Source organism: Pseudophryne corroboree, chromosome 4, assembly GCF_028390025.1.
Source record: "Pseudophryne corroboree isolate aPseCor3 chromosome 4, aPseCor3.hap2, whole genome shotgun sequence".
NCBI classification, from domain to species: Eukaryota; Metazoa; Chordata; class Amphibia; order Anura; family Myobatrachidae; genus Pseudophryne; species Pseudophryne corroboree.
The window spans coordinates 716,341,520-716,485,698 of NC_086447.1; the positions used below are offsets into that span (position 1 = coordinate 716,341,520).

The following is a 144,179-nucleotide window of genomic DNA, read 5'->3' on the forward strand; positions in this document are numbered from 1 at the left end:
CCTGGCCTCTTGTTCGAAGCTGCGGCAGTTGGCTTGACCCCATGGGTCACGCAGCCAGCCGATGCTGTTGCAGGTTATCCGATGCCTCTTCCTAGGACACAGCTCTGATCACTAATGCAGGCTCCATGTTATTTATATGAGATCATAATTTGCATTTAAATTCATATGTGGTCATTGAAGAACCAGAAAAAAATAGGAAGCACTGGGCATTAGTTTTGCAGAAAAGTATTTATATGGTTGCTGTCCTCATTATTGGCCTGCCTCCAGTTCTAGCGCTGTATCATTTCAGACTATACGACAACCTTACACCAGTCAAACATCTCAGTGACTAGCAGATGTGGGAACCTGCTCTCCCGGTAATTTATAGGCCAATAACTCTAGGTAGGTGGTGCCACCATTATCCATTAAATACAGTAACATTTCTGAGTTTTTCAAGTTTGGTGCAAATACAGAAAAGAATAAGTAACAGGAAAAAGAACAGGTAAACAACAGTTACATAGACATGGATGAGTGATTTTATTTCAAAGGTGTGTACTTCTGATGTGGCATGTTGTAGGTTTTGAGTGCACCGATGATCGTGCTGGGGAATTACGTAACCCTCTATTTTGGTGGGGGTGTGGGTCACCCAGCACCCATTTCTGATCCAGCATAGGTCATCCTGATCTCTTCCTGCTTTGACGCCGCTGCCTGTGATCCTATCGGCCAAGTCGGTAGTGATGGTGAAGTAGGCAGAACGATCAGGTTTGATTTTCTTAGCTAGTTGGACCAACCGTTTCCTGGCATTTTTTAGCACGTGGGAGCAAATGGCTGATCATCGTTTTCTCCCACACATTGACAGATTATCATTCCAACTTGCCAACTAGGCGTCAACTTGGGTCGCTCGGCTGCTTGGGTTTGGGGTGTCCCGCACTCTGCATCTGTACTCCCCAATATGTTAGGGACTTGCCGTTATTAATGGCCATAATTATGCAAAGAACCGGCAAAGAACCTTACTCAAAATGGAATTTTATTGCAATGATTATAATACCCCTTTCAGACTCAAACTCAGACCCGAAAATGTGTTCCCGGACGCATCCCGGGATACAACTCGGGAATGTTCCCTTTCACACTGCACTTAGACCTGGGATAGACCCGGGACAGCCCCGTTTACACTGATCCCGGGAAATCCCTGCAAATGCATATGTATGTCATTAGAAATGGACATTTTTCTGGCTCACATAGATGAGGTCACAATAGGCAAGCAAAGGGAGGGGTGGGGCCTGCTTTTTTAGAGTCTTCATTTTATTAACAACTTGCTGTTGTCTACGGATAATTCCTCTGGCTTCAAGCAGCTTTGCAATGTTTTTATAAATAATAGCATCCTTCACCGTGCCTGTTATCTGTCTCTTTATTTCCTCCTCACCCCTTATGCTGAGCAGCTCTCTGATCTCCTGATCAGTCCAGGTAGCCATATTGCCTGTCTCCTCCGCTTCCAGCACGCTTCCCCGGGCTCTGGATGATGACATCATCTTTTCTGTGGCCAAGAAAGCTCCAATGAGAGGCCTTTTAACAGTCCCTTGTACTGAATACCGGGTAGGGCCCATTCACACTACACTGCATCCCGGGACGATCCCGGATTCAACCCAGGTCGAGACCTGGGATGAAATGCTGGGACGCTCGACCTGGGATATCCTTTCACACTGAGCAAATTCCCGGGTTGATGCGCATTCATGTGCAATAACCCAGTAAATATTTGTTAGTGTGAAAGGGGTATTATTAATTAATTGGTAGTGTTTGACTTGTGCACCTGCAACCTTGTCTTTGTATGCAGTACTGAAAGGTCTCCGCAGGGTCGCACCTCTCATTACCGGTGTGCACTTCTCCCCTAAAAACCCTTAATTTCACCACCATTTTCTTTGTCACAGCGGCCATGTGTGACATTACACGGCTGCCCCTAAAATGGTCCGGACTATGGGGGTCATTCCGAGTTGATCGCTAGCTGAAAATGTTCACTGCGCAGCGATGATGCAAAAAACTAGCACTTCTGCGCATGCGTATACGGCACAGTGCGCACGCGCGACGTACTTTCACAACGGGCAATGTATTTTTACACAAGGGCTAACGAAGCTTTTCAGTCGCAATGGCCGCCGCAGAGTGATTGACGTGAAGTGGGCGTTTCTGGGTGTCTACTGACCGTTTTCAGGGAGTGCTCGAAAAAACGCAGGCGTGCCAGTAAAAACACAGGCGTGGCTGGGCGAACACAGGGCGTGTTCGTGACGTCAAAACAGGAACTGAACAGTCTGAAGTGATCGCAAGCGCTGAGTAGGTCTGGAGCTACTCTAAAACGGCACCATTTTTTTAAGCCGCTCTGCGACGCTTTCTTTCGCACTTCTGCTAAGCTAAAATACACTCCCAGAGGGCGGCGGCTTAGCGTTTGCACGACTGCTAAAAACTGCTAGCGAGCGAACAACTCGGAATGACCCCCAATGCCCCTGCAACGCCTCATTGACGCCCCCCTGATGGCTACCTCTCTCAATCAAATTGCAACCACATCCTTCAGGAATGCGATTGCAATGCGGAAGTCCACGAATGCGCGCTGTGGACGCCATCTAAAAATAGCTGCCTGCGATTCTTGCAATTTAACAAATTAGCCTGAAAGAGGGCCTTAAAACATTGGTGGTCATTCCTGAGTTGATCGCTCGCTGCCGTTTTTCGCAGCGCAGCGATTAAGTGAAAAAACGGCAATTCTGCGCATGCGCATGGTACGCAGCGCGCATGCGCTAAGTACTTTCACACAAAACTTTGTAGTTTTACCCAAGCTCGAGCGACGTTTTTCAGTCGCTCGAGTGTTCGTAGTATGATTGACAGGAAGTGGGTGTTTCTGGGCGGCAACTCGGCGTTTTCAGGGAGTGTGCTAAAAAACGCAGGAGTGCCAGGCAAAAACGCAGGAGTGGCTGGAGAAACGGGGGAGTGGCTGGCCGAACGCAGGGCATGTTTGTGACGTCAAACCAGGAACTAAACTGACTGCAGTCATCGCAAGATAGGAGTAGGTCTGGAGCTACTCAGAAACGGCATGACATTTTTTGGTAGCAAATCTGCTACTCTTTCGTTCACACTTCTGCTAAGCTAAGATACACTCCCAGAGGGCGGCGGCCTAGCGTGTGCAATGCCGCTAAAAGCAGCTAGCGAGCGATCAACTCGGAATGAGGGCCATTATCTGTAATTTTATGGGTATATTTATAGTATTTACTGACACATACCTAGTGCAAGCTGCCCATACATTCTAGGAATATACTGTAATATTCTTTCCCAAGCAAGCCTTGATAAAATAGTTAGGTTGGAGGCACTATGTATATCACCATTAGTGAAGAAGGGGTTACACTAGCTATGACTCCATCATCTCCCACCAAACAGGTGTTTAATCTCTTTCCCTTAAAACTTGTGTCCTTCCCTCTACAAGTAACTATCTACTGGTGGCTGGAAACCACTATTGATGGTTAATGGCACACTGTTCCCCAATAAATTCCCAGCAGACCTTTTTACCAAAAATCATTTGCCTGGTGCTTTGGAGGGATATGATCTCCTACTTGTTATCAAAGCCATCTACAAATACCAAATTTTGCAACCCCAGATTATAGTTGGTTGCACTGCCTTCCATTGCCATTATCTCTCGGCATAATACAAGCATGTTTATCTGTTTTATTTATTTTTATTTTCAGCTTCTCCCCTTTTTGAAGCCCAACATCTCCTGATCACCTTTGTCTCCATCCCCTACCCCTTCCATCCCGAATACCTATCAAACATTCATGTCCTTTATTACATTTCGAGATGCTGATATGCCTGGTATTCGGACCCGCTGCCTGTGGCATTGCAATCGGACACTCTATTCACTGAGTTATCTGCTCTTGCATAGAAAGCTAGAGAATTCCAAGCTGGAGAGTTCTAACTATTTGAAGCTTACCTCGTACTTTGTGAAGGGGTGATCAGCATTAGGGAGGCCAATCCCGGGGCATTTTTTTAATCCCGGGATTCGGGATTGAAAAATGCTCAATCCCGGGATTACAGTAGGGATCAGTGTAGGGATCAGTGTAGGGAGCAGGGAAAGTATATGTGAAGGGCAGCAAGGCAGGGTGGATGTAGGGAGCAAGGGAGGGTGGGTGTAGGAAGCATGTAAGGAACAGGAAGGGACGGTGGGTGTAGGGAGCAGCGGGAGAGTGGGTGTAGGAAGCAGCGGGAGAGTGGGTGTAGGGAGCAGCGGGAGGGTGGGTGTAGGGAGCAGCGGAAGAGTGGGTGTAGGGAGCAGCGGGAGGGTGGGTGTAGGGAGCAGCGGGAGAGTGGGTGTAGGGAGCAGCGGGAGGGTGGGTGTGTAGTGAGCATGTAAGGTACAGGAAGGGAAGGTGCCGGTGGGTGTAACGAGCAGAGGGAGGTTGTCAGGAGCAGAGAGTGTGGGTGTAGGTAACGAAGATAAACACTTACTACTTATGGGCGGGCCGCGGGCATCAGCCATGGACACACACACACTGACCGCGCTGGCAGCATTTCAAACGTAGCGCTGGCCGCCAGCCAGTCAGAACTGGCAGTCCGGCAGCCAATCAGGGGCCGCGGCTGCTGCCGCTTCCCTGATTGGCTGCCGGTCTGCCAGCTCTGATTGGCTGGCAGCCGGCGCTACGTTTGAAATGCCGCCAGCGTGGTCAGTATGTGTGTGTCCATAGCTGATGTAACTCCCTCGCTGACAGCCGGGCAGCGCTGAGCTATAGTGCTCAGCGCTGTCTGGCAAAACTGCGCATGCGCACTCTAATCCCGTGAATCCCGGGATTGGAGGCTCCAATCCCGGGATTCAAATCCCGGCATTTTTGGGCCCAAATCCAGGGATCCCGCCTATCCCGATCCTGGGATTGGCCTCCCTAATCAACATCAGGGCCGGTTCTAGCCCTTGTGGCGCCCCAGGCAAAAATAGGGGCGTGGCTTCATACAGGAGCGTGGCCAGTTACGCCCCCTGTAGAGTTGTGCCCCCATTTGTGCCCCCTGTAGAGTAGCGCCGCTTAAAAAAATATAATTAAAAAAAATAAATAAATAATTAATACTTACTATCCCGGCTCCTGATTCCCGACCGCTGCTGACCTCCGCCGCGCCGCTCCTCAGATCTATAGGAGAGATGTCATGACGTCTCTCCCATAGCACAGCATAGACACTAGAGGTCAATTAAGACCCCTAGCGTCTATGTGCCAGTCCCACAATGCTGTGCGGTGCGCGATGACGTCATCGCACACCACACAGCAAGGGTCCTCTACACAAAGGGAAACTAGACGGGTAGCGTCTACCCGTATAGTTTCCTTCACAGCGCTGCACAGCACCGGGGGGCACTGACCAACAGTAGCGGATCTTGCCATGGCGCGGCGCCCTCCGGAAGGCGGCGCCCCAGGCAAAAATCCTGTGTGGCCGTAGCAAGATCCGCTACTGATCAGCGTTGCGTCTGGGCAGATCTATGTTGTGTGTGGCTGCAAGGGATTGAATGTGCAGCTGCACACTGCATGGATCTGCTCGATTATGGAGCTGTTTTTTTTGTTTTGTTTTTACGGGGTACAGGTAGCTTCATAGAGTTGGAAATCTCATATTTTTTATGGGGGATCAAGTGGCCCGGTGGGTGGGGTATTTGGCTGGGGTACAGCAGGTTATGGGTTTGAGTCCTGGGTGTAGCAGTAAATTGAAATGTTATTTAATGAGGGGTATTGTGGCTGAATGGCGGCAAGCTCTAGGGTTGAGTGCATGAATGTGGTATAAAAAGGATTTGTGTCCAGATCCGTTTTCTTTCAGTGTTCTATAAATGTGTGTGTAATCAATTTTGTCATGCCCCTTCCCCGCGAGGCATATGCCTTATGTTCCTATTGTAAAAAAAAAGGAAGGGGTGGCAAGCCAATTCTCTTTCTGGCACAGGGCACCAAAAAGTCACTACTGCTAAATTCTGCAAATGCAGCAGGAGGTGTCTTGTGCTAATATACACCTCCTGCATGCTTCTGTGATTCTCTGCTGCATCCGAGGATACAGTGTCGGATCACTTTCATGAGCATTCCCTCAGGTTACACAGGATGGTTGGGCTGTTTACGTTGCTGGGGCTAGGAAGTCTGCATTGTAAGATGCAAGCCCCAGCCATAACTGCCCACCCTCCCGCAATGTCCAGAAGGCTCCCAAAACTCGTGTGCCCCTCCCGTCCCCCCGGCAAGTCTCCCACACTGCAGCAGCTCCCCAGCAACCTCCCTCAGCCACCCACTTGCAGAGCACGAGTGGGTGGTCCAAGGGGACCCGATGACGCGATTCCAGCTGAATTGTGGCGCCTCCACCCCCCTGCCTCATGCCGTGAACATCTCAGCTTTGCTTGCATACTGCCATCAGGCTACCTCCCACTTGCCTGCACCTCTTGTCATCTGTCTGTCGCCCCTCTCCATTAGATTGTTAGCTCTTCAGAGCAGGGCCCTCTTTCCTCTTGTTATCTAAGCCCTCGTCTCAACATATTTCACTCACAGCTCTCCCCTACTCAACGACCATCTTTATCCTGCTAGTAAAGGCTCATCTCCATCTATGGCCACCAGCCTCTAGTAGTACGATGATCACTCCCTCAATACTTACATCTTAGCTGTATTATGTCTTGAGAATGTGTGGTGCTCTATGTTACCTGTACACTATTTCTGTTATTTATTTACTGTAATGCAATGTTTTGTCCCCTGTACTGTCCTTTGTATGGCGCTGCGAAACACATGTGGCGCCTTATAAATAAAATGTAATAATAATAATCGTAGCCCCGCACCCCGCTGTTCAGTGCCTGTAATATCGGCACTGTATAGAGGGGGCGTGGTCACAGTGACACGACCACAAGCTCCACGTCCCATGCAGCCTCAGCTACATAGACACCCCCCTACCACACCCCCTTGTGACGTCATGCCCGCCCTTCCCATCCCCTGCTTCGCCGAGCTGGCTGCCCTTTCCTGGAGGGGGCAGCCAGAAAGTCGGCAACCCTGGCCCCAGCATGCATACAAAACAGGGTTGAAAGGCTCCCATTTTGTAAAACGCTGCCCAGCGCTACCCCCTCCCAACCCCCAAATAGCCACAGCCTGTGAATCAGTCTACAGCTCAGGGGGCTCTGCGTATGAGGATACAGGACCCATTCTGCACATGTGTAGAATGGGTCCTGCGCATGCGCAGTCCCACAAACGTCTGCCAAAAGTGTGTGTGTGGGGGGGGGGGGGGGAAGAGCAGGTACTAATTGCCTGGGCTCGCTGGAGGGCTTTGGCAGGGGCACAGGTCTGCCGACATCCCCTCCTCCATCTTACCTGTCTGCATTCTGTGTCGCCCCGGCCTAGCACATATTGCTGTGTGCTGGGCTGCAGTGGGGCTAGGGAGGCTGCTGCCTCTGAGTAGCAGCAGCAGCCTCCTTTGCCTGAGCACGGGTTGGGCGCATTGGCGTTTCCCTCATGGGTGCAATGTGTGTGGAGCACATGGGCCCCTGGGTCCGCACACATTGCACCCATATTTTAGTACTCACCTCTCCAGAGTCCAGCGTCGGGCGCTGCAGCCGAATCCGTTGCACAAAAAAATTCTCTACAAAATGGGCGCTGCGCATGTGCAGTAGGCTCCGACACAAAGTCGGAGCCTACGGCGCCGTGGAGAGGAGGGGGCCCACCCAGAGTCTGCACACGGGCCCCCTCCTCGCTGAAGATGCCCCTGGTTGGGGGGGAAGGGATCACGCTGTCACAGGAGTGGTTGTGAACTCAGGCACCTAATCACGTACATTGGAGACCAAACTGTGATGGAGACTTGCATCTAGCATGAGGCTAGTGCAAGTCCCAATGATGCTACCGATTGTACACCTGGTGAAGGGCTTATACTAGCATTTGCAGATGCAACTATGGCATAAGAGGCAGAGGCCGACCTGCCTGCGTCTATTGGCATACGCATACCCTTACTACAAATGACTCAGAGACATATTTATGTGTCAAAAATTTAGGCCACATTTTTTATTTATTGACAGCTTCAAAACAATCGCAGGGCAAGGAACGAAGCGGTGGGCAAGGCTGCTCTCAATCCTTAAACCAAGCCGATCCTTGGTGCCCCTTAGGGAACCAGCACCCAGTGGTCCATAGCACCCACACCTGGCACCAGTGACGAATCTTGTGAGCGGTGGGCCTAGGTGCAAAAAATAGGATTTTAATACCTACCGGTAAATCCTTTTCTCTTAGTCCGTAGAGGATGCTGGGGACTCCGTAAGGACCATGGGGTATAGACCGGATCCGCAGGAGACATGGGCACACTATAAGACTTTGAATGGGTGTGAACTGGCTCCTCCCTCTATGCCCCTCCTCCAGACCCCAGTTAGAAAACTGTGCCGAGGAAGACGGACATTTCGAGGAAAGAATTTATTGTTTAAACACGGTGAGTGTCATACCAGCTCACACCACGAACATACCGCAGAACGTGGCATTCAATAGAATACTAGCCAAACGGCATGAACAATACACAGCCACATGCTGAGAGAATATGTAACACAACCAGTGTGTCAACACAACCAATTATAAGACGCCGCATGACATGGCATGCATAATGTCAGCAACAGCTTGACAGAAAAGAAACACCACAAGAGTGTAACCATAACCAATAACTGCAGACACAGTCCGCACTGGGACGGGCACCCAGCATCCTCTACGGGAGGAGAGAAAAGGATTTACCGGTAGGTATTAAAATCCTATTTTCTCATACGTTCTAGAGGATGCTGGGGACTCCGTAAGGACCATGGGGTTTATACCAGAGCTCCAGACCGGGCGGGAGAGTGCGGACGACTCGGCAGCACCGATTGAGCAAACATGAGGTCCCCGTCAGCCAGGGTATCAAACTTGTAGAGCTTAGCAAAAGTGTTTGAACCCGTTCAAGTATCCGCTCGGTAAAGTTGAACTGCCGAGACTCCTCGGGCATCCGCCCCAAGAAGAGCCCATCTTCCTAGTAGAATGGGTCACCACCGACTTCGGTAACGGTAATCCAGCCGTAGAACGAGCACGCCGAATCATATCACAGATCTAGCGTGTAACAGGCTGCAAAGACGCAGCCGCCCCAATCACGCTGGGAGTATACCGGACAAACAGAGCCCCTGTTTCTCCAATCTGAGCCAAATTGGCGAAACAAATATGCAAAGTCCTCACTACATCAAGAGACCTTGAATCAGCCAATGGTTAAGTAACCACAGGCATCAAATAGGCTGGTTTCTGCGAAACACAGAGACCACTTTTGGCAGAACTATTATCCGAGTTCTCAATTCCGATCTATCCACCTGGAAGATCAAACCGGGCTCTTGTGAGACCCAGCCACTACTTCCAACATCCGCCTTGCGGACGCCAAAACCAAAAAACATGACCACTCTCCAAGAGAGAAAGTTTAACACAACCTTTCATAAAGGTCCCAATCATTGTGACACAAGAAAACGCAACACCATGTCAAGGTCCCACGGTGCCAATGGGGGCACAAATGAATGTTGGATGTGCAGTACTCCTTCCACGAAGGTCCGAACTTCCGGAAAGGTTGCCAATTCTTTCTTGAAAGAAAATTTATAAGGCCAAAACCGCACTTAATGGAGCCTAACTTTAGGCCTGAACCCACACCTGGTTGCAAAGAATGGAGAAGAACGACCCAGCTGAAAACTTCCGTAGTAGCCTTCTTGGATTCACACCAAGACCCATATTTTCTCCAAACACGATGGTAAGGCTTTGCCGTTACTTCTTTTCTAGCCTGAAGAATTGTGGAACCGACTTCATTGGGAATACCCTTTCTTGCTAGGATATGGCGTTCAACCGCCACGCCGTCAAACGCAGCCGCGGTAAATCTTGATACACGCCCAGATCTTGCTGTAACAGTTCCTCACATAGAAGATCCCTGGCCTCTTCCTCTATGAGTAAATCTTGAAGAACTGGATTCCAAGCCCTCCTTGTATTGACCGGAACAATGAGGATCGCCTGAACCTTTGTTCTTCTTACGTTTATCACCTTTAGAGGAATGAAAACAGAGGGGATACATAGACCAATTGAAAACACCCAAGGTGTCCCGAGGACATCTACTGCTAGAGCTTGAGTGTCCCTTGACCTGGAACAATATCCCTGAAAACTCTCGTTGAGGCGAGACGCCAACATGTCCAATTGAGGAGCTCCTCCAAGACTTGTCGCTTCAGTGAAAACTTCTTGATGACGACTGTATTTCTCCTGGATGGAGATTGCGTCTGCAGAGGAATCTATCTCTCCGTCGTTCATATCAGGAACGAAGATTGCTACTATAGCGTTTACCAGTCTTAGTTTCCACCCAGCGGAAAACTTTTTGGGCATCTGCCATAGCCGCGTTGCTCCTTGTTCCGCACTAGCGGCTTACTTACACCACTGCTGTCAAGTCATCCGCCAGAATTAACACGGGCAGATCACGAAGCATATGTTCATTGAAAATAGCTCTTAATTCAAGAAAGCTTATTGCAGACAAGCTTCCCAGCTTGACCTTTTCCTCTGGAAATACTTCCTTTGCAAGGACTGCTCCCCAGTCTCGGAGATCTGCAAGCATGGACACCAGGATCTCATCCTGGATTCCGAACCTTCGTCCCTCTAGGAGGTGAGAACTGAGCAGACACCACAGGAGCGATATCCTGTCCATTAGTATTATATTCCGGCGCATGTGCAGGTGAGACCCGGACCATAGTTTCAACTGGCCCCGTGAAAACCACTCTGGCAATGGACCTGCTCACCGAAAAGGCCTCTTAGGCCACACCGATCTTCTTCAACAACGGAACATATTGATGGATTGTCACTGCAAATCTGATCCGACTCCGGATCCTTAGACCTCTTTTCACAAGAACACACAGAACTTCAACCGTTCCGTATCTACTCTGATACCCACCTCCGACGCGTGCGTCGTTGGGAATAAAAGCCTTCCCCTGTGTTGAAGAACAGTCAGAGAGAAAACAACGATCTGCACCACATGTGTCTTGACCTCGCCTTAAACAGGAGAGTGTCGCAGTATAGAATAACAGTGGCTCTTACTATTGAAAATATACCATCCTTCTACCATCACTCCAGTGAAATGGCAAAGACAATCCTGGATATCCACCCAGGTAAGCTGGATGCGGAGAACAACGCATTTAAACCCCTTAGTTTTTTGGGTTTTTTTTTTAAACAGGGACAGCTGGACAATGCCCTGAACCTGATGCACCTCTGGTATGGCGTCGCGTACTACCTCCCCTTCCAGAGGGGAAATGGCAAGATCCATTTAAAAAACAGTGAGGGGAAACATCCGTAAACGCCAGAATGTCTCCCTTTGGATTCTATAATTAACTCACAGGTCCTAGTCTCTTTCCGGCCTGACTGAAAAGTAGTAGACGAGCTCCCACTGGAGTGGGTTCCAGCCAGATAGACTGAGCGACATGTGGTGGATGTGGTAGAAACAGAAACCGACATCCGCTTCTGCGAACCTAACAAGGCTGCAGAACACTTACCTTTTCACCTTCCACTGTCTGCACAGAAAGGGAAAACAGAACGGTATCGAACCGGTTAAAATGACTGCATCCCACAAAAGAATGCATCACCAACCGTTGTGAAGGAGACTAACTCACGAAGTTAGATTTTCCAGGAGTATCCGCTGAGATTGACTGAACTGAGGCATCCCCAAACAGTGGTACACCGTCCCAGGAAGAAACTCCAGTATCTCTCGGAGTCAGCCTCAGCATTCCCCCGGCCACACCTCCTATATACGCACGTCAGCCTGCCGCAATTTATAGAGAAGATCCAACCTAAGGAACATCCCCTCTCTCTTTAGGGTAATTCTATTGGATGCCTTTCCGAATATAAACACTCCCCCATGTGCATGTAATGCAGATAAGTCCAAAGCATAGAAATAAAATATCACTTAGCTTCCTGTATACGATCCTTTGTGACAAGACCCCGTGTCGACCAGGAGTTGACTTTCACAGTATTTTATCCACGGCGGGAAACGAACAACATTCATACTCCTTGAGAGGATCTGAGACCAACTCGTCATGGCCAACCTAGAGCTTTATCAACAGAGCGACCAGCACATGAGAAGGAATACTATTACTTCAGCATTCAGTTTAAATCATAATATGAATATACATAATGTAATACACAAATATTATATATATATATATATATATATACCAAATAGAAGCAGTGGCACTCTCAGGCTTTCACACAATAAGTACAGGACACGGCGGTCTCTGCTTAAAGTTCAACGTTTCGATAATTTAATATCGTCATCAGGATATTCCTGATGACGATATTAAATTATCGAAACGTTGAACTTTAAGCAGAGACCGCCGTGTCCTGTACTTATTGTGTGAAAGCCTGAGAGTGCCACTGCTTCTATTTGGTATATACAGTCGCAAGACTTTTTCAGGAGGCACCTAGGTCATCTATTGCCATTTGGAGAGAGTGCCAGCCCACACCAGACTGACTATATATATATATATATATATATACATACATACACCATACATATAAGCGGGTTTTCCTGAACCGTCGGGTCCCTAGTGACATTAATGTGTTCTGAATGTGTATGACCATGTACTGACATGCCCCAGTTGTGTACCTACCAGGAAACGTTATGGCCGACAGAAAACCTAGTATTCGTCGACAGAAGGGAGTAGTAACCAGGCAAAATAACATTCTTGCAACCCCGAGGGGTCTGAGGGAAGCATACATGTATAATTTAATAACACTCCCCCACATATCCCATGGAACCGTACCATACCTATAAATATATATACAGGTATAAGGCAGTTACAGCATGTTAATTTATACCCAGTAATAACAGTTGGTGCTGACAGGGTCACCCACATACTACTGTGTCTCCCATACAGTGTTTACTTTTGACAAGGAAACCACTACCGACCTGCTGATACTGCATCTCTTAAATCAAGTACCAACAGACGTCGGCGATGCCGACAGCATAGGTGTGCGCAGGGGGGGTGCCTGGTGCGCACAGGCACCCCCTAATGTCTGGCACCCCGATCTCGCATGCCTGATACAGCGATCGCCGAGCAGGCTGATTACTGTCCCCTCTGTCTACCCTGTTAGGACTGCATTACTGTCTGGACGCCTGGGTTAATCAAGGATGCCACCGCCCACCCGCCACATGCCCACCTCTCTCCTTCTATGTTATGCCAACGCCAGACACTGATGAGGATCAGCATGCAGCCAGCGTTCCTCTTAGGAAGACAAATTCAATACTGGCAGGCGGCCGGCAGCAACATTGACACGTCACTCGTTTTTCCAGCAGCAGCAGCAGTACTAGTCTGCGACTGTCGGTGTCAGTTTAGTTACTGACTTTTAAGTAAGCTGCTGCAGCTTGCAGGGGAAAGAGAGGGGGGAGCCAGACCAGGCTGAGGAGGAGCAGTGTAATTGCAGTGAGTGCCATCAGGGGTGTTATCTGACAATGGCCCTCATTCCGAGTTGATCGGTCGCAAGGCGAATTTAGCAGAGTTACACACGCTAAGCCGCCGCCTACTGGGAGTGAATCTTAGCTTCTTAAAATTGCGACCGATGTATGCGCAATATTGCGTTTACTAACTACTTAGCAGTTTCAGAGTAGCTCCAGACTTACTCTGCCTGTGCGATCATTTCAGTGCTTGTCGTTCCTGGTTGACGTCACAAACACACCCAGCGTTCGCCCAGGCACTCCCACCGTTTCTCCGGCCACTCCTGTGTTTTTTCCGGAAACGGTAGCGTTTTCAGCCACACGCCCCTGAAACGCTGTGTTTCCGCCCAGTAACACCCATTTCCTGTCAATCACATTACGATCGCCGGAGCGAAGAAAAAGCCGTGAGTAAAAATACTATCTTCATAGTAAAGTTACTTGGCGCAGTCGCAGTGCGAACATTGCGCATGCGTACTAAGCGGATTTTCACTGCGATGCGATGAAAAATACCGAGCGAACAACTCGGAATGAGGGCCCATGTATCTGCTTTATTAGGATTGGCACAAGGGTGGATATTTTATATTGCGTTGACGTCAATAGATGGTGCTAACACGCCCAAAAGGTGGTGCTAGACAAACCCCTCCGACGGTGCACCCCCTAATAAAATGTGCTGCGCACGCCTATGGCCGACAGTGATCCCCACAGCAGCTTTTGACAGAGCACTCACGCATGTCGGCATATGTTGACTAAAAGCTATAGTGGGTAAATCTGACAGGAACAACAGATCTATATGCACCCCAATAATGATTATACTCCAATTATCGAAAATAGTGCTATATTTCTCACTATATAGTACTAAAACACTGTGCCCCCCTCGTTTGCTCTGCTTTGGCGGGGACATGGAGAAAAATGGCGCTGAATCTGCTGTGAGGGTTAAGCTCCGCTCCTTCCCGGCGAGCTTCAGCCCCGCTGCTGATATATATACTTTAAGCTGGCGGGGGTCCATATATAGTATTTATATACTGTATACATGCTCTTTTTATATATTGCTGCCCAGGGCGCCCCCCCTGCACCCTGCACCCTCGTAAAGCCGTTGGTGTGTGGCAGCAACCGCTGCGTTACACTGGCGGGGGTATCATACACGGTGGGCCTGGGCACCGAATATGCCTCACTTGCCAGCGGTTTTGACCTTCAGTAATTTGCTGCCCAGGGCACTCCCCCCCAGCACCCTGCACCCTGTGAGTGCCTTTGGTGTGTGGGAGCATGGAGCGCAGCGCGACTGCTGCACTGTACCTCTGCTACTGAAGTCTTCTGCCGTCACTGAAGTCTTCTTGTCTTCTAATACTCACCTGGCTTCTTTCTTCTGGCTTCTGTGAGGGGGATGACGGCGCTGCTCCGGGAACAAGCAGCTAGGCGAACCAAGTGATCGAACCCTCTGGAGCTAATGGTGTCCAGTAGCCTAAGAAGCAGAGCCTTTAACTAAGAAGAAGTAGGTCTGCTTCTCTCCCCTCAGTCCCACGATGCAGGGAGCCTGTAGCCAGCAGGTCTACCTGAAAATAAAAAACCTAACAATAAAGTCTTTAGAGAAACTCTGTAGAGCTCCCCTAGTGTGTGTGATGTTAGTGTATTAGAATGCTTAATATTTGTAGACACTCCCTTACTAATCTGTGTAAGCCTGAATCTTCAGTGATGGTCCCTAGGACCAGGGGGATGCTGGGAAGTGGGTGGTGCAGTGTGCGTGGAGTTGGTGATGAATAAAACAGCACAGCAGTTAACTCACATGTCTCTGTGTCCTGATGACTGGATTTACAAACATATGAACAAAACATGGTGTCAGAAGAAGTTTAACTTGGACTGCTAGTGCTCTCAGAGTGTGAAAGAATCTTGCAGAAGTCTGTAAGGCTGTGATACTCAGTGTCTGCAAAGCCTGCCGTGTGCTCCTCTCTTCAAACAGTGAGTAACCATGGATAAACTAGCTCCTCCAACCAGCAATGCGGATGTCTGGTAACTTGTCTGAAAACTGGAAAAGATTTAAGCAAAGTTTTAATATATATCTTGCTGCATGTGGAGCTGATACAGAGGCTGACAAAACGAAGGCATCCATTTTCCTCCATGTGATAGGAGAGGATGTGCTGGACATTTATAATAGTTTTCAGTTTGATGAGGGGCAGAATATGGTGCTATCTTCTATAATGCAAAAGTTACTTTGTGCCAAGGAAAAATGTGACATATGAAAGATATAAGTTTTTCACATGTGATCAGAAGTCTGGAGATGGATTTGATCAGTATGTTACAGAGCTGCAATCACTCAGTAAAACCTGTGAGTTTGGCGATTTAAAGGATTCACTGATTAGAGATCGTATTGTCTGTGGAATACCTGATAATGGACTCAGAGAGAGACTGCTGAGAGAGCAAGACCTAACACTAGACAAGGCAGTGACTATGTGTAGATCTGCAGAAATAACTAGATTTCAAGCCAAAACGTTACAGAAGGAAGTTGATGCTGCTATCCATGTAGTGCACAAAACAGAGCCAAACAAACCTCCATTCTCAAGAATGAAGCAGTCTAAGCCACAGTCTAATAAGGAAATGTGGAGTACATGTGGAAATGCTCACAATCCTAAAATGTGCCCTGCTTATGGTAAAACCTGCATGAAATGTGGTAGACTTAATCACTTTGCCAAATGCTGTAAAATGAAAAGTAAAACAATCAATGTGCATGCTGTTAAACAAACAGAGAAATTCTTTGTGGATTGCATTGAACTTTGCAGTGCAGATAAGAAAGAATGGATTGTCTCTTTATCTGTGAATGAGATTGTCATTCCCTTTAAACTTGATACTGGCACGCAGGTGAATTTAATATCGTTTCAAGACTATAAGACTTTTAGAGTAAAACCTAAAATTAATCCAGCCAAAGTGAAAGTTACAGGGTACACTGGGGAGGAAATTCCTGTGAAAGGTACATGCTTAGTGACACTGAAATATAAGGGACAACAGTTTAAAACATCTCTACTGATTGTGGATAAAAATGTGCAACCGATTCTAGGATTAAGTTCCTGTGAGAAACTAAGCTTGCTAAAGAAAGTTTTTATGGTCACATCACAAGTAGAAGATGACTGCAAATCGATGTTTACAGAATACAGAAACTTGTTTGAAGGTCTAGGTTGTTTGCCTGGAGAGCATAAAATAAATATAGACACGCAAGTTTCTTCAGTGATACACCCCTGTAGAAAAGTGCCGTTTGCGCTGAGAGAAAAACTGAAACACGAGTTAAATCGCATGGAAGCTTTGGGTGTGATACAGAAAGTTGACGAGCCTACTGAATGCGTAAGCTCCTTAGTAATTGTTGAAAAGAAAAATGGACAACTCAGAATATGTCTAGACCCCAGAGATTTAAACAAAGCTATTAAACGAGAACATTTCAAACTACCAACCAGAGATGAAATCATGTCGCAATTTACGGGAGCAAAATGGTTCAGTAAATTGGACGCATCTTTAGGATTCTGGCAAATGAAGCTAGATGAGGCCAGCTCAAACCTTTGTACATTTAATACACCAGAAGGTCGATACAGATTTCTTCGACTACCATATGGAATATTGTCTGCTCCAGAAGTATATCACAAAAAGATACACATGATTTTTGAACATATTCCAGGTGTTGAAACAATGATGGATGACATTATTGTCTGGGGATCTACAAAGGAAGAACATGATTCTAGATTGAGACAAGTAATGGAACTTGTCAAGAAAGTGAATCTAAAGCTAAACAAGGACAAATGTGAATTTGGCATTAATAAACTTACCTTTATGGGCGACGTGGTCTCGGATCAAGGTGTAAAACCAGACCCAAGGAAAATATCAGCAATAGTGAACATGGAACGTCCTAACAACAAAGACGACGTCAGAAGATTCCTAGGAATGATAATGTTATGCACACCAGTGCCAGCAGGAATGTACTGGTGTCTGAACGGTGAGGGCTGCAAAACAAATGAACTCACAGACAGACTGGGGAATATGACATTACATACACAGAAGGTGATAGGGTAACAAAATAAACACAAAGTGAACAGAGAAGCCCAAAGGCTAAGAAACTGGGTGTCTCCCTAATATTAGGAATGCTCAGATGGAAAGAAGCAAGATGTAGTGATTTAATACGTAGAGAACCCGAAATGCTGTTGCTAAGGGCAACAGCAAAACCCTAAAGGGTTACCAACGGGTGTGGCAGTAAACTCCTTGGTCAGAGATGGAATAATAGACACAAGGAGAGTCTCCACAATCCTTGTCCTCACTTGCAGTGCACTGGTTCAGCTTACTGCCACTAAACTGACACCTGAACACCTTGCACAGTGAGAAAGGATTTTGGCAGGCAAGTCTGAGAATACAGCCGCAAACTTGCTAGGTTCACAGAGTAGCAAAAGAACCCCAGCAGGTTAAACGACTGACTCCAGTCTTACTGCTAGGTCTGGATTGGCAGAGTGTAATACCAAATCCCAAGGCCTATTTGCAGTAAGCAACAAACAAATACAAAGTTTACACAGTACTAGCTAGCTTTCAGGAACTGACTAACCAACAAAGATTCAGCAGCATCTGCCTAACCTGAGAAGAGGGTTTATATAGCAGGTGCTGTCCACGCCCCACTCAGACCTCACAGACTGTGAGCACAAAAACCAGCACCGGATCCCCTGCCGTGCACAGAGCCTGTAACCTCTGCACAGCAAAAGACCCGAACCGGAGTATCAGCTACGCTCAGGTTACTCCGCTAGCACTTGTCTCCCGGTTGCCATGACGACGTGGCAGCACAGAGCAGGAGACCCTAACAGATAACTTACTTAGGAAAGTTTATTTCTCAACTCTCTGAACGAACAGCCTCTCTTAGATGGTTGTTGGACAAAGATAACGAGTGGATGTGGTCACATGAACAAGAAGAAAGTTGGCAAAACTTGAAACAGATCATTACAGAGCAACCAGTGCTAAAATTCTTTGATCCTGCGAAAAGAATAAGAATTTCAGCAGATGCTTCGCAATTTGGCCTAGGCTCAGTGCTGTTACAAGAACATGAGGATACATGGCAACCAGTAATCTATGCATCAAGAGCACTGACAAGTGCTGAAACAAGGTATGCTCAGACAGAAAAAGAACTTCTAGCGATCACATATGCATGTGAGCGATTTCATCAGTTTGTGTATGGTCAAACATTTACAGTGGAAACTGACCACAAACCATTGGTAGCTATCATGACTAAATCATTACATGACTGTCCCATGAGAATTCAATGAATGCTTATCAGACTACAGAAATATGATGTACACTTGCTGTACTGTCCCGGCAAATACATGTACATTGCTGATACACTTTCTCGTGCTGTGGACAAAAGTGATGGTTCCAAAAGTCTGATGGATGAAGAGATAGAAGCCTATGTTAATTTTATTGTAGCTTCTCTACCAGTGTCTCTTGCAAGACAAGAACAGATTAGGAAAGAAACTGAGACAGATGACACAATGAAAGTGTTGAAAGATATCATTCTGAAAGGTTGGCCAGCAGAAAAACATGCGTGCCCGCTGTCTATCCATGATTATTGGATGTACCGCAGTGACCTTACAGTTGTTGATTGTATTATTTACAAAGGCAATAGGTTTGTCATACCTGCACGACTAAGAAAAACTATGCTGTGCAAGATACATGAAGCCCACTTAGGAGAAGAAAAATGTAAGCGGAGAGCGCATTAAGTTATGTATTGGCCAAGAATGAACCAAGACATAGCACAGACTACAGCTACATGTGAATTATGTCTTACGTATAGACCGAAACAACAAGTCGAGCCACTGAGTCCTCACCCAGTGCCAGAGAGACCGTACCAGAAAGTTGGCGCAGATTTGTTTGATTGTAATATGAAAACGTACATTGTCGTGACTGATTATTACTCTAACTACCCTGAGGTGAAGACACTACATACAACTACTAGTATAGCCGTAATCAATTGCATGAAGTCAATCTTTGCAAGGCATGGTGTTCCTATGGAAGTGTTCACTGACAATGGTCCTCAGTTTTCCAGTGCTGAATTTAGACAATTTGCTGATGAGTGGGAATTTGTCCATACTACGTCAAGTCCCCACTATCCACGCTCAAATGGGTTGGTGGAAAGTTCAGTAAAAACTGTAAAGAGTCTCATGAAAAAGCTCAAGAAGGTAAAGAAGATTTTTACAAAAGTCTTTTAATCTACCGCAGTACACCTTTACAGAATGGACTTTCTCCTGCACAAATGCTGATCGGAAGGAGGATTAGAGCAAATCTCCCGATATATGATGAACTGCTTAATACACATAACTCAGCGTTGGTCAGACTGAGTAAGGAACGTCAACAGGCGAAACAGAAACTGTTCCATGACAGACGAACAAAAAGCTTATCTGATCTAAAATCGGGTGACCAAGTCCGTCTCAGAGATCACGAGAAAGGTATTTGGGTGCAGAAAGGTATTGTGCAAGCACAAGTAGCACCAAGATCTTATACTATGCGTACAGAGCGTGGAACAGAATTAAGAAGAAATCGGGTGGATTTAAGATCTCAACCTAACCATAATGAAGACAACATGACTGAAGAATACCCTTCATCTGACATGTATGATGATCCTGATAATGGTGAACCAACCACGATTCTAGAAAGATCCAACATGGTCGATGAAACACAGACTGTATGAAAGACCCAAAAGGGAAATACGCTGACCTGAGAGACTCATTGAAACGTGTTAGATGATGTTCTTTATATCACGTTGTTAATTGTTGCATTGAAGCATATAGGGCTTATCTTTAAAGAAAAGAGGATGTGATGTTAGTGTATTAGAATGCTTAATATTTGTAGACACTCCCTTACTAATCTGTGTAAGCCTGAATCTTCAGTGATGGTCCCTAGGACCAGGGGGATGCTGGGAAGTGGGTGGTGCAGTGTGCCTGGAGTTGGTGATGAATAAAACAGCACAGCAGTGAACTCACATGTCTCTGTGTCCTGATGACTGGATTTACAAACATATGATCAAAATAGTGGGGTAAATTTACTAAGATTCGTGTTTTCCCGTTTGAGGTCAAAGTTTAATCACGAATGACATCGAAAGTGTAAATATGCAACTTTTTGAATTGATTCCGACTAATTTACTAAGCTGCCGTATTCTGCATTTTCGGGTTTTCCGATGTCGATGTCATTCGTTTTTTTTGGCAGTGTTTTATGTGAGTGACTTGTAAAACACTGCCGACTTTAATACAATGAATCTCGGCCGGATCTGAGAGATCCGTGCTGGGCTTCATTGTGCACTTTGTTTAAAAAATAAATAAAGTTTAAATGTAAAAAAAAAATTGCGTGGGGTCCCCCCTCCTAAGGCAAACCAGCCTCGGGCTCTTTGAGCCGATCCTGGTTGCAGAAATATGGGAAAAAAATGGACAGGGGTTCCCCCATATTTAAGCAACCAGCATCGGGCTCTGCGCCTGGTCCTGGTTCCAAAAATACGGGGGACAAAAAGAGTAGGGGTCCCCCGTATTTTTGAAACCAGCACCGGGCTTCACTAGCTGGACAGATAATGCCACAGCCGGGGGTCACTTTTATACAGTGCCTTGCGGCCGTGGCATCAAATATCCAACTAGTCACCCCTGGCCGGGGTACCCTGGGGGAGTGGGGACCCCTTCAATCAAGGGGTCCCCCCCCCCAGCCACCCAAGGGCCAGGGGTGAAGCCCGAGGCTGTCCCCCCCATCCAATGGGCTGCGGATGGGGGGCTGATAGCCTTTGTGATAAGTGTTTGATATTGTTTTTAGTAGCAGTACTACAAGGCCCAGCAAGCCTCCCCCGCAAGCTGGTACTTGGAGAACCACAAGTACCAGCATGCGGCGGAAAAATGGGCCCGCTGGTACCTGTAGTACTACTACAAAAAAAATACCCCAATAAAGACATTACACACACACCTTGAAAGTATAACTTTAATACATCCATCCACACCTCCATATACACATACTTACCTTATGTTCCCACGCAGGTCGGTCCTCTTCTCCAGTAGTATCCATGGTGTACCTGTAGAAAAAATTATACTCACATAATCCATGGTTGAAGTCTCCTCGGATAATCCATTTGTAATCCACGTACTTGAAAAAATAAAAAAACGGATACCCGACCACGAACTGAAAGGGGACCCATGTTTTCACATGGGCCCCCTTTCCCCGAATGCCAGAAACCCACTCTGACTGATGTCTAAGTGGGTTTCTTCAGCCAATCAGGGAGCGCCACGTTGTGGCACCCTCCTGATCGGCTGTGTGCTCCTGTACTGTATGACAGGCGGCACACGGCAGTGTTACAATGTAGCGCCTATGCGCTCCATTGTAACCAATGGTGGGAACTTTCAGGTCAGCGGTTGACCGAAAGTGACCTCACCGCTGACCTGAAAGTTCCCACCATTGGTTACAATGGAGCGCATAGGCGCTACATTGTAACACTGCCGTGTGCCGCCTGTCATACAGTACAGGAGCACACAGCCGATCAGGAGGGTGCCACAACGTGGCGCTCCCTGATTGGCTGAAGAAACCCACTTAGACATCAGTCAGAGTGGGTTTCTGGCATTCGGGGAAAGGGGGCCCATGTGAAAACATGGGTCCCCTTTCAGTTCGTGGTCGGGTATCCGTTTTTTTATTTTTTCAAGTACGTGGATTACAAATGGATTATCCGAGGAGACTTCAACCATGGATTATGTGAGTATAATTTTTTCTATAGGTACACCATGGATTCTACTGGAGAAGAGGACCGACCTGCGTGGGAACATAAGGTAAGTATGTGTATATGGAGGTGTGGATGGATGTATTAAAGTTATACTTTCAAGGTGTGTGTGTAATGTCTTTATTGGGGTATTTTTTTAGTAGTAGTACTACAGGTACCAGCGGGCCCATTTTTCCGCCGCATGCTGGTACTTGTGGTTCTCCAAGTACCAGCTTGCGGGGGAGGCTTGCTGGGCCTTGTAGTACTGCTACTAAAAACAATATCAAACACTTATCACAAAGGCTATCAGCCGCCCATCCGCAGCCCATTGGATGGGGGGGGGGCAGCCTCGGGCTTCACCCCTGGCCCTTGGGTGGCTGGGGGGGGGAGACCCCTTGATTGAAGGGGTCCCCACTCCCCCAGGGTACCCCGGCCAGGGGTGACTAGTTGGATATTTGATGCCACGGCCGCAAGGCACTGTATAAAAGTGACCCCCGGCTGTGGCATTATCTGTCCAGCTAGTGGAGCCCGGTGCTAGTTTCAAAAATACGGGGGACCCCTACTCTTTTTGTCCCCCGTATTTTTGGAACCAGGACCAGGCGCAGAGCCTGATGCTGGTTGCTTAAATATGGGGGAACCCCTGTCCATTTTTTCCCCATATTTCTGCAACCAGGATCGGCTCAAAGAGCCCGAGGCTGGTTTGCCTTAGGAGGGGACCCCACGCAATTTTTTTTCTGAAAATTTAGAACATTTCACCCCCCTTCCCACTGAAAAACATGCACGGATCTCATGGATCTCATGGATCCGTGCATGCCTATACAAACACGGGATAAAAAAGCAGGTCTGGTTTTTTTTAGCACTTTTTCACGATTTGTATTTTATCACGGCAGTGTTTGGCTATTGTCGGCAGTGTTTGTGTTTTGCACTTTTTAGTAAATTCCCGATTTCTAGCAAATTGCAGGCATATTTGACCGATGGTGTATTGATTCGTGATTTTTTCCTAGGACTTCCAAAATATTACGAATGCCCTCATCACTGCCGTGATTTTTGCTTAGTAAATTACCGAGATGACACTTTGATGAAAAAACGGCATCTCGGTCAAAATCGGGACCTTAGTAAATAATATACCCCAGTGTGTGTCCAGTCACTCCTGGGTACAGAGTCTAACTGGGGTCTGGAGAAGGGGCATAGAGGGAGGAGCCAGTTCACACCCATTCAAAGTCTTATAGTGTGCCCGTGTCTCCTGCGGATACCGTCTATACCCCATGGTCCTTATGGAGTCCCCAGCATCCTCTAGGACATATGAGAAATATACTTTGGGCCCCCCTCCTCTGCCCCATTCCTACCCCTAGTTCATAATATGTCACACATCAGAAGGTGATGGAGAGCAGAAGTGGGTGACGAGGAGTGGGTGAACAGGAGAAACAGAGGGTGACTGGCAGAGCTTGACAGGGAGGGGCAGGGTGTGATGCCTGGGAGAGGCAGAGGGTGACAGGAGAGAAGGTGAAAGGAAAGATAGTGTGATAGGGAGATGGTAATACTAAGGAGAGACAGTGGATGACAGGCAGAGGATGAGGCTTGGATGACAGGCAGTGTGTGATGCCAGGGAGTGGCAGTGGGAGACCAGGAGTGGTGACAGGGAGAGGCAGTGGGTGATGCCAGGGATAAGTCACAGGCAGTGGATGAGAGGGTGACAGGGAGATGCAGCGTGGCCCCTGGGTTCTGCACAGCGGCTGAATATTACATACACCTTCACATGTATGTGCTTAGCATTCCCCCTGCACAAAGTAGTCAGCGCTGCAGCCGCCGCTGCTTTATACCGTATTATTCCCTTTTAGTGATTTTTAATATAACATGATTATTATAGCAGTACAGAAAAGCAAATGCAGACTTGTGTAGCAGTGGGACGAGGAGTCGGGTGACTGGCATACACACAGAGCAGAGCTAGGGTAGTCAGACAAAGTGCACATAGTAATCGCTCTGTTCCTGACTGCTGTAGAATGAAGTTTGGCAGTGCTCAGCAGTGATAGGAGGCGGTGTCTGCCTTCCGCCCTCCCTCCTCCTACAGCTGCACACACACAGAGGAAGAAGTGACTGACCCAGTGTAACGCTGATCACATGGATGTGTGCTCCTGTCATTGGCATTCAGGTTCAGTATTTCCTGTTTTTCTCAGTTCATAATGGTGCAGATGTGCCTTATGATTTTTAATTCTTTCTCGGGGACATAGAACCCTGTTTGTCTAAATATCTGTACAAAGGTTGCAGTCCCCAGATGAATGAATAACTAATTTGTGTGATTATTTTACCAAAGGGTTCATTGAAATGTTAACACATTCATGTATTTTAAGTGTTTGTTGTGCAGAAACACGCAGAACTTTGCATATATAACCTGACACTTTTGTTACCTATAATCTCATACCTCCCAACATGACCCTCTCCAGGAGGGACACAATGCTCTGCTTCTGGACTTTTTTCTTTATTTATGATTGTCTGCACCTGTGTTCAACAGATTAATGGATAAGAAAGGTGTTTCAGCACAGGTGATGGCAATCATAAATTAAGAGGAAAGTTCAGGAGCAGAGCATTCTGTCCCTCCTGGAGAGGGTCATTTTGGGAGGTATGTAATCTGTTTTCCATGCATCCTCTGTGACAGCAAAACTTAATTGGATTATAGGTCTGGCTACTTGTTGGGGCAAGAAATCCAGTTTGAGAGGCTTACCAGTCTCCCTTCCTCTGGTCACTCAGGGGGAGAGCCGAGATGTATTGTAGCAGCATGTATCGTGCTGCTATAGCGCTTCTTGCTTCGCACATATACACGCTGTAAGGGCAGATGACAATTTGTCTCATCCAGGTCCTTTCCACGAAGAGGAAATAGACACAACCACCAGTGCATACCTCCCAACATGACCCATTCCAGGAGGGTCAAAATACTCTGATCCTGGACTTCTGCCATCACCTGTGTTGAAATACCTTTCTTATCAATTAACTAGTTCAACACAGGAGACGGCAATCATAAATTAAGAGGGATGTCTAGGAGCAGAGCATTTTGTCCCTCTTGGAAAGGGTGATGTTGGGAGGTATGAGATCTGGCGATCCCCGCTGAGACCATGGCACACCAGCCTAGTGCTGATGCACTGTGTCTCACAGCCCGACCGGTTCCACTGGGCATGCGCAAGATCTCGCTAATATTGCAAGTTCTCCCGTGCAGCCTGGAGCCGGCAGCCACAACTGTCCGTGCTGTGGTGATGGGGTCATAATCGATAGCTGCAGCTGTCGGAACGGTCAGCGTCACTGACCATTCATACATTGTGTGGCACATCGGTGCGCTTAAAGATAGTGATAATGACATGGGCGCATAGTGCCCTGTCATTTACCACATGTCTACTCCAGGTACATAGAGGAGAAGCGCTATCAGCCCCCATAACGCCCTTTCATCTACCCCTCAGTGTAATAAAACCAGTTGCTGTTTCAACTTAAAATAGAGTAAAATAAGCCATTAGTATTTCCATGTTATACCAGGAGGTCAGTAGTACTGTGCATCATTAATATCTGATCTTTACTGACCATATCTTACACTTTGCAGTTACAGTTTACCAGAGCAATGACTTCGGTGACCACATCTGTGTTTGGGAACCTGCCCGGCGGAGGAACAGTGGAGACGTTTCATCTTGAGTCAGACTGCGTTAAGGCAGAAATAATTTCCTTTGGCTGTATCATAACTCGTTTACAAACGAAAGACAGAGATGGAAATTTCTCAGATATTGTCCTGGGGTTTGATGATTTAAATGGTGAGTTTCTATTTCTCTGATTTCTACCTCTAAGATCCATTTACAAACCACAAGGCTGCACTGCAAGTAGGCCTGTACAACCTGCGCCACATACAGGTTCTTGCTACTACCCCGGGAAAATGAATCTACGTACAGCACTGTGGGTTTACGGATCCCACGATGGACAGAGTGAAAACAGCACTTGAAAGTCCAATCCCTTACACACAGGGATAGTGCCCATTTATTAACTGAACTACTATTTATAAGAATGAAGCCTATCCATTCATAAAGGTCCTGTGATACAATCTTTAGGTTACACTTTTCCTTACCACCTCATTAGTAAATACTTACCCGCGTCTGTTTTCGGGTTCTCACTGTCGGGATACTGCAGTTGCTCATGTAACCGCCGGCGTTTCATACCCAACCCGTTCCAGACAAAGGGCTAGATGCATCATCGCTTGGAAGGTGATAAAATGGAGAGTGAAAAAGTACCAGCCAATCAGGTCCTAACTACCATGTCACATGCTGTGTTTGAAAAATGTCCGTTAGGAGCTGATTGGCTGGTACTTTTTTACTCTCCATTTTATCACTTTCCAAGCGATGATGCATCTGGCCCATAGTCATAGACTATCAATTCATTCTGCTGTGATGTATGATTGGGGGTAGGAACAGGAGCACGTATTCTCCTGGCTAAATGTGAGTAAAAGGCTTTGATCATTTGTTATGCTGAAAGTTTGGTGACTATTTGGAATGGTGAAAGCTTTGATATTCTTTCGAACAGTCCCAGAACAATGATTAGCTCTCCCTCATGGTGAGTAAGGGACAGCTTATTCACAGCCGGTGGCGTATCTATAATGGGTGCAGGGTGTACAGTGCACTCGGGCCCCTGGAGGGCCCACACCACACAACTAGCACCCATATTCTTCAATACTTGCACCTCCAGAGTAATGCATTGGCAATGCAGCACTGCATAGATCACCAAGAAAATGTTGCGGTGATCATTTTCCCGGAGATTTGCCCAAGCTCAATAGAAAAATTGCTGTGAAATGGCCCCTGCTCCATTTTCCCAGAGAACTGCGCAGTAGACTGGCCCAGCATCTGAGTCTATGCACTTGCACTGCTGGCTAGAGTGGAGGGGGCCCAGAGAGAGACTGCACACAGGCCCCCTCCTCTCTTGATATACCCCTGGTCACAGGCTTGGTGTTACAGAAATATCCCACCTGTTGCTATCGTAATGTTACATTATACTCACTTCCCCAGTGCCAAAAATACTCTTATTTTCTCTATCGTCCTAAGTGGATGCTGGGGTTCCTGAAAGGACCATGGGGAATAGCGGCTCCGCAGGAGACAGGGCACAAAAGTAAAGCTTTTACAGGTCAGGTGGTGTGTACTGGCTCCTCCCCCTATGACCCTCCTCCAGACTCCAGTTAGATTTTTGTGCCCGGCCGAGAAGGGTGCAATTCTAGGTGGCTCTCATAAAGAGCTGCTTAGAGAGTTTAGCTTAGGTTTTTTATTTTACAGTGATTCCTGCTGGCAACAGGATCACTGCAACGAGGGACAGAGGGGAGAAGAAGTGAACTCACCTGCGTGCAGGATGGATTGGCTTCTTGGCTACTGGACATGAAGCTCCAGAGGGACGATCACAGGTACAGCCTGGATGGTCACCGGAGCCACGCCGCCGGCCCCCTCACAGATGCTGAAGCAAGAAGAGGTCCAGAATCGGCGGCTGAAGACTCCTGCAGTCTTCTTAAGGTAGCGCACAGCACTGCAGCTGTGCGCCATTTTCCTCTCAGCACACTTCACACGGCAGTCACTGAGGGTGCAGGGCGCTGGGGGGGGGGGCGCCCTGGGAGGCAAATGAAAACCTTTAAAAAGGCTAAAAATACCTCACATATAGCCCCAGAGGCTATATGGAGATATTTACCCCTGCCTAAATGTACTAAATAGCGGGAGACGAGCCCGCCGGAAAAGGGGCGGGGCCTATCTCCTCAGCACACGGCGCCATTTTCTGTCACAGCTCCGCTGGTCAGGAAGGCTCCCAGGTCTCTCCCCTGCACTGCACTACAGAAACAGGGTATAACAGAGAGGGGGGGCAAAATAAATGGCTATATATATTAATATAAAAGCAGCTATAAGGGAGCACTTAATCATAAGGCTATCCCTGTCATATATAGCGCTTTTTTGGTGTGTGCTGGCAGACTCTCCCTCTGTCTCCCCAAAGGGCTAGTGGGTCCTGTCTTCGTATAGAGCATTCCCTGTGTGTCTGCTGTGTGTCGGTACGTGTGTGTCGACATGTATGAGGACGTTATTGGTGTGGAGGCGGAGCAATTGCCAAATATGAGGATGTCACCTCCTAGGGGGTCGACACCAGAATGGATGCCTTTATTTGTGGAATTACGGGATAGCGTCAACTCGCTTAAGCAGTCGTTTGCCGACATGAGGCGGCCGGACACTCAATTAGTGCCTGTCCAGGCGCCTCAAACACCGTCAGGGGCTGTAAAACGCCCCTTGCCTCAGTCGGTCGACACAGACCCAGACACAGGCACTGATTCCGGTGGTGAAGGTGACGAATCAACCGTATTTTCCAGTAGGGCCACACGTTATATGATTTTGGCAATAAAGGAGATGTTACATTTAGCTGATACTACAGGTACCACTAAACAGGGTATTATGTGGGGTGTGAAAAAACTACCAGTAGTTTTTACCGAATCAGAAGAATTAAATGACGTGTGTGATGAAGCGTGGGGTGCCCCGATAAAAAACTGCTAATTTCAAAGAAGTTATTGGCTTTATACCCTTTCCCGCCAGAGGTTAGGGAGCGCTGGGAAACACCTCCTAGGGTGGACAAAGCGCTAACACGCTTATCAAAACAAGTGGCGTTACCCTCTCCTGAGACGGCCGCACTTAAAGATCCATCAGATAGGAGGATGGAAAATATCCAAAAAGGTATATACACACATGCAGGTGTTCTACTACGACCAGCTATTGCGACTGCCTGGATGTGCAGTGCTGGGGTAGTTTGGTCAGAGTCCCTGATCGAAAATATTGATACCCTGGACAGGGACAATATTTTACTGTCGTTAGAACAAATAAAGGATGCATTTCTTTATATGCGTGATGCACAGAGAGATATCTGCACACTGGCATCACGGGTAAGTGCTATGTCCATTTCGGCCAGAAGAGCTTTATGGACACGACAGTGGACAGGCGATGCGTAGAGGAGTTATTTGGGGTCGGTCTATCGGATTGGTGGCCACGGCTACGGCCGGGAAATCCACCTTTCTACCTCAAGTCACTCTCCAACAGAAAAAGGCACCGACCTTTCAACCACAGCCCTTTCGTTCCTTTAAAAATAAGAGAGCAAAGGGCTATTCATATCTGCCACGAGGCAGAGGACGAGGGAAGAGACAGCAACAGGCAGCTCCTTCCCAGGAACAGAAGCCCTCCCCGGCTTCTACAAAAGCCTCAGCATGACGCTGGGGCTTCGCAAGCGGACTCGGGGGCGGTAGGCGGTCGTCTCAAGAATTACAGCGCGCAGTGGGCTCACTCGCAGGTAAATCCCTGGATCCTGCAGATAATATCTCAGGGGTACAGGTTGAAATTAGAGACAGAGCCACCTCGCCGTTTCCTGAAGTCTGCTTTACCAACGTCCCCCTCAGAAAGGGAGACGGTTTTGGAAGCCATTCACAAGCTGTATTCTCAGCAGGTGATAGTCAAGGTACCTCTTCTACAACAAGGGAAGGGGTATTATTCCACTCTTTTTGTGGTACCGAAGCCGGATGGCTCGGTAAGGCCTATTCTAAATCTGAAGTCCTTGAACCTGTACATAAAGAAGTTCAAGTTCAAGATGGAGTCACTCAGAGCAGTGATAGCGAACCTGGAAGAAGGGGACTTTATGGTATCCTTGGACATCAAGGATGCGTATCTCCACGTTCCAATTACCCCTCACACCAGGGGTACCTCAGGTTCGTTGTACAAAACTGTCACTATCAGTTTCAGACGCTGCCGTTTGGTTTGTCCACGGCACCTCGGGTCTTTACAAAGGTAATGGCCGAGATAATATTTCTTCTTCGAAGAAAAGGCGTATTAATTATCCCATACTTGGACGATCTCCTAATAAGGGCAAGGTCCAGAGAACAGCTAGAGATGGGTTTAGCACTATCTCAAGAGGTGCTAAAGCAGCACGGATGGATTCTGAATATTCCAAAATCCCAATTAATGCCGACAACTCGTCTGCTGTTCCTGGGGATGATTCTGGACACAGTTCAGAAAAAGGTTTTTCTTCCCGAAGAAAAAGCCAAGGAGTTATCTGACCTGGTCAGGAACCTCCTAAAACCAGGAAAGGTGTCTGTACATCAATGCACAAGAGTCCTGGGAAAAAATGGTAGCTTCTTACGAAGCAATCCCTTTCGGCAGATTCCATGCAAAGGGAGCTGCTGGACAAATGGTCAGGGTCGCATCTTCAGATGCACCTGCGGATAACCCTGTCGCCGAGGACAAGGGTATCCCTTCTGTGGTGGTTGCAGGAGGCTCATCTATTGGAGGGCCGCAGATTCGGCATGCAGGATTGGATCCTGGTGACCACGGATGCCAGCCTGAGAGGCTGGGGAGCAGTCACACAGGGAAAAAAATTTCCAGGGAGTGTGGTCGAGCCTGAAAAAGTCTCTTCACATAAGCATTCTGGAACTAAGAGCAATCTACAATGCTCTAAGCCAGGCGGAACCTCTGCTTCAAGGAAGACCGGTGTTGATCCAGTCGGACAACATCACGGCAGTCGCCCATGTAAACAGACAGGGCGGCACAAGAAGCAGGAGGGCAATGGCAGAAGCTGCCAGGATCCTTCGCTGGGCGGAGAATCACGTGATAGCACTGTCAGCAGTATTCATCCCGGGCGGGGACAACTGGGAAGCAGACTTCCTCAGCAGACACGACCTTCACCCGGGAGAGTGGGGACTTCATCCAGAAGTCTTCCACATGCTATTAAACCGTTGGGTAAAACCAATGGTGGACATGATGGCGTCTCGCCTCAACAAAACACTGGACAGGTATTGCGCCAGGTCAAGAGATCCGCAGGCAATAGCTGTGGACGCGCTGGTAACACCTTGGGTGTACCAGTCGGTATATGTGTTTCCTCCTCTGCCTCTCATACCAAAGGTATTGAGGATTATACGGCAAAGAGGAGTAAGACTAGTGGCTCCGGATTGGCCAAGAAGGACTTGGTACCCGGAACTTCAAGAGATGGTCACGGACGATCCGTGGCCTCTACTTCTGAGAAGGGACCTGCTTCAGCAGGGTCCTTGTCTTTTTCAAGACTTACCGCGGCTGCGTTTGACGGCATGGCGTTTGAATGCCAGATCCTAAAAGGAAAAGGCATTCCAGAAGAAGTCATTCCTACCTTGATAAAGGCAAGGTAGGAAGTCACCGCGAAGCATTATCGCCGTATTGGGCGAAAATATGTTGCGTGGTGCGAGCAGCGGAGTGCTCCGATGGAGGAATTTCAACTGGGTCGTTTTCCTACATTTCCTGCAATCAGGATTGTCTTTGGGTCTCAAATTGGGATCTATTAAGGTTCAAATTTCGGCCCTATCAATATTCTTCCAAAAAGAATTGGCCTCGGTCCCTGAGGTCCAGATTTTTATCAAAGGAGTACTGCATATACAGCCTCCTGTGGTGCCTAAGGTGGCACCGTGGGATCTAAATGTAGTTTTAGATTTCCTCAAATCCAATTGGTTTGAACCACTAAAGAATGTGGATTTGAAATATCTCACATGGAAAGTGACTATGTTACTGGCCCTGGCTTCGGCCGGGAGAGTATCTGAACTGGCGGCTTTGTTTTATAAAAGCACTTATTTAATTTTCCATTCGACATAGGGCAGAGCTGCGGACGCGTCCGCATTTTCTCCCTAAGGTGGTATCAGCGTTTCACCTGAACCAGCCTATTGTAGTGCCTGCGGCTACAGACGACTTGAAGGACTCCAAGTTGTTGGACGTTGTCAGAGCCTTAAAAATATACATTTAAAGGACGGCTGGAGTCAGAAAATCTGACTCGCTGTTTATACTGTATGCACCCAACAAGTTGGGTGCACCTGCTTCTAAGCAGTCGATTACTCGTTGGATTTGTAACAAAATTCAACTTGTACATTCTGTGGCAGGCCTGCCACAGCCTAAATCTGTTAAGGCCCATTCCGCAAGGAAGGTGGGCTCATCTTGGGCGGCTGCCCGAGGGGTCTCGGCATTACAACTCTGCCGAGCAGCTACGTGGTCAGGGGAGAACACGTTTGTAAATTTTTGCAAATTTGATACCCTGGCAAAGGAGGACCTGGAGTTCTCTCATTCGGTGCTGCAGAGTCATCCGCACACTCCCGCCCGTTTGGGAGCTTTGGTATAATCCCCATGGTCCTTTCAGGAACCCCAGCATCCACTTAGGACGATAGAGAAAATAAGAATTTACTTACCGATAATTCTATTTCTCGGAGTCCGTAGTGGATGCTGGGCGCCCATCCCAAGTGCGGATTATCTGCAATACTTGTACATAGTTATTGTTAACTAATTCGGGTTATTGTTTAGGAAGCCATCTTTCAGAGGCTCCTCTGTTATCATACTGTTAACTGGGTTTAGATCACAAGTTGTACGGTGTGATTGGTGTGGCTGGTATGAGTCTTACCCGGGATTCAAAATCCTCCCTTATTGTGTACGCTCGTCCGGGCACAGTACCTAACTGGAGTCTGGAGGAGGGTCATAGGGGGAGGAGCCAGTACACACCACCTGACCTGTAAAAGCTTTACTTTTGTGCCCTGTCTCCTGCGGAGCCGCTATTCCCCATGGTCCTTTCAGGAACCCCAGCATCCACTACGGACTCCGAGAAATAGAATTATCGGTAAGTAAATTCTTATTTTAGCAATATGTTTGTGACTTAAAATGAATGTTGTCCTGAAGAAGAAAATCACATGCAAACATAGGATTCAGCAGAATTCTGAAATAACACCCATACGATTGGTGCATTCCCAATTTAGTGTTTGGTGATTCAGATCTATATCGTGTTTCTCTAGAACAGACTGTATTACTGACACACCCTGGGAAACTGCCGTGGTGCGAGTTGATGCAGGCGCTGGCGGTGAGATTGCTGCGCTGTCTGAGAGGATCAGATCTCTTTCTCTGCAATAGAAACCTGCTTCCTCTATCTACTGTATATGTTCCCCTATGCTTGGACAGCTAGAAGGTTGCGATATTACTTCGGTGCTGTACATGTGTAAGCCAGGCTGTCTGCATGTACTGATAACATCAGTTATATAGGAAACATGTGCAGCGATAGTGACAGAGCTGATTGGTAGAACCCACTCATTCCGGAGTCTGTTAGGCAGAGCGAGAGCTAGTAGTAATAAAGCAGACTGCGTCTTTGTAACTGAACTCTCGCAACACTTGAAAGCTAATGATAACCGCAAACTAACAGATTTAAGAAAGCAACATGTGAAGTTATTACACAATATTTACAAAGGACAATAAACCTGTGTTAAGGTGCATACACACGGTGCGACCCGTGCGGTGGCCGATACAGATTATATTGATGCCGGAGGCATGAGCCTCCGACATAGACAGTATTGGCCCTGCCTACACCCACTATATTTAATTGAGATGCCGATTCCGCGGACCAGGCATCAGCATCGCAAGGTGCATACACATATTGCGATATGCACTATATTTACTTCCGACATGGATTATATAGTCCATATCAAAGGTAAAATCTCACCGTAGGTATGCACCTTTGGGAGTGGATATAGTATTTATTCTAGCTGGTACAATGTAAACAATAAATGTGAGTTTCAACAATACTTTAAGTGCCAAGAATATGTAGATGAAGGATATGTAGAAGCAACACCACCGTGTTAGGACCAAGATGAGGGAGTAAATAGCGTTTTACATGTAGAGCATTGTAGAGATAGTTGCCTGCTGCAAAAAGTGGTGAGCGTAACTGGGCAATACCTGCACACTGTTACGGCACATTTGCCAAGCAGGCAGCGCCATAGCATCTGGGGCTGCATTGTGCACAATGGCAAATGGACTCAAAGGAAAAGTCATATAACCTTATTTCTATGTTCTCCATTCTAATGCCTCCTCTTGTGTGACTGCACAGAATGTCATGTACCTACCCTTAGTTGTAGCCTGTTTTTGTGTAGCTCCTGCGTTCTTCTCGTTATAGAGGAAACCTTATTTTGTGCTCTTTTGCTCTGGAGACTTTCCCTGGCATCATAAACCTAGAGCCAGCTATTGTTTAGGTGGTTGGGCCTCTGCTTCCCTGCACACTCCCCCAGTGTCTGCTGTGCTGCCGCTTACTGCTGATTGGTCAGCACAGCTGGACCCCCTCACCCAGCGGCTGCAGACATTAGAAGCTGCTGGGGAAATGTAAATCAACATTACAATGGTCGTGATATTCCTGATGTTTGAAAAGATAAAGGTGGTTAAACACCAGGAGAAAAATGTGGAAGGGGGGTGAGGCCACTTGTGGCAATAGTACCGACCTGGGGAGAGGAGTGACCCCAGCAGATGGCACCTCTTCCATTGCAGGCTTCAGTGTTCTGCTGAAGACCCATCAAGATCAGACATACAAACGAGAAGTCTGGCTCAGTCTAGATCCCAGCTACAGGGAACTCCAGAGCAGAAAGGTTTGAGTTTGCTGCCTGCGTATATTTAGTGCGCTCTCTGTATCTGTTTTTTTTTTTTTTTCCAATGCAGTTTTGACCCAGCATCTCCTAGTGTGAGCTGTGTAAATCTACACCACTGTTTTATGTATTATACATACAGTATGTATGCACTGTATATTATCCATTGTATGGCACTGTACTGTATATACATTGTAATAGCATTCTCTTCTATCTAGAATAGATTATGCTTTATATTATCTGCACTGTTCTATCATATTATACAGGTATGGTGACAGCACTTACTTTATTTACATTGTTTACTATACTACCTGCACCAGTGTAGGATATTGTTCATATGTTGCAGTGTCGGACCAGAGCATAAAGGTCCACCTGGAAAACCAAAGGTTGGGGCCTACTTAATAGCATAGTGGGGGTATGGCCGGCATTGAGGGTAGAGATTACTACTTCAAAACATTGCTTAAATACAGTGCCTGATCAACCATTAGGATGATTAGACAGCAGCCTAGTTTAGCAGGTTTTTATGGGGTCTCCATGCAGGTGACAGCTAGGGAATACAATGAAGACCTATTACATCCCATATTGGCAGTAGCTGCACACACTTGATTAAAGAAGCTTGTTATCCAGCCGTTCCGATGCAGTGTTGCAGGAAGGGACTACCAGTTGTCTACCACAGCCATGTAGTGTACTGCTAAAAGCTTTACTCTATGTACATTGTGCTACAGAAGCCATCTGGGGGCCTGAAGAGCTGCATACAATTATCTGTAGTGTCTTCCTCTGAAGTGTATTAGCTTAGGGTGCCCGAGTCCCTTAATCAGGCCCACATTAAATATGCAGTAACAGTACTCATCAGTGATACATGCCGTTAGGTCTATTATTAATGCATGTCTTTTTTCTGAGCAGTTTGAGGTCAGATTAATGTATGTATTCCCAGTACTAAGGGCCTAATTCAGCATGGGTTGTAGGGGTGGTCTTCTGTTTGCCGGCGGTCGGGCTCCCGGCGCTCAGTATACCGGCGCCGGGAGCCCGACAGCCGGAATACCGACAATTATTTTCCCTCGTGGGGGTCCAAAATAGTGTGGCGCGCGTAGCGAGCCCGCAAGGGGCTCATTTGCGCTCGCCAAGCTGTCGGTAAGCCGGCGGTCGGGCTCCCGGCGCCGGGATGCTGGTCGCCGGGAGCCCGACCGCCGGCCAGCCGTAGTGAATCAAAATCGCACATCTACAACCCATTACACTGACGTGTGGGGGGACGCCCAGCACAGGACATGTCCGCCCCGCATGCCTGGTCCTGCCATCCCCCAACAAACATGCAAGCACATTGCACGACTGCTATGCTCTCATATGTTTAGGGTTGCCCTCTGCCTACGCAGCCTAGTAGCTAAGGAAGACGGCAACCCGTCATCTTTTGGGTCGCATCAGCTGTGTGTGACGTTACCCAGCCGCTGCAGCCCTCCCCGCAAATGTTCAGGATACGCTTGCGTTGTCCGGACCGTGCCCCCCCCAATGCCGCAATGCCACCCACGAAACGCAGACGCGCCACCCCCTCCAGCCCTGTGAACGCCTCTGCCTGTCAAACAAGGAAGAGGCGTTCGCGCATGTGAGCTGCCGTCGCATTTCACTGTGTGCACATGCGCAGTGCGGCTTCTGCGTATGCTGCAGAGGGCTTCTGCATGCAAACGCGTTCCATGCTGAATTAGGCCCTAAGTACGCATGTACAACAGACTAACCTACCCCCAATCTTACATGACCACTGTATGTGGATAAATTATGAAGTATTTATTAACATAAGCAAAGTGGTGGAATACACATTGGGGCATGCAGATCTAAATGTATTATTTTCAAAGCATTGGGCAGCTACCAGCCCCCTTAGTCTCCCCTAAGAACACCACTTCAGTGCTGTATGCACAGCATCGGGGGGCATCCGTTAGCAGGATACGCCTCACCACTCTACTGTGATCACTTTCACACTGTTCTTCCTAAAATGGGACAGTTGGGATATACACAGATGTATTTGAGGGATGCTGATAAATGATGAGCTAATCTTTTTAATGAATAATGAGACTTATACCTGAAATTAAGTGTTGTATCTGTTATATACTAACGACATTTACATTCCATATAATGTGAGGCATTATGGCTGTATGTAATTATATTTAGTCCAGTAAATCTCTGTCCACAAGAGTCCTAAAACTTACAAATGCAATCATTTTTATTTGAGGTATTTACATCCTTCTGTGTTTTTTATACAGATATAGAATAAGGAGATTTATGGTAATACTTACCATTGTTAAATCTCTTTCTGCGAGGTACACTGGTTTCCACAGGGAATAACATCGGGGTGTAGAGTTGGATCTTGATCCGAGGCACCAACAGGCTAAAGCTTTGACTGTTCCCAGGATGCACTGCACTGCCTCCTCTATAGCCCCCGCCTCCAGGCACTGGAGCTCAATTTTGTTAACCAGTCCAATGCAGTAGCAGGTAAGAGAGACGGTAGATGTTAATCACATAGACCCACATTCTCACGACAGGAGAAGGAACTAGCGGCTAATGCCATACAAACCCAAAGAAGCTAAGTGCGTCAGGGTGGGCGTCACGTGGAAACCAGTGTACCTCGCAGAAAGAGATTTAACAATGGTAAGTCTTACCATAAATCTCCTTTTCTGCAGCAGGGTACACTGGTATTCCACAGGGAATAACATCGGGGATGTCCTAAAGCAGTTCCTCATGGGAGGGGATGCACTGTAGCGGGCACAAGAACCCGGCGTCCAAAGGAAGCATCCTGGGAGGTGGAAGTATCAAAGGCATAGAACCTGATGAACGTGTTCACTGAGGACCAGGTAGCCGCCTTGCACAATTGTACAGTGGACGCGCCACGGCGGGCAGCCCAAGAAGGTCCAACAGACCGAGTAGAATGGGCCTTGATAGCTGCAGGAGCTGGGAGTCCAGCCTGCGCATAAGCTTGTGCAATCACCATTCTAATCCATCTGGCCAAAGTCTGCTTATTCGGAGGCCAGCCACTTTTGTGAAAACCAAAAAGTATAAAAAGAGAATCTGCTCTCCTGATAGAGACAGTCCTTTCTACATATATATGGAGAGCCCATACCATATCCAAAGACCGCTCTTTGGAGGACAAACCAGGAGAGAAAAAGGCCGGAACCACAATCTCTTGGTTAAGGTGGAAAGATGACACCACCTTAGGTAGATAACCAGGGCGAGTTCTAAGAACTGTCCGGTCACGGTGAAAAATCAGAAAGGGTGGACAACAGGACAAAGCGCCTAAGTCTGACACTCTCCTAGCAGAGGCAATAGCCAACATAAAATGACCTTAAGCGTAAGGCATTTAAGGTCCACAGACTCAAGAGGTTCAAAAAGAGACTCTTGAAGGGCATTAAGAAAAACAGACAGATCCCATGGAGCCACAGGAGGGACATAGGGAGGATGAATCCGTAGTATGCCCTGAGTGAATGTATGAACGTCAGGAATAGATACAATTTTTCGCTGAAACCACACTGACAAGGCAGAAATGTGAACCTTGAGGGAGGCCAGGCGAAGTCCTGAATCCAGGCCTTGTTGCAAAAAAGCTAGAAGTCTGGAAGTATTAAACTTGTATGCATCGTAACTCTTAGCAGCACACCAGGTGAAGTAAGAATTCCAGACCCTATAATACACCTGTGCAGAAGCCGGTTTGCGGTCTTCAACATAGTTTGAACAACCGCCTCAGAAAATCCTTTGGCCCACAGGAGTGTAGCTTCAAGAGCCACGCCGTCAAAACCAGTCTTGCCAGGTCCTGGTAAACACAAGGGCCCTGAACGAGGAGGTCTGGGCGTTGAGGAAGTAGAAGAGGATGCTCGATCGAGAGAACCTGCAGGTCTGAAAACCAATGCCGTCTGGGCCATGCTGGAGTGACTAGAAACAGTATTCCTCCTTCTTGCTTGAACTTCCGTAGTACCCTGGGCAGGAGTGACACTGGAGGGAACACGTATGGCAGCCGAAAGTTCCATGGAATTGCCAGTGCGTCCATGAACGCTGCTTGAGGATCCCTTGTCCTTGCTCCGGAACCTTGTGATTGTGTTGAGACGCCATCAGGTCTACATCTGGTAGACCCCACTTGTCCACAAGGAGTTGTAAGCCTCCGGATGAAGACTTCACTGCCGATATTGCTGGCAGATGGCGTTCCGCACATCAAAGAATTTTTGACACTTCCATCATTGCCATGCGGCTTCGAGTGCCGCCTTGATGCTTTATGTACGCCACCGTGGTGGCGTTGTCTGATTGTGTTGAACAGGCCTGTTCTGTACAAAAGGCAGGGCCAATCTCAACGTATTGAACACTGCCCGCAATTCCAGAATGTTTATCGGGAGGAGAGATTCCTCCCTGGTCCACCGACCCTGGAGAGAGTGTTGCTCCAACACCGCGCCCCAACTCTGCAGACTGGCATCCGTCATTAGGAGGACCCAGTTGGAGATCCAGAAGGGACGACCCCTGCTCAATTATTGGTCCTGTAGTCACCAACTCAGTGACAGACGAACCTGTCAAGGAGATCATTTGAGACCTGATCCGGTGAGGCAGGCCATCCCACTTGGAAAGGATTAACCTCTGCAGAGGGCGGGAATAAAATTGAGCGTACTCTACCATGTCAAAAGCTGACACCATGAGGCCTAGTACTTGCATCGCCGAGTGTATCGACACTCTTTTGCGAGAGAGGAAGCATCTGATTCTGTCCTGTAGTTTCAGGACCTTCCCTAGAGACAAGAACAAACATTGGTTGTGTGTATCCAGTAATGCCCCCAGGTGCACCATGCTCTGAGCAGGGACCAGTGAGGATTTCTTCTAGTTGATGAGCCACCCGTGGGCTTGTAGGAATTGGACCGTCAGTTCCAGATGACGGAGGAGAACCTCTGGGGAGTTCGCCAGGATCAACAAGTCATCCAGATATGGCAGGATCCTGATACCCAGAAGGGCCGTCATGACCGCCATGACCTTGGTAAAGATCCGAGGAGCTGTATTCAGTCCGAAATGCAAGGCTTGGAACTGATAATGAAGGTTGCCAATAGCAAACCGTAGATATTGCTGATGCGACATGGCAAAGGGTATGTGTAGGTAAGCAACCTGTATGTCCAGGGTTATCATATAGTCCTTGGGTTCCAAAGCCAGTACAATACAGCGCAGAGTTTCCATACGGAATTTGGACACCCTCACAAATTTGTTCAAAGATTTGAGGTTGAGTATAGACTGGGAGGGTCCATTCGGCTTCGGAACTAGAAACAGCATTGAAGCACCGGCACGATCACTCCTTTATCCAGGAGGGATTGGACAACCAAATGTAGAGTTTGTGCTTTTAACGGATCCGAAGGGATAACCATTGAGCAAAACTGGCAAGGGGGACGTCTCTTGAAAGAGATTGTGTACCCGTGAGAGACCACTTCCTGCACCCAGGCATCCGAAGTGGTCTTTAACCATACCTGGGCGAACTGCAGAAGTCTGCCTCCCCCCTGGGGTCTCCCAGGGGGAGGCTTGCCCCTTCATGCAGCAGGCTTGTCCGGTTTGGAAGCATGCTGATGGGCGGCCCAAAAATGTTTAGGTTTGGGCTTAGAGGATTTGGAAGTGCGAGACTGTCTCGGGTATGCCTGACCTTTTGCTTTACCTGGAGATCGAAAGGAATGAAAAGTAGTACTCTTAGCCTTCGGAACCGAAGGATTAGTACTTGGGAGAAACGCAGTCTTGGCCGACGCCAAGTCGTCACAATCTTGTTCAGATCATCTCCAAACAGTAGATCTCCCTTAAAAGTGAGCACCTCCAAGGTATTCTTAGAGTCCAGGTCCACCGGGACCGTAACCACAGAATCCGGCGAGCCAGGATAGACGTAGTAGATGCCTTGGCTGCCATAGCGCCTGCATCAGAGGCCGCCTCCTGAATATAGTGGGAGGCTGTGGTAATATATGACAAATTTGTCTGGCAGTGTCAGAAAAATTCAGAGGTAGCTCTTCCTCAATTGCTTGAACCCATGCTTCAATGCCTTTTGCAGCCCAAGAGGCTGCCATAGTGGGTCTATGTACAGCACCTGTAAGAGTGTAAATAGACTTCAAGCGACCCTCCACACGCTTATCCGTCGGTTCCTTCAAAGAGGTAACGGTGGTGACAGGCAGAGTAGATGACACCACAAGATGGGTTACATGTGAGTCCACTCGTGGCGGGGTTTCCCACTTGTTACTCAACTCCGCAGAGATAGTATAATGAGCTAGCATCTTTTTAGACAGGGAAAATTTCTTTCCTGGAGAAGAACAGGATTCCTGACGTATGTCAATTAAATGGTCAGAATGTGGTAAGACTAATTTAGTAACCTTCTGACGTTTGAATTTATCAGGCTTCTTTGACCCTCCTGATACGTCTATCTCATCATCAGTTTGAAGAATCAGCTTGATAGCCTCCACTAGGTCAGGAACATCAACCTGTGTTGTAGAATTTTCATCAGAAGCAGCAGTATCAGCATCTGATGGATCAGTATATTCCCCATCCGAATCGGAAGAATCATCCGAAATATTAGTGGATTGTGAGGAAGAAATGGCCTGCTTAGATGACCCTTTGGTCCTAGTAGGGCGAGGGTTAGATTTTTGTTTAACCAAGGACTGATTTAATTGCTGTAACTGTGTTAACAGAGTATCCGCCCATGGTGGATTAACTACAGGGACAATGGGGGTAATTCCAAGTTGATCGCAGCAGGACATTTTTTAGCAGTTGGGCAAAACCATGTGCACCGCAGGGAAGGCAGATATAACATGTGCAGAGAGAGTTAGATTTGGGTGGGTTATTTTGTTTCTGTGCAGGGTAAATACTGGCTACTTTATTTTTACACTGCAATTTAGATTGCAGATTGAACTCACCACACCCAAATCTAACTCTCTCTGCACATGTTATATCTGCCTCCCTGCAGTGCACATGGTTTTGCCCAACTGCTAAAAAATTTCCTGCTGCGATCAACTTGGAATTACCCCCAATATGTGGCTGTAATGGCACAGGAGGTCCCACAGGGGGCATAAGTCTTGTTACAAGCATAGTCAGCATATTTGAAAATGCAGCCCAAGTTGGATTCTGATTTGCCACAGGTGCTGCGGGCTGACTAGGGGGTGCATAACACCCAGTACCTGAACCCTCAGCAGAAATGTTTTCCTCAGGTAAATCCGTGGCGCCAGCACTGCATGAAGCAGGAGCGTCTGCGAATTTCCCGCCCTGTGTAGCAGACATTATTGGGAATGTAGCCTTAGGGCGTATCAGTACAATATAGCAAGACAGACACAATACCTGACAAAAAAAACCCAAGATATGTGACCACAATTGCAGAGCACAAACCGAGGATTTAAGTGGTATGAGGTGACTAATACACACAGTGAAAATACTAAACAGTTTACCTGTGAAACACTATATGTTATATGAGACCCTGACGCACTTAGACCCCCAGGGCACAGAATATAGTGATAGCAATATGTGTGATACACAGAATAGAATCCACACAGCAGCTATAGGCACACACAGTCACAGGTACAATGCAGAAATTATTACATATATAAAATAAAACTGCACTGGACTAGCAATACTACATAAAGATATGTATGTATACAGATATAACAATGCACAGCAACCACTGGATGTATATCACAGAATACTTGTACTAAATATTCATATAACAGTGCACTTGTTCTTAACTAACGCTGTCTAAATGACATGTAGAATACTTAAATGTCCTGTAAATGCACAGCGCTGATGAGACAGTCTGCTTTACAGAGGAGATAGTGCCCAGCAGTCCCAGGATCAGCGCAGCTCTGTGAAATGGCACCCAAACGCTGACAGGGAGTGAGGGAAAGAGAGAGATGCAGCTCCAGGGCGGGAACACCTGCTGTAGATGGCACCTGGAGCTGGGGGAGGGGCTACAGGTCAGTGCCTTATCCCCTCTGCTGGACTTCACCACCGGGTACTATGGAGCCTATAATAAACGTATTTTAGTAAATCCGACCTGTGCGCCCTGCTTTGGTGGATATAGTGGGGTCCCTGCACGGCCACAGTGTCCACGCCAGCGGTGCGGTCCGTCTCCTGGGACCGTGACCGGATCATGATTTCGGCGGGTCCCACCTGGGGGACTCTCTTACCTCCTCCCTGAAGTGTGGCCACGCGATCCAGGAGAGCAGCAGCAGTGATGTCTGCCTGATGACCGGAGCGTCTCCGCTGCAAGTACCCGGCAACCAGGGCGTGGGAGTATGCAGCGCTGCTGGGGGAGGTGATGGAGTCTTTGCTGCGGCCCTTGAAGTCTTATTTCTTCTTAAAAAGCTCTTATTAGGACTGCCTAGCGCAGCCCCCCTGTTAGTGACCTGCACTGCAGGCACCAACTTACAAACTAAGCTCCTGTGCCTGGAGGCGGGGCTATAGAGGAGGTGGTGCAGTGCATCCTGGGAACAGTCAAAGCTTTAGCCTGTTGATGCCTTGGATCAAGATCCAACTCTACACCCCAATGTTATTCCCTGTGGAATACCAGTGTACCCTGCTGCAGATATTTGTGCATTTTATCTATATTCCTCCTGTTTAAGATCCATTTACAATAAATTATCCCCATTTATTTATCCAATTTAAGAGAAATGATTTAATATCTCTCTTTTGACTATTGTTAGGAGGCAAAGGGCAGATCTAGAAATGAAAATCTGAAAGGGGTCACACTGGCCATCTCGGCTAGACGTGGACTCGCCAGTCACATCTTTCCATGAATGACTGGACACAGCCATAAATGGTTCTGAATTGATGTGGATCACTTTCCACATGGGTCCTGGGAGACACTTACCCGGGGCTTCATGTGAAAGTAACTGTGATGCCTCTCTAAAAGCATGTACCATCATGTGACCTAATGGTGCCACAATACAGGTTGAGTATCCCTTATCCAAAATGCTTGGGACCAGAGGTATTTTGGATAACGGATTTTTCCGTATTTTGGAATAATTGCATACCATAATGAGATATCATGGTGATGGGACCTAAATCTAAGCACAGAATGCATTTGTTACATATACACCTTATACACACAGCCTGAAGGTAATTTTAGCCAATATTTTTTATAACTTTGTGCATTAAACAAAGTGTGTCTACATTCACACAATTCATTTATGTTTCATATACACCTTATACACACAGCCTGAAGGTCATTTAATACAATATTTTTAATAACTTTGTGTATTAAACAAAGTTTGTGTACATTGAAGCATCAGAAAACAAAGGTTTCACTATCTGAGTCTCACTCAAAAAAGTCCGTATTTCAGAATATTCCGTATTTTGGAATATTTTGATATGGGATACTCAACCTGTACTTAGTATATGTAAAACCATTGCATCTTTATTATAATCTCTCACTACAGGGCCCATTGTGTGTGTGTGTGTGTGTGTGTGTGTGTGTGTGTGTGTGTGTGTGTTCCACCAGGGATTTCCCTGGTAACCCAAAGGTCTAGTGTCAGTGTTTCCCAACCTCAGTCATCAATGCCCACTAACAGTCCAGGTTTTAAGAATATCAATGCTTGAGCACAGATGGTTAATCAAAATAATTGAGGTACTAATTAAGATACCCGGGCTCAAGTATTAAAACCTGGACTGTTAGTGTGCCTTGAGGACTGAGTTTGGGAAACGCTGGTCTGGTGACTCTAGTCCCACATCACTGTCACCTCCACACTTATGAATGCAGCACTATAATTCCATCCTAGTGATACCTTTGCATTGATTAAGGGCTCACGTGTCATGTGTTATTCCTTTCATGTTTCCTGTTAAAGTGATTAGTACAGTGACTCGGGAGGGTAATAGTGCATTTTATTACTACAAAAACATCAAAACCGTAGTTTAAGTTTAATTATTAGCAACTTAAGACATTTGCACATTTTCTTCTGTGTGCTATTTTTCAGGTTATACAGATAAGCATCCCTATTTCGGTTCAGTGATTGGACGTGTAGCAAATAGGATTGCCAAGGGTAAATTCACTGTGGATGGCCAGGATTTCCAGTTACCCATCAACAATGGACCAAACAGCATACACGGAGGACTTAAGGGCTTTGATAAGGTAAGGAAGAGGGTTCTGCAATAGGTGCATGTATTTATTAGCCATCGTATTCATTTTATTCCTGTGAAATCAGATCTATCTCGTGGTATAAAGCATATTGATAAAATTAATGAGACTTAAATTAAGTATTTTCTGTCATTAATGATGTTGATGCTCAGCCACGTATTGAACTGTTCATCTTGTATCCAGTAAACCTCAATGTGTTAGACGAAAAACATAAGAATAACTTACCCCTTTAAGGTTTGTGTGACCAGGATCAGAGCATATTTTTTTGACATTCTGCATATCTTGTTAATCTGTGTGTCTCTGTTCTTAAAGTGGGTGATAGTAGAACAGCTGGTACCCAATCAGATCATCAGAATGCGCACAGCAGCGCTGGATAACTATATGCACCTTTACTTTACTATTGAGCTGGCAACTCACTGGCCAGAGGGGGCTTTTTGCACATTTTGAAGAAAAATCAAGACCTCATTACTAGAATTACTAAATGAGATCATGGCAGGGAGCTAAAAGTGGATTTCTCTTTATTAGTATGTTTAGGAGTATATTGTCAGGTATAAAATATATATATATTTTTCAACAGTCCGAGGTATTCTGATGTCTTTGACATTGCAATCCTTTTAACAAATATACACTTCAGTCTTGGAGGTCAAACAGATGGGTATTAAAGACCACAAAAGCTTCTAATATCATATACTTCTGACTGTACTATGACAAGATGGGACGGATCTGTTTTGCTAAACATTGGATTTTCACTGATAGTTTTAAAACGGCAATAGTAAATTATGCTAAATCGGACCTGTTTAGCATCAATTACTATTGCCACTTGAAAATCAAGCTGGCGGTCATTGGCGGATTTGAAAATCTGTTGCTTAGGAGAACTGCCCCTCTCCCTTCTCACATCTCTGCTGTCTCTACCCCTAACCTAACACCTGACAATTGCTGTTTATGAATTGTAGCATTACACACTGACATGGCATACTTTAAGAACTGTGGGTGACTTAACAGTTTGTGATGGAAAATATGGGAGAAAACATCTGCAAACGTTTTACCAAAGCTGCAGGGAAAGGCTAAAGGGTGCATTTTACTTTCATGCCTTATTTGTGAAACTTTCAGCCATCGACTGTATAATTGTTTTTTTTTTTGGGGGGGGGGACTATTTAGAGGTGGACTCATTTCATAGGAAAAAGTGCATTTACATGCAATGTTCAAATGTTGTAAAGCAATGGTCTCTCCCATACCCTCTCTGTGCTACTAAGCTGGCCCCTATCATTGGCGTTCCCAGTGGTCTATTTTTGCCCAGTTAAACACTACACTCCTGTAGCCACTGATAGAGCAGGTGAATGGCCTTTAATGGTTGAGGTGTTACTTGCGTTACAAAGGGATTTGGGTAGCACAGGGGTAAGTAATGGTTTAAGACATTCAGGTGTGAACCCGTTGAAACACAAATACCTTTGCATATACTTTGTGCCAGGAAACAAATGTTTTGATGAAAATAAAACTATATTACGGTGGTATGAAGCTGTCGGTTTATTGTGAGCTTTGTATTAATGCTGTCTTGCATTGGATTCTTGCGTATTATCACCCAACATACTATGTTTTCCTTCAGGAAGGAAACAGATGGTAAATAAACAGTGAAATCATAAAACTATATCAAGCTACAGTAGCTTTCCTCATGTGAGTATCAGGCGTCATTTGAGTGTTGGTAGAAAATTCAGTTAAAAGGCCTGATTTTGAGGTGGGAATAAAGCAAAAAAGAGCAAGTGAACAAACCATGTTGCACTGTAAATGGAGCAAATACCTTTTTTTTGCATACAGGGTAAATACTGACTGTTTATGCATGTACCCCACAAATTCTGGACAGCGTTAATTTTACACTGCAATTTAAAGTTCAGTCTGGACACACCCCACCCAAATCTAAATAATGGGCCCTACACACTGGCTGACATGACTGCACGATATGAACGATCTCGTTCATTAATGAACAAGATAACATTCATATTGTGCAGTGTGGAGGCTCCAGCGATGAACGATGCGCGGCCCCGCGCTCGTTCATCGCTGGTCTTCCGTCGGCTGTACATGCAGGCCAATATGGACGATCTCGTCCATATTTGCCTGCACTTTAATGCAGCCGGGTGACGGGGGGAGTAAAGACACTTCACTCCCCCCCTCGCTGCCCACCTGCCGCCGGGTCGCCCGTCGGCCGTATCCGCCGTCGGGCAGCTCGGCGGCAGACCGGACAGTGTGTAGAGCCTATAACTCTGCACATGTTATATCTGCAGTGCAACATGGTTTTGCCAAGGTGCACAGCTACCTGCTCTTTTTTTTTTTTTTTTTGCTTTACTCCCACCACAGAGTCATTGCACCTGAACAAACCATGATGTGAATCAAAGGGTGGAAATGCAAACTTTTTTGTGTGCAGGAAAAATACTGTCTGCATCTGCATGTAGCACGCAAAGGGCGGTACTCTATTAGCCCTGATGCAATTTTGATTGATCAAAACAGCCGGATATTGCGATTAATGACCCATATTCATTATCGCGGTATCCAATTAGAAACCATTTTGATGGTCCGAAATTGGACCCGCGATTGCACGAAAACACATGGGATTGGGGATAAGTCCCTGATCTCATGTGTTATTACCGCTCCGGCGGCCCCTTAGCGCAGATAATGCTCGAAGCATAATCCCTGATAAGTGCCAGCATCGGGGGAAAACGATGCCAGCACTAGGGCTAATAGGATATCCACTGGCGATCCTATTAGCAGCGGTAAAGTACTACTGCTAATAGGATACTGCCCAAACGATGGTCTTTAATGTTACATGATTTTGCCCATAACTCTTAACTTCTTACAACTTGGATCTTGGGAACTTGGTGTCCTACCGCGAGCGTCCGAAAAAAGACGTACCCTAGTGTCAGAGGTGTGGCTATGCTGGAAATACCGCAATCACAAACCGCGCCCCCCATTGTTATCACGGTGGGTGCACGCCCAACTCTCTGGGAGCTGCTTGACATGCCCCAAGTCCCTCTCTCCACGGTATCCCTGATCTGGGAAAAGTTATCTATTCTTATCATTTAAATTTGTCAGAAAAAGTGCAATTTGTAGCATTTCTCTGTGATAGCTATGAGATATTATGTTTAAGCCATTTGGTATTACAGGTGCTCTGGACTCCTGAGGTGACTGAGAATGGTGTGCGGTTCTCTTACACAAGTGCTGACGGAGAGGAAGGATATCCCGGAGAGTTGAAAGTCTGGGTGACTTACACACTTCGTGGTGGCGAGCTAACGCTACACTATAAAGCCCAGACTAGTAAAACCACACCTATGAATCTTACAAACCACTCCTATTTCAATTTGGCGGGACAGGTAAGAGTATTAGAGTATACAATTAACAAGACATATTCTATGGACTTGTATACAACAAAATCATTACATTTTAATGAGGGCAGACAACTTTTATTACTTCATGCTAGTGTTCAAATAGCAACGTATATAAATATTCAACAGAGAACCAAATGTTAAGTAGGATTTTATATGTAAAGATTTTAAAGACTATAATCTTTATCAAGATTGTAATTTAAGATCATGCAACTCATAGACACAACAGATAATAAAGTACCATCTAAAAGTGCACACAACCATTTTTTTTTTAATGGATACCTGTGTACATCTCCTTAATTGAAAAAATGTTGTGAAAAAGATATTTGCTTAAAATTGGTTACAAGTGTATGGTCACCAAAAGGCTGCATATAGATGCAAGAGTTTTCACATTTAAGAACAAACTATTGACTTCTATACAATAAGAGGAATTTTCAGTTACAGAATTTAAAAACAAAAATACACAACTGCTTTTGAAAACCAGACTTTTCTTCAAACTTTTGTCATATGATTAGAAAAAATAGTTTTTAAATAACTCAAATTCAAGAACTGTAGATTAGTGTTTCACTTTTCCTGACATCATTAATTGATTCAGACACTTTTGCCTAATAATATTTACTCTGTTGTCACCCACACAATTTTTGTTTTTCTTAAAATCAAATTATAACGTCTGTGGCCAGTTTAGGGGGCCTATTGATCATCAGGGGCCGGATAGCTCAGGATAATCAAGTATTCAACTCGCCGCGAAATGTAGCAGTGGATTTCTAACTACTGTAGCAAATCAGTATTGTTTCGGTGTGTGGACAGCTGCTCTAAGAAAGCAGCTGTCCCCATGATCCCTAATACTGCTACAAAAGTAGCACTGATGCTTACCCTTGCCGACCCAGTTCACCCATGCACAAGGCTGCAGATCTCGCTATGTGGAGGGGGCAGAGAGTTTAGCTTAGGTCCCTCATCTCAACCTTGAACCACCTTCCCATAAAAAAGAGCGGACCTCCTCTAATCAACGCCATCTGAAGATCCCCAAAACTTCCGGTTTTTGGAGTTTGATGAGTACTATGTGTAATGAATGGGCCTGTTACAAAAAATATGCATAAATTATTACAATTAGGCCCATAAACAATCATGAATAGGCCACTACTGTAGGTCTTTAAGTTTACAAGCACATATATAAATCCGTGTAAAAGGAATCAAATGTGCTTTATCTAAATTCTAACCTTGCATAGAGAAAATCCTTACATAGTGATAACAGCAATGTGTCACCTGTTACTTTGAATGAACATTTTAATTAAGCATAAAATATGACAATAACGTTATAGTTTTAAATAGGTCTGTTTTAAAATGCCTTTGTTATTTGAAAATGTGAAATAATTTTCTATATATTTTGTGTGGGTCAGATTTAGTGACCTTTAGTGACGTTCCTTTCAGATGTGTAAAATATGTCCTATGTCAGAGGTTCCCAAATGCGGTCCTCAAGGCACCCCAACAGTCCAGGATTTAAGTATATCCATGGCTCAGCACAGATGGTTAAATCAAATTGACTTAGGTGCTAATTAAGTCACCTGTGGCCAAGCATGGATACATTTAAAACCTGGACCGTTGGGGTGCCTTGAGGAACGTGTTTGGGAACCTCTGTCCTATGTCATCTTTCAATAAGACTTGCGATGGGATGTAATGGAGTCCCAGATCGCCGGAGGTGCGGGATGCCAGCCGATCTCGGACGTGTTTTTTAAAGGAGCAATCATTTACAAGACATGGTTTTGCCTTGCAAATGACTGTCCCTTTAAAAAAAATGCCAAAGATTAGCCTGCATCCTGCACGTCCATCGATCACGGACTACATTACATCCCGCGCTTGATGTCTTACATGAATTAGGTTTGGTCAATAACCAATAAAAATTAAGCAACAAAATGAATGGTAGCACATCCTGTATGTAGATTTGCTGTCATGTTGTCATTGATTGCTGACTTTTCACTTTGTTTCTGTACTTTTCAAGGGTACAGTAAATATATATGACCATGAAATTACCATTGATGCTGAGCATTATCTTCCTGTAGATGAGACCATGATACCCACAGGTAAGAATTCATAAAAAAGTATTAAATAATTGACATTAAACAAATATTCTCTGCCATTTAAGTACAGGGCACACGGACATGGTAGGTCAATTTGATTGGCCCCTCATTTTAGAGATAAATGAAAGCATTGTCAGATGGGGTAGTCTTCAGTATGCCACCGGCCGGGATCCTGGCGACCAGCATACTGGTGCTGGGATCCCTAACGCCGGCATGCTGACACATATTCTCCCTCTTGGGGGTCCACGACCCCCCTGGAGCGAGAAAAAATAGCGTGGCATGCGTAGCAAGGGGCTCATTAGCACTCGCCTAGCTGTTGGTATGCCGGCGGTCGGGATCCCGGCGCCGGTATGCTGGCCCCCGGGAGGTTGTCCTGTCTGGGAATGATCCTCGACACGGAAGCGCAGAGGGTGTTTCTTCCGGAAAAAATAGCATTTAATTCTTTAGACGCAGGGAAGGTTAGCGAGGCTTTGTTATTGTCAGTGAAGTAAGCCTCCTCAACCTGCTCAGGTGTTGTATCTGCAATATTCAACACATCCCTTATAGCCTCTGTCATCAACTGCACCCCTTTAGCAAGAGATGTGGCCCCCCTGAGCACATCCACATCACCGTCTGCCGTATCAGAATTGGTATCCGTGTCATCTTGCATAATCTGGGCAAGAGCACGTTTGTGGGAACCTACAGAGGGGGGCCCTGAGGTAACAGAACCGGACCAAACTGCCATAGAGTTCTGTAAAAGCATTCAGGCTCCCTTGCTGGTATCTGCGCTAAAACAGTGCAATCCTGATTACATGGAATGAGATCATCCTGAGGGGACATATCCTCTGCAGCATATGACACAGAGTCCCTAGACATAGCTAAATGGAGACCCCAAACACTCCACACACACATAGGGGAGGCTAGACAGAGTTTAACCCCCAAGAATGGCAAGAGAGACACAGAGATTGGAGCCAACCCTCACACAGCGCTTTCAAGGTATAGGGAGACCCCAACCAGGTATAGGGTGACCCCAACCAGGCTGTGTAATAGGTTACACAGCCTGTATACAGCCTCCCCCCACCCTTCTACAACCCCCTGGTACCGTAAGAGATAGCTGGAGTTGTTATGGAGGGACTGATCTTCACTGACAGCGCTCCTGCAGGCAGGAAATGGCGCTGAACGCTGCTGGGTCCGCTCTGAGGAGAAGCTCCGCCCCTTAATGGCGCTGTCTTCCCGCTCTTCTGGAGATTATACTTGCCTAAGCAATTATGCTGGCAGCGATCCTGGGACCCTGACAGGCTTAGAGGTCAGTGTAGGGCGTAGGCGCTGGCTCAGGGCGCCCCTCACAGTGCTGCACTATGTACCGCTGAGCCCCAGCGCACAGTCAGTACTGCGCTCCATACCCTCTTGCCACCATCTTCACACCGGCTCCCCGCTTACTAGGGGAGCCGGTGACTGACTCGCCACTGATCTTCTGGCTCTGTAAGGGGGTGACGGCATGCTGCCGGGGTGAGCGATCCCCTGTGGTGGGTAACGTTCGATCCCCTCAGGAGCTCAGTGTCCTGTCAGCGGAGATAGCGGCTCAGACCCCGCAGAGCGGACACTACTCCCTTCCCCTTAGTCCCACGAAGCAGGGAGGCTGTTGACAGCAGCCTCCCTGTAAAATAAAAAACTCTAAAAATACACTTTTCCAGAGAAGCTCTGTAGAGCACCCCTAGCTGTGACCGGCTCCTCCGGGCACATTTTCTAAACTTAGTCTAGTAGGAGGGGCATAGAGGGAGGAGCCAGCCCACACTAATGTGGACCCCAGCATCCTCTAGGACGTAAGAGAAATATAGGTGCGGTGTGGGCCCCTCTTTACCCAGGGGCCTGTGTGCACCACACACATAACAACGCCAATGGTTCATATACCTACTTATAAGCCTCAAAGATCAGGCTTTCAAAGTGCAAGGTACATGAGGGGTAATTCAGACGCTAGGGTTGCGTTTTTTGCATCTCTGCGATCAGGTAGTCGCCGCCTACAGGGGAGGGTATGTGTGCAGGTGTGTGATCGCATGTGTTGGGAGACCTGCAGAAACATCAGTTTGTGCAGTCTCTACAGCCCAGGACTTACCTCTGCTGCTGTGATGATCGGCGCTGGAGCTGGCGTCAGAAACCCTCCCTCCAAACGCCTGGTCCCTCCTGCGTTTTTCCGGGCACTCCTTAAAAACGGTCAATTGCCACCCCCAAACGCCCTCTTCCTGTCAATCTCCTTGAGTTTGCTGGTGCGTTCGGAATTTTCGCATCATCCCATCGCTGACCAGTGAACCCTGTTGCTGTGGTCCGTCACGCCTACACATGCGCGGTTCAGACCTGATCGCACACTGTCAAAAACGCACAGCAGCGATCAGGTCTCAATTAGGCCCATGATGTTTTTTAGAGAAGCCAATAACACCTTATACCCCTCTTTACACCGCTGCAGTAACTGGGTTATTGCCGAGTTGACCCAGGTTGCAGCTTGGTGTAAAAGGGTCCCTAAGTAATAACCTGGGTCCAGTGACCCGGGAATACAACCCAGGTAGTGGGCAGTGTTGGACTCAGGAAGGACCCAGGTAACGGGGAAGTGAGTGACCCAGGTTACCCTTCATGGGTCCCGTTACATGCCTATGAAAAGCCGGTTTACCAGTGATTGGAGATGATGTCAGCTTCAAGTGCCGGCAGATGGAAGTCCTGGCAGTAACCTGGATCCAGCCTGTGGTGTAAACAGGGTTTCATGCCACTGTGACACGGCTTGAAACTTGTGTTCAGTGACCTGGGCTGAACCCAGGTTTGTGGTGTAAAAGAGGTGTGAGATAGTTAGCCTATTGGGCAATTAGGGCTAGATTTTTTTTTAGGCAGCTCTTCAATCTGGGTTCCTGGCTATGTTATGGTGGTGAGCTAAGCATTCTGTAGGCACAATGTATATGTAGCATTGGCAAGGTACCAGGGCTGTCTTAATAGCAGTGTAGGCCCCTAGGCAAAGCAATGCACTGGGGCCCTTACCTATTCTCCAGCGGTTGGGATGGGGGGTGCTATCAGCAGCAGCTTTGATGTCCCATGGGCAGTAGAGGGTGTTCTATCTTCCGCTCAGCATGTAGGACCTGGAGCAGTAATTTCTGCTAATTACTTTACTCGAACACCAAACTGTAGAAGAGGGCATTGGGCTGAATGAAGAGGCCCCGATACGTGCCTTCCAGGGTGGTAGGGGGTGTTTAATAGGCAGGGGAGGGGTGGATAGTGGAGTGGGCTTAATATTCATAATTTTCCGGTTGGAGGGCAGCTTGCTTGACTACGGATATCTCCAGTTCCTGGAAATAGATTTTTAGCTTTCAGTTGGATACAAAACTTTCAGGAGGTACTAGGAACTTGGGGATCAGAGTTGGGGAGCCAGAGCAATCCACCAACAAAAATCTAAAACTGTATCCCAGTGGTGTGGAGCTGGAGCAGGGACCAGCTGCTTGAAGGCTGATATCTCTGGTTCTGGGCATAGTAGACACAAGCTGCCAGTGTCCACCTAAAGGGGAGAGTCCCAGCTTTTGGAGTATACCCTCAGACAGAACAAATGCTAACTGGCTGGGGAGAGCAATTAACAGACTCGAATGGGGACCACTGCTTTGAAGTCGGATATCTCCCCACGTTCCCCAGGGCCAATTTTCAAAAATCTGGTACCCCGTAAAAAGGGGAACCTCAGCTATCAGCCTAGGGTCCTAAGAATTCTGGGGCCTTGGGCAACTGCCCATTGAGCCCATACGAAATGACCTGCAAGGTACATACCTACTAGCACAGCAGGGAGAATATGCTCATAGTAACATGGAAACCAAGTGAGGCCCTTACAGATATTAGATATGGTTGAGGGTTCTATGTAAAGTCAAAAAGGGCCGGATTCAGATGCACTCGCAATGCTGCTATTGTCAGAAAATCAGCCAATGTTTTCTTACTGCGAATGCGTCTGAGCCACAGTGCACACATGCAGCGAGTGAATTGCGATTGCAGTCACACTGAGGAATTAGTTGCAAAGTGAGTAACAGCAAGACAGCATTTAGGGGTGGTAACCGGGAGTTTTCTGGGTGTGATTAAAGTAGCAGTTTCGATCTTACTTGCTTACTGGAGAGCTCTCAGCGTCCCGGGAGAGCAGCAAGAACGAGATCCGGTCAGGATCCCAGCAGTTGAGATCCCGGCAGTCGAAATACCGACACAAGAATCCTGACACTGCTCAGTAAGTATACTTACCTTGCCCCTGTTGGGTTTCTCACCATCAGAATGCCCCGGTCAGTATTTTGACCACCAGCATCCACAGCATTGGAATATCTAACCCAATCCACAAAAAACCACATCTGAATCAGGCCCAATATGAAACAATTTATTCAGTGGAAGAAGCTTCCTCAAGTCTCACTATAGTCTGTTGGGCTTGCTGTTTCTTTTAGTATAATTGATGACTTCACTCTACACTGTTTTAACCAGGGAACCAGACAAAGCAGATCTCATGTGGCCCTAAAGTACCAGTGGCTTTTCAGGCTGTACACTGGGCGTGGAGAATGGAGTACAGGTAAATGTAAATACAATTGCCAATGGGGAATGTAAAGTCTCCAAAAAATACCTGGACTTCGCACAGTTCAGTTAGTGGCTATGCCTCAATGTGCTGTATAAGAATGCCATATCCGGCAACATCACAAGTTTTCCCTTTCACACTATAGAGATGACAGGAAAACTTGTGATGTTGGGCCTACCGTAATGGGTAAATATGTGCACAGCTTAATGCCACGGGATGTATTTCCTGAGAAACTATGGCCCCGGTGAATATAGTTAACAAATTGTGAACTATTCATCTGATTTAATTCCAAATAAACTTTCCATTGTAATTTGTCTCAAAGTAAGCTTTCATTATGTATCCTCCTTCACCACACCTAGCTGTACTCACCACACTGCAGCTGGACACTGGCCCAATAACAAATCACAGCATAAAGGACAAACATAACTTTCATTGAATTAAGAACACACTGGGTCTGCTTCAGACATGGGCACTGCTGCGCCCACTCTAGCACCCGTTGGGGGAGTTACGGGTACAATAATATTCTAATGGTAGTTTAAGCCTTCCCGTTGTGTAGTAGCTTGTGCCGTGAGCCCATTGTCTTTGCCCCTGTATGCAGTAGCACTTCCAGTGCGCCATTGCATCCACCATCAGTGCGCCATAGCATCCACCATCGACACTTGCACCAGCCGATGGCTGAACATGGAATGCTATGCACCTGAGAAGGCATCCTGCAACACTCACATAGCATGCCCACATTCTGAAGACTTTTTGCATTAATTTCAGACCACCGCCCATTAATTGATTACTACATTTTTCATATGCAATAGCCCCTATGTGCATATAGTCAGGGTAAAATATGCACCGTAGGGGTTTTCGTGAAACTGTACGCATATGCAGTACCAATTAATCACTTAACTGTGCAGGCATCAGCATTGCGTTTAGTTTACATTTCTATAGAACCAGCTTGTTTGATCCCGAAAGATGCCGCAAGCCCGGTGTCTAAATACGGACGCTGCTCGGTATACCAGCGTCATAAAACCGACAGTCGGAATCCCGAACGTCAATTCAGCGGGACGCTAGGTTTAGGCAGGAGAAGGGGGGTTAGTGTTAGGGTGCAGGGACAGGAAGTTTAAGATTAGGGACCGGGGAGGGAGGGTTAGGTTTAGGCACATAGAAGGGGAGGCTAGGGTTAGACACCAAGCGGGGAGGGTAAGGTTTAGGCAGCGGGGAAGGGAGGGTTAGCTTTAGGCACCACCCGGGGGGGGTGGGGGGGGGGTTAAGGTTAGGCACCATTGGGGAGGGTTAGGTTTAGGCACCCACAAGGGAAGGTTAGGGTAGGGGGCAGGGGAGGGTTAGGGTACTTTTAGAGGGGCTGTCAGGATTCTGATGGATGGGATGCCGCTGTCGGTATTCTGACCACCAGCATCCCGTCCATTGGAAAATCATACTGAACCCGGTTGGACAATGGAGACAACAGTGTTGTGTGTTGAATGCTAGTCCTGAGAATGCAGCCTAAGAATTCATTAAGAATCCCAATCAGGTAGATCTATTCCATAAAACTGCTGCCATCAACCTGTAGAGCAGTGATTTTCAACTATTTTAGAATTGCGAAGGCACACCATCAGTTCCCCACAGAAAAAAAAACAAAAAACACACATTGGCCCTCACAGTAAAAAAAAAAAAAAAACAATCCACACATCATACATTGTTTTTTTTGTGTAGGCCAATCACATTGCTCCCCACATGAACGCACATTGTTCCCCCCATAAATCCATAAATCCTATTGCTCCACACAGGAGAAATAGCAGAACAAATATTAGCCCCTTCCTGTCAGCTGTCCTCCTCCCTGTCCCTCAGTGGCGGGGGCTGTTCATAGTGGAGTGCTGTGAATACTGAGCAGCGGTCGGGCAGGTGTGGGTGGGCAAGGAAAGAGTGGATGCAGGCAGGAACTGGAAGATGTGTACACAGGCGGGTGAGCTGGCTGGGTGGTGAGACGCGGCGGCCGTAACCTATGATATCACACCGCCGTGTCTTCAAGGCATAGGTCACGGCGGGAGCATGACTGATCCTCTAAGAAGAGCCCGGGCCAACAGTTTACTCTGAAGGTGCAGGAAGCTGCTCTGGCTCAGCGGCACACCTTGCAACTGGTCGCAGCACACTAGTGTGCCACGGCACACTGGTTGAAAAAACGAGATTTATGGCAGTGGTGCAAGTGGGCGGGTACGGGTGGGTACGGCGTACCCGTAAGAATTTAGCCGTGGGTACGCCGTACCCACACCGACGGGCCGCCGCCGCTCCTCGCACCGCCGCTGATGTGAGGGAAGGAGAGCGCAGCCTGTGCCTCTCCTTCCCCTCAGTCTCCGGCGGCTGTCATAGTTTAATTCAGCGCCGATCCGTGAGCCAATCAGAGCTCGCGGTGCGAGCTCTGATTGGCTCACGGATCGGCGCTGAATTAAACTGTGAGACACCCGCCGGAGACTGAGGGGAAGGAGAGGCACAGGCTGCGCTCTCCTTCCCTCACACAGGACGGCAGCGGCCAGCGGCAGCGGTGAGCAGGGAAGGGGGGGGGGTTATACCTGGCACTGGGGGATATCTGGCACTGGGGGGGCATTTCTATCTGGCACTGGGGGATATCTGGCACTGGGGGGCATATATACCTGGCACTGGGGGGCATATATACCTGGCACTGGGAGATATCTGGCACTGGGGGGCATATATACCTGGCACTGGGGGATATCTGGCACTGGGGGGCATATATACCTGGCACTGGGGGATATCTGGCACTGGGAGGCATATATACCTGGCACTGGGGGATATCTGGCACTGGGGGGCATATATACCTGGCACTGGGGGGCATATATACCTGGCACTGGGGGATATCTGGCACTGGGGGGCATATATACCTGGCACTGGGGGATATCTGGCACAGGGGGGCATGTATACCTGGCACTGGGGGATATCTGGCACAGGGGGGAATGTATACCTGGCACTGGGGGATATCTGGCACAGGGGGGCATGTTTACCTGGCACTGGGGGATATCTGGCACTGGGGGGGCATGTATACCTGGCACTGGGGGATATCTGGCACTGGGGGCATATCTGGCACTGTAGGGGCATTTCTGTATCTGGCACGGGGGGCAATGTATATCTGACACAGTGGGGGCATTTGTGTATCTGGCACTGTGGGGCAATGTGTATCTGGCACTGTGGGGCAATGTATATCTGGCACTGTGGGGCAACGTGTATCTGACACTGCGAGGCAATGTATATCTGGCACTCTGGGGGCATTTCTGTATCTGGCACTGTGGGGCAATGTGTATCTGGCACTGTTAGTCAATGTGTATCTGGCACTGTGGGGCAATGTATATCTGTCACTGTGGGGCAATGTGTATCTGACACTGCGAGGCAATGTATATCTGGCACTCTGGGGGCATTTCTGTATCTGGCACTGTGGGGCAATGTGTATCTGGCACTGTGGGGCAATGTATATCTGGCACTGTGGGGCAACGTGTATCTGACACTGCGAGGCAATGTATATCTGGCACTCTGGGGGCATTTCTGTATCTGGCACTGTGGGGCAATGTGTATCTGGCACTGTTAGTCAATGTGTATCTGGCACTGTTAGTCAATGTGTATCTGGCACTGTGGGGCAATGTATATCTGTCACTGTGGGGCAATGTGTATCTGGCACTGTGGGGCAATGTATATCTGGCACTGTGGGGCAACGTGTATCTGGCACTATTGGGGTCATACGTGTATCTGCCCCTCCCCCATATGTGTATCACGCCCCCATTTCCATTGGCCACGCCCCATGTGGCATTTGGCCACACCCATTTTTTTGCGCGCGCGCCTTTGGCGCGCGCACACAGTACCCGTAAGACATTTTTTCTACTTGCACCACTGATTTATGGTAAGAACTTACCTTTGTTAAATCTCTTTCTGCGAGGTACACTGGGCTCCACAAGGGTAGACATTGGGGGGGTAGAGTAGGATCTTGATCCGAGGCACCAACAGGCTCAAAGCTTTGACTGTTCTCAGAATGCACAGCGCCGCCTCCTCTATAACCCCGCCTCCCTGCACAGGAGCTCAGTTTTTAGTTAACCAGCCCAATGCAGTAGCAGGAAAAGAGACGACAACGGTTAGTAGCCACATACACCACACTCTCACGACAGGAGAAGTGTCAGCGGCTAATGCCATACCAACCCAAAGAAGCTAAGTGCGTCAGGGTGGGCGCCTTGTGGAGCCCAGTGTACCTCGCAGAAAGAGATTTAACAAAGGTAAGTTCTTACCATAAATCTCATTTTCTGCTGCGGGGTACACTGGGCTCCACAAGAATAGACATTGGGGATGTCCTAAAGCAGTTCCTTATGGGAGGGGACGCACTATAGCGGGCACAAGAACCCGGCGTCCAAAGGAAGCATCCTGGGAAGCAGCAGTATCGAAGGCATAGAACCTTATGAACGTGTTCACTGAGGACCACGTAGCCGCCTTGCACAATTGTTCAAGGGTCGCACCACGGCGGGCCGCCCAAGAAGGTCCAACAGACCGAGTAGAATGGGCCGTAATGTGAGCAGGAGCCGACAGACCAGCCCTCACATAAGCATGTGCAATCACCATTCTAATCCATCTGGCCAAAGTCTGCTTGTGAGCAGGCCAGCCCCGTTTGTGAAATACAAACAGTACAAAGAGAGAATCAGATTTCCTAATGGAAGCAGTTCTCTTCACATAGATACGGAGAGCCCGTACCACATCCAAAGACTTCTCTTTGGGAGACAGATCAGGAGAAACAAATGCCGAAACCACAGTCTCCTGGTTAAGGTGGAACGAGGAAACCACCTTCGGTAAATATCTGGGACGAGTCCTAAGAACCGCCCGGTCACGGTGAAATATCAGATATGGGGAACTACAAGACAAGGCACCCAAATCCGACACTCTTCTAGCTGAAGCAATAGCCAGCAGAAACACCACCTTAAGGGAAAGCCACTTAAGATCAGCTGAACCAAGAGGTTCAAACTGAGACTCTTGTAACGCCTCCAAAACCACCGACAAGTCCCAAGGAGCCACAGGCGGGACATAGGGAGGTTGGATACGCAACACACCCTGAGTAAAGATATGCACATTAGGTAAGGTCGCAATTTTTCTCTGAAACCACACTGACAAGGCAGAAATATGAACCTTGAGGGAGGCCAGACGCAGGCCTAAGTCCAGGCCCTGCTGAAGAAAAGCCAACAACTTGGCTATACTAAACTTGGAAGCGTCATAATCGTTAGATGCGCACCAAACAAAGTAAGAATGCCAGACCCTATAGTAAATCCGAGCCGAAGCCGGTTTCCGGGCCCGCAACATAGTTTGAATGACCGCCTCAGAAAACCCTTTAGCCCTTAAGACTGAAGCTTCAAGAGCCACGCCGTCAAAGACAGCCGGGCTAGGTGCTGGTAGACACAGGGGCCCTGAACGAGGAGGTCTGGGCATTGTGGAAGTAGAATTGGATGTTCTGACGATAGGCCTTGCAGGTCTGAGAACCAGTGCCGTCTGGGCCACGCTGGAGCTATGAGAAACAGAATTCCTTTTTCTTGCTTGAACTTCCGAATTACCCTGGGCAGGAGTGACACCGGAGGGAACACGTACAGCAGCCGAAACCTCCACGGCACCGCCAGCGCATCCACGAATGCTGCTTGAGGATCCCTTGTCCTTGCTCCGAAGACCGGAACCTTGTGATTGTGTCGAGACGCCATCAGATCTACGTCTGGAAGACCTCACTTTTCCACTAGGAGTTGAAACACTTCTGGATGGAGGCCCCACTCGCCGGCATGTATGTCCTGACAACTGAGAAAGTCCGCTTCCCAATTCAGGACTCCCGGACTGAAGATTGCCGATATGGCCGGTAGATGGCGTTCTGCCCAATGTAGAATCCTTTATTGCCAGACGGCTTCGAGTGCCGCGTTGATGATTTATGTAAGCCACTGTGGTGGCGTTGTCCGACTGCACTTGAACAGGACGGTACTGAATTAAATGCTGGGCTAGGTTCAATGCATTGAAGACCGCCCGCAATTCCACCGACCCTGAAGGGAGTGTTGCTCCAGCACCACGCCCCAACCTATGAGACTGGCATCTGTCGTCAACAGGACCCAGTTGGATATCCAGAAGGGACGGCCCTGCACAATTGTTGGTCCCGGAGCCACTAGAGCAGCGACAGACGGACCTCCGGAGTCAATGAGATCACTTGAGACCTGATCCGGTGAGGCAGGCCGTCCCACTTGGCTAGAATCAGCCTCTGGAGGGGGCGAGAATGGAATTGAGCATACTCCACCATGTCGAATGCTGATACCATGAGGCCCAGCACCTGCATCGCCGAATGTATCGACACTTTCGGACGAGAAAGGAAGCAACGAATCCTGTCCTGAAGCTTCAGGACTTTCTCCTGACACAAGAACAACCTCTGGTTGTGAATGTCCAATAGCGCTCCCAGATGCACCATGCTCTGAGCAGGGATCAGGGAGGATTTCTTCCAGTTGATGAGCCACCCGTGAGCTTGTAGAAACTGGACTGTCATATCTAGATGACGTAGGAGAAGTTCTGGGAAATTTGCCAGGATTAACAAGTCGTCCAGATACGGCAGTATCCTGACCCCTTGACGGCGGAGTACCACCGTCATCACCGCCATAACTTTGGTGAAGACTCGCTGAGCCATTGTTAAACCAAAAGGTGACGCCCGAAACTAGTAATGGAGGTTGCCAATAGCAAACCTCAGGTATTGCTGATGTGACGCTGCTATAGCAATATGCAGGTAAGCATCCTGTATGTCCAGGGAGACCATGTAGTCCCCAGGTTCCAAGGACAGAACTATAGAGCGAAGGGGTTCCATACGGAACTTGGAAATCTTCACAAACCTGTTCAATGCCTTGAGGTTGAGAATGGGCTGGGAGGACCCATTCTGTTTCGGGACTAGAAACAGCGGAGAATAGTACCCCCGGCCCCTCTGCAAGAGGCACCTGTACTACAACTCCTGTATCCAGGAAGTTCTGTACCACCGAATGCAGAGTGTTTGCCTTTGTCTGGTCCAACGGGACGTCTGTCCGGCAAAATCGATGAGGGGGTCGGTTTTTGAAGTCTATGATGGCGTAACCTCGAGTGACGACTTCCCGTACCCAGGCATCTGAAGTGGTCTTCAACCATTCCTGGGTATACCCTAGAAGCCAGCCCCCCACCCTGGGATCCCCCAGGGGGAGGCCCGCCCCGTCATGCGGCAGGCTTATCGGCCTTGGACGCTGGCTGACGGGCCGCCCAGGCTCTTTTTGGCTTTGGCTTACCAGGTTTGGAAGTGCGGGCCTGCTTGTTGGACGCCTGACCTTTTGCTTTACCTGAAGGACGAAAGGGGCGAAAGGAAGTACCTTTAGCCTTTGACACAGAAGAAGCGGTACTTGGCAGACAGGAAGTTTTGGCAGTAGCCAAGTCAGCCACTATCTTATTTAAGTCCTCCCCAAACAGAATATCTCCCTTGAAAGGGAGTACCTCCAGGGTTTTTCTAGAGTCCAGATCCACAGACCAGGATCTCAGCCACAATATCCGGCAAGCAAAGACTGACATAGTAGAGGCCTTGGCTGCTAGGATACCGGCATCAGAAGCCGCCTCTTTAATATAGCGAGAAGCTGTAACAATATATGATAAGCATTGTCTAGCATGGTCAGAAGAGATTTCAGCTTCTAACTCCTAGGCCCATGCTTCAATAGCCTCTGCAGCCCATGTTGCTGCAATAGTGGGCCTTTGTGCAGCACCCGTGAGGGTGTAAATCGCTTTAAGACAACCCTCCACACGTTTATCCGTAGGCTCTTTTAGAGACGTGACTGTAGTGACAGGTAGAGCTGAGGAAACCACCATCCTAGCCACGTGAGTCTACTGGAGGAGGCGTTTCCCAATTCTTAGACCGCTCTGGTGCGAGGGGATAGCGAGCCAGCATCTTCTTTTGAGGCACAAACTTCGTACCCGGGTTTTCCCAGGGTTCCTGACGTATATCCGCTAGGTGATCAGAGTGAGGTAAAACTTGTTTAACCACCTTCTGACGCTTGAACCTATCTGGTTTCTTAGGAGGGACGGATGGCTCGGGATCATCCGTAATCTGTAGAATTAACTTAATAGCCTCCAAAAGATCAGTAACATCCACATGTGAACTACCCTCCCCATCAGCAGTATCTGAGTCAGAACCTGTGGGGTCAGTGTAAGTGCCGTCTTCATCAGACGAGGTGTTGGTGACAGCAGTGGATTGTGAGGAAACAAGCGCTCGCTTAGAGGACCCCTTGGGCTTAGGCGAGCAATGGCCAGACTTTTTAGTAGTCAGGGACTGGTTCAACTTCTTCAATTGAGCAGATAAATCGTCCGCCCATGGCGGGTTAGCTGCAGGGACCACATACGGTTGTACCGGCATTGGGGGGGTCCCATAGTTGATGTTAGTTTATTAACTAGCGTATGTAGAAGCGTGGAAAAAGCGGCCCACGGTGGGTCATTATGTACCTCCGTTGCCACAGTCCCACTGGGGGGGCAAGGAGCCCCCAGAACCAGATCCCACAGCTGCTATATTCTCCTCATAGAGATCTGTGGCTTCAGCAACACCGGCAGTGTGTTCAGCCCCAGAACCATTACCCTCAGAAGCAGACATGATATAACGTGCAGTATCAGGTAACACATTACAATTGGCAGCAGCACAATACCTCTTACCCAAACCCCTGCGCAGTGTAGTCAGCACTAGCAGAGATAAAGGAGAGATATGGTGACTAAATCACAGAGAAAAATACGTATTAAAGTATATCTTTGTGAAAATCCTATATCAATTGTAAACGTCTGTTTACTTACAGGACTAAAAAGCATACACCTTAAACACACTTGATACACTTTAATATTGAGCCGCTGCGGCCGCAGTAATTAACCTTTCACCTTTATATTATTTACAAACCTTATGTACACAAGGTCGCACAGTGTACGCACTCTGCGTATGTACGGCAAAAGGGCGTAGTGACTACACAGTTTGCGTACACAGGCCTATACGCTGTTCGCACAATGCAGCAGCCCGAATGGCTGTAAATACACTTTAAACTTTAGCAAGGAAATGGAACATGACACCAATTGTAATTCAAAACTAGGTTGGGGTCTAACCCACCAACGGTTCTTTACTTGCAGGGGGTAACAATATAAACAATACAATACAATAGAATAATGGCTACAATCAATGGTACATACGTGTTTGGTTTCGCCTGCGCTTCCCAGTCTGGTCCTCAGTCATCAGGGTAGATGACTGTGAGGATACTGGGTTCCAAATCACTCAGTCACGGTGGTAGATGAAAACCAACAGTGGTTTATTGAACAGAATGGGTTATAAACAGCTCAGCACACTTCTGTGATCCAATTCTACACGACAATCCCTCCTGGAGCTCCTGACAGAACATTACTTCTTAGTCAGTCTCCTGCCACCCTCTCACCTCCTGTCCCAGATCTCTCTCCCCCCAGCAGAGCTCACTCCTCTTGTTATACCCTCCTGTCTATTCATCACACAAGCTGGTCAGTCAGGAGTGGAGATGAGGTGTCTGGACTCTTGTACACAATGGAGTGCACAGGAGCAGATTACCTGCATCTCCATACAGAACCTGTTTACTACATAACCTACTCATCCTAATCACATCTGAGTGTACAGCTAGGGGACTTACATTACAATGAACTGATTTTACTATGTTACTAACACTCTGGCCTAGACTTATTCAGTTAACAATTACATTGAATATATAATAACCACATAAACTACATATACCAAATATAACAGATAAAATATAACTGTACAATATAATAACCACACAATACAATACAATATTGCCTAACATATAACTAATAACATATTGGCAATTGGTGAAGTCCATGTGTAGGACCAGGGCTAGGAAAGTAACCACGTGTCTTTTACCACTGAGCGACACGACGCGCCAGCTGTGTCATCACATGTCGTCACATTACCTTCCCCTACTTTCTCGCCCTGTGTCCTAAGTAGCTTAAGCTTGCTGAGCGCAGTGATGCTCTTCTACATCAGACAGTCTGTGCCCCATCATAACAATGATGAGTCTCTTGTGGGTCTGGTGGTTTTGTGAATAGCATTTTACAGTTTGTACGGAGCCCACCAGCGTCCCATGTCCAAAGTATGTGGTAATTGTCATGAGGCTTGTGTGGGAATTTCTTTCCCCGGTCTGGTGGGTGCGTGGCCCACAGTACATAAATCAATACAGTCTTACCAGGGTCCGGTGGAAACGTGATCAGCAGTCCATAGTTCTTGTATTTCCCCCCAGTGTCCCATCCAAATACATTAATCAAAGTCCCCTTTGTAGACAGCCGCTGGGTTGGGGTAACAGCATGTGCAACAGTATAATTCAGTAAGTCCAATAACTGCACCTGGGGACTTAATAATTCCCTTACACCCAACTGGGTAACCTCACATTTCAGATAGTCACAATTTTCCTCCATAAACAAAATCTGATCTCTGGGGCCCTCACTCTCCCTCCCCAACAATGTATTCCCTGGGAACCCCACCTCCATCACCTGTGGTGCATCAGGACAGTGGCTTCCCTTCCCCAAACATGAACCACGGGTATGGTAATTGTCAGGGCACAATGGGGATTCCTTCATGCCAGAAGTTTCTTCTGTGCTATCCTGTGTAAATGCTTCCTCCAGCCTGGCTGGCTGGGTAACTTGTGGGATCCTACTCTGAGTCTTGTATGCTGTGGCCTGGAGTACAATCTGCTCAGCTTCCTTGTGTGTAGCCACCAACTCGACCATCGTTGTACTGGAACATGGATGTAGGTTCACAGGGACAGTGGCATTACCTTCTCCATTCACTGCTACATGTCCTGGCTGACCACCATTGTCCTGGTTAGAGTCAGTCATTTCACCTTGCACACAATGCCAGTCCAAAACACATTCAGGTGCCCTAGAGTAGAGCAACATGTTCCCTTCCAGTTCCTGAGCTGCTGCTATTTTCACCAGGTCTGATACCTGGATTTTCTCTGAGTCACAGGGAAGATTCTGGCATTCAGACTGCAGCTCCTTACCATCAAGTTTACTGAATGGGAACAGACCTCCAGAATCTTCTGGGAGAGGTACAATAGCTGGGGATACACTGGGCCCTTCCTGAACATCCTTTTCTGATAAAATAACTGGGGCAGCCATGAACATAGCTTCACAATAGGCCTCCCTCATCCGAATATGCTGATCAGCCTGAAGTGAGACACTGTCTGCACTAGCCATGCTTATAGTTGGGACATTGCCACCTACTGCTGCCCTCGCAGAGATCTCCTCTTCCACCTCTGCCAATGGGAAGGCATAGTGCATCTTCTCCTGGGGTGTTTGGATGACAGACCCCACTTCCTTCTCATTTTCAGTAGCCTCCCCCAAACACAACACTGTAAATGGCTCAGTAGCCAGGACTGGTTGGTGCTCACCTGAAGGATTCCCTTGGAGGCCTTGTTGCTGAAGTGGTGGTCGGGTGATAGTGGCAACTTCTTCCTCCATGTCTCGCTGGCACTCTGGGATGGTTTCTATATCCTCCAAGCCTGCAAATGGCCAGTTGTAGCACAGCTCAGGCCGGTCACTGAGTGTTTCACTGCGACATTCCCCCAAGGAGAAGAGAACGGGTTGCAGACAGTGCTTCCTTGCATCCACCTGGTCAAGGTCGTTCTTTTCCAGTGTAACATACTGGGCAGACAGTTCTTGACACTCTCTCACTAAGTCCTCATCCTCCATCTCAGCAAAAGGGAAGTTGTAGTGCAGTTCCTCCTGGGGTGCCTGGATTGTGCTCACTGTTGTCTTCACTTCGTGTGCTTCCTTCCGTATAGACCACTGGGCAACTTCTTCCCTTGGGTATGGGAGAAGCTGTTGCAGGTGGTGTCTTTCTGCATCCACCCTGTAACACTGGCCTCGCCATGCTGGGGTATCCAGGGGCCCCCGATCCAATGCCACTTCCTCTGGCTCTGTCCGGGAAGGCAATTTACTCTGCACTTGCCCTTCCGTCTCTGTATATTGTATACTTTGTGTCATTTGGGCCACTGTGGCGATCACTTCCTCCCTGAATTCCTCAAACTCTGGCTCCCCCAGCAGATTCCATGTGGCTGCTTCACTTCTGCAGTGCATGAACGCATTCCCCAGATGACACAACTTGTCCTGTATGCTGGATACTCTCCACCTGCTGATTTCCCACTGAGCTTCATTCCAGTACTCCCAAATGTACTGCATTTTGGTAACTATAAATAAAAGATCCGGCTTCCCAGCCTGCCGATATGCTGACAAACTTCCAACCACAAGCTCCACTGCCCTGGTTCCATTACTGGTCTCCTCCGCTGAGGCCTGGACCATATCCTCTTCCTCCTCCTTATCACAAGGGTGCTCAACGTCCCATTGAGCCAGTTTTCCAATTAGGGATTCCTTGGTATCCACTGTATTGATAACAATTTTTCTTCCATGACACAGTCCTTGCAGGACTCCCTTCTTGATGTCTTTGTAATATTGTGCTGCTGCCTCCAATCTGCTGTAATATCTTGCATCCATGCTTGTAACCAGAGTGATCCCTCTGCTTGCCACCAAATGTGAGGATACTGGGTTCCAAATCACTCAGTCACGGTGGTAGATGAAAACCAACAGTGGTTTATTGAACAGAATGGGTTATAAACAGCTCAGCACACTTCTGTGATCCAATTCTACATGACAATCCCTCCTGGAGCTCCTGACAGAACATTACTTCTTAGTCAGTCTCCTGCCACCCTCTCACCTCCTGTCCCAGATCTCTCTCCCCCCAGCAGAGCTCACTCCTCTTGTTATACCCTCCTGTCTATTCATCACACAAGCTGGTCAGTCAGGAGCGGAGACGAGGTGTCTGGACTCTTGTACACAATGGAGTGCACAGGAGCAGATTACCTGCATCTCCATACAGAACCTGTTTACTACATAACCTACTCATCCTAATCACATCTGAGTGTACAGCTAGGGGACTTACATTACAATGAACTGATTTAACTATGTTACTAACACTCTGGCCTAGACTTATTCAGTTAACAATTACATTGAATATATAATAACCACATAAACTACATATACCAAATATAACAGATAAAATATAACTGTACAATATAATAACCACACAATACAATACAATATTGCCTAACATATAACTAATAACATATTGGCAATTGGTGAAGTCCATGTGTAGGACCAGGGCTAGGAAAGTAACCACGTGTCTTTTACCACTGAGCGACACGACGCGCCAGCTGTGTCATCACATGTCGTCACAATGACCTTCAGAGTCTGTGTCTGACCTGGCATGCAGCTGGCTCTTTTATACAATATTCCAAACCCTAACACAATGGATACTGTAATCTCGTCCATTGGACACAGGGATGGTCATTTACAGTACAGGAGAGGTCATAGGTTGGTTTGAATAGGTGGGCGATGTCTGTTCCAGGTGCACTTGCAGGTGGTCTCCTCTGGGTTCCCGCCGCATACCAAATATACAATAAACACTGTTTATATTTATATTCTGCTCCTGCGCATAACTATTCGAAGGAGCGTGCGATCTTCTGCAAACCAACACCGGAATATTGCCCTTAAAATACCCTACAGCTGGATACCAAACACCACCTTATAACCTTGTTCTGTCCCCTCCTATCCTGTAAAGGTGAATCCCTTTGTTCTGATACCATTTAAACTGTTGTAACTTGCTGGTGTGGTGCAGGGAGACTGTGTACGCTGTGCACTATTTGGATTAAATATGTAATGTGTTTTTATGGCTTTTCCATGCGACTACAAACACTACTGTAAATACTCATACCACGCGCTAAAGCGCAGGACCGCAGGAGCGACCATACGCAAATTGCGAATATGCGCACGCACGGCAGAATAAGTACGCGCACGGAGGCCATCTGTGTGTAGTTTGTACGTGCTGTGTGTATTGCAATATTTTTCGACTTTGACAGTCCACCCTTTGGCAGTCACCAATAACTGCCACTAACTAATCAATAAACAGAAAAATATCTATACAATATATATATAAGCTTGGGTAATCGGAGGAGAGTTGTAGGTGGGAAAAGTATGACCTAGTGGGATAGTAAAAAGCATGTATGTATGAATCCATGTCTGAGGGGCATGTATCATCGTGCCGTATATGTTCTAAATAAGCTTCGAGGTATTGCGAAGTATACATTAAATCCTTCTCATCCCGTATTAAGGGTCTGCAAATGGGCCAATAAACACTACCAAGCTCTTTTCGGCTTCTTATTCCAACAAATGGGGTGCACATTTAGTTGATGATACATGGAGGGGGAACAAATATGAGTGCTAGTATATGTGGATATCACCTGTCGACTATGTGTGCCATTAACTGGAGGTTGAAGAGATGAAGATAAAACACATATATAAAAATACATTCACATAAACATTTTGGGTAGGGCTGACGTCTTTTCCAGTTGGATGTATCTGGGCAGAGGTGGAGACAAAGAAAAACGGGTGACAGAAACAGGCCATGAAATTCATTTGCAATCCTTATCATAACGCTATCTCTATGGATGGATCATAAATTAAATCTGCTGCTATAACAGCGCCCTCGCTCCTTAGACTCATCAAATTTGTGCCGTGCTTGCGCCGTGTTAGAATTTGAACACACCTAAATATCAAACCAATAATTATGATGACTCCCAGGATACAAAGGAGAAACTTCCCCACACTCATAATGACATTTTGAGCCCACTCTCCTAAACCTGAGAACCATTTGCGTGGGTTCAACCATGAGACCCAGCCGGTCAGTTCATTACTCACAGTCGCTAAGGTAAGGTTGTGCTTCCTCCTGAACTCCCACTTCAACTGCAAGATCTCGTCCATCTTCTGATCGATGATCTCCGTGGGGTCGTCAGTGCTGTTCGTAATATACATACAGCACTCCACACCATATTGAGTTGCCAGAGTAACCCAGTACCCACCTTTCACGGCTGTGACGTAATTAAGGACCATCCTGTGCTGGATCAGTTCCTTCTTGTAGGCTTGTAACTCCCTTCCCGTATACCTGAAGGTGTCATCATACATCTAAGTGATATTATCTATCAAGTTCGCTAGCGCATGGATATACCTATAATTTATAGTTCCTCTGGCAGTACGGGTGATGTCTAATGTAAAAAGGAACTGAATCCCGGTGGATTCGTGGATCAAATCAGAGGCTGCGTGCTCTGCCCTATCTATGAGGTGTCTCTTGATGATGTGTTCATAGTGAGTATGAGTATAAAGAGCCTGAGCACTGCGGTGAACATCTTTCATTTTGTCGTGGGTTATGGTCATGACCTCTGGCAGTACTCTCCCAATATAACACAATCCCTCAGAGCTCGGGGCAAACCACTTGTACGCTTTCCTCCCACATATGAAATAGGCATCATCTGGGAGAACATAGGGGACAAAATGTAACATCACCATATTGCAAACTTTCCACATAAAGAAACCAATCCCTAGTTCTCCCATCTGCTCAGTACAAGTATCGGGCTGGATGATGTGGGCACAATACCCTGACGATACTTTTCCAACCCACATGGCCTTGCTTCCACGGGTATACCTATACCGAAAATACCTCCCACTGTTGGCTATTTGGCGTACAAGTTCAGAGTTTATGGGTATCCTATCAGCTCTGTGTGAAAAAAGTAATTGTCTGGTTATTCCACGTCACTTCTCAATTTCCTGGTTTTCGGTAATTGGAAATATTAAAACACAATAAGGACCTGTCTACATGATACTGGTGGAGCTTCAAACTAGGGGACCTAGAGATATTGAATTTCTTGTCCACCGGTCTCCCACCCCGTAATTCGAGTACCTCATCTATTGCTAAAGGGTATGGTACTAATCCTGACTTACTCTGACCTTGAGGTACCTGTGAGCACACACAGCATTCTGTCTGGTTTAAGACCTTACCCACTAGTGAGTGGTAATCACTCAACGGATGGCGGTCCATGTCGATATTAAGGTTGGACTGACATCTCTGGATGCACCCATCCTCGACTATATTCTCACAATTCCTACAAATACAATATTCATCAGACAATAACCCTTCACAGTGCCTCCGAGCTCCATGACTACCAGAGCGCTTACTGATACCAGCCTTTACTCGAGTGATGTGCTGCTCCTGAGATCCTACAAATTCGTACTCGCCATCAGAACCCATTCCAGATCCCTGCTCAACCTCTCTGGGACCCTCACCAAAACAAATTGTCCTGATCAAAAACAGAATTACTAGTAGAACCTGAAACGCAGTCTCTTGTGATAGATCCATTTCGTTAAGGGAAAGAAGGAAAATGAGAAGGAGAAAAGAAAGGAAAATGCAGGGGGAGGTGAAAAAAGAAAATGGTGCGACAACCGTCCTAGATCTTGTTGCTCTCCACGCTCAGGTACCGTTCAACAGTCCTGCCTCTCAACTTTCCCAGAACAAACACTCTAGTGATACGAGGTTCTCTTTGCCTTGCTCTTTGAGCACACAGTTCACTTTGAACACACAGTTCACTTTGAACACACAGTTACCAAACTACTTTGTCACGAGTTCTCTCCGAGTCAGCGACCTTCTTGCAGTGGGACGAGTGGACCCAAGTCTCTCTTTCGGCGACCTTCAGTGCTGTCGTGCTGGTTAACAAGACTTGGTATGGTCCTTCCTACCTGTCTATGAGGCAACCTGAGCGTAAGAAATTTTGAATCATCACATAATCCCCAGGCTCAATGTCATGACAATTACTGTTCAGTAGGTCAGGAATCACCAGCTTTAGATTTCTTTGTTGATTTCTCAGCTGCTGGCTCATCCCAACCAAATATTTCACAGTCAGTGGTTCTGATGCTGTACAACACTAGTGGCAAAGCTTCTGGCCACAACAATCCAGTTTCAGCCATTAATTTGCTCAGCTTGTTCTTAATAGTGCTGTTCACTCTCTCTACCTTTGCACTCGCCTGTGGCCAGTACGGAGTATGCAGCTTGCTATTAATTCCCATCAGTTTGCACATGACCTGAAAGACTTCACCTGTAAAGTGGGTACCCCTATCACTTTCAATTACTCTAGGGATACCTGTTATGCACACCAGTGCCTGCAGGAAAGTACTGGTGTCAGAACTGTTATGCACTCCAGTGTCTGCAGGAATGTACTGGTGTTTGAACTGTTATGCAAAACAAATGGACTCACAGACAAACTGGGGAATATGACATAACGTACACAGAAGGTAATAGGGTAACAAAATACACACAAAGTGAACAGAGAAGCCCAGAGGCTAAGGAACTGGGTATCTCCCTTGTATTAGAACTGCACAGATGGAAAAAGCAAGATGTTGTGTTTTAATACGTAGAGAACCCGAAATGCTGTTGCTAAGGGCAACAGCAAAACCCTAAAGGGTTACCAACGGGTGTGGCAGTAAACTCCTTGGTCAGAGATGGAATGATAGACACAAGGAGAGTCTCCACAATCCTATTTCTCACTTGCAGTGCACAGGTTTTAGCTTACTGCCACTAAACTGACCCCTGACACCTAGCACAGTGAGACAGGATTAGACAGGCAAGTCTTAGAATACAGCCGCAAACTTGCTAAGTTCACAGAGTAGTAACAGAACCCCAGCAAGCTAAACGACTGACTCCAGTCTTACTGCTAGGTCTGGATTGGCAGAGTGTAATACCAAATCCCCAGGCCTATTTGCAGTAAGCAACAAACAAATACAAAGCTACACAGTACTGGCTAACTTTCATGAACTGACTAACCAACAAAGATTCAGCAGCATCTGCTTACCCTGAAAAGAGGCCTTATAAAGCAGGTGCTGTCCACGCCCCACTCAGACCTCACAGACTGTGAGCACAAAAACCAGCACCGGATCCCCTGCCGTGCACAGAGCCTATAACCACTGCACAGCAAAAGACCCGAACCGGAGTATCAGCTGCGCTCAGGTTACTCCACTAGCACTTGTCTCCCGGTTGCCATGACGACGTGGCAGCACAGGGCAGGAGACCCTAACAGTACCCCCCCTCTGACGAGGGGTCAAAGAACCCCTACCACCGGGTTTATCGGGGAACTGCGAGAAGAAAGAGCGTATCAGTCTGGGGGCATGAAGATCACAACTGCGCACCCACGACCGCTCCTCCGGGCCATACCCCTTCCAGTGCACCAAAAATGACAGCCGACCCCGAACCACCTTGGAGTCAAGAATCCTTTCAACAACAAACTCCCTCTGGCCACGTATCAGAAGAGGGGAAGGTCTTCCACTGGAAGAAGGATTACTAATCGCCCGTTTTAAAAGGGAACAATGAAATGTTTTATTGATACCCAAAGAACGGGGCAGATCTAACTGAAATGCCACCGGATTGATAACCCTGGTGATCTTATAAGGGCCGATGAACCGGGGCCCTAACTTATGAGATGGCTGTCTCAACTTCAAATTCTTGGTAGACAACCAGACGAAGTCTCCTAATTTGAAGCTGCAGGGTCTTTTCCGCTTATCAAAAACCCTTTTGGTCACTAATGACACAGACACAAGGGCTTTCTTCACTTTCCGCCAAATACCTCTAAGGATCGAAACCACAGAGGAACCACCAGGCGTGGAGTCCAGGGGGTCAAAAGAATTGGCCTTAGGATGATGCCCATACACACAAAGGAAGGGAGAGATCCCTGTAGCAGAGTGAGCCGCGTTGTTATAGGCAAACTCCGCCATGGACAGATGAGCAACCCAGTCAGTCTGACACTTGGAGACATAACACCTGAGGAACTGCTCCAAGGACTGGTTCACCCTTTCAGTCTGCCCATTAGACTGCGGATGGTAGCCTGACGACAAGCTGACAGAAATCTGGAGATCGGAACAAAATGCCCTCCAGAATTTGGCCACAAACTGGGATCCGCGGTCAGAGACCACATCAAGTGGCAACCCGTGGAGACGCACAACATGCAGCATAAATAATTCAGACAGGCGTCTGGCTGATGGCAGCCCAACCAGTGGAACGAAGTGCGCCATCTTCGAAAACCTGTCAACGACAACCCAGATGGCTGTCATCCCCGAGGATTTGGGCAAGTCCACCACAAAATCCATTGAAATGTGGGTCCATGGCTTAGATGGGATAGAGAGTGGATGTAATGGGCCAACAGGAACCCCTCTAGGAGTCTTATTTCGGGCACAGATGTCACATGCCCGAACCCACTGATCCACATCCTTAGCCACCGAGGGCCACCACACCGCCCTAGATAGCAACTCCCGAGTTCTGGCAATACCCGGGTGACCTGCCGACTTCTTGGCATGGAATTCCAGGAACACTCGCTGTCTTAACCTAGGAGGCACAAACAAAAGACCTACCGGAAGGTCTGGAGGAGCCTGCTCCTGTGCTCTAAGGACTAATGATAAGAGGTCCTGGGTAATGCCCACTTTAATACATGATGGGGAAACAATGGGCAACGGCTCCTCGGTGGTCTCCTGGATTGGAGCAAAACTCCGCGAGAGCGCATCAGCCTTGATGTTTTTTGACCCAGGGCGATATGTTATCAAAAAATTAAAGCGAGCAAAAAACAAAGCCCATCGTGCCTGCCTGGCATTGAGACGCTTCGCTGACTCTAAATATGCCAGATTCTTATGGTCAGTGAGAATTGAGACCACAAACTTAGCCCCCTCAAGCCAGTGTCTCCACTCCTCGAGTGCATCCTTAATAGCCAACAATTCCCGGTTACCCACGTCATAATTCATCTCGGCAGGCGAAAATTTACGGGAAAAGTAAGCACAGGGATGAAGGCGATTATCAGACACTCCCATCTGAGAAAGCACTGCCCCAATACCCATCTCAGAGGCATCCACCTCCACCACAAAAGGACGCTCTGGATCTGGGTGTCGCAGCACCTTGGCCGAAACAAATGCCCTTTTGAGACGGGCAAAAGCCGCTTTAGCCTCACAAGACCAGTGAGCAACATCCGCCCCTTTCTTAGTGAGTGCCACCAAGGGCGCCACTATAGACGAAAATCCAGCGATAAATCGTCTATAAAAATTCGCAAAGCCCAGGAAACGCTGAAGCGCCTTCAAACTAGTGGGCTGCACCCAATCCAGGACTGCCTGTACCTTGGAACCCTCCATTTGGAAACCTTCTGGGGAGATAATATATCCTAGAAATGCGATTTGCTGAACTTCAAATTCGCACTTCTCCAGCTTCGCCCCAAGCCGGTGGTCTCTGAGTTTCTGGAGGACTAAGCGTACATGCTTCCGATGTTCCTCCAGGGAATGGGAGAAGATTAGGATGTCATCTAAGTATACAACTAAGAATCTATCCAAATATTCCCTGAGCACATCATTCATGAAATCCAGGAAGACTGCCGGGGCATTACAGAGCCCAAAAGGCATCACCAAATATTCATAATGCCCTGAGTGGGTATTAAAGGCAGTCTTCCATTCATCCCCCTCTCTTATTCGGATTAGATTGTACGCACCGCGTAGGTCAATCTTAGAAAAAATGGTGGCAGTACGAAGCTGGTCAAACAAGACCGAAATGAGAGGCAGTGGGTATGAGTTTTTAATCGTGATACGGTTCAATTCCCTGAAGTCGATGCAGGGTCGCAACGAACCGTCCTTTTTACCCACGAAGAAGAACCCCGACCCAACTGGAGACTGTGAAGGTCTGATAAATCCCTTAGCCAAGTTCTCCTGAATGTACTCTGCCATAGCCTGAGTCTCAGGACGTGACAGGGAGTACAACCTGCTCTTGGGAAGCTTAGCATTTGGCAACAAATCAATGGCACAGTCATAGGGGCGATGGGGAGGTAGTACCTCTGCAACTTTTTTGGAGAACACGTCCGCAAAATCTGCATAACACCCTGGCAATCCTGGCAAACTTAGCTGCGAGAGCCTGACTGGAAGGCTCAAGCAACTCCTGAAACAATCAGTACCCCAACTAAGAATCTCCCCAGAGACCCAGTCAAATTGAGGATTGTGGGCCCTTAACCAGGGTAACCCCAACACCAATGGGGCAAAAGTACAGACAGTCACATAAAAGGACAATTTTTCAGAGTGTGTGGCTCCAATAAACAAAGAAATCTGGCTAGTGCAAGAGGTAATTTTACCTTGGGATAATGGTTCCCCGTTTAACCCACAAATCTCAATTTCCGATGCCAAGGGTACTAAGGGAACAGAGTGTTTCAGGGCGAATTGGCGGTCCATAAAAACCCCGTCGGCCCCACTGTCCACAAAGGCCTCAGTCTTGACAGTTTGACCGAGGATCTTCAAGGTCACCGGAATGATAAAAGTCTTCTTGGGAAATTCTGACTTCTGGCCTGACAGGATATTTCCCATCACCCTCAGGCCCTGAAGTTTTCCGGCTTTTCTGGGCATGATACTACCACATGACCTTTATTCCCACAGTACAAACACAACCCCTGCTGTCTCCTCCGCGTCTTCTCACGCGAGGAGAGGCGGGTAGCCCCAATCTGCATAGGCTCCTCAGAAAATTCCTCAGAGTCTGAGGTTCCCTTGGGAAGGAAGGAAATCTCAGTCTCCCTTTCAAGCCTACGCTCTCTCAGCCGTCTATCCACCCGGATGGATAACTGCATGAGCTGATCCAAGCTATCAGGCAAGGGATATTGTACCAGTTGGTCCTTTATCTGGTTAGAAAGACCTCTTCGGTACTGGTGTCTCAGGGCTGGGTCATTCCACTGGGTATCATGGGCCAACCTCCGAAACTCCGTACAGTAAACCTCAACTGGCCTTCGCCCTTGCTTAAGGATCGAAATCTGAGCCTCGGCTGAGGCCGTCTTGTCAGGGTCATCATACAACATGCCCAGTGCCGTAAAAAAAGCATCAACACTTTTAAGCGACGGACAGTCAGGCTGCAACCCATATGCCCAGACCTGTGGGTCTCCTTGTAGCAAGGAAATCACTATGCCCACCCGCTGAATCTCCGACCCAGAAGACTGAGGCCTAAGCCGGAAGTATAGCTTGCAGCTCTCCTTGAAACAAAAGAACTGCGAGCGATCTCCAGAAAAACGATCCGGGAGATTTACTTTCGGCTCCTTAACCCCTGCAGGTGCTGCTGCTGCGGGAGCTCCGCCAGCAGCCTGGAAGGTGTGCATTTTAATGGACAAATCATTAAATTGTCGAGTCAGGACCTGCACCTGATCGACCACCTGTTGCAACGTATTTTGAGGGGTATGCTCCATATTCCCAAAAAATTTCAACAGGAGTATTAGGCTGCTGAATATGTTATGCACACCAGTGCCTGCAGGAAAGTACTGGTGTCAGAACTGTTATGCACTCCAGTGTCTGCAGGAATGTACTGGTGTTTGAACTGTTATGCAAAACAAATGGACTCACAGACAAACTGGGGAATATGACATAACGTACACAGAAGGTAATAGGGTAACAAAATACACACAAAGTGAACAGAGAAGCCCAGAGGCTAAGGAACTGGGTATCTCCCTTGTATTAGAACTGCACAGATGGAAAAAGCAAGATGTTGTGTTTTAATACGTAGAGAACCCGAAATGCTGTTGCTAAGGGCAACAGCAAAACCCTAAAGGGTTACCAACGGGTGTGGCAGTAAACTCCTTGGTCAGAGATGGAATGATAGACACAAGGAGAGTCTCCACAATCCTATTTCTCACTTGCAGTGCACAGGTTTTAGCTTACTGCCACTAAACTGACCCCTGACACCTAGCACAGTGAGACAGGATTAGACAGGCAAGTCTTAGAATACAGCCGCAAACTTGCTAAGTTCACAGAGTAGTAACAGAACCCCAGCAAGCTAAACGACTGACTCCAGTCTTACTGCTAGGTCTGGATTGGCAGAGTGTAATACCAAATCCCCAGGCCTATTTGCAGTAAGCAACAAACAAATACAAAGCTACACAGTACTGGCTAACTTTCATGAACTGACTAACCAACAAAGATTCAGCAGCATCTGCTTACCCTGAAAAGAGGCCTTATAAAGCAGGTGCTGTCCACGCCCCACTCAGACCTCACAGACTGTGAGCACAAAAACCAGCACCGGATCCCCTGCCGTGCACAGAGCCTATAACCACTGCACAGCAAAAGACCCGAACCGGAGTATCAGCTGCGCTCAGGTTACTCCACTAGCACTTGTCTCCCGGTTGCCATGACGACGTGGCAGCACAGGGCAGGAGACCCTAACAATACCATATCTACTCACAAATTCCTGCACAATTTTCTTTGCAGTGAACGTAGCAGTATTTGTGGCAGCAGGGAACACTTCTACCCAATTGGAAAATACATCAATACAAACTAACACATATTTCAAATTCCTACAGGGTGGTAACTGTATGAAGTCGATTTGTATTACCTGAAAAGGTCTGTCTGTCGGAGGGATATGGGATGGCTCTGTTGGTATTGTCTTACCAATATTCTTCCTCAAGCAAGTAAAACATGTCATTGCTCTCTTACCTGTATGAGAAGAGAATCCTGGCGCACACCAGTAGGCTCTTACCAACTTGCACATACCCTCTTTGCCCAGATGAGTCAGACCGTGTGCCACCTCAGCTAGACTTGGAAGATATGCTCTGGGGGCTACTGGCTTACCGTGTCCACCTGTCCAAAGTCCTGAGGACTCCTGGCCATACCCCTTTGCCCTCCAGACTGCCTTTTCCTGTAGGGAACACAACTTTTTAATGTGTTTAACTGTTGTGTGTTATCAGTTGTGTAAAGTAAACCGTCTCTGGATGAGAGGAGAGAGGGGAAAATAATAAATACAAAAAAGAAAATGTCAGGTTTGGAAATGTCAGGTTTGGCATTCACCAACAGGCTGTCACACCATCATGCATATTGGTGTCTGTACACAGTCTCCCTTCACCAGTATTCTCATTCTCCACCCTTTGTGCATGACCAGGCACACTGCATAAATACTGGTGTCCTTGTGCTGGTGAGATATACTGAATTTGGGCAGAACTCTGAAGGACCGATTAGGCATGTGGCGTTTGAACTGTAATCGGGTCCATGTATTGTACCCTCCTGTCGTGAACGTAAGAGATGAGGAGGAAACTTTGAAGAAAAATCACATAGAGGTTTGTAACAGATAAGTTTGTAGAGGCAAAGAGGATTTTATAAAATTTTACAACTGGATTGGGCACTATGGGGAAGTGATTCTCTACTGTCTTTACCCCTAAAAAAAATTCTATGTTTATGTGTCATATCTTTACTGGGACTATCCCAGCCATCAATCCAGTGTCCTGTCCATCCTAAGTTCGTAGGGAACCCGGTATATGTGAGATAATTTCCTCTACCTGTGGTGGACATGAATCTAGAACCGTGAAATGCAACATTAGTCTTCGTGGGTATCCAACATACTTTGTGCTTCCTGGGCGGGAGCACGCTATATGTATACCATCTCTAACAAAACTCCTGTTAAGTTAATCAGGGGCCATTTCAGCTGGATAAAGAAGCAAAAGTTTAGAGGCCTCATCTTAACCCCAGCAAGTTTTGTCAAAAGGGTAAAATGCATTTATTCCGTTCTTCCCATTAACCGAATCTGTGTTTTCTATATGGCTCGTGATTCCTTACTATATGTCCCTTGATCCCGTCTATGTGTTTAATAATGTGGCTTGTTTTCTCTGTCTAGGAGTCTATATTGACTGTGTGTTCTACTATACCTACAATCTCTGGCAAAATGCCCTTCCTTTTTACAAATGTAACATATTCTCGGTCTTTTCCAACTACCAGGGTTTTGGGGTTTAGGCTGATGAGGCTTTGCTGCAAGAGCCTGTAGACTTATTGTCATCAGCTTCTCCTCCTGTTGTTCTCTGCGCCTAGCAATACTCTTGTGGTGCTCCATTGCGCACTCTCTAAGACAAGCTACTGTGGCCCCTCACCAATTAGGCAAAGATGTTTGTACCCTGTCCCGTAGTGTCTTATTGAGTCCGTCCATTAGCACAGAGACAGCCACCTCTCTGTAATTCGCATCGTTCCCTGTATCTGATATCCCAACGTATCTATCCATTATTTGCAGGGCCCGATGGAAATATTCAGATGCCATTTCATTTTCTCTCTGTTTTATGGAGACAATTCTTCTCCACTTAACAGTAGTGGGGAAATACAACTCTAGTTGCATGTTAATTCGTTCCACATTCTCCTGATTGTATTCCTCAGTCATAGGACTATCTGACTCTAATCTACAATCAGTGATACATTTTTGGGTGTCAGTATTAGGGGGTAGGCACGCTTTAAAAAATATCCGCCAATCTTTGTTAGCTGGTTCATGAGCATTACCCAGATCTCTGATAAACTTCTGACATCTGGCTAAATGCTTCCGGGGATCCGGGAATTCTGAAATGATTGACCGTAGCTCAGCTCTGGACCATAGGCAATTCATTGCATTATTCCTGGTGAGGATTACTCCCTGACTATCGGTTCCCCCATTGGGAGTTACTATTTCCAAGACAGGATGTAATCCTACCATTCCGTTCCTAATCTGTTTGCTGTAAGGTGTTGTTGTCTCTGTGCAATGACCCGTCTCACACTTACCGGTAGCTGTGACCTCACCAGTTCTTTCAGTGGGGAATACTGTTACTGCTCTAACTGGATGGACAGGCCCCACCTGAGTTTCCTGCAAGGCGACTGCCTGAATGAGAGCTGCGATTTGGCTGGGTCCTTCATCTTCCTGTGACCTATAACCTTGAAAAGACTTCAAAACAGGATACATCTTGCAAAAATTAGGGTTAACACATTTCTCTTGCATTCTACTATCATTCATAGATATACCATTGACTGTAGCCATCTCTTCCCTCTCGACCTGTGTCGATAATGGTGTGTTTGTGTTCTCATTCCTGCTAGGTTTGGAACCTGCTTTGCGAGTTTGTTCCCTTTGCACATCCCCCTCTTGCTGCCATAGGTTTAAGCAATCTGTATGTCTGATCCTTTGTTTTCTGGATTTTATCAGACATATCCTTATCCTTAAGTTCTGTAATACCTCTGGTTCAAAGCTGCCCACCCTAGGGAATGATACCCTATCTTTGTCAGTCATACGTATCCACTCATTGCAAAAAACTTCTGTGTGTGAACCATATTTTTCACACATGATAAACCTTGCTGACCCTTTTGGTCTTAATTCTCCAGCCTGAACCCTGCACAAACATCTCTCACTTGAGCAACTGGCTCCTATATGTGTGGGTCTTTTTAATAACTAAAAATTCCCACAAACACCAAAATACTCAATGCAAGTAGACGGTGAAAGTTCTTAGAGCGCTTTCACCCACGTACGCCCACGTTGGCCGGTACTGCGATACACTGTTGATAGCGGAAGGCAATGTACCCAACTTAGGGCTCCTATCAGACCTTACAGCACCGTAATTTCTTTCGGTGGAGGTTCTGTTGGAATATTTTCCTGAGAGAGGTAGCAAAAAATTCCTTTTCGGTATCTTTCTACTGGAATTTTTTGTAGGGTGAAAAACAGAAATTAGATAACTATTATTCACCCTTTCCAGTGGAAGCCCACCAGGGAGATTTCCCGACGTTATCAAAGAAAAACCCCTTTGTCTATACAATCACGTCTGCGTATGCTTTTCCACAGTGCATATGACACAATGGTATCACGTTGTGCTGTGTAGAACATACAGACATGCGATGCAATCGCACAGCCTATAGACCACCTGAACACCTAGTTCACTTTGAACACCTAGTTCACTTGGGACTGTGAACACATAGTTCACCTTGAACACTTAGTTCAATTTGAACACTTAGTTCTTATCACGTAAGGTAGCAAACCCTACGCCACTGGGCCTCTACTAACCCAGTGTACCACGATGGGATCCCGAATTCCCAGGTTCAGCTCCACTCACTCCGTTTTCACTCACTCAAATACACCTGGTTTTTCTGTACAGAAAATTTCCACTCGTTCTGATCGGCAGCTTTACCCCCAGAGGCAATACAGTTTAAACAAAAGTCTTATACTAATCTGCTTTTGAAACCGGATAGTTATGTGCTATTGTATGAAATGTCTACTATCCCACCTTAATTGAACAAATATCGTGTGGTTTTATTATGCGCACACAGCCCTACGCAAGCTTGCGTAATTACGCAACCACACCTCTATGCCACGTGTGCGGCCTTGCGCCACGTGCACGTTTTTTTGTACGCTGCCCTCACGTTCCGTACCACGTGTACCAATGTGCGTACGCAATATAACAAATCACACAACTCTATAAATGTGAGCACTGCAAACTATACTCGCTCACAAGCACAACCGCTTGTTCTGTGTAATCTTTAACGACTGGGCCAGACCTGCGTGTTGTGCTTTATTTTTACTTCCTTAAATACTTTTATTTAAAATTTAACTATATAGCAACAAATGTATCCGATTTCACACAGATCTAAACAAATCTAGCAATCTAAATCTTGCGGCAACAATGTGAGAGGGTATGCAAAGTATCGGTGCCTTTTGTGTACGCTTTTGGCGCCCAAAAAAAATTCAGATTTTTAAATAGCTTTTTTCCTGTTTTATGGGTTCTGTCAGCACCTCTGCAGACCAGACAGAGCAGACGCAATCTTACAGCACACAAATAGGGTTTTCAGCACATCCACTGACCAGGAAAAGGTAATGTAGGATAACTTTCCGCCCTTTGCTGATAGATTAAGTCTGCTATGACCTGTTAGGCTGTGAGCATGTGAAAACCGGATGAGCCCTCAATTGTAAACGTCTGTTTACTTACAGGACTAAAAAGCATATACCTTAAACAGTAATTAACCTTTCACCTTTATATTATTTGCAAACCTAACGTACACAAGGTCGCACAGTGTACGCACTCTGCGTATGTACGCCGAAAGGGCGTAGTGACTACACAGTTTGCATACACAGGCCTATACGCTGTTAGCACAATGCAGCAGCACGAGTGGCTGTAAATACACTTTAAACCTTAGCAAGGAAATGGAACACGACACCAATTGTAATTCAAAACTAGGTTGGGGTCTAACCCACCAATGGTTCTTTACTTGCAAGGGGTAACAATATAAACAATACAATACAATAGAATAATGGCTACAATCAATGGTACATACATGTTTGGTTTCGCCTGCGCTTCCCAGTCTGGTCCTCAGTCATCAGGGTAGATGACCTTCAGAGTCTGTGTCTGACCTGGCATGCAGCTGGCTCTTTTATACAATATTCCAAACCCTAACACAATGGATACTGTAATCTCGTTGTCCATTGGACACAGGGATGGTCATTTACAGTACAGGAGAGGTCATAGGTTGGTTTGAACAGGTGGGCGATGTCTGTTCCAGGTGCACTTGCAGGTGGTCTCCTCTGGGTTCCCGCCGCATACCAAATGTACAGTAAACACAGTTTATATTTATATTCTGCTCCTGCGCATAACTATTCGAAGGAGCGTGCGATCTTCTGCAAACCAACACCGGAATATTGCCCTTAAAATACCCTACAGCTGGATACCAAACACCACCTTATAACCTTGTTCTGTCCCATCCTATCCTGTAAAGGTGAATCTCTTTGTTCTGATACCATTTAAACTGTTGTAACTTGCTGGTGTGGTGCAGGGAGACTATGTGTACATTGTGCACTATTTGGATTAAATATGTAATGTGTTTTTATGGCTTTTCCATGCGACTACAAACACTACCGTAAATACTCATACCACGCGCTAATGCGCAGGACCGCGGGAGCGACCATACGCAAATTGCGAATATGCGCACGCACGGCAGAATAAGTACGCGCACGGAGGCCATCTGTGTGTAGTTTGTACGTGCTGTGTGTATTGCAATATTTTTCGATTTCGACACAATATAAAACCTGACGCACCAAGCCCCCTCAGGTTATAGAATATAGGGATAGCAAGTTGAGTGAAAGACACGAAATGGACACCACTCGGCTATCTAATGCACACACAGATAGTCACAGTTTGTACAGTGCAGAGGTTATTACTAACAATAATACTTCACTGGACTAGCTTATATATATAGCTATATAGTCAATAGATATAATACTGCACAGTAAGAGAAAGATTGCAACAGAGATCAGTTTCCTGGGGTGCACTCCATCCCATTTACAAAAAGTTTAGTAATTCCATAAATTCACTACTGGGTACAAGTCCTCGAGCAAAAATAGCCAGTATCCACGTGGAATATTCCTAACTTGTGTTCCACATATGATATTATTATGACCTAATAATTCGGCCATACTAAAGCGAAATATTAAAAACAATACAAATAGAAAAACGTGAAGAAAGAAAAATCTTTATTAGACAGATTTCTGTCTTGTGTGAAAATAAAATGTATTTAAAACCAAATCGTGTGCCGCCTATTATTTCTTATATATTCAATAGACTCTTATGATGAGTACAATGTTTATAGCCCCAATTATGTATGTGTATATCCACTATAGGTAATGGTGTAATCTCATCCTTATCATGGATTTCTGTGTACAATATATACTTGCACCTATACCCGAATATTATTCTGCTTGTTATATATTGTGTATTAGTCACACAGATTAACCACAAAAAATGGAAGAATAACCCTCAATTTGACGTTTAAATCACAGCCTTAGTGCTTGTAATATGTCCATTCACTTTCTTGTGCTGATGACTCTTGTTTTCAGTATGATATTACCTAGTGTTCAGGAAATGGCAACAAATGTTTAGTAACAGCCTTGGTATTTCTACTGTATCAATTCAGCATTATCTGCAAAAGAAGGCAACAAATGTTGCCATGTGTGTTATATTTCAAGTTCTTAACATTCTGCCCCTACTTGTGTACTTGGGACACTCATGCAGACTTTACACATGCAGATTTATTAACTGTGCCTGAAATTAATGCCCCAAATGTTTTCTGTGTATACAATTGCGTGACATAGGTGTATATGATTACACACCTGTAATTGCTGACATTATTCCACAAACAAAGAAATACGTCCCAAATAGTAAATCGGTCTATTTATATCAATTATGTTAGATATCCCAGTGTGTTTCCATCACCTCTGATCCTGTGCTTATCTGCACAATATTCTATAATTCCTCATGGATCATATGCATTCAAAACACTGATTACTACAGGGACTGCTGTTTATTCCTAGTACACACAAACTATGATAGAATTTGCAGGAATCAAATTTATATGTATATATTTATTGGCACTCCACACCCTCTTTACTGCAGGGACTACTGTTTGTTACTGCTGTTTATTGCTGATACACACAATCTATGATGGAATTTGCAGGAATCTACAGTTTATATGTATATCTTTATTAACACTCCACACACTATTTATTGTGGGGACTGCTGTTTTGTTTCTAATACACACAAACTGTGTTAAGATCCACAGAAGTCAATAGTTAATCTGCATATATTTACTGATGATAATGTTTAGAATCAAGATACACCTACAGTTGCTGGTATCATCCCTGAAAGAGGGGGGGGGAAAGAAGTATGTCCCAAATGATATGCGAGTCCTTATAACTTAGTCTAAATATTCCCCTGCACTTCCAAATGCTTGTGATCTTATGTACTTAGGCACCGCATTTGATAATAAGATATGTACAGAAATTAGGTAATATGCATGAATTCATTAATAGTTGTGCTGCAGAAAAAGATTATGCTGACCCTGCTTACAGCGGCTATCTGCTATTCAGCATAGCCAGGCGTTATAAATAATACATGGACAGTTGACAGATTTTGGTGTGCGCGCACAGCCTGGCTTCCTGTAATAGAGTCTCCTTCCTATTCTATACGGTGTCAGGGTATACAGTGCAAGTAAGTGATTATTAGGCTAAAACATTTAACAAGCATCGGCGGCACACGGCTAACCAATGCGCATTTCGCTCTATGGTAGAGCTTCCTCTGGGCTCTAGAGCCCAGAGGAAGCTCTACCATAGAGCGAAATGCGCATTGGTTAGCCGTGTGCCGCCGATGCTTGTTAAATGTTTTAGCCTAATAATCACTTACTTGCACTGTATACCCTGACACCGTATAGAATAGGAAGGAGACTCAATTACAGGAAGCCAGGCTGTGCGCGCACACCAAAATCTGTCAACTGTCCATGTATTATTTATAACGCCTGGCTATGCTGAATAGCAGATAGCCGCTGTAAGCAGGGTCAGCATAATCTTTTTCTGCAGCACAACTATTAATGAATTCATGCATATTACCTAATTTCTGTACATATCTTATTATCAAATGCGGTGCCTAAGTACATAAGATCACAAGCATTTGGAAGTGCAGGGGAATATTTAGACTGAGTTATAAGGACTCGCATATCATTTGGGACATACTTCTTTCCCCCCCGCTTTCAGGGATGATACCAGCAACTGTAGGTGTATCTTGATTCTAAACATTATCATCAGTAAATATATGCAGATTAACTATTGACTTCTGTGGATCTTAACACAGTTTGTGTGTATTAGAAACAAAACAGCAGTCCCCGCAATAAATAGTGTGTGGAGTGTTAATAAAGATATACATATAAACTGTAGATTCCTGCAAATTCCATCATAGATTGTGTGTATCAGCAATAAACAGCAGTAACAAACAGTAGTCCCTGCAGTAAAGAGGGTGTGGAGTGCCAATAAATATATACATATAAATTTGATTCCTGCAAATTCTATCATAGTTTGTGTGTACTAGGAATAAACAGCAGTCCCTGTAGTAATCAGTGTTTTGAATGCATATGATCCATGAGGAATTATAGAATATTGTGCAGATAAGCACAGGATCAGAGGTGATGGAAACACACTGGGATATCTAACATAATTGATATAAATAGACCGATTTACTATTTGGGACGTATTTCTTTGTTTGTGGAATAATGTCAGCAATTACAGGTGTGTAATCATATACACCTATGTCACACAATTGTATACACAGAAAACATTTGGGGCATTAATTTCAGGCACAGTTAATAAATCTGCATGTGTAAAGTCTGCATGAGTGTCCCAAGTACACAAGTAGGGACAGAATGTTAAGAACTTGAAATATAACACACATGGCAACATTTGTTGCCTTCTTTTGCAGATAATGCTGAATTGATACAGTAGAAATACCAAGGCTGTTACTAAACATTTGTTGCCATTTCCTGAACACTAGGTAATATACTGAAAACAAGAGTCATCAGCACAAGAAAGTGAATGGACATATTACAAGCACTAAGGCTGTGATTTAAACGTCAAATTGAGGGTTATTCTTCCATTTTTTGTGGTTAATCTGTGTGACTAATACACAATATATAACAAGCAGAATAATATTCGGGTATAGGTGCAAGTATATATTGTATACAGAAATCCATGATAAGGATGAGATTACACCATTACCTATAGTGGATATACACATAAATAATTGGGGCTATAAACATTGTACTCATCATAAGAGTCTATTGAATATATAAGAAATAATAGGCGGCACACGATTTGGTTTTAAATACATTTTATTTTCACACAAGAAAGAAAAATCTTTATTAGACAGATTTCTTTCTTCACGTTTTTCTATTTGTATTGTTTTTAATATTTCGCTTTAGTATGGCCGAATAATTAGGCCATAATAATATCATATGTGGAACACAAGTTAGGAATATTCCACGTGGATATTGGCTATTTTTGCTCGAGGACTTGTACCCAGTAATGAATTTATGGAATTACTAAACTTTTTGTAAATGGGATGGAGTGCACCCCAGGAAACTGATCTCTGTTGCAATCTTTCTTTTTCATATCTATTTTTGGATCAGTGGGTAGCACCGAAATTCATATATATATATATATATATATATATATATATATATATATATAGGTATTAGATGCATTAAGAATTGAATATACAATCCCTAATATTAAAATCTACTACTTTTGTAGACTCCAGGTGCGGGATTTTTTCTTGCAAACTGCACAGTAAGAACTGGATGTATATCACAGGGTAATTGTATTAGAAAACCCTGACTAAATGCACTCTTTCTTAACTGTCTAAAAAGGCAGGTAGAATACTTAAGTGTCAGGTAAAGTCACAGCACTGACAACCATGCGGCATTACACAGGAGGATTTGCCCAAGTAGTCCCAGGAACAGTGAAGCTGAGAGATAATGGCACCCATACACTGACGGGGAGTGAGGGAGAGACAGATATACAGCTCCAGGGCGGGAACATTTGTGGGAAATGGCGCCCTGGGGCTGGGGGAGGGGCTTCAGGTCTAAGGCTTATCCCCCTGCTGGCAAAACCACCGGGTACTGTGGGCTACTGAAAATGGTTTAGAGAGAAAACCTGACCTGCACCCATGCCCTGGTGATCTAGTGGGATCGCCTGTACTGCCACAGTGTCCACCGCCAGCGCGCGCGGCCCGCCTCCCACTGACCGCACCGGATCGCGATAAAGCCGGGTCCCGCAAGCGGGACCCACTCACCACCTCCCGAAGCGCGGCCACGCGATCCCGGAGAGCCCCCGTCGTGTGTGCCTGACGTGAAGAAAACCGGAGCCTCCTGCTGTAGTTACCCGGCAAAAAGGGGTCGGGAGTGTACAGCACCGCTAAGGAGAGCTGGAGCTGCAGCAGTGAATGTCTTCTGACATTTACCACCGCTGCTGCCCTTGTAGTCTTCACTTTTTTCTTCAAAAAAAGCTCTTCTTAGGGCTGCCTGGAGCAGCTCCTCTGTTATGTGCCTGCTTACTGCAGCACCAACTACAAAACTGAGCTCCTGTGCAGGGAGGCGGGGTTATAGAGGAGGCGGCGCTGTGCATTCTGGGAACAGTCAAAGCTTTGAGCCTGTTGGTGCCTCGGATCAAGATCCTGCTCTACACCCCAATGTCTATCCTTGTGGAGCCCAGTGTACTCCGCAGCAGAAAGCCTGCTGTAGAGTAATGCTTTAAGTATACAAAACATGTGCTAATTGTTTTAGAGTGGGCATATTTAATTTTAAACTGGATATGTCACTTTACTTGTCTGTAATGGCAGTAAGCAGTCCAACTCCAAACAGTTTCTCCTCCTATTTTTAACACATAATTGATATACAACTTCTAACAGACGTCAGCAAGTCATCTGGCATAGACTATACTCCCATTTCTAATGATTCTTACAGGAGAGGTGGCAGCTGTTCAAGGAACTTTCTTTGACTTAAGGAAGCCAGTAAATCTTGGGAATCAGATGGCTAAACTGCAAGAAAATGGCTATGACCACAACTTTTGCTTAAGTGTGACACAGAAACCCAAGCTTTGTGCAAGGTAAGGTATACAATCTTTCAAACTTGGGGGTTCTACATATATAGAGCACAGTAACATCAAGGATAATTGTCTATGTTTAATCTATCAGTGGTATTTTCTGACTAGACTATGGAGGCAAACATTCATTCAATAAAATTATATTTAAATTAATGGACTGGATTCTTAACTTCTACAAAACTGAGCAATACAACACTTCTCTAGCATTGCCTATTTACTACACATAGGGGCTGATGCAGAATTGGACGCAAATTGCATAAAAATTCAGGCATGAACTACCAGCCCCCCCCCCCCCCCCCCCCCCCACAAAAAAAAAAAAAAAGAAAAGAAAAGAAAAAAGGAAACAGACTTGTCTAGCTCTGCAAGGCAGCATATGTTTTACACCAGGCTGCTCCAGGTTGATGGTAGGAATAAACAGTAGATTATGCGCCTGGATTACATCATATGTGATTAGTTACTGCTGAATTCACAGTACCCAATTTTTACACAATATGGTACTTGAATAATTTATAATATACGCAAGACTGTGTTTATAATATACACAAGACAAATTTACAATGTAATATACCCACGCAAATACAAAGTAAAACTACAATTCAAGGTTAAATAAGTACAAACATCCTTAAAAAATGAAATGGGAATTTGGTTTCATACTATGGACCGATTGCAAATATCAATTAAACAATGCAAATAGAGCATAGCAGCCTCACAAATTCAGCCAATAAGAAGCTGTTGCAGATCATTATCATCAATGTGTATTTTGCACCTGCAAGCCTTAAGGTGCATACACACTTGCCGATAAAATGAACGAGGTTGCTCATTTTCACCCTTCCTGAGCGACCGATGTGCGGCACTGCAGATCGTTAACGACCCTCGGTGTCGGTGGTGCAAGCATGGTCAATCTGGACTGTCGTCCAGGAGCTGCCTGCACAGCGCGACATTACTGAGCGATATGAACGGTCATATCGCTCAGTGTGCACGGCCGGCCGCTGACTGCCCGGCATGCCGACGACTGCACGGCCCGGGAGGGGAAACACTAGGTGATGATGCTCACAGAGCGACGTTGTCTAGTGTGTATGCACCTTCACACCTACTGACAGGCCAGGAGCATATTAAGAGTTGGGGAGGTTCCCATACTTGTTGCCACTGTTTCTGCCCGTGTAGCATGGCGACTCCTTATACTCCTCGTGCTCATCATTTCAGTAATCAATTTGGAAAAATTGCGCATGCAAAGAAGAGAGCAAAAACAAGAGTCTTTGTTAGCTTCTGTGTGGTGAATATATCACTAGGGATGAGCACAGGGAGCTGGTGCACCACATGGGCAGGCCCAGTGGTCAGGTGTAGGAGCATGGTGTGTGGCACGGGACCCCCCTGGCCCTATGAGCCCATGGGCACTGCACATCCTGCATCCATGAGAGATACGCCATTGTGACAGGCACTAATGGCTCTTTGTTGTGGTCTGCATAAGCCACATTTGCTTGAACATGCCCTTACCATACCCTGCCCAGTGCCTACACGGTTGTGTATATTTTCTCTTCGTGATCAGGACTAGGAAGTGACATAACGAGTGGACAGTATTACAGCCCCTAAACGTTTTATCCATTCTCCGTTCGTTTGAGGTTATTATGTTTTATCCATGCACCATTGGATGCTCGCCACGCTTCGGGCTCGGTGTCTCGCTTCGCTCGCCACAGGTTACTATTCCAAATAGTTTGTGACATGGACCCAGGGGCTTATGGGAAAGGTCCTCTCCACAAAGAGAAACTAGATGCTACCGTGCCTACACTTCTTCCCCTGTTCCGCCTCTCCAAGTTTAGGGGGCGTAAGCAAAAAATTTAATGAAATCATAAGAAGTTAGACATTTACAGGTGTAGAATCTGATTCACATATTTGTGTTTTCAACAACTTTCTGCTACCTTTCTTATGTCTATGGTAATTTGATATCTGCTTGAACTACTTTAGAGTAACACAAGCAATTTCTAATACAGAGTGTATCACAAGCCAAGTGGCAGGGTTCTCAGCGTCAGCACAACTCAGCCTGGAGTCCAGTTCTACACTGCTAATTTCTTGGATGGATCACTTAAGGGAAAAGGTGGTGCTGTGTATCCTAAGCATTCTGCGTTTTGTCTTGAGACTCAGGCATGGCCAGATGCTGTAAATAAGGTAAATACATTCCTGGTACAAGACTTGTTTTCTCCTTTATTTGATAATACAACTTTTACTTTCATAGCGAAGTATCCAATTAGCCGCAAAAACTTAAGTTTTTAGATAAAACCGGGGCTTTATCGCGAATCGCAAAAAAAAACCCTATGCAATTTAGCCGTGAAAACAGCCCCGCAATAATTCTCCGTGGGTTTTATCGAAAATTTCTATTCATCACCTCTGAGCAAGTGAAAAGTCAGGAAAAATCCCTATTTAAGGTAAAACTGTCGGGCTTTGGTTCAGAATCCCTGGGACAACCCCATGAATGACTAGTTAGGCACTTTGAAGTTTTGAAGTATTTTTAATTGGCCAATAATGACCTCATTTTTGGAGGTGAAATAGTATAAAATTATGGAAATTGTGGTACAAGATTTTTAGGCATGCAGGTGGGAGTAATCCTTTTAGATACTTTTTTTTTTTTAAGTGGCTTTAAATTACCCAAATATATTCTTACACCCATTTTTATGTACCACAAATTTAATGAGAGCACTTATTTTGCACAAAAAAGCTTGCTTTTTCTGATTTCTTTTTTAAAAAGCATATTACAACCATTTGCCACAATTTAAGCACCCCAAATCATGACTTCTATACTGTTGTAATATGTTAGTTTGGCATTTTTGGGGGGTACAAGCAGATTTCCCCTTTTCACCTACAAGTTTAACCTTTTTTTGGCGGCAAGAATTTTTGCGCAAATCCCATTTTCACACATTTGCTATAACACAGGTCAAAAACCGCTGTGCACATACCCGGGAAAAGCTGTTTATATGTGTGAAAAGTTAACCTGTGATAAATTTCCACGTTTTCACGGCTAATTGGTTACGGTCCTTAGAGGTGAGTATGTCCTCTCTCCCTCGGGTGGCTCTCTGATGCCTATTGCAAGGTGGAGGATGGTGGATGTATTCTCGTTACAGCTATGAGTTTACTAGGTGTCAGAGACCCTCATATTCTGTATTTGTTTTTTTTTTATTATTATTATTTTTGTGTGTGTGCACTGTGTATGGTTGCTTTTGTACACTTTTTTTATTGATTTTAGTACTTTTGTTATGTAAGCATTTAGATGTGAATGGTTGTTCATCTGAGTTTGCTACCCCTACAGAGCAGTGCCGTCTCCAGGCCGCGCTGGCCGCTGGGCTGGTATGGTTGCACGGCTATTTCAAATGTGGTGCCGGCCGCCAGCCAATTAGAGCTTGTGGATCGGCAGCTCCTGATTGGCTGCTGGACCGCAAGTTTTAATTGGCTTATGAGCCAGCACCATATTTCAAATGGCCGCCGCTCGCCAGAGACCTGGACACCCACCAGCAACTGGAGACTGGACCCACCTACCGGATACCTGGACTTCAGTGAATGGCAGGAGAGGTGCGCACTGCACTTTCTTCCCCTCAGACACCCAGCAGCAGAAGTGACAGTGGCGGAAGCAGATGCCTGGCAGCGGTGATTCCTGTGAGCACTACAGGGGCATTAAGTGTATCTGGCACTGCTGGGGGATTACATGTATCTGCCACTACTTTGAGCATTACATGTATCTGGCACTGTTGGAGCATTACGTGTATCTGGCACTGTTTGGGGCATTATGTGCATATGGCAATACAGGGGGCATTACGTGTATCTGGCAATACAGGGGGCATTACGTGTATCTGGCAATACAGGGGGCATTACGTGTATCTGGCAATACAGGGGGCATTATGTGTGTCTGTCATTATTGGGGGCATTATGTGTACCTGGCATTGCTGGGGGATTACGTGTAGCTGACAATACAGGGGGCATTACGTGTGTCTGGCACTACTGGGGGCATTACGTGTATTTTGCAACTATACCGGGGCATTACGTGTATCTGATACTATACCTGGGGCATTACATGGAACTATACTGAGGGCATTACTTGTAACTGGCACTATACTGGGGGTATTTTCGTGTATCTGGAACGATACTTGCGTCATTACGTGTAAGGAGCACTACTGTGGGCATTATGTGTAAGGCTACCAATTGTGTGTGTAGGGGGGGTGATAATACGTTATATATATTTATACTTTAGCAACATATAGTTGTGAGGCCACACCCACTTTCCCAGAAGCGTGCGCATTGGGGGGGGGGGGGGCTTCAAAAAATCTCGCCCAGGGTGCTAGTAGGCCTGGAGCCATCCCTGCTACAGAGACCTAACCACAACAATCCCATAAGATGGACCATTTCCGTGCCTCTATTTAGCCACCTCCCAGTCACCACCCAATACATTTGCAAGACATTTCTGAGACTAGTGTGCACGACTCTGGATGCATGCTAGAGACCACTTAAACACATTTGCGAAAGAAACAAATCACTCAACTGTGTCTGACATTGGCATATCGTCAAACTCAGAATCAGCCCCTCTCTGTGATCTACATGGTTGAAGCTGCACAATTGAGGTTGCTATAAATGCAAATGAACAGTTCTTTCAACTTTGTAATAAACTGCTTGCTGTGTAAAGAAGAATGAATAGGCCTGAATGCGCATAAGGAATTGTGGATGAGACCCCTGGAGGCTTTGGCATCAGAATCAGCTTTATTGGCCAGGTATACTTGGATATACTAGGAATTTGTCTTCAGTTTGCTATACAACAGCCAAGTAGGTAACCGATAACCGGGGATCTGTTGACTGGGTGTAGCTGGTCCTTTACTATTTTCGTTGCCTGTGTTTTCGTTCTGGACAGGTATAGGTCCTGGACTGAGGGAAGGTTGACCTTGATGATCTTCTCTGTGGTTCTGACCACCTTTTGGAGCCTGCATCTGTCTCTCGCGCTGGTGGAGCTGTACCATACCAGTATCGAGGAGCACAGTACGGACTCCACAATCGTGTGGAGAAGAAGAGGAGCAGAAGCTTCTGTGGGATGTTGAACTTCCTTAGTTGCCTGAGGAAGAACAACCTCTGCTGCGCTTGCCCGACAGTAGCGTACGCGTTGGGCCCCCATTTAATGTCCCGAGTTATTGTGGTCCCCAGGAACTTGAAGGAGTCCACTAGCAACACCACATTGTCAGCAATCGTTAGCGGATGTGCACTAGCCGACTTCTTCCTGAAGTCCACTACCATCTCAACAGTTTTTAGGGGATTGAGCTCAAGGTTGTTGTGGCTGCACCACTGGGCCAACCAGTCCACTTCCCATCTATAGGCCGATTCGTCCCCGTCCTTGATGAGGCCAGTGACGGTGGTGTCGTCACCGAATTTGCTGACCTTTACTGATAGCACCTCTGAGGTGCAGTCATTTGTGTACAGGGAGAAGAGCAAGGGTGAGAGGACACAGCCCTGAGGGGCCCCTGTGCTGATGGTCCGTGCTTGAGAGGTGAATTCCCCCGCTTTCACCACCTGTGTCCTATCTGTCAGGAAGTCTACTATCTAGGAACAGGTAGCTTCTGGGACCCCTAGGCGAAGTAATTTGGGGTGGGAGATGCCAGGGACGAATGTATTGAAGGCCGAGCTGAAATCAACAAACAGGACCCTCGCATAGGTACCGGGAATGTCTAGGTGTTGTAGAATGTAGTGCAGGCCCAGGTTGACTGCATCCTCGACACACCGATTCGATCAATAAGCGAACTGTAGGGGGTCCAGTTGGGGTTCAGTCACAGTTTTCAGGTGATTCAAAACCCGGTGCTCGAACGTTCTCATGACCACAGACGGCTATTGGCCTGTAGTCATTCAGGTTTGTGATAGAGGGTTTCTTGGAGACTGGTCCTTTTGAGGCAGGAGGGGACTTTCTGCAGCTCCAGCGATTTGTTGAAGATCTCTGTGAATATGGGGGCGAGCTGACCCACACATGCTCTCAGGGCAGATGGTGACACTCCGTCGGGCCTTGGAGATACGGGGTCATTGGTGGAGAGATCGTATGTCAGCTTGTCCGAGAACCGCTTTTTTTGCTAGCCTGATTTCTTTAGACAGAGAGAGTTCCTAGTACGATTGTATAGTGCTCTGTCGCAACTACTATAGGTCTCCTCTTTGGCCTGATGAAGTTGCCTGAGCTGGGCGTTGAACCAGGGCTTGTTGTTGTTGTTGTTGCAGATGCGGTAAGTCTTGGTAGGTACACATGTCCTCACAGTAGCTGATGTAGGATGTGACGGTGTCTGTCAGGCCGTTCAGGTTGGTTGCCTAGGCTTCGAAACAGTCCTAGAGCTTCATCTTAGCCTCGTCGGTCCATTTCTTAACAGTCTTGACGACAGGCTTAACTGCTCTCAGCTGCTTCTTCTTCATGATGCATATATTCACCCACCCGATCAGGATGCTATTCCTGCATTGGAAGGGTAACACTGGGAAGTTTTATACAGATGTTTCCTCATACATCTTGTTCTCAATACGTCATGCACCATGAGATGCCTGGTGTGCACGAGTCGCAGTTCACATGCAACTAAACTAATGTCCAGCGTCTTTTTTGACGAAAATGCGTCTTTTTTCGCATCGATGTGCCAATAAGATGCCGTAAAGCACTAATATAGCATTTCGTATGGAGATACAGATTATAGGCATGCCACATATTTTAATCAGCAGAATCTGCTTGTACATCTTATTCGCATGACAATGTGATTAAGATGCATTTTCAGGGAAAATATGCACAAAAAGACGCCCGGCGTTATGACTAGGCACGACAAGAAGGGCTGTTTAATATGACTGCAGCAACGATGAGGGAGGACACATCTGTATGTGTGTGTGTGTGTGTGTATGTATGTATGTATGTATGTATGTATGTATATATATAATCTCTATACATACATATATACACAGAGAAACGGTTGAGACAGCACTCAGTAGTAGAAAAAAATATGGCGGTGGAGGGTAAATAATGGAATTAATAAGCACACTCACTTTTCCCAGCTTTTGAACTTCTTGTTATGAATTCTCTTTGAAGAATTCTTCAAATTCTCTTTGTTGTTTTTTTCATCTAAAAGTGAGTGCTGGTTCTTTTTCTCTTTTCTATTGCTGGGAAAAGTGAGTGTGGTTATATACATATACAGATGGAGCCATGCTTATCTATAGCGGCTCCATCGCAAACGTGCACTCCCGGCGTGAGTAGGCGATCCATCCGCCTAGTCACGCCGGGAGTGCGCAGAGACGCTTCCCATTCTGAGCATCTCCGGATGTGTGCGCCCGCCCGGAGACACTCTCCAATCAGGTCAATGGGGCGCGTCTCCATCACGGGCATGTGCGCCTGACCAGACGGAGACACTCACAGCGTCCAGGTGCGCCTAGTCACAGACAGAGCCATGACTAGCGTGGCTCCATCTGTGTGTGTGTGTGTGTGTGTATATATGTTTAGTATGAAATACCTACAATCAAAATCCCGGCGGTCAAAATACAGACAACTATTGACCGGCATTTAACATGTCGACAGGTCAAAAAGTCGACACAATTTGTTGTTTAAAAAAAATTGGTGTATGTCGACATAGGTCAACATGGACACCGTATAAGTGTACCATGTCCCCTGCTATGGTGCCTTGCTGCGCTCGGCACACCAGGGCCGTAACTAGGTGTGTGCGGAGGGGGCACCGCACATTGCGCTGCAGGGTAGGGGGCGCAGTTGGTGGCACTTGTCAATTATCTGTTTTAATTACTTTCACTTTGAGCTTCCCCACTTTTTGAAGCCCATCATCTCCTGACCACCACTGTTTCCTACCCTGACCCCTTCTGTCACGAATACCTTTACAACATTCATTAACTCTTCTTGAGATTTCTTTGTTATTCAGTCACACTGTCCTTTGTTACATTTGAAGATGCTGATATACCCCGGATTTGAGCCCATTGTCTGAGGCATTGCAGTCAGACACTCTTTTCATTGAGCTATCTGCCCTTACATAGAAAGCTAGAGAATTCTAAGCTAGAGAATTCTATTTGAAGCTTACCTTGTACTTTGCGAAAAAATAAACAGCATTGCAGCTGAGCAGATCTATTTATTGTGTGACTGCAAGAGATTGGATGTGTGGCTGCACACTACATAGATCTGCTCAATTGCAATGCTGATTATTTTTTTTACAAAGTACCAGTAGCTTCATATAGTGTTCATAGTATTTATGCAGGAACAGATACCTCAATGAGTAAGGTGTTTGGTTACAGTTCAACAGGTCTGAATCCCGGGTATGGCAGTATATTGTAACTGAATATTAATGACAGGGCCGTAACTAGGAGTGTGCAGAAGGTGCATTGCCCACAGCGCACTTGTCCTGTGGGCGAACCTTCTACATACACCCTGAGTGGCCGCATATCCCTCCCGCTGACGGCCTCCCTCCCGCTCCCCTGTACCTGTCTCCCGCAGCAGCCCCAAGTCAGCAGCAGCGCTGAACAGGATATCCCCCCTGTGCTGCTGCGCTCCCGTGGCCTGCCCCCTCTCTGCCTGTGAAGTGTACAGACTCTGCAGAGCAGTCAGTTCTGTACAGGAGCCGGCAACAGTGCAGGAAGAACGTAAACCTCACGTTAGTGCCTACACAGACACTACACTACACTATACTGCACTCTAAGGGCAGGGGGGGATGTAAGGGGAATCTGCCTGCCGTAATGTGTAAAATGGGGACTCTGCCTGCTGTACTGCATAAAAAGGGGGACTCTGCCTGCCATAATGTGTAAAAGGGGGACCTATCCTGCCGTAATTTGTAGAAGGGGGAATCTGCCTGCCGTGATGTGTAAAAGGGGGACTCTGCCTGCCACAATGTGTAAAAGGGGGACCTATCCTGCCGTAATGTTAAAAGGGGACTCTGCCTGCCGGAATGTGTAACAGGGGGTCTCTGCTTGCCATAATATGTGTAAGTGGCGCTACTGTGTGGCATATTATGAATTGGTATTATTTTGTGGCCACGCTACTTCCCCATGAAGCCACACCCTTATATTTTTGCCATACACCTACAGCGTGCACTGGCACTATTTTAAATATGATGTGGGAGGGAGGGCGCCAATGCGGTTTCTTGCACACAGCGCTAAAATGTCTAGTTACGGCACTGCGGCACACTATTATATCCACTGGGATGGTAAAGTATGAACAAGTCAGTTTCAATTAAAAACTCATGTCAACTTTTTGACCTGTCAACATTTTAAATGTCGGTATTTTGACCTTGTCAGCCAACTGCCATCTCAGCCCTGCGATCACTGTCACCTGTCAATCGGGCAGAGGCGGTCACTGGGCAGGAGGGGGCGGGTCAGCGGCGTTTGGCTGCCGTTTTAGGGTTGCGGTCCGGGCAACGCAGGTGTCCCTGGGCCGTGCGGGGGGCGGGCCACGCCGTCTGCGTGCGCTAGTAGGGAGCTACTTGTCAAGTACAAAAGCATCGCCGCTGTGCGATGCTTTTGTACATGTGCAGCTGGGCAGAGCCAGACATGCAGGGCGGACTAGGGTGTTCCCCCGCATGTCTGAGTAACTGATTGTAGCCGTGCAAAATTTGGACGGCTGCGATCAAGTCTGAATTAGGCCCAAAGTACCACCAGTGTCCTTTATTTCTTACACAGGCAGACAGCACAATGATACTTTTAGCAAGTAGAATACAGGTCACAGCATCACAGTTTTACAATCGTCTAACCAAAGATGGTACACAACTCCAATGGCCCCTACCGTAGCCCATACAACCAGCCTACCGCCTGGACAGCTAGTCCACCATCAGGTGCATTATACCTTTGCACTGACAAATTTTTAAAGCTAGCTAACAGGTGCTGCTAATCAGCCTAACTGAGGTTCAAGTCTGATCTCAGAAAGACCTGAACTGGATTCCATCATAATCCTGCTGTCCCACCTTTAAACCAGGTGAATTAACGCTGTCCTTACCAGTGTGTGTGTGTGTGTGTGTGTGTGTGTGTGTATATATATATATATATATATATATATTTATAACTCTTAACTCTTATTAACCATGGTCACAGGCCTTTTCATGCACCCCTGTGTAATCTTAATTGTTCAAAACCTGTGTCAGCTGCTCCTTAGTAATTTATCGGCTGTGTCAGGTGACTAGTATGCCTTTAAAAGCCACTAGATATGTGGCAGGCATACATTAAACCTAGTGGGCATATTTGCAGTTATATTATATGTGATACAGTTGCCAGGTTTTAATTCTTTAGGCTCTGTGATAGTGTAGGACCTGCATGAAGGTGGGGTACCTTGAAAATCGGTATGCAGGCTTCCGTGCATTGGCCAATCCACCAACTAAACCCCTATCATTTATTTATTGATGTTGTGAGGACAAGTGAGCTTGCTATGGTGAGTGCTGAATTCTCTATTTTGTATATATTTATAGAGAGATATATATAGATAGATAGATATACACACACACACACACACACACACACACACACACACACAAGGGGCCCTATGCGGGTAGCATGCGAGGATACTCCAAGGGGGAAGAATAACTGTTTTAGAAGTACCTTTACTTCTCAGTGTTGGAAGCATCTGTTTCACTGCCAATGGTGGCAACTGTTCTGCTCTGTCTATTGTGCTTGATAAAGAGCTTCTATACTCAGAGGTTTATGTAGGATACTAGAAATGTCTCATTGTGTTTAGAGACTACATAGTTTCGCTGTGTATTGGAGATTACAATTCTCTGTACAGTAGAGGGTCTTGTGGTGGAGTATAAGGGTGCATACACATTATGTAATATCGCATAGGACCCGGCTGACGGTTCCTAACGATATTGTATAGTGTGTATGCTAGATATAGTGTACGATGTGCGCTCCCGCGGGTCGTATGCTGCATCGCACGTCGGACCTGCGATGTTGCTTACGAGTGCCATGCTGCTGGCCTCGTTCTTCTCACCGCCGCTGCTCATCACTTGCCGATGTCGGAGTCCCGTCGCAAGCGATGTTGCATCTTGCGGACATCGCACTGATGTATACATAACCTAAGAGTTTTACCAATATACTGTTGCAGAAAGCTGTACTACTTCAGTAGCCAAAAACACTTTCTCTGGTCATTCACTTCTTAGTTCACCTATCTAAGGGATTTCAGGTCTGCATTTTTTTGTCCAGTTCTCCGGATAATGCATTACTTCTCTAATTGTTATGTCTCTAATAAACAAGTAAAATTAGCCTGCTACTTCTGGGTGTTGAATAGTTCCTTCTTTGCTGGTATGGTTGATCTGATGTTTGGGGATCACCTACTATATACTGAAGGTATAAAGCAGGTGTATTGTTAAGGTTTACATGTATCTACACCTGCCCACTGATGCATGCTGCAGTAAGAGAGTGGAAAGAGGGAGTTAGCTGCTAGGCATGACCCTGAGGGGCGTGGCTACAAACACTGCATGACATGGCCAGGCCCCCAGTCGGGATCCGCTCACCTACAATCCTTAAATCTTCCACAGTACAATGCCTCCTCAGCTTAACATTTCTTATTGTACATAGGAGATAGGAATATCCATGGCTCTCTATAGGGAAAGAGATGTTTTTTTATTGTCTTAATTGTAGAGGGGTGGAGTAACTATTTATTTTGGTTATTGAAATGGTTCACAGGAATGTAGGGGAAGAAATGTTTTCAAGGCAAAAGTAAGTCGTAAAGGTAGATTTACTATCTGTCTGGTTTACAAAGGGTTTGAATCAAAAGGATTATATTGGATCTGCATTGCTGGACCATGTCACAAATTGGTGAAAGCAGTTAATTGACAGTCAAATCAGTTATTCTTTTTATTTCATCATCAGATTCCTGTTAGTAAATGCTGTTTTTTTGTTTTTTTTTACAGCCACAGTTTCCGAACTCGCTTCTGCACTCAGGGGAAGAGTATAATGAGACCACTTTGTTTAATTTCTCTGTGCAGTAATATACACTGTAATCTACATCAGACAATTTGGGACTATACAGCTGCTGATAAATTACATATTCCAGCCAGCCATGTTACACTACATCATGGGTGGCCAACCCGATCTTCAAGGACCTTTAACAGGTCATGTTATACAGACCGCCTGTGGATATGTAGAATGAGTCAATAATGCTGGGCATCGGTGTATCTGGCCGATCGATCACCCAGATAATTGTACTGTGTATTCTCGTGATTGATCTAAATAAAAAACAATTGGTCGACATGCAGTATCCGTCCGATTCGGTATTTTTGGAGTTGCAAGTCAGCCACATTAAGCAGCGTATGCACTGCCACAGCCAACTGCCCCTTTTCCTTCACATGGGAAGAACTAGGAAATGTCTCCTCCCTGTGAAGGTACCCAGGTATGGTGGCCATATACCATGTGAGCTATCTCACAGTGTATTGTTACGATATATGCTGGGTTGGTTACAAGCTGTCATATGTCTGACAGGCATTTTATGTGACTGTTTATGGTCCGCATTAGAAATTAATGTACCACGTATTTTAATACACCAGCTACTTACTGTAGGTGGTCTGGAATATGTTCTCTAAGGCCGGGTTGGCCACCCCTGAACTACATAATCCTGATCATTGAAGATTTCAAGACTGAAAAGGTTTCCTAAATGAATATTCTGTTTCACAATTTTGTCCTGACGGAAATCCTTCCTATGTACGAAAATAAATATATTTACTTTTACTCAGTTTAAAAATTACTAGTAAGGAGACAAGATGTATAGACAGTCACATGCATAATGATAATAAAAAATGAACAAGACATATACATGAACTTTGTACAGTAGTGTATTTCTAGTTCTTAATATGTACTTTTACATATGTATTAGATTAATATCATAATAAATATCACTTATTTCATGTAAAAAATTATTGCCTAAGTATATTTACGATACTGTAGGTGCAAATATGGTAAACGTATGCACTGTATATCTGTATTTTTTGGCTGTTTTAAATAACTGGTTATAGTTTAAGATGAAATCTAATAAAAGCTATATATTACCTAGACAAAATTCTAAACATTGTGCACCAAAACTAAGGTACCTTCTTTTGCCTTCCTAACACTTTAGACAATAAGTAAAATAAGAGCATAGCTTCATAAATAGCATGTTTATACAGTATTTAGATGGATTAAAATATAGCTGCAAGAAAGATCACAGCAAATACTGTACTGGGTTTGAGATAGTCTGTGCATTGAATGAATAGGCTCTGATACATGACTTTCAGGGTGTTAGGGGGTACTTACTACGTAGGGGAGGGGTGGATAGTGTGTGCTTAATATTCATCATTTTCTGGTGGGAGGGCAGCTTGCTTAACTGCAGATATCACAAGTTCCTGGACATAGATTTCTTAGCTTTGAATGGGATACAAAACTAGAGAGTCCCGTCTTTCAGGAGGTACTGGGTACTTTGGGATCAGAGTTCTGGAGCCAGAGAAATTCACAAATGAATACAGTATATAAAACTGCATATTAGGCGTGTGTAGCTGGAGCATGGACCAGCTGCTTGAAGGCTGATACCTCTGGTTCTGGGCATAGTAGAGACAAGCTGCTAGTGTATACCGAAAGGGGAGAGTCACGGCGTTTGACGTTTATCCTCCGAAAAACTAAGTCAGACAGAACCCGAGATATCGGGGGATATATTTACTAAGCTCCCGATTTTGACCGATTTGGTGTTTTTTCTTCAAAGTGTCATCTCGGGAATTTACTAAACTCAAATCTCGGCAGTGATGAGGGCATTCGTATTTTTTTGGAAGGCAAAGAAAAAATACGAATGAATACACCATCGGTCAAATACGCCTGTTATTTGATACAAAAAATACAAATCGTAAAAATAGCAGTTTTAAAATAGACCTGCTTTTTTTTACCGTGTTCTGATAGGCATGCACGGATCAGTGAGATCCGTACATGTTTTTCAGTGGGAAGGGGTGTGAAATAGTTAAAAATCAGGGAAAAAAATAGCGTGAGGTCCCCCCTCCTAAGCATAACCAGCCTCGGGCTCTTTGAGCCGGTCCTGGTTGTAAATATATGGGGGGGGGAAATTACTGGGGATCCCCCATATTTTAACAACCAGCACCGAGCTCTGCGCCTGGTCCTGGTGCAAAAAATACGGGGGACAAAAAGCGTAGGGGTCCCCCGTATTTTTTGAACCAGCTCCGGAGAGATAGAGATATGTGTATGTGTGTATGTAGGTGTGCATGTATGTAATAAAGTTTTACTTTCACGGTGTGTGTGTTCTGTTTTTTGTTGGGTATTTTTTTTGTAGTAGAACTACAGGTACCAGCGGGTCTGTTTTTCCACCGCATGCTGGTACTTGTGGTTCTCCAAGTACCAGCTTGCGGGGGAGGCTTGCTGGGACTTGTAGTACTGCTACAAAAACAATATTATTTTTTTTACACTATGGCTATCAACCCCCCATCCGCCGCCTTTGGATGGGGGGACAGCCTCGGGCTTCACCCCTGGCCCTTGGTTGGCTGGAGGGGGGGGGACCCCTTCATTTAAGGGGTTCCCACTCCTCCAGGGTACCCCGGCCAGGGGTGACTAGTTAGTGATTTAATGCCAGGGCCGCAGGGACCAAGATAAAAGTGTCCCCCGGCTGTGGCATTATCTCTCTGACTAGTGGAGCCTGGTGCTGGTTCAAAAAATACGGGGGACCCCTACGCTTTTTGTCCCCCGTATTTTTTGCACCAGGACCGGCTCAAAGAGCCCGAGGCTGGTTATGCTTAGGAGGGGGGCCTCAACGCATTTTTTTGTGTGAATTTTAACTCTTTAAACACTTTTTTTTCAAGGTGCACAATGAAGCCCTGCACGGATCTCACAGATCCGGCTGGGATTCATTGTGTTAAGTTCGGCAATGTTTTAATAATCACTCCCGTAAAACACTGGCCAAAATTACGAATGACATCAACATCGGAAAAAACGAAAATGCAGAATACGACAGCATAGTAAATGTGGCGTAAAAAAGTCAAAAAGTTGCAAATTCACACATTCGATGTCATTCGTGTTTAATCTCCCTCCAAATCGACACAAATACGAATTTTAGTAAATATACCCCCTGGTTGGGAAGAGCAATTAACAGGCTTGGAGGGGGCCACTACTTTGAAGTCAGATATCTGCGGCTCCTCAGGACCGATTTTTAAAAATCTGGTACCCCTGGAAAGAGGGGGCCCTCAGCTATCAGCCTAGGGTCCTTATACTTCTGGGGCCCTTGGGCAAGTGCCCATTTAGACCATATGAAAAGACGGCCCTGACTGTGCAGAACTCACAGCTGCTTGAATCTGGTCCTGAATGCTGCTTCTTTGCTGAAAATCCTGCAGGCTAACCACGTGAACCTGTCCTTCTCTTTGCTATAGTGCCACCTACTGATGCATCAAAACATATTTCTAAACAAGTACTTGATAGATTTAATGTGTACAATTAGCTTAGTGCAGAGGTTCCCAAAAGCGGTCCTCAACGCACCCCAACAGTCCAGGATTTAGGTATATCCATGGCTCAGCACAGATGGTTAAATCAAATTGACTGAGGTACTAATTAAGTCACCTGTGGCCAAGCATGGATACATTTAAAACCTGGACCGTTGGGGTGCCTTGAGGACCATGTATGGGAACCTTTGGCTTAGTGAAAAAAATCTATTCCGAAAAGTGTGCCTATCCCCTAGATACACATGCAGCTTCTCATTCTGACATATTTAGATTTTGACAATATGAAAATCTATTCAAAAAAGGAGATTTATGGTAGACTTACCATAGTTAAATCTCTTTCTGCGAGGTACACTGGATTCCACAGGGAATACATCGGGGTGTAGAGTTGGATCTTGATCCGAGGCACCAACTGGCTAAAGCTTTGACTGTTCCCAGAATGCACTGCACCGCCTCCTCTATAAGCCCGCCTCCGGGTACTGGAGCTCAGTTTCGTTAACCAGTCCAATGCAGTAGCAGGTAAAAGAGATGGCAGAAGTTAGTCACATAGAACCACATTCTAACGACAGGAGAAGGGACCAGCAGCTAATGCCATGTAAACCCAAAGAAGTTAAGTGCGTCAGGGTGGGCACCCTGTGGAATCAAGTGTACCTCGCAGAAAGATTTAACTTTGGTAAGTCTACCACAGGGAATACATCAGGGATGTCCTAAAGCATTTCCTCATGGGAGGGGACGCACCGTATCGGGCACAAGAACCCTGCGTCCAAAGGAAGCATCCTGGGAGGCGGAAGTATCAAAGGCATAGAACCTAATGAATGTGTTCACGGAGGACCACGTAGCCGCCTTGCACAATTGTTCAACGGACGTGCCACGGCAGGCCGCCCAAGAAGGTCCAACAGACCGAGTAGAATGGGCTTTGATAACAGCAGGAGCTGGAAGACCAGCCTGCGCATAAGCTTGTGCAATCACCATTCTAATCCATCTGGCCAAGGTTTGCTTATACGCAGGCCGGCCACGTTTGTGAAAACCAAAAAGTACAAAAAGGGTATCTGACCTCTGGATAGAGGCAGTCCTCTCCACGTAGATACGGAGAGCCCGTACCACATCCAAAGACCGTTCTTTGGAAGACAAACCAGAAGAGATAAAAGCCGGAACCACAATCTCTTGGTTAAGATGGAAAGAAGATACCACTTTAGGTAGATAACCAGGGCTAGTTAGAAGAACTGCCCGGTCACGGTGAAAAATCAAAAAGGGTGGACGACAGGACAAAGTGCCTAAGCCCGATACCCTCCTAACAGAGGCAACAGCCAGCAGAAATGCGACCTTAAATGTAAAGCATTTAAGGTCCACAGACTCAAGAGGTTCAAATGGAGACTCTTGCAGGGCATTTAAGACAACAGATAGATCCCATGGAGCCACAGGAGGGACATAGGGAGGCTGAATCCGTAAAACACCCTGAGTGAAAGTATGAACATCAGGAATAGACGAAATTTTTCTCTGAAACCACACCGACAAGGCAGAGACATGAACCTTGAGGGAGGCCAGACGAAGGCCTAAATCTAGGCCTTATTGCAGAAAAGCCAAAAGCCTGGAAGATCTGAATAGGCATCATAATTCTTAGCAGCACACCATGCGAAGTAAGAGTTCCAGACCCTGTAATAAATCCATGCAGAAGCCGGTTTGCAGCGCTTCAACATAGTTTAAATAACCGTCTTGGAGAATCCTTTGGCCCTCAGGAGTGAAGCTTCAAGAGACACGCCATCAAAGCCAGTCTGGATAGGTCCAGATAGACACAAGGGCCCTGAACGAGGAGGTCTGGGCATTGAGGAAGTAGAAGAGGACGATCTATTGATAGACCTTGCAGGTCTGAGAACCAATGCCGTCTGGGCCACGCTGGAGCGAATAGAAGTAGTATACCTCTTTCTTGATTGAACTTCCGTAGTACCCTGGGCAGGAGTGACACTGGAGGGAACACGTATGGCAGACGAAATTTCCATGGAATTGCAAGTGCGTCCACGAATACTGCTTGAGGATCCCTTGTCCTTGATCTGAAGACCGGAACTTTGTGATTGTGTCGAGACGCCATCAGGTCTACATCTGGTAGGCCCCACTTGTCTACTAGGAGTTGAAAGACTTCCGGATGAAGACTCCACTCTCCAGTGTGAACGTCCTGACGACTGAGGAAATCCGCTTCCCAGTTGAGGACTCTGGGAATGAACACTGCCGATACTGCTGGCAGATGGCGTTCCGCCCAACGGAGGATTTTTGATACTTCCAACATTGCCATGCAGCTTTGAGTGCTGCCTTGATGATTTAAATATGCCACCGTGGTGGCGTTGTCTGATTGTACTTGAACAGGCCTGTTCTGTACCAGAGGCAAGGCAAGCGTCAACGAATTGAACACTGCCCGCAATTCCAGAATGTTTATCGGGAGGAGAGATTCCTCCCTGGTCCACCGACCCTGGAGAGAGTGTTGCTCCAACACTGCGCCCCAACCCCACTGACTGGCGTTCGTTGTCAGGAGGACCCAGTTGGAAGTCCAGAAGGGATGGCCCCTGCTCAACTGTTGCCATCAGCTCAGTGACAGACGAACCTCCGGAGTCATGTAGATCATTTGAGACCTGATCCGCTGAGGCAGGCCGTTCCACTTGGAAAGGATTAACCTCTGCGTACTCTACCATGTTGAAAGCTGACACCATGAGGCCTAGTACTTGCATCACCGAGTGTATTGACACTTTTGGGCGAGAGAGGAAGTAACTGATCCTGTCCTGAAGCTTTAGGACTTTCTCTGGAGACAGGAACAATCTCTGGCTGTGTGTGTCCAGCAGTGCCCCCAGGTGCACCATGCTCCGAGCAGGGGCCAGCGAGGACTTTTTCCAGTTGATGAGCCACCCGTGGGCCTGTAGGAATTGGACCGTCAGTTCCAAATGACTGAGGAGAACATCTCGGGAGTTTGCCAGGATCAGTAAGTCGTCCAGATACAGCAGGATCCTGAATCCCTGACGGCGGAGAAGGGCCGTCATTACGGCCATGACCTTGGTGAAGATCCGAGGGGCCGTGGCCAGTCCAAATTGCAGAGCCTGGAACTGATAATGGAGGTTTCCAATAGCAAACCGCAGATATTGTTGATGCGAGACGGCAATAGGTATATGCAGGTAGCCATCCTGTATGTCCAGGGATACCATATAGTCATCGGGTTCCATGGCCAGTACAATAGAGTGCATAGTTTCCATACGAAATTTGGACACTCTCACAAATTTGTTCAATGCTTTGAGGTTGAGTATAGGTCAGAAGGACCCAGTTGGCTTCGGAACTAGAATCAGGGTCGAATACTATCCCCAACCTCTCTGGAACAGAGGTACCGGCACTACCACTCCTGTGTCCAGGAGGGATTGCACAACCAAGTGTACAACTTGCGCTTTCAACGGATCCGAAGGGATAACCATCGAGCAGAACTGGCGAGGGGGACGTCTCTTGAAAGAGATTGCATACCTGTGAGAGACAACTTCCTGCACCCAGGCATCTGAAGTGGTCTTTAACCAGGCCTGGGCAAACTGCAGAATCGGCCTCCCACCCTAAGGTCCCCCAGGGTGAGGACCGCACCATCATGCAGCAGGCTTGTCTTGTTTGTAAGTAGGCTGACGGGCGGACCAGGATTGTTTTGCTTTGAGCTTAGTGGTTTTGGAAGTACGAGCCTGTCTCGGGTACGCCTGACTGTTTGCTTTCCCTGAAGCTCGAAAGGAACGAAAAGTGGTACTCTTTGCCTTCGGTGCAGAAGGATTAGTACTTGGGAGAAACGCAGTCTTAGCAGTTGCCGAGTCAGTCACAATTTTATTCAGATCCTCCCCAAAAATGATGTCTCCCTTAAAAGGTAGCACCTCCAAGGTATTTTTGGAGTCTAGGTCCACCTCTAAGGACCTCAACCACAGAATTCGGTGAGCCAGTATAGACGTAGTAGACGCCTTGGCTGCCATTACACCTGCCTCAGAGGTCTCCTCCTGAATATAGTGGGAGGCTGTGGTAATATGAGACAGATTATCTGGCAGTGTCAGAAATATTCTGAGGTAGCTCCTTCTCAATTGGCTGAACCCATGCTTCAATACCTTTCGCGGCCCAGGAGGCTGCTATAGTGGGTCTTTGTACAGCACCGGTAAGAGCGTAAATAGAATTCAGGCATCCCTCCACATGCTTATACATTGGTTCCTTCAGTGAGGTGACAGTGGTGACAGGCAGAGTAGATGACACCACAAGACGGGCGACATGAGAGTCCACCGGCGGTGGAGTTTCCCACTTGTTACTCAACTCCACAGGGATAGGATAACGAGCTAGCATCATTTTAGACAGGGAAAATTAATTTCCTGGAGATGACCAGGATTCCTGATGTATGTCAATTAAATGGTCAGAATGTGGTAAGACTACTTTAGTAACCTTCTGACGTTTGAACTTATCAGGTTTCTTAGATGCAGTAGTGGGATCGATCTCGTCATCAATTTGGAGAATCAGCTTAATAGCCTCCGTCAGGAACATCAACCTGGGTTCTAGATTCCTCATCAGAAGCAACTGTATCAGTGTCTGACGGATCAGTATATTCCCCATTCTCATCAGAAGAATTATCCAAAATATTAGATTGTGAGGAAGAAATGGGCCGCTTAGATGACTCCTTGACCCCAGAGGGGCGTGGGGTAGACTTTTGTCTAACCAAAGATTGATTTAATTGTTGTAACTGGGTAGACAGAGTGTCCGCCCAGGGCAGATTAACTACAGGGACTATATGTGGCTGCAATCTAAATGACATATAGATATGTATGTATATAGATATAACAATGCACAGTAGATAGATACTGGATGTATATCACAGAATACTTATACTAAATATTCAGGTAGCAGTACACTCGTTCTTAACTAACACTGTCTAAAATGACATGTAGAATACTTAAGTGCCTGTAAATGCACAGCGCTGATGAGACAGGCGGCTTAACAGAGGAGACAGAGCCCTGCAGTCCAGGAGATCAGCCCAGCTACTTGTGGAAAGATGGCGCCAACATATCTGTCAGGTAGTGAGGGAGAGTGAAATGCAGCTCCAGGGTGGGAACACCAGCAGTAGATGGTGCCCGGAGCTGGGGGAGATGCTACAAGTCAGCGCCTTATCCCCTATGCTGGTCCTCATCACCGGGTACTGTGGAGCCTTTGTAAAATGGATTTTAGTAAATCCAACCTGTGCTCCCTGCCCTGGTGGATATAGTGGGGTCCGTCTCTTGGGACCACGACCGAACCGTGATTTACTGGCGGGTCCCACCCGGGGGACCCTCTTACCTCCTCCCTGATGTGCAGCCACGCGATCCAGGAGAGTGTCAGTCGGTGGTGTGCCTTGTCAAATACTGTGACAGAGACAACCTGCTGAAGGCCTAACAGCCTTCCCTATGTACTACTGGATAGTACGTGTATTATGCATGCACATATATAGTCATAATATCAAAGGTGACCTATATTCACCATTATAGTATAAAAGCATAAGAGAATCCATTTTGTTTCTAGCTAGATGAGAAAGCATAATCATATGAACTTTATACAGACTGAGAGGAACAAACAACTTTGTTGGCTAGTATTAAGTCCATGTACGCACATCCTAAGTCCAGTTTAATTTCTAATAAGGAATACCCCCACACACACTTTAAACAATGGAAAATTAGGAAATTGTATATTTTAATATTATCAAGGACATATGGCGACTACAGGATCCAACCTCGTGACTCTGACGTGTGCTAAATATTTCTTGTTTGTTTGTGCCAATTGTCCAAATATGACCATATTGGGGGGCGTGGCCTAGCTGTGGAGAAGGGAGGACACCTTGAACCCGGGCTCCTGTACTTATTAGAAATATTAGCCCTTTCTGCCATTGATCCTGCCCTTGGATTTATTCCACAGGGTCGCGGAGAGCCTATTGCAGTGGGTGCGGAGGGTTGCGGAGCCGGCGAGCACCCTAGGTGCCCGTGCAGGTTGCGGTCTACCCACCTGAAGAAAGCCAGGGACTCGCGTGGAGCTGGGACCGGACCGGAAGTGCCGCGACGGAGCCTCGGAAGACGCGGAGGTACGGAGCTTGTCCACTGCTTCCCCTCCCTGCGGTCTCCTCGTCGGCGCTGTGCCCGCCCGGTTGGAGAGGTGCCTCCGACGTAGACCGGGATCCCCGCTGTGCGGCCCGACGAGACAGGAGAGCGGGAGAGCGGCTGAGCTGCCCGCTCTGTCCGCGGCGGCCGCTGCTGCCCGCCCCAGGCGCTGACCTGCTGCTTCTAGTGACGGGTACCCGGGGGCTCCCGGTGCGCAGGCTACTGACACCACTAATGATTTCGGGGGGCCCACAGCACTAACTCCCAAGAGGCCTGGGATAGGAAGCTGACAGCGCCATCTTGCTTGCTGGCAGTTAGCCAGTTCTAAGGCACACACAACTTGTTCTGCAGTCCCTTGTCCCTACACAGCTTCCCATCTATATATTCCTTCATACGAGACTTTATCTTTGCCACCTCTCGCCCGGACCATGCAGCCTTGAAGGTAGACGCTAGGCATTTTTATAGAGACACTCCAGGCGCTTCCATTAACCCTCCATATTCATTTGGCGTACCCCCCCCATCGCTGCACTCGATTACTAGGGGCCACGAGGGGACTCGCCTTTGCCCAGGCCGTGCTGATGTAACCTAGATGTGATGGTTGGGTCTTCCCCTCACTCCTGATGCGGTGACTCCGCCCTTGACGCATATATCAGGCCGACAAAGGTGTCTCCATCCTCCTGCTTCCGATTTCTTTTGTCAACGACTACCGCGGAGGAACATACCCTCTGGGATAATGCCGCCTAAACGCCAAAAAGACCCGACTCCGGTTCGCCCGGTCGCTTTCTTCAAACAGTATCCGGCATCCCAGAACTTGAAAAGTCCAGCTGTATCGGATCCCCTCTCCAAACATGCCACAGGACACATCGACGTATCCAGGCCTCCCCTTGTGACTCAAGCGAAATTTTCTCAACTAGATGACGACGCACCTCTCACACTCGGCTCTATGCGGCAACTTCTGGCTTCTTTCAAAGATGATATTGCGATGGAGGTTAAGACGGCGCTCCAGTGCTGCCAGCAGACGGTCGATGCCATAGGCCAACATACGGATCACCTAGAGAATAAGTGCGAGGAGGTGGTGAAGTCTCACAACGAGATGATCAATCAACTTGAAGAGCTACAAGCAGAGGTCGCGGACCTGCGACGGAAGACCTGTGACCTTGAGGATAGATCACGCCGTAACAATGTGAAACTCCGCGGCATCCCAGAAACGGTCTCCAACTCAGAGCTTAAACAATTTGCGACAGACCTCTTTATGACTCTTCTTTCTACTAGCTCTATTGACAACTTCCTCATAGATCGTATCCATCGTCAACCGAAGGCGAGAAACGCTCCTAAGGACGCTCCGAGAGACACTTTGATGAGGATGCATTCCTTCCATGTCAAGGAACAAATCCTGCGGGCAGCTATGCACCCGAACTTACCGGCCACGACTTTGGGAGATATACAAGTGTACGGAGACCTTTCGGCGGCTACCCTGGCGATGCGTCGCTCATTCTATCCGGTGACCGCGGTATTGAAGAGGGCTGATATCCTTTATCGATGGGGATTTCCGACGAAATTGCTTGTTAGACGAAATGGCGTCATGCATGCGATTCTCACGCCGGAGGCTGGTTTGAAACTGTTAGACTCTTGGAAGAGGGAGGATTCACCTGAAAAGGCTTCTGCAACACTCAAATTGGCTCAAGAGTGGTCAACTGCCGGCAAATGATTGTGGTGATTAATTAACTCACCCAGACTGTATGTAATAGCCGGACTTGATCTTCTTGCTTCACTTTACGTTGATATGGGCCTTCAGCTTGCCTTCCCGGGCAGCGCTCCGGATACTCATGGAGCGTGATATGTATTTATGTATAAATGTGATATGAGCCTAGCTTGGGATGCTGACATGATATTATCTCGATTATAACCCTGTTACTCTATGTATGTCTACATTCCGGCAGTGATGTTCATGCTTCTCCTAACGATATATACGTTGGCCCTAGTATGGCCCGGGAGACGGCATTCACCCTATGTCTACTTGTTATTGTTGTTATATAGTGACGGTTCTAGGAGTGGAGGGGTTTCCCCGCACCTCGCCACAACCCCATGTGTTGCCTGTTTGGGCAACCCTGTTTGGCATCCTTGGGGTGCCCGTTCTCTTTTCCTTTCTCTCTGCTTCTTCTTCCCTCCCTGTCTTACCTGTCTCTCCAAGTTTTGGTACACGAGTTATCTCGTAGGTCCCGATATACATTTTATGTATGCAGTTTAAATTTTGCATTGTTTATTGACATTCCTAATGGTTAATGTTTTTTCCTTAAAAGTGAAAGGGCTAAACTCGCCCAATAAACGGCGATTAGCCTTATGCCATTTTGCCAAATGTAAGGCGCACATAGTGGCCATACAAGAGACCCACTTCATGTCCATATCACCCCCCTCCTTTAAAGATAATAAATTCCCCACTTGTTATACGTCCAACGGACCAAAGAAAAAAAGCTGGGGTTGCTATTTTATTCTCAAGTACATGTGATTTCTCTCTAGACCACCAAATTAAAGATCAAGGAGGTAGATATCTTATCCTGACAGGTAAATTAGAAGACAGGCCGGTCACGATAGCTACGCTGTATGCCCCTAATACCAAATTCCTTTCTTTAGGAAGTTTTTTAAAACCCTTCAGATGCACTTATCGGGTGCTTTATTATTGCTAGGGGACTTCAATATGATCCTTGACCCCACGATAGATAAGTCTTTAGTCCGCTCCACATCCAGTGCAAGCTCGCGGCGGGATGGCTCCCAGGCCTTTCGGAATATACTACATGAATATGACCTTTACGATGTATGGAGAGCTAAAAACCCGACATGTAGGGATTATTCGTTTTTTTCTCCCCGGATCATGGCTCTTTCTCTAGGATCGATCTAGCGATATCGGACAAATGGACCCTCCAACAGGTTTCGAAGGCTTCTATCCTGCCAGTGTCATGGGCCGACCACTCAGCCCTCTCCGTCCATTGGGACCCCCGCCGCATGAGATCCTCCCCTTCCCTATGGTGTCTAGGGGATTATCTCCTCTCAAATGCGGATACCAACCGGTCTATTGCACAGTCACTTTCCCAGTATATCGAAACCAATGTCCCAGCCGACACGTCCATGTTCACACACTGGTGTGCCCTTAAAGCGGTGGTTAGGGGAGCGGCAATCCAGGCGGATGCCTATATCCATAGGACCTCCCGGGAAAAACAGCTAGAACTCGAGGCCCGTCTTAGTGGCTTAGACGCCCTACTCAAGCAGAACCCTTCTAATAAGAAAATATATCGGGACCTGACTCGGGTCAGGGATGAGATGAATAAATTGGCTTTAACTGAGGTCCACAAAAACCTTTTCCGTTTGCGACAAAAGTTTTATATGCAGTGGGACAGGGTTGGTAGAATGCTTGCACGCAAGCTGAGGGGAAAAACTGCCAAAGAGAGGGGGAAAACCATTTTCAATTTAAATAACATCAAAATAACCGACCTGTCGGATATTGCTAGCTCTTTCGCTACATACTACTCATCCCTCTACAATTTAAAAGACGATGTATCTGTCCCACAACCCACACCAGCTAATATTGCGGCCTTTTTGAAGGATGTCCATCTCCCAACTATTGGTTCAGCTACTCTACAGGCTTTAAACCAGCCTTGGTCCAGTACGGAAATTAAACAGGCTATAGACTCACTCCCACTGGACAAAGCTCCAGGCCCCGACAGGTTCATAAATAAATTCTATAAATGCTTTAAAGACACTCTTACTCCAGTATTGGATGGAGTCTATAATCATGCGTCCTCCGTCAGGAATTTCCCGGCGGAAATGTTGGAGGCTCGTGTGGTGACCTTTCCCAACCCAGGGAAGAACCCCGCTATGATGCCTAATTATTGCCCCATAGCTCTATTAAATACTGATTTAAAAATCTTTGCAAAACTAGTGGCCAACAGGCTTAACCCCCTACTTCCCTTGCTTGTTCATGGTGATCAGGCGGGGTTTGTTCCCGGCAGACAATCCCCCGATAATACGAGGCGGGTAATAAACGTGATTGACGCCTTCTCTAGGTCAGATTCCCCATTACTGTTGCTTTCCCTGGACCCGGAGTAGGCGTTCGATCGCCTTCACTGGGGGTATTTACAGGAGGTTCTATGTAAGTTTGGTTTTACCGGCAGGGTTCTTTCCTCCATCTTGGCTCTATACTCTCACCCCTCGGCAAGGGTGTGTGTGAACGGTCTTCTCTCCTCCTCTTTTAAGATCACGAATGGCACACGCCAAGGGTGCCCCCTGTCCCCGCTAGTATTTGCTCTGGCAATAGAGCCCTTGGCAGAGAAAATAAGATCTTCACCCCTGATTGCAGGAGTGGAGTTTCTGGGACAATCCCATAAGATATGTTTATTTGCGGACGATGTCCTCCTGACACTCACCACTCCTGCGACCTCCCTGCGAGCTTTACACACACTCTTGTCTGAATATTCAGCTGTTTCCTATTATAAACGTAATAGTACCAAGACGGAGGCACTTCCTATTAACTTTCCACCCCCCCTCTTATCCGCGCTGAAAGCCTCCTACCCGTATTCCTGGCAGGATAGAAGCCTTAAATATTTGGGGATTCATATCACCCGGAGGTTGGACGACTTGATCTCTGCTAACTACCCCCCCCCCCCCCCCCCCCTGCTGCGTAAAATGACAACTCTAGTCTCTGACTGGATGATGCATCATGTCTCATGGTTAGGACGAATAGCTGCACTGAAGATGACGGTCCTCCCCAGGCTCATGTATTTGTTTCGAGCCATCCCTCTCCTTTTACCCAACTATCTTTTATCTAAATTTAATGCAATGTTCAATTCTTATGTGTGGAAAGGCAAGAAACCAAGGTTAGCCAGGAAGACAATGATCTGCCCCAAATGTGAAGGGGGTTTAGCAAATCCAGATTTACATTCCTACCAACTAGCATGCCGACTTGCACAAATAGGAGCTTGGTATGCACAACCTCCGTACAAATCATGGGTCCAACTAGAACGAGGGCTCGTCGCCCCGCTCCCCCTGACTGATGTTTTGCTACTCCCAAAGTCGGAGGGCAATCAACTAGCCACTAGATCTCTCTCTGCCCAAACTACCCGCAAGGCCTGGCTGGAAGTGGGACTTAGAGGAAGCGCTATTACCCTTCCCACCCCTGCTCTCTCCCTGACGGGCGTAGCCTCCTTGATCCCTGACTTGAGATTCGATTCCTGGATATTGAGGGGTATTCTGTCTCTGCAGGATATAATGGTGAACAATACTCTCCTTACCTTTGCCCAGATACAGGAAAGATTCATGCTGCCACATGGGGAATTTTATAAATACTTACAACTCAGACATTGGCTCCACGGGGCCTCTGTATCCCCACACATCCTATCCTCCTTACCCAAACTTGTTCAGAAGTTTCTAGATACCGGGGAGGGCAGGGGGGGTATCTCTAAATGGTATAACTACATTATCAACCTCCAACAGCCTCAAACAGCCCCCTTTCAAGTGAAATGGGAAGCGGACCTTAGGTGCTCAGTCTCAGAGGAGGAATGGGGGATGATTTTTCGATCCTGTTATACTGTGTCTAAATGTATATCACACATAGAGTTATCCTATAAACTCCTCCACCGATTATATTTTACCCCATCCCACCTACATGCGATGCAACCCTCCACATCTAATCTGTGTTGGCGTAATTGTGGTAAGGTCGGTTCCCTACTGCATATCTTCTGGGACTGCCCGGTGCTTACCCCGCTGTGGGACTCTGTCTTCCACCTTTTAGTATTGGTACTGGGCCTATGTATAACTCCCCCACCCACGACTGGCTCTCCTTCACCAATACTATGGCGACTTATCGCCGGGCGACCGTTACGTCCTAGGCCATATTCTCATCTCCACCAAACTTCTAATTGCTCGCCAATGGCGCTCCAGAGGGGTCCCCCATATAACGGCGATAGAGAGGTCCGTACAGTTGCATTGTGAATTTGAGACAGCTGGAGTGGCCTATACCTCTTCTTCATCCTGCCCATTGCTCCGCTGGTATTCGTGGTTTACTTATTGGCACAAACGCCCACCAGATCCCATACCCCCTCATGACACTTAGGTCAGTGGTATACCACTTTATTAAGCATTTTCAGTTGGAAGGATTTAGCCTCATGTTGTTTTAATGTATGATATTTTCCTCAATACTCTCTATGCAATTATGTTTTATTGCTGAACTGTCTGTGTACCCCCCTACCCTTCCCCTTTCCCTTTTTTCTTTTCTGTACCCCTCACCCGCAAAATAATAAAAATTATTATTCAAATATGACCATATTATCAGAAATCATGTGTTATCATAGTAGGCATGAACAATGAAGTGTATAATGAATATATTGAAATGTAACGCCCTGCTCATGGCATTCTGAACATAATTTTTAGCCCAGAGAGAACTGCCCTCTCTGTTAAGGTGATCTGTTTTTACCAATAAATTTACTTACTTATTTAAGAATTTGAATTCAGACTTTTTCTTGCAATAGCAACTCCAAATCAATTATTATATTAGACAATTTGGGGGCTCAATCGAGCGACCTCGAATTGGTCCTTTCATCGACTTCTCACAAAGGGTGGAGACGACGACGGCTGGTCCAGATGAGCTGAGGACGGCACAAATCCTAACATCACTACTACCGGCACTGGTAAGTATAAAATATAACATGCTAAATATGTTGTGCATGGTGCTTTTATACTTGCTGGTTACCTGTGTGATGTAGTTATTATTTTCATTACCGATTAGTTGTGACAAGTCGGTTGAAGGACTAAGTGGCGAGGAAAAGTATCTTGGGAATTATAATTGATAGGTGCTGTTGCATGTAAATTTGCCAAATTTAATTCAATGTTTGTGATATTGGCAAAGAAATAGTAACCTCTGTTTTTCACCCTATGAGTAATTGTGTGAGTGAATGCTTTGAACCTCCTTCACGGGGTTTGGATGTGTTCCAATCTGAGCTCTCAGTATTACGTGCCCATCGTTAACGCTGCGAGTGACAGATAAGGGCCAAAGTAATGTGAAAACACATAGATCACCTCCCTCTTGAATAGACAGCTACATACGTGTGCAAGAGTGTAAATGAGTATAAATAGGGTGACTACCCGAGGTTATAGTTGATTATTGTAATTATACTGTAACACTGTGCTGCTGCTGATTGTTTTAACCATATATGGATTCTGGTAAATAACGGAATCTGCGGACTACAGTCCCAAGTATATTCTGAGTCTGTTTGCTAACCTTGTTTATCAACATTGATTATTGTGCACAGAAGAATTGAGCAACTCTAAAGAGGTGCGTTGCTTTGTGATTATAGTTGTAATTAAGGGTACTGCTGGTTTCAATAGGTAGACGTACCGCGTTTGAATTACCGACAGCTCAGGATGGGTGCAGGTTTTTCTACGTATGAAAGAGCAGGGAGAATTAACCCTAAAAGTGCTTACTTTATAATGGAACAATGTGACCCTGATCTTGTGCAGTATTGTGATCAGTGGGTTGCGCTTACTTTTTTTGCGTTTTTTATTGCGTTTGAAAAAATTTGTTTTCCTGTATGTGGATCATTCAATACAGAATGTTTGGACATAATAAAAGAGAAAATTATGTCTGCAGTTAAGGCTCAGAATAGGTTAAAACAATTGAGATGCTTGCGCCAGTGGTATGCCATTGCTAATACAGGTTGAGTCTCCCTTATCCAAAATGCTTGGGACCAGAGGTATTTTGGATATCGGATTTTTCCGTATTTTGGAATAATTGCATACCATAATGAGATATCATGGTGATGGGACCTAAATCTAAGCACAGAATGCATTTATGTTACATATACACCTTATACACACAGTCTGAAGGTCATTTTAGTCAATATTTTTTATAACTTTGTGCATTAAAGAAAGTGTGTCTACATTCACACAATTCATGTATGTTTCATATACACCTTATACACACAGCCTAAAGGTCATTTAATACAATATTTTTAATAACTTTGTGTATTAAACAAAGTTTGTGTACATTGAGCCATCAAAAAACAAAGGTTTCACTATCTCACTCTCACTCAAAAAAGTCCGTATTTCGGAATATTCCGTATTTCGGAATATATGGATATGGGATACTCAACCTGTATGTATAAATTAGATAATACAGTTGGAGCAATGCCACAGAATCCACTTGTAACAGATTGCAGTGATCAGCTGGCACAAGCTTCACAATTACCCGCAGTAACAGCTGACTGTCAACCTCCAGCATATTGGCCCTCATTCCGAGTTGTTCGCTCGTTCTCTTCCTTCGCATCGGTGCGATTTTCCGCTAACTGCGCATGCGCAATGTTCGCACTGCAGCTGCGCCAAGTAAATTTGCTAAGAAAAAAAAGAGAAAATAGGGAGGGTCTACAAGTTTGGCGCACAGCAGCCCGTCCACTGACAAAATACCTATGTAAAAATCACCGATTTTACCAAAACAATATATAGAAGAAGCAAGTGTTGGTATTTATCTGTGTCCAGGGCGCGTAAAAAAAGAAAAAGGTAATGAAACTTAACACATCCCTTGTCAAATGGGTATACGATGTCTTCTCCAGGTTATGCAGGCCTATGAGTCCTTTCGTTCAGGTGAATCTTCTCGTTATAAATGGCTCCCAGTTCATGTCAAAATGGAGAGAAATAAGAGAGAGAAGAAATGTGTAGCACCGTTTACAACAGCTAGAATCGAGAATTCCACACAATGAAAGTTTTTAAGGGCGTACCCCACTCACACAGAAACAAGTAAGTGGGTTCCCGTAAAGGTATCTTTATTGCTAGTTTTTTTCACCAATCCCCTCAGGTTAGGTTCACGTAATTAAGCGTGCCTGAATCTCACACCACATGGGGTACTGTAAACACGTAGGGGTAGCGTCTGAGGCAATTTCAATGCGTACCCTCACTTACACAGAGCAAAGCCAGAACATTCATATAACGGTTTCTTTATATCAACAAAAATCCTCAGGTGCGTACCCCAACTCACTCAGTAAACGATGAATGACTCCTATAAAGGTTTCTTTAAATAGATTCACTGGTATCGCTTTGGTGGATCCACAAGAGGAAAAGGAACTCTTTCTCCCAAATGCCAGACCAGAGTCATGAAAAAAATCCTTCTTTCTAAAACAAGTTTTTTATTCCAGACATAGTCCAAATTCATATTATTATCTCAAATTTTGCCTTTGGAATTTTTATTGTACTTTTAAATTTTTACTTTTTTATTTTTTCTGTCACCATGTGTGGTGATTTCTTTGTATGAATTTGGACTATGTCTGGAATAAAAAACCTGTTTTAGAAAGAAGGATTTTTTTCATGACTCTGGTCTGGCATTTGGGAGAAAGAGTTCCTTTTCCTCTTGTGGATCCACCAAAGGGATACCAGTGAATCTATTTAAAGAAACCTTTATAGGAGTCATTCATCGTTTACTGAGTGAGTTGGGGTACGCACCTGAGGATTTTTGTTGATATAAAGAAACCGTTATATGAATGTTCTGGCTTTGCTCTGTGTAAGTGAGGGTACGCATTGAAATTGCCTCAGACGCTACCCCTACGTGTTTACAGTAACCCATGTGGTGTGAGATTCAGGCACGCTTAATTACGTGAACCTAACCTGAGGGGATTGGTGAAAAAAACTAGCAATAAAGATACCTTTACGGGAACCCACTTACTTGTTTCTGTGTGAGTGGGGTACGCCCTTAAAAACTTTCATTGTGTGGAATTCTCGATTCTAGCTGTTGTAAACGGTGCTACACATTTCTTTTCTCTCTTATTTCTCTCCATTTTGACATGAACTGGGAGCCATTTATAACGAGAAGATTCACCTGAACGAAAGGACTCATAGGCCTGCATAACCTGGAGAAGACATCGTATACCCATTTGACAAGGGATGTGTTAAGTTTCATTACCTTTTTCTTTTTTTACGTTCCCTGGACACAGATAAATACCAACACTTGCTTCTTCTATAAATTTGCTAAGAAGTTTGGTATTTTACTCACGACATTACGAGGTTTTTTCTTCGTTCTGCTGATCGTAGTGTGATTGACAGGAAGTGTGTGTTTCTGGGCGGAAACTGGACGTTTTATGGGAGTGTGTGAAAAAACACTGCCGTCTCTGGGAAAAACGCGGGAGTGGCTGGAGAAACGGGGGAGTATCTGGGCGAACGCTGGGTGTGTTTGTGACGTCAAACCAGGAACGACAAGCACTGAACTGATCGCACTGGAAGAGTAAGTCTCGAGCTGCTCAGAAACTGCAAAGAAAAATCTTTTCGCAATATTGCGAATACTTCGTTCGCAATTCTGCTAAGCTAAGATTCACTCCCAGAGGGCGGCAGCTTAGCGTGTGCACTGCTGCGAAAAGCGGCTAGCGAGTGAACAACTCGTAATGAGGGCCATTGTTCGTTGTATCCTCAGAATATTACTGGTGTATCAGAGGATCAGTGGCAGGATGAGCAGCAGTTGGCCTGTACACTATCAAGACCTAGAGCAGCTAGGCGAACAGATAGGGCTGCAGCGTCTTCCAGTAGCGCAGGACAGGCAACGGTTAAGACTAGTGAGGAATTTAGCGACAGTAGCACAGAGGAGTTATTTTCAGAACCGGAGAAAGTGGCAGTGAAAGAAACTCGCAGGGAAAAAGAGGATAGGTTGCGCGCTGAAGCTATAATTACCAAAGACACCTTGCGCAAACCTAAACCTACACTGGAATTGCAACCAGTCAGGGGCCAGTATTTACTAAAAATCCGAGTTTGGCCGATTTGTGTTTTTTTTACTAAGTCCCAACACGGGAATTCACTAAGCACAAATCTCGGCAGTGTTTGGGACATTCGTAATGGTTTGAACGGCAAAGTACACAAATACGAATGAATAGACCATCGGTCAAACGCGCCTGTTATTTCATACAATACGGGAATTCACTATTCATTCGTATTTGGGTGTTAGTCTCTGAGTGCTCAATTGCGGTCGGATTTGTTTGCGATTCGTTAAAAAACGCAGCAAAAAAATAGACCTGCTTTTTTCAGCCATGTTTACATGTGTTGACACTTACAAATTATTCTAACCTGAATTAGGATGCCTATAAAAGGGACACAAACTTCTCTCATGCAAAATAATTTATTTCCTTATGTTTGCTGGCCAAAACTTGTAGATTTGTAAGGCAATACACATTTAACAACATATATCTATTATTACACACATTTGTGTTCAACTTTCAAATATTTCAAATGTTGTTTCTGCATCATGTTTTTAAATCTGATTACTTATTTTTAACACACAAACATGGCACAACAATAATGTCAGTCATTTTCGTACTGAATTATCTAAATATTACCCCCAACATATTAGGACACTTTTAGCCAACTCAATTGTGTTTTTCTTGTCAATTCGTCTAGAGAAGAAATGTAAAACAGTTACAATTCACATTGTAAATTGTATTGGTCATGGATGAATCTGCCTGGCTGCCAATTAGTCTGTCTGCTGGCTCAAAGAATGATTAGAATCTAGAAAGAGTAATGATTAGAAAAAAATCAAGTGGTCTGCTTTCTGCATGCTAACATCTATGTGCAGCTCAAACAACAGTTTCCTGCTAACATAAAATACAAAGATGATAAAGAAGAAATGTGCGTACAAAGGGGGTAATTCCAAGTTGATTGCAGCAGTACATTTTTTTAGCAATTGGGCAAAACCATGTGCACTGCAGGGGGGGCAGATATAACATTTGCAGAGAGAGTTAGATTTGGGTGGGTTATTTTGTTTCTGTGCAGGGTAAATACTGGCTGTTATATTTTTACACTGCAATTTAGATTGCAGATTGAACTCACCACACCAAAATCTAACTCTCTCTGCAAATGTTATATCTGCCTCCCCTGCAGTGCACATGGTTTTGCCCAATTGCTAACAAAGTTCCTGCTGCGATCAACTCAGAATTACCCCCCAAATTCCTTTTGTTGTTTGTACCAGTTATAATTAATGATGTTGTACAAATTGTCAAGGAGCTAAGTGTTATATATATTCTGTTAATCATACACTTGGTAAGTGTTTTTTTTTCTCTTCTCTTTAAAGAAATGGGTGTGTTTTTTTATGTTTATTTGGGTGGTTGCTTGTCCTGGCCTTTGCCTTTACCACTGTCGTGTTGGCATGCTCTGGTGGAGCGCCTTGGTGGTGATGACACTGGTGTTACATTTGGAGTAGTCGTACCAGAACTGCTGCTTGTTTGCTGTTGCTGCAGGGATCTGAGTGTTTCATTGAGGTTAGTGAGGGTGGCATTGAGTTCACGTGTTGCAGCATTTTGATTGTCTACAATTCTGGACATGGATTCATTGATCACTTGATTGATTTCTAAAATGTTTATATAGCTTTGCTGTTGTCTGTGCTGTTCTTCTATTATGCGCTGTAAGTTGCCCATGACATGTGTAATCTCTGCACGTATGATTTCCATGGTATTTGCAATTCTTGTGTTTGTTTCATTTTGTCTACTCAGATTTCTGCTGATTCGTCTGAAGTGAGATGGTAGGCTTGCAAACATTTGGGTCTGTCTACGCAGTCAATCTTCATTAGTGGCCTGCTGTCTAGCCCAAATGGTCCAGAACACTTGATCACGGCCTTGTGTTACTGGTGTTGTTGGGCTGTGTTGGGGTGGTGGTGTGCTTTGCTGTGGGGGAGTACTCACAGGTGCTTGGGGGCTGATTCCTTCGCTTACTGGATGCATTTCTAACATGATTGTGTCATCCATGTCACTGTGTTGCTGTTGTGGAGGGATGCTGGTACCAGGACTAGAAGCTGAAATTAAAAACATTTTTCCGTTACTTATCCATATGTTTAATACATTGGTACAAAGCACTAAACATGGAACACATGTAATGGACTGGTGCTTTCAGATATCCGGCCTAGCAACATCATCACTCATTACTTAAATACAGACATATGCCTGTTTGTGGCAAATGTGTCTGGTTACTTCATTCTGAAAGCAAACACATGAGTTGTATGGTACATCAGACATACTCCTGCCTAAAAACACATTGTAATCCATAATGTGTTGCCTTATAGTGTCTCCAACCAAAACATAGTAATGTTTTTGTATGCAGTTGGCAATGTTAGGACAAACACACATGTGTAAATGATTCTAACAACCTTACTATTTGCAAAGCTTACACATGAGTTTCTGTTGCAGCATCTTCCACACAATGTGCTACTGTATGGCTTAAGTGGACATACATATCTTTACTGGATGTTGTGTAGGCCATTTTGTTTGGTTTCCATTTCATGTTTTACTGACTTGGGTAAGTGTAGCAGATTTTGATGGGTATTGACTTAATGAATGTAAGTAAATGTTTTTTTAAAGATCTGACATTTTTAATTGTTATCACAGTTTGTTACTCACAATCAAGATGAGGGGAGTGTGGTTGTCGTCTTGGAGGTGTGTCTAAAATTTGGAGTGGAGGCACCGAACAAACAGTAGATAATCTTCGTGGCGAGGTAGCCTGCTGTGGTTGGCCCTGGACATCAGACCTTGCTTTCTTTGCTGGAAGATGTTTTTTGTGGTGTGTTCCAGAAGTGCGCCTTCTGCTGCTTCAGACTTCTTTGGATGGACCTAGTATTGAAAGTGACATTTTGTTATGGCCATTCATTTACAAACCTAACCTATACTACAATGGACACTTTACCTGCTTCCGCAGCGTCATCATCATCAGATGTGATGGGAGTGACTGTAGGACGACCAGTACTGCTTTTTTTCAACACTGTAAATCCCAAAAAAAAAAAAAAAATATTCATGCTATTGTTAATACATCCACCCATTATGCTTATAAACATTACATCTTTAAAAAATGGATGTTTTATTATGAATCTAAAAATAAGGACATTAAACACAAAAAGCACAACAACAAACCCAAAACATTGTCCAATAGCCATATGCACTATGGAAAGTGCAACACAGGTAATCATATAAAGGACACAGACATAGGACACAATTCCAAAAACATACACTAACAAGCCAAAACACACAAAGCTTCATTTTCAAATAAAAGGAAAAAAAATACAGATGCGATATAGAAATAGGTCTGTGATGTGGCACTCCAAACACACATGAACACAATATGAGGCCAAAAAAAAAAAAAAACAACAGTAAGGTAACTAAGTCTGCAGTTGTTGTGTCAGTGTACAAATACAGACTCAAAATGAACCAGCGAATAGTGGCCTTGACTTAAACAATATTACATTGAGTGCTAATGAAATTATACATGTAACTGCCTTAAAAGACACTTTGCACTACTCCAGCCTCTAACATATCAACCACTGATTTGGAAACATTGCACATGGATAACTGAATTAAAAAACATAGTCCAACTTTAAAAATGTACAATGTGCAAAAGTAAAACATTATTGCTGGACAATTCAATGACACACCAAGTCCAAACTACACATGGAAAATGTACTGTCCAAAAACCACATGACATACAAGCAAGTAAGACGTTACATTGACTTTTGTATGAAACATGACCCAAAACAATGTATTTGATGACGCACACTTGAAGATGGGAGTAATATGCAACGTCACATGACACACATTTAAAACATACAGTAAGCCAGAAGTAATGTCATAGAATGTTAAGGCAAATACACATGCTCACCATCCCTCCTGGGGCGATCGGAATCCCGGACATGGGTTGCAGACACTACTTCTGAAGGGATTATAGTCCGCATGGGCTCCTCATAGTCCAGATATGTGGCAATAAAGGGCGGACCACCACCGTTTTTGCAAGCCGACTTCGCCTCCTTGGCCATTTTGGACTTGACACGTCGCTTTATGTCATAGTACCGTTTGCGGCACGTGTCCTCCGTCCGCTTCACCAACCCCTCACTATTTACAGCAGCAACTACTTTCGCCCACAACACCGTCTTCTTCCATGTTGGCACCTTGGCGGACTCAGGCCCAAATAGCTGCCGCTGATACTTCATCAGCTCCCGCACCAATGCCACATTTTCTGCATAACTAAACTTTACATTCCGCCCAGTCTTAGTAGTGGTGCGTGGCTGCGGAGCTCTCTGACTGTCACTATCGCTGTCACTTGAGGCTGCTGCAGCAACCTCACCAGCCTCCTCCACCTCACTAACACTCACCTCCTCCACCTGACGACCTCCTCCCCCTCACTAACACCCTCCACTTCACTCACCTCAGCCACCTCTGAGTCACACATAATTGTGTGACTAAACAATTAACACAGAAAAAAAAAGACAAAACAAAACACTCCTCCGCTACCACTACACTAATCACACACACACACACACACACACACACACACACACACACACACACACACACACACACACACACACACTGACAAGGGACTATAAATACAAAAAACTTGGCCAAAAATTGAGACAAAACCAAAAAATACAAGACAACAAGAATGACAAAACTACTTTCAAACACAATACAACACTCAGAACTCGCAAAAAATACTCCTCCAAACAAACACTACTCACCAAACTCCACTGCACAACCTCTCTCCTCACCACTAACTAAACCCACGAGGTGCGGACGGTTTGGGGTGTATTTATATGGTTGCGCACAGACACTCCTACCATCTGAAACACAACCAATCACGAACGGGGGGGAAAACCGAAACTAAAAGTGAAAATGCGGCCGCTGGAAAAAAAAAACACTGCCGCGTTTAACTTAGAAAACCCCCCAGCAAAAACAACACAAACACGTACGCAAACGACAATGACGGCCGTAAATGTGCCAAAAAAAAACGACTGGCATCGACATCGGAAAACACGAAAACAAAAAACTCGAATGCTTAGTAACTTGGCGTATATAGTTTCAAAAAGTTGCATGAAAATGCACCCGATACAAGACGAGTTTAAACACTACACAAACCGACACAAACACGAATATTAGTAAATTTTGGCCCGGGTCTTTACAGTGCCAGGGCAAGATGAACAGGAGGATCGGACTGTTCCGATGTGGAGTCCCTGGAGGCAAACAGATTTGCAATCTCTAATACAGAGTTTTCCTGACCAAAGGAAAAATCTGCAGAAGGCATGTAAATATGTGGAAACTGTGTCACTTATACATGAACCTGCAGGTAGAGACTGGAAGCAGTTAATATTAGCAATGTATCCCAATGAGAAAATTGATAGCACTAAGGTTGTTACAGCTGCAATGTTAGATGCTACACAGTTAACAGCTGAGCAGCAGAAAAATGTGGTGAAATCTTTCCAAGAGCAGTTAAAAATAAGATTTTACTTACCGGTAAATCTATTTCTCGTAGTCCGTAGTGGATGCTGGGGACTCCGTAAGGACCATGGGGATAGACGGGATCCGCAGGAGACATGGGCACTTTAAGAAAGAATTTAGGTTCTGGTGTGCTCTGGCTCCTCCCTCTATGCCCCTCCTCCAGACCTCAGTTAGAGAAACTGTGCCCAGAAGAGCTGACAGTACAAGGAAAGGATTTTGGTGATCCAGGGCAAGATTCATACCAGCCACACCAATCACACCGTATAACATGAGTTTATAACAACCAGTCAACAGTATGACAACAACAGAGCATCAGGTCCAACCCTGATGCAACCATAACATAAACCTTATTGAAGCAATAACTATATACAAGCATTGCAGCAGAAGTCCGCACTTGGGACGGGCGCCCAGCATCCACTGCGGACTACGAGAAATAGATTTACGGGTAAGTAAAATCTTATTTTCTCTAACGTCCTAGTGGATGCTGGGGACTCCGTAAGGACCATGGGGATTATACCAAAGCTCCCAAACGGGCGGGATAGTGCAGATGACTCTGCAGCACCGATTGAGCAAACACAAGGTCCTCCTCAGCCAGGGTATCAAACTTGTAGAACTTTGCAAAAGTGTTTGAACCTGACCAAGTAGCCGCTAGGGAAAGCTGTAGTGCCGAGACCCCTCGGGCAGCCGCCCAAGAAGAGCCCACCTTCCTTGTGGAATGGGCCTTAACTGATCTTGGCAGCGGCAATCCAGCCACAGAATGAGCCTGCTGAATCGTGTTACAGATCCAGCGAGCAATAGTTTGCTTTGAAGCAGGAGCACCAAGCTTGTTGGAAGCATACAGGAGAAACAAAGACTCTGTTTCCCTGACCCTAGCCGTTCTGGCTACATAAACCTTCAAAGCCCTGACCACATCAAGCAACTCGGAATCCTCCAAGTCAGTAGTAGCCACAGGCACCACCATAGGTTGGTTTATATGAAAGGATGAAACCACTTTCGGCAGAAATTATGGACGGGTCCGCAATTCTGCTATATCCGCATGGAAAACCAGATAGGGGCTTTTATGTGACAAAGCCGCCAACTCTGACACACGCCTAGCCGAAGCCAAGGCTAATAGCATGACCACCTTCCACGTGAGATATTTCAACTCCACCGTTTTGAGTGGTCCAAACCAGTGGGATTTCAGGAAACTCAACACCACGTTAAGATCCCAAGGTGCCACTGGAGGCACAAAAGAGGGCTGAATATGCAGCACTCCCTTTACAACCGTCTGAACTTCAGGTAGAGAAGTCCACTCCTTTTGAAAGAAAATAGATAGGGCCGAAATCTGGACCTTAATGGAACCCAATTTTAGGCCCAAATTCACTCCTGACTGCAGGAAGTGAAGGAACGGCCCAGCAGGAATTCCTCCGTAGGGGCATTCCTGGCCTCACACCAAGCAACATATTTTCGCCATATACGGTGATAATGTTGAGCTGTTACGTCCAACCTAGCCTTTATCAGCGTAGGAATGACCCCATCCGGAATGCCTTTCTCTGCTAGGATCCGGCGTTCAACCGCCATGCTGTCAAACGCAGCCGCGGCAAGTCTTGGAACAGACAGGGCCCCTGTTGCAGCAAGTCCTGTCTTAGAGGCAGAGGCCACGGGTCCTCTGTGAGCATTTCTTGCAGATCAAGATACCAAGTCCTTCGTGGCCAATCTGGAACAATGAATATTGTTCTCACTCCTCTTTTTCTTATTATCCTCAGCACCTTGGGTATGAGAGGAAGAGGAGGGAATACATAGACCGACTGGAACACCCACTGTGTCACCAGGGCGTCTACAGCTATCGCCTGAGGGTCTCTTGACCTGGCGCAATACCTCTGTAGCTTTTTGTTGAAGCGGGATGCCATCATGTCCACCTGTGGCAGTCCCCACCGACTTGTAATCCGTGCGAAGACTTCCTGATGATGTCCCCACTCTCCCGGGTGGAGGTCGTGTCTGCTGAGGAAGCCTGCTTCCCAGTTGTCCACTCCCGGGATGAACACTGCTGACAGTGCGCTTACGTGATTCTCCGCCCAGCGACGAATTCTGGTGGCTTTCCGCCATCGCCACTCTGCTCCTTGTGCCGCCTTGGCGGTTTGCATGAGCCACTGCGGTGATGTTGTCTGACTGAATCAGAACCAGTTGGTCGCGAAGCAAGTTCTCCACTTGACGCAGGGCGTTGTATATGGCCCTTAGTTCCAGGATGTTGATGTGAAGGCAAGTCTCTTGACTTGACCACAGACCTTGGAAATCTCTTCCCTGTGTGACTGCTCCCCACCCTCGGAGGCTTGCATCCGTGGTCACCAGGACCCAGTCCTGAATGCCGAATCAGCGACCCTCTAGAAGGTGAGCGCTCTGCAGCCACCACAGAAGAGACACCCTGGCCCTGGGGGATAGGGTGATTAACCGATGCATCTGAAGATGTGATCCGGGCCACTTGTCCAGTATGTCCCATTGAAAGGTCCTCGCATGGAACCTGCCGAAGGGAATGGCCTCTATGATGCCACCATCTTTCCCAGGACTCGAGTGCAGTGATGCACTGACACCTGTTTTGGTTTTAATAGGTTCCTGACCAGTGTCATGTGTCTAGAATCATGCCCAGGAAAGGCAGACTAGTCGTAGGAACCAACTGCGACTTTGGAATATTTAGAATCCAGCCGTGTTGCCGTAACACTTCCAGAGAAAGTGCTACGCTGATCAGCAACTGCTCTCTTGATCTTTCCTTTATGAGGAGATCGTCCAAGTATGGGATAATTGTGACCCCTTGCTTCCTCAGGAGTACCATCATTTCCGCCATCACCTTGGTAAATATTCTCGGTGCCATGGAGAGACCAAACGGCAACGTCTGAAATTGGTAATGACAATCCTGTACCACAAATCTGAGGTACGCCTGATGAGGTGGATAAATGGGGACATGAAGGTATGCATCCTTTATGTCCCGAGACACCATAAAATCCCCCCCTTCCAGGCTTGCGATGACCGCTCTCAGCGATTCCATCTTGAACTTGAACCTCTTCAGGTATATGTTCAGGGATTTTAAATTCAACATGGGTCTGACCGACCCGTCCGGTTTCGGGACTACAAACATGGTCGAATAATAACCCCTTCCCTGTAAAGGAGGGGAACCTTGACCACCACCTGTTGAAGATACAATTTGTGAATTGCAGTTAACACTATTTCCCTCTCGTGGGGGGAAGCTGGTCGGGCCGATTTGAGGTATCGGTGAGGGGGCATTTCTTCGACTTCCAGCTTGTATCCCTGAGACACAATTTTTATTGCCCAGGGATCCACCTGGAAGTGAACCCACTTGTGGCTGAAATTTCGAAGACGTGCCCCCACCAGGCCTAGTTCCGCCTGTGGAGCCCCAGCGTCCTGGGGTGGATTTTGTAGAGGCCGGGGAGGACTTCTGTTCCTGGGAACTAGCTGTGTTGCGCAGCTTCTTTCCTCTGCCCCTGCCTCTGGCAAGAAAGGACGCACCTCGGACTTTCTAGCTTTGTGATCGAAAGGACTGCATTTGATAATGTCGTGCTTTCTTAGGCTGTGCGGGAATATAAGGCAAAAGATCAGAATTACCAGCTATAGCTGTAGAGACCAGGTCCGAGGGCCCTTCTCCACACAATTCCTCAGCCTTGTAAGGTAAACCTTGCATATGCTTCTTTTAGTCGGCATCACCTGTGCATGTTCCACAGGACACGTCCAGCAGAAATCGACATAGCGTTGACTCTAGAACCCAGTAGACTAATGTCTCTTTGGGCATGTTTTATATATATATATATATATATATATATACACATACTAGGGTCTCCATGTCCACGCTGCTACAGCGCTATAACCCCATGCCAACACAATCGCCGGTCTGAGTAGTGTACCAGCATGTGTGTAAATGGACTTCAAAGTACCTTTACTGCATGCTATCTGCAGGATCCCTGAGGATAGCTGTTAAGTCAGCGCTACCTTTTGGGTAAACGTGACAAGCTTTGTCCACCCTAGGGGAAGATTCCCATCGTACCCTGGCCCTAGTAGGGAAAGGATACTCCCTGAGAATTCGTATAAAGAAAACAGAATACATTGAACTAGAAATTGAGGCTCTAAAAAAGAAATTAGAACCCTTTAATAACACCAATGAGTATAAAGAAAAGGACAGGAATGTTATGGAGAAGCTGAATAGATTTGAACACTTGTTATTAGACACAAAATGTAAGAAATTTAAACGCGACATAGATGACTACCAAAGTGGGACGGTTAGGTCCTACAAAACACAGAATAAAGAGAGACGAAGGGAATATAGTAGGGATCCACATAAAGAAAGAGTACCTTATCAATCAAGATACAATCAGACACAGGGTAGAAGAAAGTCACAGAGAACTAATGACTGGAAGTATGGATCTAGGGTAAATGATAAATATATACCAAATGAACCCTTAGAAAGATACCAAGGACCAATAAATAGACAGAGAACTTACTCTCAGCAATATAACACCAATAGAGGACAGAGACAAAGGGGAGATTCCATACATAGGCAGGAGATGGGGACGAGACCCAAAACGACGGCCCAACCACAAAGATCACATGAGATAGAACCAGAGGTTTTTTTTAGAACCACTTCCCCCCAGATCCCTTCAGAACCGAACCCCTTACCACTCACAACAAAAACGAGGAAGAAGAAGTACAGATTCAGAGGAAGAAGAGGGGGGAAGAAAGAAAAACTCAAGAAACTGAAAAAGTATAAAAACAACAAAAATAGGGATAAATTAAAATCCCCCATATTTAACCTTTCCTCAAAAGTACTAACAGATGCAGAAATTACCCTTCTCAATAGAGGTCTAAAGTTTTCCCCCTCATCTACTCCAAATATATTTAACCTCTTCGTGGAATTAAACCGATATATACGGACTTTATGTCGTAAAAGGTTTTTTGCCAAATCTAACCTAAAGAAAAATGATGAAGCAGCTATGCCGATCCTTTTGGATCAAGGTGATGAACTAGCTCTGAAGATTTTGGAGGAACTAAATTCGAGTTCACCAGAATCTCCACAGAAAATATTTGATGTATCCAGGACACTTTTTAAACAAAAATCGGAATTCTATCCTATTAGAGCCAAGGGATCTAGTGTGGACATGTTTTACAAAACCACACTAGAAGATTTCAAAAAACTTTGTAGTGCTCCCCAGCCCCAGAAATATAAATCTAACCTTAGTAAACAGGAAAGAAAAGCCCTTACCAATCTGACTAAGGACACCACTATTATCATCAAAGAGGCAGATAAGGGGGTTGGCCTCGTAATTCAAAACAAAACTGATTATATAGCAGAGGCAAAAAGACAGTTAGAAGATCCCCGCACCTATATCAAATTACAAAAAGATCCCACTAAGGAATTTTTATCTGAACTCTTAGAATTATTAGACACAGCGATGGTCTCGGAAATCATCTCCAAAGAAGAGTTCAGGTTTCTTTACATAGAACATCCAGTCATCCCTATTTACTACCACTTACCAAAAATACACAAATCCCTCACTTCACCTCCTGGGCGCCCTATTATTTCAGGTATTCACTCACTCACTTCTAACCTTTCGTTTTATGTTGATTCATATTTACAGCCACGGGTTCCTTTCCTTCATTCTCACGTTAAGGACACCACTCATTTTCTGTCACTAATTTCAGGTGTTAAATGGAAAGACTCATATGCCTTTCTCACCATGGACGTACAGAGTCTGTATTCAAATATACCGCATCAAAAAGGGCTGTCGGTTATATCTAACCATCTTAAACAAGATGGTGATCTCACCGATACTCATCAAAAATGTATTATAGACTCTATCTCATTCATACTACGTCACAATTATTTTTTGTTTCTGGATTCACATTATTTACAAATTTTAGGTACCGCCATGGGGACCAGGTTCGCGCATAGCTACGCCAACCTCTACATGGGTCAATTTAAGGACCAACATGTGTGGGGCGGTGGGCATGGCGCGGCCCTGGTCCTCTATGGCAGGTACATTGACGATTTATTAATTATTTGGGATGGGGATGCACTTTCGGCACAAGCATTTGTTAATTCACTCAATCAGAATTCTTTTAATTTAAAATTCACGCACCAGTACCACCCCAACACCATTACCTTTTTAGACCTAAATTTAGAGGCATGCGATGGACAAATACACACTACCAATCATGCTAAGGAGGTAGGATCAAATGCCTATCTCCATTTTTCCAGTGCACATTATCCACCCTGGAAAAAAAGCATACCTCGGAGTCAATTGATCCGTCTTAGAAGAAATTGCTCTGACCTAAAGCTGTTTGAATCACAAGCCAAACTCATGGTAGAGTCTTTTGAACATCGGGGGTATCCGACATCCCTATTACAGAAAACATTAGGAGAGGTGAGAGAGAGAGATAGAGATCTTTTACTATCTAAAGCAAAGAAGCCAAATAACGACTCTGAAAGAGACAAAGAAAACCATTTAGCATTCATTACTAACTATAATGACTGTTGTCCTAAAATAAAATCCATAATCAAGAAAAATTACAGTATATTAAAACAAGATAATCTGTTAGGGGATATTCTTCCAGCTAAACCCACATTCATTTTTCAGAAGGGACAATTTTTAAAGAACTCCCTAGCTCCCAGCCATTTGAGACCTGAGAAAAGAATAAATTCCAGTAAAGATTCATGGCTTCCGCCAGTAATGGGTTTTTACAGATGTGGCGGCACAAGATGCACTACGTGTCAGTATATAGAGAAAACACAGTATGTAAAAACTGATAAAGGGGAAAAACAATATAAAATCAGGAGCCATATTAATTGTAACTCGACATACGTTGTATATATTCTACAATGTGGCTGTGGCCTTCATTATGTAGGCCGCACCACCAGAAAACTCTGTATCAGATTTCTAGAGCATCGTAGGAACATTCTAAATCGAGTATCCACACACAGTGTCTCTCAGCATTTTAATTATCATCATAATGGAGACCCAAAAAGCCTCAAAATAATAGGGATAGAACATATTCCCATGACAAATAGGGGAGGAGACCGCTTCAAAAAACTGTGCCAACAGGAGGTCTACTGGATGTTTAGGATGGGCTCTATTCACCCAGATGGCCTCAACGAGGCAGTAGAACTAAATATGATTATTTAATCTTAAGACCAACCACTATGTCTCTATACCCGTCCATTTGTTATAAACATTAATTCCCCCACCTCCTTATAGGCACCATTGCCTAATATTTTTAATCTATTCAGCCTATTAACCCTTTCTCCTTATTAAAATTTTCCTCTACATATTAAGTAGCTTCTGTCCTCTTTATTAGGAGCTAATAATCCTGCCAGCCATAGAAATATTTCATTGTTATTTTTTGACTAACCAGAATTTTTGTGGAGGAATTCAAAAAGATAATTATCAGATACTAAGCTAGAATATATACATTCAGTACAATTTATCCTTCCTGTCCATTGTATCTGGAGAAATAATCCACTTCCCGATATACTCAACTGCAAGGGCTCTAAACCTATCAATAATCAATTAGTTCTTTGTAATATAAGCTGGATACTAAGAGTTTCTAAGAATAAATCATCAGCTTCTTTAGCTTAGATATAATGATCTATGATTGGTGTTGCAGTCATGTATAGGATCTGGTTATATGGTGTCTACGGGCCTAATGAGATAAAATCAGGTCTTTAGAATAACAGGCACTGAACTATATACAAAATAAAAAATAAAAATAAAAATAAAAATTATAAAATAATAATAAAAAATTTAAAATATCTAAAAATATTTGAGTGCTAAATAAATAACCTTTAGGCATTTTAACTGTATATGATTGCAATGGCTACCGGCTCAAATATACACATAAGATGAATTTTAAGAGGTACAAGAATAAACCATGAGCCTCTTTAGCTAAGGTGTAAATTTATTATTTGTGTTGCAGTCAGGTATATGATTCAGTTATAGGATGTTTGTGGGCCCAACTAGATAAAGGTAGCTTTTTAGAACAGCAGCCACTGAGCTATATAGGCATCTCAGCTTGATACGATTGCCATGGTGACTGGTGTAAACATATACAAAGTTTGCTGTCCAATCAATTATAATCTGTTTTGGCAAAAGATGATTCAGCCAGGTCTCCATGGAGACCGGACTAAAGCTACATATATACTTTATATTCAATACTAACCCACCCGCCCTCACGTTAATATCAGCCAGTGAAGGACGAACTGACCAGGGTTTCCATGGTTACTGGCCGGAAACTATATGTAAATACCCCATAGAAATACAAGCCCTCCAGCCGAGGAGGACGCGGCTAAAGACCGCGTCATTATGACGACGGAGAGAGGAGGAACTAAACCTCCGGTCATGTGGCTCGGGTATTCATATTGGCTGCTTGATACGTCACGTCATTTACGGACGCGGTTGCCAAGGCAACAGTCCGGGAGCAGACGCCGAACTCTCTGGGTTCTCTTCTCAAAAATACCATGAATTAGAGATTCATTTTATCAACCAGGGGCTGTCACTGTCTATAAACTTAAAAACAAAAAGCACCTTATTCATTATATATTATGTAAATACATTTGGTGATATTTCTTTTATCATGTGACCTAGGTCACATGACTGACACTGATCACATGATCTGTAATTCAACCTATGAAATTATTTCCTTTAAAGGTCTCCATGACTACAGAGTAATAGACAAATCCTCTGATTGGACCAATGTATCCCATGTTAAAATTCTAAGGAAATGAAATGTTTACAAAAACAGTTGTAATAAAAGTTTTATACAATTATAAGTTGTTTTATATAAGTAGGTCTGTCTCCTATACACATTTTTGTTGTTTTAGTGATTAGAAAGAGAAATGTTAGTGTCAAACAGGAAATGTGCATCCAGGTGCCAATTAAGCCACCATTTTGTCTAGGGTATATAAAGCCAAAACCCAGGCATTAGAGTACACCTTTGAAAAAGCTGCAAGGTCTATGCAGCGAAACGCGTCAGGTATTTACCCGTTGGAACAGGATATCTCTGAACTGGACCCGAACCAGCCCATTCCGTTGACCAGCTATCCAGAGGAGTCCAAGAGAGGCACCAGCTCATTTCCGCATTGCATGAGGTACTCACCATCTATGAGACATTGCACTAACCCTCTAGCGGTATATGGATTTTTTCCATGGACTCTCTTCAGTAACATCTAAAAGGGACTCTCCCTACTGGACTACAACTGGATACAATACTTATGGGCAAAATATGGAACGGATTCTAGAGAACATATTCCACTAATCCTGTACCAAAACCTTTGGGTAAACTCCAATTTTTGCATATTATTGGTAAATTCCATTTTTTTCTGCATATATTTGGCACATTATCGTGCACAGAAATACTGTTTTTTTAAAGAGTTATTGTTTTATAATAAATTTTTTAATTACACATTTAGTGGTCTATATTGTTCTTTCCTCTGCCAGCGCAGCCTCCTTCTTTTCTCGTAATCTCCTTCCAGGGAGTGACTCTCCTGTACCACTGGCTGCTGCTTAGCTAATCAGCTCGCCTCACAGCGCCCGAATACCTTTGGGTATTTTTTACCTTATTTCTGCATCCCTGAGAATTCTTTGTGGGAAGCTGCAGCTTCTTGTCTGGAGATTCCCGCTCTTTTTCTTCATGAGAGGAGGGAAATTTACCTCAGCTTTCTTCCCCTTAAACATGTGTACCCTTGTGTCAGGGACAGATGAGTCATCAGTGATATGCAAAACATCTTTCATTACAATAATCATATATTGAATACTTTCCTGCCATTTTGGCTGTAACTTTGCATTATCGTAGTCGACACTAGAGTCAGACTCCGCGTCGATATCAGTGTCTATTATTTTGGATAGTGAGTGTTGTGAGACTCTGAATGTCTCTGCGACATAGGGACAGACATGGGTAGATTCCCTGTCTGTTCTCTAATCTTTTGTGCAATAAATTTACCTCAGCACTTAATTTCACATATCCAATCAGGTGTCGGCGTTGTCGACAGAGACACCACACACACACACATTTGCTCCATCACCTCCTTAGGAGAGCCTTTTACCTCAGACATGTCGACACACACGTACCGACACACCACACACTCAGGGAATGCTCATCTGAAGATAATTCCCCCACAAGGCCCTTTGGAGAGACAGAGAGAGAGTATGCCAGCACACACCCCAGCGCTATATGACCCAGGAAAAAACACATCAATTTAATGTTTACCCAGTAGCGCTGTTATTATCTGCGCCGAATTATGTGCCCCCCCTCTTCTTTAAAACCCTCTCTTCTACCGTGGTATAAGCAGGGGAGAGACCGGGGAGCTTCCTCTCAGCGGTGCTGTGGAGAAAAAACATGGCGCTGGTGAGTGCTGAGGAAGAAGCCCCGCCCCCTCGACGGCGGGCTTCTGTCCCGCTTAAATATACATTTTCTTGGCGGGTGCTCATACATATATACAGTGCCCAACTGTATATATGTTTACTTTTGCCAAAAGGAGGTCCAAATGCTGCCCAGGGCGCCCCCCCCCCCCCCTGCGCCCTGCACCCTTACAGTGACCGGAGTATGTGAGGTGTGTGGGAGCAATGGCGCACAGCTGCAGTGCTGTGCGTTACCTCAGTGAAGAACGGAGTCTTCTGCCGCCGATTTCGAAGTCTTCTTGCTTCTCATACTCACCCGGCTTCTGTCTTCCAGCTCTACGAGGGGGACGGCGGCGCGGCTCTGGGATCGGACGGCGAGGGTGAGATCCTGCGTATGATCCCTCTGGAGCTAATGGTGTCCAGTAGCCTAAAAAGCAGGACCTAGCTTCAGAGAGTAGGGCTGCTTCTCTTTCCTCAGTCCCTCGATGCAGGGAGTCTGTTGCCAGCAGAGCTCCCTGAAAATAAAAAACCTAACAAAATACTTTCTCTCAGCAAACTCAGGAGAGCTCACTGAAAAGCACCCAGCTCGCTCTGGGCACAGTATCAAACTGAGGTCTGGAGGAGGGGCATAGAGGGAGGAGCCAGAGCACACCAGAACCTAAATTCTTTCTTAAAGTGCCCATGTCTCCTGCGGAGCCCGTCTATTCCCCATGGTCCTTACGGAGTCCACAGCATCCACTAGGACGTTAGAGAAACAAAACAGGAGTTGACTGAGACTGTGGCTGAGTATTACAAGCGATTGATGGAAAATCTTAGGGAGTATGGTGGAATCAGTGATGAGAATGATGCACAGGTTGCATATATGATTAAAGGTCTGTTTATGGATGGGTTGAATGAGAAATTGCGTGACTGCGTAACCATACAGTATCCTGAGTGGAAAGATGAAGTGCTTGCTGTTTTGCTTAATGCTTCTAAAAGACATGAGAGAAATATTTCAGTTAAGGACTCCAAAGCTAAAGATAAGCTAATGACTATGCAGATAAAGACTCTAGAGCGAGCTGCAAATAAATCCTTAAAGGAACACACGCGTCAGAAACAACCCCCTCAGAATACTCAGGCTAAGGTGTCCCAGAATGGAATATGTTATGCATGTGGAATTTATGGGCATTACCAGCGTAGTTGTCCGTCTTACAGAGTACTACAAGTACCAGAAAGGCTTTCTGCTCATTCTTCTCACTGTTCTCCCTCCGTGATCCCCCCCCCTGTTAGAAATTATAAAGCTAACAGAGTTTCCTTTGCAATCTCTCCTGGCCGGGTGCCCAGAAGACAACAGTCAGAAAACAAGACTGGTGCACCTCCGCTGCAAGTACCCGGGAACCCGGCCGCGGGAGTATGCAGCGCTGCTGGGGAGGTGATGGAGCCGCAGCACAGAATGTCAGAATGTCAGGCACCAACTTCCAAACTGAGCTCCAGTGCCCAGAAGCGGGGTTATAGAGGAGGCGGTGCAGTGCATTCTGGTAACAGTCAAGGCTGTAGCCTGTTGGTGCCTCTGATAAAGATCCAACTCTACACCCCAATGTATTCTCTTTGGAACCCTAGTGTACCCTGCTGCAGAAAGTAATGTTTAATTGTTGTATCACATGAAGGGTGTGCTTCCTCTGATGTAACTAGCTAAATGATAGATGCTAGAACCAAGTGGGCTAAAGGACCTTTGACATCAGGGGGAGGAGCCAGGCCGGTGGGACAGCACTTTCCCTTGGTGAGGAATACAAGTTAGACAGTTAAAAGACAGTCATTAGGTCAACGCCATATAGTCGAAAGTCAAAAGGTTGACGAGTTAAAAGGTCGACAGGGTCAAAAGTCTGACAGTCAAAACGGTGCCAAAGAATATTATTTTTTGCGTTATTTTGAGTTTTTAAACATTTTTTTGCCAAATTTGTTGAAATTCGTCCCCTCGCTGGCACGCTTTCGGCTCAGTGGCTCGCTCGCTCTGCTCCGCTGGCCACAAGGTTACTAAAGGTAATAGTTTGTGATATGGAATAAGTGGGGGAAAAAAACAACAACAAATATGTGTTGACCCTGTCGTGCTTTTGACTTTCGACCATATGGTGTCAACCTAATGACTATTTATCTTTTAACTGTCTATCAATCACCTCCCCTTTCACTATCCACGTCAACAACTACTTCCTTTAGTAACCGGGAGGCGAGTGTACATTTTGGGTCGAATGTTTTGACCTTGCTCCAACCCCCTCTCGTAGCGGGTCACGTGGTGGTGACGTCAGAGGTACTCCAGACAATTTGGATTTATCCATAACCATACTAAAATATGGAGTTCTTGGGGGGGGGGGGAGGGTTGTATAAATTCTTTATTTAAATGTTATGAAGGTATCAGAAACAGACAGCAGAATAGAGAAAATGAAAGTATAAAAAAGCAAATGTCATGTAAAAAATGTTACAATTCAAATTACTGAACTTATGAGCTAAGATTAGGAACAGAAAAAAGTAGAACAAAAATAGAGAATGGGAGAAAGTTGAGGAAAGAGAGAAGGGGAAGGCTGAGGAGGGGGACGTAGTAGGTTGCAACTCAAATACGGAAAGCTAGGAACGCCTGAGTTCCAACACCAGCATAGAGCCAGCGAAGACATGATACCATTAGTAAAATCAAAGGAGGAGACTTCAGTCAGGGAAAGATCCAAAATGACATTAAGGGGTAAGGAAGGAAGCATATGCACTGGAATCTGTCAAGTCAAGTCAACTGAACTAGATGGACCTAAACTCATCACCCATCGAGGAGAGCATAATATCATCCATGGACATGTAAAAGTCCATCCTCTGGCACTATTTGCTAATGAACAGGGGTTGTCAACAGCGTCAGTGGACCGGTAGAACCGCCCTCACTGCGTTGTTGATAAGCTTTAACAGAAACTTTTTACATAAGGACACTGGAATATCAGAGTATGACAAGAGTCAGAACCCTGATATTATTAGAATATCCAACTATTTCTTTGGCTAAAGCAATTACATTGTTCCAGAAGAGTGAGTTCCTGCTTTTTATCAAATATTGGTTGTATATTTTCTGCCACATAAGTACCCATACACACCAGGAATGTTTGTGTTAATAAGCAGTAGTTAACATATGAGACCGTCAGTTATACTGAAATGTTGTGATAAAGACAAGGGGGGTTGGCTGCATATGCAGACAGATCTGCGTTCATCTCCGCCCATGCTGAGGGCTGCCCAGCACAGGGTGAGGCTGCCCTCTGATGTGCCCGCAATTAGATTGTGGAGACATCAGATCTAAGGTTGACCCCTGGCAGCGTCAGGCGGTCAGTGGTCATCTTTCTTTTTGAGAGTGGCCGCGTGTGACGCCAAGCAGTCGCCCCAAAAATGCTCCCGATGTGCCCCTTCGTTCGGTACACCCCGCCCCCCAATGCCACGGCGACGCCCCTCCGATGTCTGCCACTATCAATCACACTGCGGCCGCATACGTCCTGGATGCAGCCGCAATGTGTAAGGTCATTCACACGCACTGCTGTCAGTACTCGTGCACAGACCATATGGACAGGGCCGCTCTGAGGGACTGCGCGGCTGCGTCCATCTCTGAATTAATCCCAAACAAGGAGTCATTTTCATAAAGGCACCAGGCTTAATTATAAAAGGGGGTTATTGTTAATTATACTGCTAGCTTGGCCTGCACATTCTGAAAGCTGAGGGCAGCACTGCAGAAGTTATTTTTAATGTTTACTGTGGGTAATGCACAGAAGGTTCAGAGATGTACGTTAACTTTGGACGCAGCTCACAGAAGGTGGGTGTCTTTCCACTACAGACGCCTCCTGCTACTTTGACATATTTTAGAACAGCTGCTACATACAAAGAGGCTGTAGCTATAGCGTCCACCTCTGAATCAGCCCACTTATATTGCTTAGTTGACAGCAGTATTCAAATCTTCCATTGACTGGCTATTTAGAGATGTGCGGCTGGCACTTTTCATGTTTTGTGTTTTGGTTCTAATTCCATTTTCGTGTTTTGGTTTTGGCTTGGTTTTGCCAAAACCACCCTTACGTGTTTTGGTTTTGGATTTGGATGATTTCTGGAAAGAAAAACCCAGCTAAAATCACAGAATTTGGGAGTAATTTTGCTCCTACGGTATTATTAACCTCAATAACAATCATTTCCACTCATTTCCAGTCTATTCTGAACACCTCACAATATTGTTTTTAGGCCTAAAAGTTGCACCGAGGTGGCTGTATGACTAAGCTAAGCGATACGAGTGTGCGGCACAAACACCTGGCCCATCTAGGAGTGGCACTGCAGTTGCAGACAGGATGGCACAAAAAAAACTAGTCCCCAAACAGCACATGATGCAAAGAAGAAAAAGAGATGCAAGATGGAATTGTCCTTGGGCCCTCCCACCCATCCTTATGTTGTATAAACAGGACATGCACACTTTAACAAACCAATCATTTCAGCGACAGGGTCTGCCACACGACTGTGGCTGAAATGACTGGTTTGTTTGGGCCCCCACCAAAAAAATAGGATTTTAATACCTACCGGTAAATCCTTTTCTCTTAGTCCGTAGAGGTTGCTGGTGACTCCAAAAAGACCATGGGGTATAGACGGTATCCGCAGGAGACATGGGCACTTTAAGACTTTGAATGGGTGTGAACTGGCTCCTCCCTCTATGCCCCTCCTCCAGACTCCAGTTATAGAACTGTGCCCAGGGAGACGGACATTTCGAGGAAATAATTTATTGTTTAAACACGGTGAGCGTCATACCAGCTCACACCTCAAACATGCCGCAGAACGTGGCATTCAATAGAACACCAGCCAACGGCATGAAAAATATACAGCAATATGCTGACTGAAAATGTAACATAACCTGTGTGTAAACACGACCAATAATAGCATACCGCATGCCATGGCATGAATAACGTCAGCAACAGACTGACTGAAAAGAAACACAACATGTGTAACCATAACCAATAACTGCAGATACAGTACGCACTGGGACGGGCGCCCAGCATCCTCTACGGACTAAGAGAAAAGGATTTACCGGTAGGTATTAAAATCCTATTTTCTCATACATCCTAGAGGATGCTGGGGACTCCAAAAGGACCATGGGGTCTATACCAAAGCTCTAGAACGGGCGGGAGAGTGCGGATGACTCTGCAGCACCGATTGCCCAAACAAGAGGGCCTCAACAGCCAGGTTATCAAACTTGTAGAATATTTGCAAAATCGTTTGAACCCGACGAAGCAGCTGCTCTGCAAAGCTATAAACCCGAGACCCCTCGGGCAGCTGCCCAAGATAAGTCCACCTACTTGGTAGAATGGGCCTTCACCGATTTCGGTAACTGCAAACCAGCCGTAAAACGAGCAAGCTTAATCGTATTACAGATCCAGCGTGCAATAGTCTGCTTGGAAGCAGGAACCCCAATCTTGTTGGGAGCTTATAGGATAAACAGAACCTCCGTTTTCCTGATTTGAGCCAATCTGGCAACACAAATCTTCCAAATTCCGGCCACAGCGAGATACTCCGATGTCGCCCAGGCGTCAGTAGCCACCGGCACCACAATGGGGTGGTTCAATTGAAACCGATGAAACCACTTTTGCCAAGTTCTCAACTCCGCTCTATCTTCATGGAAGATCAAATAGGGCTCTTCTGAGACCAAACCGCCAACTCAGACACCCGCCTTGTGGATGCCAAGGTCAACCGCATGACCACTTTCCAAGTGAGGAATTTCAACTTAACCATACTGAAAAGTTCAATCTAAGAAATTGCAGTAACCGCAACACCACGTAAAGATCCCATGGTGTCACAGAGGCACAAAGGGAGGATGGATGTGTAAGACTCCTTTTACGAAAGTATAAAACTCTGGAAAGGGGGCCCATTGTTTTTGGAAGAAAACCGATAAGGCTGAAATCTGAACCTTAATCGAGCCCAACCTAATATCGCATCCACACGATCTTGTAAGAAAAGAAGGGAGAAAACGATCCAACTGGAATTCTTCCGTAGGAACTTTCTTGGATTCACACCAAGACACAAAATTTCCCCCAAATATGTTGGTAATGATTTGACGTTACTTGTTTTCTGACTGAAGAAGAGTAGGGAAGACTTTACTGGGAATACCCTTCCGGGCTGGGATCCGACGTTCAATCTCCAAGTTGTCAATGGAAACTGCGGTAAGTCTTAAAACACCCATGGCCCCTGCTATAACAGATCCTCTCGCAGAGGAAGAGGTCAGGGATCTCCTATGAGTAATCGCTGAAGATCCGGATACCAGCCCTCCTTGACCAGTCTGGAACAAGGAGGATCATCTGAACTTTTGTTCTTCTTATAAGTTTTAACATGTTTGGAAAGAGTGGAAGTGAAGGGAACACATAGACCGACCGAAACACCCACGGTGTCTGACGCTATCGCTTGAGGGACCCTCGACTCGTAACAAAATTTCTGAAGTTTCTTGTCGAGGCGAGACGCCATCTTGTCTATTTGCGGAATTCTCCAAAGACTTATCACTTCTGTGAAAACCGCTTGATGAAGACTCAACCCTCCTGAATGGAGAACGTGTCCGCCGAGGAAGTCTGCTTCCCAGTTGTCCACTCCTGGGACGAACATTGCTGATAGAGTGCGTAAATGCTTTCATCGCCCAGCGGAAAATCTTTCTGGCTTCTGCCATTTCGTCTCCGGTTTTTGTCAGTAGAAAACCGTTATAAACGGCCCTTAACTCTAGACCGTTAATGGGGCGACAAGTATCCTAACATGACACTTGTCCTCAGTGAGAATTGCGCCGCTACCACAGGAGCGAGATACTGGTCTTGAAACCATGATTATCCCAGGTGGGAACCGGACCACTTGACCAACAGGTCCCGCTAAACACTCAGGCCTGCAACCTGTCCACTGAATGGCCTCGTAGGCACCAACCAACTTTTCCAGCAACTGAATGTATCGACGGATTGACACCGTTGCAGGTCTGCCAGACTCTGAATTCTCAGAGCTTCCCCCCTTTTTTTTTTTTTGGAAGCAAATAAACTGTTCTCTAAAAATATTGCCCAAGCCGATCACTGCGTCGTCGGGGCCAACAGGGATACTGGCAAGTCCTGTTGTTGAAGAACTGTCAAGGAGAAAACAACGTTTTGCACCATGTAGCGTCTTGATCTCTCCGTAATTCAGAGAGCGATCCAGTACAGAATAAATATGACTCCTTACTATCGAAGGAAA

The 144,179-nt window shown here is 45.9% G+C and overlaps 1 protein-coding gene across 3 annotated transcripts; it reads left to right on the forward strand.

Annotated features, from left to right (window-relative positions):
• The first annotated feature begins 24,101 nt into the window (after positions 1-24,101).
• Positions 24,102-101,818, forward strand: GALM (galactose mutarotase). 3 transcript variants are annotated; one of them, XM_063918001.1, is made up of 8 exons: positions 24,102-24,299; positions 25,734-25,938; positions 44,501-44,655; positions 47,814-48,020; positions 50,029-50,110; positions 88,674-88,815; positions 90,801-90,975; positions 100,677-101,818. In XM_063918001.1, exons 1-8 carry the CDS (start codon positions 24,273-24,275, stop codon positions 100,752-100,754), a joined length of 1,071 nt encoding a protein of 356 aa, XP_063774071.1. In that variant the 5' UTR covers positions 24,102-24,272; the 3' UTR covers positions 100,755-101,818. The 3 variants fall into 3 exon arrangements, with proteins under 3 accessions (XP_063774071.1, XP_063774072.1, XP_063774074.1); XM_063918002.1 differs by lacking the exon at positions 24,102-24,299 and adding an exon at positions 24,693-24,767; XM_063918004.1 differs by lacking the exon at positions 24,102-24,299 and adding an exon at positions 25,168-25,227.
• Positions 101,819-144,179: the final 42,361 nt, after the last annotated feature.

Bases quoted from the DNA above. Each gene is read 5' to 3' on its own strand.
- GALM (XM_063918001.1), top strand. From the start codon at position 24,273: ATGTGTGCTCCTGTCATTGGCATTCAG. The intron at 24,300-25,733 runs GTTCAGTATTTC...TACACTTTGCAG, and splicing joins CTCCTGTCATTGGCATTCAG to TTACAGTTTACCAGAGCAAT. The intron at 44,656-47,813 runs GTAAGGAAGAGG...TTGGTATTACAG, and splicing joins GACTTAAGGGCTTTGATAAG to GTGCTCTGGACTCCTGAGGT.